Genomic DNA, 144,179 nt, shown 5'->3' with positions numbered 1-144,179 from the left:
CTTGATACAGGCATGGCAATTATTTAGCTCTTGGAGTTGTGTTCTTAAGTTGTCCTCTGAACCTTTCCACACTATCAGTATATCATCGATATACCTAAGGTATAATGCCAGATGGTCCTTCCATTTCTTTTCTTTTAGTATATGTTCATCTTCGAACTTAGACATGAACATATTAGCATAGGTGGGTGCCCCCGTAAAACCCATAGAGGTCCCCGTCTTTTGTAGGAAAAAAGTGTTCTGCCACTGAAAATATCCGTGGTACATGCAGAATTGCAATAATTCTTTTTTTTTGGAGAGTTACCACCTAGAGTTTTCTGTCCTGCCTAACACTTTGTTCAAGTCAACGTCTCTTTCAAGGGATCCAGTGAGGTGTCAGGCTTTGTTGGACAGTGTTCAGATATTGGTGGAAAAATCATCAGTGGTTCTAGTTCCTGCATCAGATATAGGTGAAGGGTTTTATTCCATTCTCTTGTTGGTGCAGAAGACATCGGTTGATTTTTGACCAGTGTTCAATTTGAAGGCCCGGAATCAGTTCCTGGTTCATAGGGTATTAAAGAATGTGACCCTGCAATCAATCTTTCCTTTTCTGACCAATGGGGATTTTCTGGCATCACTAGACATGATGGATGCATATTTATATGTGTTTAATTTTTCTCCTTCACCGTCACTACCTTTGGTTTGCTGTGGATCGGACTGCACTTTCAATTTCAATTTCAATTGGACTTAGGAGTCCGGGAGCGATGGTGTCTGTCTTGTACATTGTGCCTCGAAGCAGGGCGACTTTGTATCCTCTGGTGCCCCATTTCCTGGCTCATTTGCTTCCTCAAACTTGAATGTATGAGACATTAATTCCAGGGATGGGAGAGATCTAACTGCCCCGGTAACTTACCGGTCTTCCCTGGCACAGTCCTGGTACCCGTCCCCCCCTCGCTGAGGTTTGTTAATGCTTTATGTTGTGTTTTTACTTTGCTTGGTATGTGGACAGGAAGTGCTGTCACTGTTTCCCCCTTCATGGGATGGCTGGGTAAATGGCACCAATCTTAGAGGGATTATTTTTTGTCAGCTCGGCAATATGTTCTGCTGTTGGCGATACATTCGGGTGTTAGGACTGTGTATGGGAAGACCAGGACTCAGAGTAATGAAAAGTAACCGTAAGTAACTCGGGCATTCATGACATTCTTAACCCTCTTTCATAATTTGTGTGATATGTTGTGATGTTAATTTCCACCATCAACAGATCTCACGAATGGCAGGGTGGATGGGGTTAAATCTACACCAACTGTTACAGTGCATCAATGTTTTTTTACACCAGTCCAGGCCCCAGTGACTTCCTTCTCCCCGCTGATTACCTCACCATTATTCTCCAATAGTGCCGTTCATCTCTCCTTAGCCCCTCTCTCACTTTTACTTAATTTCTTTTATAGCAGTCCTCATACCAATGCAAGGTGTCAAAGAGCTTTACCTCACACACACATTATAAAGAGACAATGAATAAATGCGTAAATCTAGATACAAGAAATGTGACACAAGACAAGGATGGCCACAATGCCTAGGAGTCACACGTCTCTTATACTCTGATACATGATATGTAATCAGTGCTTTATCTTGAGAAACGTGGGGCAGATTCAGTAAGTTTTTAGACAACTCAGTGAAGTAACCAAAGTTGAAGCTCTGTGTTGTGAAAAAAGGAGAGAGTACAACAGCGTCATCTCTATTAAGATAGCGGGTTGCTTCTCTTTCCTCTAATGGTGGCTTACCTTCAGCTGTCTTGTTCCAACACGCACACACTTGCACCATAGTTTAACCCCTTGCATGCTCGTGACGGAATCATTCCGTCATGAGCCACGGTGGTGCTGTGCTGGTGACGGAATGGTTCCGTCACGGCCCGGCCGCCGCGCCTGCGCGGCGCTGATTTCGCGCCTGCGCGGCGCTGATTTCGCGCCTGCGCTGAGCGTTCTATTAGGTGGGCGGGCTGTGACGGAACCATTCCGTCACAAGCCCAGCATCACCGCGGCTCGTGACGGAGGGGTTCCGTCATGAGCATTTTTCGCGGACCCCCTCCCCCTAGTTCCGCGGTGGAATTACCGCCGCAGCCAAGGGGTTAAGGGTGGGAACATGATGTCAAGCATAGGCTTTGAATTGGAGGCTAGCATTAGGTTTGGTACTAGAAGGTTTGACAAGGTTAAAGAGTTTACCACTTTGTATGTGTGATGAACAGTTATGCGTGCTTTGAGGAGGTGTCATTTTTTGTGTGAAAATCCCTTTCTACCAATGATAGTACATAACATCAAATCGGATGGTTGTTGGTTGTTAACGCCCATGTACCATCCGTTGTACGCCCTTTGACACAAAGTAGAGCAAAGTGATACTTCATGTTACTTTTGGGCTACTTCCCAATACGATTTAGTATTTGCTCTGGAAGTGAATTTTTAAAAGAACACTTTGCCCCAAGTTTGTGCCACATCAGTAATGTAAATCTGGCACAAAGTCCCAGTAAATCTGCTGCCACAAACAGTAAAATAGAACCCAGGGGTCGGGGTTGTCTGCACAAATAAAAATGTATTACTACCCAAAGAAATTCTTATTAACAATGATTGAATGACAAAAGATGAAGAAAAAAGGTTCTAAACCTATGATTGCAGTTTGCATACAGCACTTTCTTTTTATTTGAAAACTGTTTATTGGCATTTTGTGAATAAACAGAAACATGGAGACATGAAGAACAAAGCCATAACGGCAGTATGCATCTGATCATAGCAGTGGTTCAAGATCATACAAAAGTGCAATAAATCAGGAAGGCATTAGAACCAACATGCATTATCTCAAGTGTATAATACAGACCCCTCAACAAGGCTACAGCAGTGCTAGGTTTATAAGGAAGTTTGGCAGCTAAATTCAGAAGCAGGAGAGAAATGGCAGTTTCTGAGAGGAAGGTAAGATAGGAACAGAACAAACCTAAACAGAGGAATAGTCATTTTGAAACGTGTATAACTATGCCTTGCCAGAGAGGTCAGTGTGGACAGATTGCTCGGGTTAGGGAGTTGGGAGGGTGGAGGACATGAATGGGTTGGTATTAGTAGAGTGGGGGGACATGGGTATCTTACAGGTCAATTGGTGTCTCTATGATGGGACCTTCAAGGTGTCACGAAATGCATTGGGCGATTGACAACCTAACCTAGGGTTGATTGTTTCTTTTGTACATTGAATGATGTGTTGTTGAAAAAAGCTCTTACAAATGTAAATTTAAAAAAATTGTATTTCATTGTTTATGATGGTATTCATTGTGAATTAACATGAATAAAATGTATTAGCGAAAAAAGTAAAAGTGCTAGATCATCATAAATACAAACAAGTTGTGCGCAGCTAAGCCTGAGTTAACAGTTTTGTTGACTAGCCACATTTCCATTGTCTCTATGATGGGAACATGTAATCAAACTTCAGGAAGGGTCTGAAGACCTGGCTTTTTACTGAATAAATCTTTTCCTCCTTGCTCATTGTCTTCAGGATAAATAATATAGCGCCAGGACACCCTTGGCTTCACTTTATACAAGTTACTAACATAGCAAGCAAACAAACAAATTGAGGGCTTTGAGCATAGGGGGAGTAAAGCACAAGTGTCCCAAGCAGCTGAAATAAGTTATCAGAGGCTGCCATGTGCGTGTAAATTTCGTGTCATAAAGGGACACCCTATGGGAGAGCAGTTACATGGCCATTACATGCCAGAGGCATCAGAACAGCTGAGCAATCAACAGGGCTGAGGCGTCCTTCCACTGGAGGGCTATAAACTGTCTGGCCCCCCTACCATGTGAGCCATGAGTCCCCAATCAGCATATGTTATGGCTTGTAATGTCAGATGATAGATACCCAGGATCACTGTATTGAATGAGTGAAAGAGAGGATAGCCTACCACCCCTTTGATGTGGCTCAGGACCTCCTTCCAATAGGTTGCTAGGAGGGGGAATGACGAATTACAACCAGACGTGGAGGAAATCACCTGTTGCCAAATTACACCTCTAGCATGGCAGAGAACCTTTTGGGTAGATGGTGGGCAAGCGAGCCAGGGTATATGCGGTCTTAGCTTGGGGTATACTCCTATACAGTTTGGGGGTATCTTGCCAAAGCTTGTCCTACTGTTTTAAAGAAATACCCTCAGTAGTATCTGCATGCCACTGGATTTAGCAGGGATGTGTCTTGGGCAAGGTGAGTGTTGGAGTACTTTGTAGGTGCAAGAGATCAGGCTCCTTGTTGTGCTGAAAGACCAAACCATGGTCTTGAAGCACATGAGAGCACGCATGGCCTCCTGGGCATTGGGAGAGAGGAGCACCTAGTGTCTCAGCTGGTAGCATTGTAGTTGAGCTGACCCTGGGACCATAGCGTCGTGTTTGCATTGCTCAAAGTTTTTGATCTGGTGGGCTTCAAATAAGTCTCGGAGGGTGCAGCCGTCCCCTTCCCTCCAATCGGCAAAGGAGTGGGCCTGCCATGCCGGGGTGAACTCTGGGTTGCAAGCTAGATGAGTATTGGTAGAGGTGAAGTTGGTAAGATGTCTTTTGAGAGCAATTTTATCCCAGATTTGGAGGATTGTTTTGGTGGGGATGGCTATGTAGGCGCTCTGGGATGAGCGTGTTTAGGGAGCCACATCAAGAGTCAAAGAGGTCTACAGACCACTGTACAGTCCATGTGGGACCAGTGCTTCTCTCTCTCTTGAACCAGCTACTCCGAGATAAAGACGAGGTGGGCCACCTAGTAGTATTTGAGGTGATTGGGGAATGCAAGGTCTCTCCAGTGGAGAAGTGTGGCTCAATGATTAGAGCAGCAGACCTTGATGCAGAGGTCTAGCCCGGGACCAGGTTTCAATTCCCGCCTCGGCGGGTCTTGGGCTCAAAATTCCACGGACCTGATAATTCTCTCCTTGGTGCCTATTCCAATCATGGAGTCCCACTCTGCAACTCTGGGCAATAGCTTGCTTAATCTCCACAACGGCCCCCACAACGCTAAGGATGCCTGGCCTCCACCTTGGGGGTGCCCAGGAGTGGACGCCTCACAGGGAAAGCCAGGATGGGTTCCACAGCGGTATTCGTACAAGCGCCTTGAGACCCTTGCGGGTGAGTAGTGCGCTATACAAGTATCAATTTACAATTTACAGTCCATAGGGAGCATCAGTATGGAATTAGAAAGTCTTGGGCGCCCCCCCTACCCCAGATGAATGTGTGGATGTCCTATTGAAGGTTAAGGGTAGCATCCTGGGTGACAGCAGTGTGGAGTGTCTGGAATAGGTAGAGTATTTTGGAAAAGATGGACATTTTGACAGAGTTGAGTTGGCCCAGTCAGGAGATCTGTAGCGGTTGCCATTGACAAAGGTCTTCCAGGATTGTGCGCCGATACTCTGGCCAGCTGGCACTCATCCACGAGGTGAGATTCAGGGTAAGTTTTAGTTCAGATATTTTATGGATTTGGGGGCTCAATGGAAAGGTGTGAGGACCATCAAATCAGGGAGGTCGACTTTCGGGATTGTCATATTAAGGGCCTGCGATTTAGTCATATTGACTTTGAAGTTAGAGACTTCTTTGAAGTCAGTTAGCACAGAAACCAGAGTGGGGTGCAAAGAGTCAAGGCAGGAGGGGGTCAGCAAGAGATCATTTGTGAAAAGGTCTACCTTGTACTCATGCCTGTCAAAGCGGAGGCCTTTGATGTCTTCTACCTGGCAAACACAAATCGTGAGGGGTTCTACTGCCAGTTTGAAGAGTAAAGGCAATAACGGGCATCCCTGTCTAGTACTCCTTGCCAGGTAGGTCAGTGGAGAGGAGTGTCCACTGACACCAATAGTGGCAGAAGGTGCATTGTAGGCTGTCAGGCTTTTGAAGATCAGGCGAGGGCCCAGTCCAATGTTAACAAGGGTCATCCTTAGAAAGCTACAGTTGATGCAGTCAAAAGCCTTCTCTGTATCAAGTGAGAAAAGGAAAGCATGCATGTTGTGCTTATGGGCTTTTTCTACCAAATGTGCAAGGCGGAAGATATTATCCGCTACCTGCCCGTTTATACCCCACCTGGTCCGGGTCAATGAGCCCAGGTAGATAGGGTTCCAGTAGATTAGCAAGTATCTTGGTATAGATCTTGGCGTCTGTGTTCAAAAGAGTGACCGGATGGTAAGAAGCGCACAGCGGGTCCTTTCCAGGTTTCGGTATGAGTACAGCTTCTGCCCTCGCCATAGTGGTTATTAGGACCATGTCTGCCGTGAAAGAGTTGAAGAGAGCTAGCAAGTGCTCCTGGAGTTGAGGGAGGAATTTACAGTAAAACGGCAATGGGAGAACATCAGGGCAGGGGTTTTGCCCATTGAGAGTTCCATGAGAGCACACTGACTTTCACCCAAGATGATGGGAGAATCCCAGAGTTTTTCGAGTGTAGAAAATCTAGGGGCTCCCAAGGGCATTCATTTAGGTACGTATCTATGCTTTCCTGGGGAGATTGTTCCCCGTATCGAGAGCTTAATTGAAGCTATGGAATGCCTATTGTTTTGCAGTCTCATTAATAGCCCATGTCCCTTCCTCCAACCTGATTTTAGAAATGTGTGTTTGTGGGATTTGTTTGCGCAAGGAGGGAACCCACCATATCACCCTGTAGAACTTTTGCTTTAGGGACAGCAACGATCGCTCTGCCTTATTTGTCTGGAGAGCACACAACTGACACCTAAGCATGGCTAGTTGCCATTTGGCGTGCCTAGATAAGCTGGCATGGTCAAGGCGCTCCAGGGCCTAATGTCTGCCATGAGACCAGATTCAACCAGTCAGGCTTCCTGTCTATGGACGGATGGTAATAGAGGAAATAGTCCCTTGTATTGTGGTCTTGAATCCATCCCACAGGGTATGATCTCATATTTTAGGGAGGCTGTTGGTGTCAAAATATGCAACAATTTCACTTTGGATGACAGTGGCATCGACAGGGTCTCTAAGTAAATGGGGTGGAAGCCACCAGTGGAGGACATGTGGGCGCAGCAGAGCCTGGGTTGTCTACAGTAATTTCTAGGTGGGTATGTTGGGAGACGGAGATGTCCGAGAGGCAAGCAGAGTCCAGGCTTCGCAGCAATGGGGGTATAAGGAAGAGGTAATCAATGCGAGAGTAGGAGAAGTACACATGGTAGTACACTTAAATATAAAAAACACATATCTCTCCATCAAGTACATTAATCGCCAGATAACCATGCTGTTGTTATTATCCTCTGAAAAATGCAGCTCACGCAAAGATCTATGTAAGGTTTTCTCATCTCGCCTCAGCCTGTCATTCAAATGAAGTCCCATAGACCTTTGCGTCCGGTGCAGTGGCATCAGTTGCACCACCCTAAAGTCGGCATTGATAGGAGGAGGTTACCAAAAATTGAAAATTTGCACAACCCACCCCTCTCACCCAGGCAGGAAAGCAATATCATAGTGAAGAAAATATATTATAACAATACTGGCCAAGTATACGTTGTGCACACTTTTTTCTACAATGTATGCACCACAGATTCTTTTGAATAACCTTCTTTTGAGTCCTAAGACTTGATAGTTCATTGCGCTTACTTTGGTAAATAATTCTAAACGAGGTTGCTTTATGATCGCCACCATCTTGGATGGTCCACTCACTCTGGGATTTGTTTTCTTTTTGTTTAGTTGCATGTGAGACTGAATGAGAATCATATGGCTGCTTCACTAGCTCCAATAAAATAAGTATTGTGCTGTCCCTGAGATAGCTTGTGTCTTTCCTGTTAGTGAAGGGCAACGATCATTATTAGAAAACCCTGCATAAAGGCATTGAACTGATTTGGGCAGGTAGTAGATATAATCTTTTCTACTAAGGTAGCAAAATACGTTCTAATAATGGGAAGGAGGAATTGTCTGGCTCTAGGTTGGCAGGAACTATTAGTAGTTAATAGTTACAGAGGAAAGAGCAAAGGAAGTAAGTATACAACTATTACTGTTGGGAGCGTGGATGCTGCTCAGATAAAATAATATCAATCCGCTAAAGAGGTGGAGGGTTGGTCATGGTCAGTTTTCCACACTGATTGCAGAGGAGTAGACTGGAAGAGGTAGGGTAACCCACCTAACCTGGCAAAGGAATAAATAAAGATAAAGAGATAGACTAACAATAGGATAAAGAGCTTAGACACGCTTCTACGATTGTTTTTTGATGACACATGTGTGGGGCTCACCCTCTCTAGTCACCAAGCTGGTTGAACACCCTGTTTAATTAAAAGAGATGCTACACTAACCATTAATGGCTTTTAGTAAATTAAGAAATAAATATAAAAAAAACTCATATGGAAGAAAACGATTTATTAACATAAAAAAGTAAAGTCCCATCCTCATCTACCACAACAGCCCCACCCCCTCTCCCTTAACCTCCTAAACTGATCTATACTAAGTACCCCGTTCCCAACTGTTCATCTCACCCTCACCTCCCTCAACAGGCATCCTCCCTAATATAGCCGGCCCTCAATGACCTCCAGCCTCCTTAAAATGTCATTCTGAGTGCTCACAATGCCCCACTGGGCCTGCTTCACCTCCTCCAAGCTTTGCAACATTTGTTGCAGGAGGGCTTCTGTGGCTGGAGGGTGAGGGGCTGCTTGGGATGTTGGCTGTGTACAGTGACAGTGACGGCGTGACCAGGAAGCCACTGACTGGTGCCCAGAAGAAGCCTCCAAGGTGGTGGCAGCTTCCTCATCCTCTTCCTCTTCCTTGAAGATTGCTAGCCGGCGATATTCCAACACAATTGCCTCCATTTTCTGAAGGCGCTGCCGTGTGGCTATTTCCTGCTGTGATTCTGGGACCTGGGCTCTGGAAGGAGAAGCTGGATGATCCAATGAAAGGAAAAAAACAATATCAGTTGCATTACTCACCACAAAAACTTGCGTATATAGTCAGACAGACGTAAACCTTTTCTGGTTCCCTTGGGCCACTAGGATTTTTATATGTGATAATTTGTCACATGGCCTTTTCCCCCCACATACAATTTACATAATGCAGTTTGTGGTATGAATGAATCCATGACTACCGTCCTAATCAAAAATTAATTTTTTTGCTAAAATGTATGAAAAGTTAATTGAATTAATGGGAATGTACTTCCACTATACACTTTATAAGCTATTTAAGAATGCCTTAGCTGCAAAATATATGCATATATTGCCATAAGAAAATATGGCCCATGATATCTATGCCATGCAATTTGTTTGGCTATGAATATTGTGCAACATTCATTCAGCCAACCTGGCAGGGCAGCATGTTTCTTAAGACAACAAGGGGCATGTTACAAGTATTCAAATGACCCTCCTCTTATCTTTATCCCTCCTTAATCCTGCCATGAATGCAGACCCACGCTGCACCCTCCACCCCAACTTCATTAAGCTTACAACAAGTATTCTTATTCCTGGACTATGGAGCAAATTATTGTGGATACGTTCTTAAATGTCAGGGCTTGGGCTAGGTTTAGGTTTGGCTATGGACAGGCTAGGCCATGTGTATAGACAGGTTAGGTCATATGTAGTAGGCTTAGTCACATGATTAATGGAGGGTTGAGACTGAAAGCCACAAGTAGAAGATCCTCTGGGAAAACTGTTAGAGAAATGTGGCATCTGAAGAGTTGGGATTATTGGCTGTCTCAGACAGAATGGGGGGAGAAGTGTGGCTCAATGGTTAGAGCGGCAGGCCCTGATGCAGAGATCTAGCCCGGGTCCAGGGTTCAATTCCCCACCTCGGCGGGTCTTGGGCTCAAAATTCCACGGACCTGATAATTCTCGCCTCAGTGCCTATTCCAATCATGGAGTCCCACTCTGCAACTCTGGGCAATAGCTTGCTTAATCTCCACAGCGGCCCCCACAACGCTAAGGATGCCTGGCCTCCACCTTGGGGGTGCCCAGGAGTGGACGCCTCACAGGGAAAGCCAGGATGGGTTCCACAGCGGTATTCGTACAAGCGCCTTGAGGCCCTTGTGGGTGAGTAGTGCGCTTTACAAGTATCAATTTAATGGGGAGGTGGTAGGTATGAGTGGGCAATGGACAATAAACCTTGTCTTCTCCCAATTACTTTGGTGTGGCGCAGTAGCCAGGGCGACTGACTCTGGACCCTGGGGCTCACAGTTTGATCGCCGGCGGCTGTCCAGCCCAGCAGCATGTGACTCTGGGCAGCAGCTCACTTAATCTACCTGATGGTCCCCAGCACCAGGACACCTCTCCGGAGGTAGCTGTGTGCTTTAAAAATACTGGACTTTTTTTTGGTAGAGACGTTGAGACAGAAACATAGGAAGATGGATAATTTAAACAGGATTGGAATATAGGCTTCGAAGCAAGGAATGAATACCTTAACAAATGCAGCAGTTCTCATTAAGAAACAGAAGTGGGGGGGGAGGAGCTACGACGTCAACCAAGATGGCTGCTTAGGTTCCCGGCTCCGCCGACCTCCGTATTCCGCCACGAGATCCTGATCTTACACCCAGCCTCTACCTGGATGAAGTGTTCCTCACTCCAGTGGTGAAATCCCCAAGCTTTTATCATTTGATCTCATGAACTTACATCGAGTTAAAGATCGTGGCCTGTTCCAGCGGTGAAGCCGGGGCCTCGAGTAACTGTAAGGCCGGGTTGCAGTTCAACAACATCGGCTGAGAGACCCTGGCAGGGTCCGGTCTACCGACATGGAGACTTTGTCTACGACCGAATTTGATGGCTATTGTTTTCCGTGCCCAGCGTTGTGAGAGAAGTGACCTGCTGCTACTGATTGTGTGGGGGGATCCCTGTACCGCGGACCCGGTATAGATTCCTGCCGGGGTTCGGCGGGTCGGGACCCTGGACTGCGGTGCTGCACCGGGCTCTCCCGGCTGTGAATAACTACGGGTCACTGTCCACGTTTGCCCCCTTAGTATCCTGCTCGTCCCCCCCGAAAATGCCTGATTCACTTGGGGTTTCTAATGTGACTGCCACCGAACGTGGTATAGTGGATCGAACGGCGTCTGGGCCAACGCTGGAAACAATAATGGCAGAACTTTGGGCGTTTCACTCGCAAGCAACTGTGCTCATGGCTAAAATGGATGTCAGTCTGACTGGGATACTGTTCGACGTGCCGGACCCTGCCCTACGGTCGTACCAGCAAACAACAACCCCTCAGGCGCAGCCATTTTGACTTTGTGCAAGGACCCCATGTGGGATCGAGAGTGGATGTCACTATCAGATTCAACGGATGGCGCCCAGGAAGACGATGTCCTCGGGACCACGAGTGTATCGCAGTGCCTTTCATCATCATCGACTTCAGAGGTCTCGAAAGGTGCTCCCACCCCGGGAAACTGTGTTGCGAACTCTCCCCCCACCTTGTGGTTGTATCCCCCTTTTCTGGACGTTCTGCGATTCCGGGGCAAGAACTATCGGGACATTCCAATTTGGAGAGGGGAATTTTCTTCGCGTGAAGACCTCTTGGAGTCGCTAGCCACGTGGGGTAACGGACTGCCTTTCGATGCTTTCCCTCTCGTCTTTGACTTATTTGTGTCCTCGGGGGTTTCGCTGGGGAGGGTTCGAGTGATGAGTCGAAAGGGTCAAGGTTGAATCAACTGAGCTGGGATGGCTAGGAACACTGGTTATGGAAGTTCAAATTGGTACTGTCTAATACTGGGAGCTGGGCGGTGTGATTTTTGTACGAGTTGCTTCACATCCATCTTTGGCTGTAGGGGGAGCCAAGGGGCCAAGGGGCCGGGAACACCATATGATCAGGCCCTCCTCCATTCTTCTTCTTTTCCCTTCTTTTAGGGGTTTAGGTTAGTAGGGCGACTAGCACGCTGCTAGTGGGGTTAGGCTATAGCCATCGGCAGGGGTGCAGGGTGAGGGGGTTGGAGGGGGGGGGTTTATTTTTCCTTTTTTGTTTTCTATGGCCTTTTTCTCCCTTCCCATATTTCCTTTCGGATCGGTATGGTCTGTGTTTTATTCTGATTTCATTGTGCTCGAATTTAGTGCCCATGCTTCTTATGTTATTCGTATTGTTGGGTGGGCGGGCCTTGAGAGCTGGCGGTCACAATGAGGTATACTGTTCTATTGTTCACAATGATATATAGGTATCAACGCCAGAGACCCACAAATGACTGTTTTCCCACGCATATCCTGTTTCCTTGGCCTGTCCCGTACCCTGTTGTTAAGATTGTATGGCACCTGATCTGATCATTTAAATATTATAAAAATGAAGACCTTTATTATATCCTGTGACTTATCAATGCGTCCAGATACAATATTCATCCTGAATCGCTGTCGGACCTCAGGGGTGTCGGCTGAAGAGCTGTGTTGTCTTCTGAAACGTCAAGGTTTGCTACTATTTAGCGGCCAGCCCCTGCGGTTGTAGGCCCATCTTTGTATTTCTTGAATGCGGCAATAAAGGTATTTAAAAAAAAAAAAAAAAAAAGAAACAGAAGTGACCTACCGCTCATCCCAGCATCCGCTTGATCCCCCTCACAAGGATGGTACTTGACCTCCACAGGATGGTACTTGACCTCCTCCTCATCAATCTGGAATTCTTGAAGTTCTAGTAAAAGAAATGCACTTGTTTAGCATATTAGTACTAATCATAGCAATTGAACAAGTTTAGAACCAATACCTGTTGGAACTGACATAATCGGTGTGGTATTCCCCCAAACGTTTTGCCTTTGACTCTCTTGTTTGGTGAGTTAATTTTTGTTGACTTCAGGGCTCTGTGCACTTTACCTCTGTTAACCAGTGCTTATTCTCTCTCCTTCAAACATAGCAAAATTAACCTACAGCTAATTGGCATATTTAATTTACTTGAACATCCCTACCTGTACTCAGGGACTGTAAATTAAATGCTACTAGTAGGCTTGCAGCACTCATAGCCTTTTAAAACTTGTCTCTGGCCTACCACTGCGGTTTGTAGTGCAGTTTTAAACCTGCATTTAGACCTTGCAGATAAACCTTTTGCAAGGCCTAAATCTTCCTTTTAAATACTTATGTTCCCCTTAGGTAGGCCCTAAAGCAATGAAAATCATCATGAGCTACTATTAATAGTTTTGTAACGATGACCACGTCAGATAAGGATTAGAAAGTGGCCACTCTTTGCAAGAATACTACCAGCAGCATAGTGTAAAAAGGCTTATTCAATTTTGAATGCCTTTACATGGGTAACACATAACAGCCATAGCTGCACAGCCAGAGCTTCAAGGTTGCACTGTTAATAATAAGTCTCCTGAAAGCCTCATGACTTATCACTCAAATATCAGCTTTAAATATATTTTGTAAACCCAATCAGTTGTTCCAAAAACCAGCCTATAAGTTCTGAAAAAAACACATTTTCATCTCAAATGCACACTTTTTAACTTTGAATTTCATATATTTACCCATGCAAAAAATTCAAATTTAGTAAGTGGGGTTGCACACAGAACAGCTATTTCCAGGCCGCTGAAGAGCTACCAGTAGCTTACGAGCTACTCGTTGGAGAAGCCTGTCCTAAAGGCTTATAGCGGAGGGTGCATTGTATTTAAAAAGTAAGTCATGATTATTTAAGTTTTACATGTCCTGGAAGTGGAAATGTCCTAAAATAATATTTCGCTGTTGTTAGGTCCATCTCTCCTGTTGACTAACACTGGGTTACCGTATTACATTCATTAGGTGCTAACTTTAGATTTGGAGCAGATAGAGAGAGGCTGTTTACACTCAATTGAATTGTGATTTAAAATCCTCTTTAATGGTAAAGGCAGATTTAAGTCCCAATTCAGAAAATGCCACTTTTAGAATGTTGCCATTTGCTTGTCCCAACCACTTGTGCCTTCTACCACTGTCCTGAGCCCCATGACTGTGAATGACACTGCTGTTAGGGTTTGTGTATTGTTTCCTGACAGTATCACAAAGGGGCTAAGGTGTTGGCAGGAAGGGCCATTCTGGCACGGTGGCTTGTGAGAAGTTGTACCCAGCTCATTTAACACTTGAAATGTCTTTGCCTCCTGCACACACAAAGGCTTGTATCAGGTATAATTCTTGGACCCCAGAGCCATTCAACAGAACACTCCTTGACATGTGGAAGTTATAGAAGAAGGATTATACCTTGCTGCTAGAGGACTGTCCTGCTGCTTGAAGGATTGCCTTGCTGTCTCAGAAGAAAGACTGGACCTGCTTGCCTTCATCCTAGGCTAACCAGAGTGACTCCAAGGGTCAGTTGGCTGACCTTCTGTGTGAACTACAGAGGCACAATATGCTTTCTCATAGTTCATTGTTCGTGTGCACCAGCAGTAAGATGTTTGCCATAAACTACTCAAGCTGGCATAATCACCAAAATCTTTTATTTCGCATCACTAGAGTAATGGGTAATTACTGAAACTACTCTGATTACACTGGTGCAATTGAAATTCCTCCGTTGCCTAGCTTCTACCCCTCCCTCCCCCCACTAATAACCTAATTTCTTGCCTTAGTGGCAGTGGTGGGATCCAGTACATGTGTTTGAGCAGTGCCACCTAGTAATTTGTGTAAAACCAAAAACCCCATATAAATAATATGATATTAGATTTTAAGTTTTTTCAAATTGTCCTTGATTAGCTATTTTTATTGTTTCTGTTGGACTTGGGCCTTTTTGGCAGGCTCATCCCTCAACTTTTCGCCTTTAGCCTCTGGCATAGTGGTAGTAATTTTAGGCCTCTGCGCACTTTAGCACTGTGGCCAGTGTAAAGTGCCTGCGCACTCTGAGTGTGTGTGGTGAGAGTGGCCCGCCCTCCCATAGGAATGCATGGGGGATATTTGTGCCTATGGTAATTCCTGATATGTGGGGAGTGCAGGGTATAGTTTGGTATGTGCGAACTCGTGAGATTAAATGCTGCGCGATGATGTGCGCCGATTTATTGTGTCTAGTGTAGAAGTGCCAATTTTTTAAGTTGCCATTTCTGTGTGCAGTGAATGTGAATTGGACTGTCTGGCTTGTGATTGACAGGAGCTGGCTGGTGTGCCTGGCTCCAGGAGCCAGGATGGGTCTGCCCGGTAGTGAATGAGGAGATCTGCATGTTGATGGCAATGAGGAGTGCACCTGGGACCTGAATAGGGCTGGGCCTTCCCTCCACATTGCTGGCTCCACCCCCTGTGGTGCGTCTGATGTCCCTGGCCTGTCTTGTGAATAGGGAGAGGGGCTGAGTAAAACAAAGTGCTCAGGAACCAGTTGCATCTGGTTCGCCCCTTGCCTGCACCTTTGGAGACAAAGGAAATATGTGTATAAAAGAGGGTCCGTGACCCCAAGTAAATGTTCTTGTTTGCAGACTTGAAACTACCAGGGGCGTGCTGCTGCTGGAGCTCAGGGGAAGGCTTGCCTCCCTGGGCTCTGCCCAGCCCCTGAATGCCTGGAGGACTTCTTTCTGGGGCCCCTATGGCTTGCATTGGAACCCTTTTTAACTTTACCTTTCTCCCCAGCTCCCAGGACCTTGCTGTACCTTTTGGTGCCCTGGGAGCGCTGTGCTGCAATGCTTCCTAAAGGGATTCCCTGGGGATTCCCCTCCTTGCGCTCCTAGCGGGTGCCCACCCCGCTTAGTTTAATATTGACTTGCAGGTGCCCACCCTGCATTATGCCAGTTTATTTTAGATTGCCCCGTGCACAGGTGCCCACCCTGCATCTTCAATTTTATTTAATAAGTAATACGGGAGCCTACCCCGCTTGTTAGCTTCTAGCGCGGTTGCCCACCCCTCTTCGCCATTTACTTTCGTCCCCGAGGGAGCCTACCCCTCGTTTTGCACCAAAAGAAAATCACTGCTGCGGCCCTGGGTCAAGGCAAACCGGAAGTCAGGCACTCCTGCCCGTGACAGGGGCGGGGCCTGCAACCGGGCTGGAAGAGCATCAGAGTGGTGAATCCGCACGGGGCTCCCGTGTGGTGGAGGGAAGCCTCGCGCTCGCCCACACAGAAGGAAGGCAGGCCGAGCAATGGCCTCCTGCTGCCCGGGGCTCCTGTGAGCTGTTGGGAGCCCTGTCAACCCACCTTAGAGAGAGAGTCCCAGAGAAGAGGTGGGGGCTCTCCGGAGGATTCCCCGTCAGCCGCCATGAGAGCAGCAGCAGGATGTCTGCGGAAGGGGCACAAGGCACCTTCCCGGCTCCTGCCCCCACTGCATCCCAGTGAGGAACTCCTGCATCAGACCGGTGAGTGGGGGCTCCCTGTTTCATAAAGCAGTACCGTGGCCAGTCTTGAGCGGCCCCGCCTAATAGGGGGTCGCTCCACCGTTGGGGCACGTTTTCCTTTTCAGAGCCAGATGGCTCCAAAACATTTGACCAGGATTGTTTAACGGATAAGAGGGACCCGTGTTCCCTCCAACGCTTGAGCAGGATGATTACAGGAGCCAGTGCGCTCCATGTGCATTTCCAGAGCCTAGAGGGCTCCACCATCTGCATCTTTATTTTAAGCGCCAGCACTCTCCACAGTGCGCTCCACGCTTTGGCTGCTAGTCCTTTTTCTTAATGGTGGCCCTGTTATTTAAGGAGCCCGTGTGCCCCCTGAGACATGTTTATTTTTAGAGCCAGATGGCTCCAACCTTTGGCGTAATTTATATAAAGGGCCTCTGAGAGCCCTGCCGCATTCCTCTGTCACAGCTGCCCAGCAAGTAGCGGGCAGCTGCACCATTTAGGTTGCTCTTTATTTTAGGGGGACATGTTTTTTAATCCAGGAGTAAGATGCACTCCTGCACCCCTACCTTGGCCTGCACAGCTGTGCAGCACTTAGTGCCAGCTGCAACGTTTAGGCCTTTCCTTGAAGATTCCCAGCTGCCCAGCAAGTAGTGGGCAGCGGCCACGTTTAGGTTTGCGCCAAGTGCGCCCCGTGACTGTCGCTGCATAGGCAGCAGCCCTGACTTTGTGGACAGAGGGCATTTGAGCCCCTTGGAGATGGCCAGTTGGCCAAGGGGACTATTAGGTTTTGTAGGGCGCAAGGCCCTAGTGTACTTTTTATAGGTGCTAGGAAATGTTATGTTTGTAGTATGATTTATGCACCTCTATTTTTGTTCATAGATGTGCTTTTGTGATTACTAGGTTTTACCTACTGTTTTATTTCTCTACTGTGGTCTAGGTTTGAGTTATTCCCTACTGCAGGTTATGTTCTTAAGTGTATTTCCTGATGTTTAGGAGATTATGGTTTATCCTATTTTAGCTTATGAGGTTGGCGCAGAATAGAGTTCTCGCCTTATGTGTCACTGTGCCTGTTCTGATTTATATTACAGGTTGACGCTGAGTATAGTGTCTGCCAGTGATTACTGGCTGTGTTCTAAGTTCATATAGATTCTTACTTTTACTATTCTTTAACAAGTGCTAGATCTGACAGTGGCCCACGTGGCCCTGTCATGTGTAAATAATCCCTTGTAAATATTGCCCGTGCCAGTTGGCACAGTGTACATTGTGTGATTATTATCTGATGTGTTTTTATTATAATACAAAGGCAATTTTTATATAACCTTGTGTGGAGTTCCTTTTGTGGTGTGCCTAGTGTGTTGTTACTGTGTGTGTTGCGCAAATGCTTTACACATCGCCACCGAGATAAGCCTAGCTGCTCGTGCCAAGCTACCAAGGGGGTGAGCAGGGGTTATCTTTGGCGTGTAACTCCCTTCCCCTGACTAGAGTGGTGGTCTCTGCCTGGCTGTGGCACAAGCCTTAGCCAACCAGAGATCCCCATGTCTAACAGTTTCCAAAAGTAAGTCTTGTCTCATAAAGTTCTTGCTACATTGGAGTTGGAACGGGGCAGCATTGACTACCTCACCTCAAGATGACAGAGCTGAAGAGGCTCTGCAGGGAGCAAGGGCTGAATGTAGGAAAGAGGGCTACCAAAGAGACCTTTCAAATAGCACTCAGAGTCTTTGAAGAGATCAGGTGGGTGAAGGATGCAACAGAAGAACAGGAAGAAAATACCCCTGAGGATGAGTAAGTGGACATGGAGGATGAGGAAGGAAATTGTCTGGGCATAGTCCCAAAGCTGCAGCAGCAGAAGTAAGAGGAAAACATGCTCAAAGAAGTGAAGTCCCTGCCAGGGCAGGGAACAGTGTGTCTTCCGACAATTTGTCCTCAGAAGAGCCAGAGGATTGGTGACATTAGAGGGGACTCAAAATGAAGCTGACCATGTTAAAGTTGGCTGCAGAGGAGATGAAGGTCAATGCTGACAGTGCCTTGAATGAAAATAAACTTCTGTTAGTTCAGAAAGAGAGTTTGAAGGAGCTGGACTTGAAAGCCAAGCAAATCTCATAGTCCAGCAGCAATGGTGGCAGTCACAAATCAGTGTCCAGTAAAGACTGAAAGGTCCACATCCCTAAAGATCTGGTGCCTATCTATGTGGTGGGCGGGGGGTGGATGGCGGGGGTGACACGGACAAATGGTTTTCAACTTCTCAGGTAGACCTAAGGATTCATAGCGTTTCAGAAGAGGATGGGGTGGCGAGTCTCTGGAAACATATGCCTATGTTGGGGAGGGATACCCTGCTGACATTAGAGGTAGATGACCATTTGAAGCATGTCCCCATGAAAGCCATTCTTGTCACCAAATTTGGACTGGCCCCAAAGAAGTAACAAATGAGATTTAGGGACAGCCGAGTGCTGTCAACCCACTCATGTGTGGATTTCATTTATTACTTCAGAAAGGCACTGAATATTTGGGTTAAGGACAGCAAAGTGAGTGATTATGCGTATGTGTTCAATACTTGCTTTACAACTGATTCAAAGCAAGCTTCTTCACTGAGAGAGCTTGGAAAAGAGACAGACCTCTTTGTCAAGACCAGAGTGTCCAATAAGCCACCTGGTGAGAATCACCGTAAGCATGGGCAGAGTACCCATTAGAAGAAAGAGGGTAGAGACAAAAAGAAAAGCAAAACGTCCTGTAGGGCCTCCACAACAAGTCTCACTGGAAAATGTTATGTTATGTCATAAGACTTTGTTAAGCGCACATTTCACCCGAAGGTCTCAAAGCACTAGCCTATCCCGAGAAACAGTGGAGGAGAAAGAAAGAGAGCAGGTAGGTAGAAGAGAACTCAGAACAGCCAGGTTTTCAGAGCCTCACAAAATGTTCTATGGTCGGTCCTCATACGTAGATGCAGAGGGAGTGAGTTCCATAGGGTGGGGGCAAGAAGTGAAAAAGATCTCCCGCCATTTTTGGCGGTGCTGATCTTGAATGGGATAAGAAGATGTTTATTGGCGGATCTAAGAGTTCTGGAGGGGTTATACCTGATCAGTTTATTTGCAAGATAATGTGGACCATGTCCACAGATGGTTCCCAATTCCAACCTGACCAGAAGGGAGGTAGTTAGCCTGAGAGGTTTTTTACCCAAAATGCTGGGAGGGCTACAGGTACGGGTATGTCAAGGGGGGCTCCCTTAGTTCTAAAAAGCATCAGATACCCACTGGAAGCCAGATACCAGGGATGGCCAGTGTAGCGCTTGGTAAGGAGCCTGGAAAAATGGCACCGGTACCTGCTAAAAAGATAAAGGGCACAGAGCATGGGAAACCTACTCCTAAGTCTCCCATGATCCAGGCGGAAGCTGCGCCTCAGGGGGATGCCCTAGAACCTCCTTGGGAGGACAATTCTTCCCTGGCTGGATCAACCCAAGCAGGACGACTGCCAAGAGGAAGGGGGGCCATTCCAGGTGGAATTATACGAAGCCCAGAAAGAGTGCCCCACTCTTGAGGGCCTAAAGCAGAGGTCTTCAAACTTTTTGATGCCGAGACCCTCCTGTCAACATTTTGAGGTGTAAGGACCCCCTCCTGACAAATTTCTAAACCTGTAGGCATAGCTACTCGAATTATGAGGCAGTTGAGGACCAAATTAAGCGACAGGCTTGACTAAATTGTGTGGGAAGAAAATGTAAATGATGGTATTATTATTATTATTATTATACAAAATTTATAACGTGCTCAGTTACCCAGGAGCATCCCGGCGCGAGACAGACCAAGGAGGAAAGCTGAGCTCACACGCTACACTGGAAACAAATGAGTCTTCAGAAGTTTCCTAAAGAGTAAGATCTTGGGCTCTGAGCGGATCTTAAGAGGCAGGGAATTCCATAAAGTCGCCACTTGCACTGAGAAACACCTGCCCCCAGAGCGAGCCTTCCTTACTCTGGTTGACTGCAGACGATGTCCTTGATCCGAGCGCAAAGGACGTGTGGGCTTATAAGGGCGTGCCATAGTGGAGAGAATGGGAGGGCCCTTACCATGCAGAATTTTGTGGGCAGTGCATAACGCTTTAAATTTCACCCGCTCCTTAACGGGGAGCCAGTGCAGCGTTTTCAGGGCCGGGGCAGCTGAATGCCTTCTAGGAACATCCAACAACAGTCTGGCAGCTGCATTTTGTACTTGTTGGAGAGTTTTAAAAGTCGCTTCGGGAGCACCGAGAAACATCGCGTTCCCGTAGTCGAGCCTCAACAAGATTAAACCGCGAATCAGCAGCTTCCTTGCTGGATCAGGGAGCAGTGGCAGCACCTTTCGGGCTGACCGCAGCAGACCAAAACAGACCCCTGCGGTCTTCCTGGCGTGGGTCCTAAAGGACAGGTCTTCCCCCAACCAAACTCCCAAGGTCTTGATCTCCTTCTTGGGAGATGGTGGATCACCCAGGGACCGGGGCCAACAGCTAGCCATAATGGAGGGACTGGATTTGCCCAGGAGCATCAGCTCAGTTTTTTCCCCATTGAGCTTTAGGGCAGAGTGGGACATCCAACGATGGACATTTGCAAGGCAGTCAATCAAAACTTCAGGTTGTTCCAACAGCTGGGTGAGGCCTGCCACCAGCTGAGTATCATCAGCATAGCTGATAATCTTCACTCCTGAAGGGGCGACCACTCTTTCAAGCGGAGTCATGTATATATTAAATAAGGTAGGGCTCAAGGATGAGCCCTGCGGGACTCCACATTGAAGAGGGAACGGGGTCGACTGCTCTGCCGCTTCCCAGATTTGGTAGAACCGATTAGAGAGAAAGGATTCCAGCCATTTTAGGGCCGTCCCTGACACACCCACCTCTGACAGGCGATGGAGGAGCACCTGATGACTTACGGTGTCAAAGGCAGCACTCAAGTCCAGGAGGATCACTGCCACTGACCCTCCTGTATCAAGAATGCTCCTAGCTTCCTCCACTACTGCCAGCAGGGCTGTGTCCGTCCCCTGACCGGGACGGAAGCCAGTCTGGGAGTCTCCCAACAGATGATGTGACTCTAGATGACAAGAGAGCTGACGGTTGACCAACTTCTCTGCGACTTTTGAGAAGCCGGGCAGTAGTGAAATCGGCCTAAAGTTGGCCAGATTAGAAGAATCTAATCCTGGTTTTTTCAAAAGTGCTTTCACCACTGCCTTTTTCCATCTCTGGGGCACTATGCCCTGAGAGAGTGAAAGGTTGATAAGGTCAGTGAGCGGAGTGGACAGAGTGTCTGCAACTAGTTTAAGGTATTTCATGGGGACTGGGTCACTAGGAGATCCACTCTTCATCTCTTTCAAAACTTTTGTGACCTCCTCCTCAGAAAAAGGGCCGAAGGAGGAGAGCTCCACAGGGCAAATTACTGGGCTAACATCTAATTCCGGGATCTGAGGGGTCGCAGGCAGTGAGGACAGGATCTTCTCTATTTTAGAATGAAAGAAGTGAGCCAGTTCTTCACATTTTTCTTTAGGATTGTCATATACAACTGGCGGGACCGGGGCCTTTAGAAGTTCCTTAAAAATTTTAAAGGATTCCCCTGGTGAATTACTAGCACTCTCGATCCTATCGTTGAAGAAGTTCCTTTTGGCATCCTTCAGCGCGTTTTTATACTTCCTCATCTCTCTCTTGTAATCTTCTCGACTATCTTTCGTCGGCTCTCTCCTCCATGCGCGTTCTAATCTTTTGCATGAGGTTCTGAGGCCCCTAAGTTTGGGGGTATACCAGGGAGCGGAGCCAATTCTCCTTTCCCTGACAGGCCTTCTTTTTTTTGGAATCAACGAGTCCAAAGCATTAGTCAGCCAAATTCCCATATGTTGGTCAGCAATAATGGGATCAGCGACCGGGGGAGGACAGGTTTTTGCTAACTCTGCCGCCCAACTGTCCACTGGCAGCTTCAACCAGAGTCGCTCTACTGTGCACTGTCTGGGTACAGGATCTCTCCACTTCACCAGCAGCCATCTAAGCGGGACTAAGTAGTGGTCCATCCAGGGGAGAGCCAACGGCTGGAGCGCTCGCAGGTTCATTGAATTGGCAAAAGCAACATCGAGCTGATGACCCCTATTATGGGTGACACCAACGTTAGCAAGATGTAAATCAAGTGCACCCAGCGTGGCTAGTAGATCTCTCGCTACTATATCGTCGGGGTCGTCAAAATGTAAGTTGAGGTCCCCGAAGATTACAAAGTTGGAGGATGCGGCAGCCAGTGGAATCACTGCCTCAATGAAGGAGTCTACAAAATTGCCCAGCGCTGCCGGAGGCCGATACACAAGAAGGCCAGAAATGGAGACAGTAGAAGATATGCATAGGGAAAACTGACAGCCTTCAGCGTTGTTAATGCCGCAGTCTACCGCTTTGCATACGTATTTGTCTCTGTATACAATAGCCACTCCTCCCCCCCTCCCATCCGGCCTATCCAAATGGAACATAAGGTATCCTGAAGGGAGGGCTTGAACGATGTCAGGACCAGAACAAGAGGTCAACCAAGTTTCCGTAAGGAACAAGGCATCCAAACTGTGGTCTAAAAGGAGGGAGTTAATTTCTGTGGCATGGCAAGGTAGTGACCTGCAATTAAGCAGAGCCATAGAGAGCACAGTCCGGTCCCTACAGGTACTAGCAGAACAACACACATTACAATGTGCAAACGGGGTACCTTCCACCCAGCAGTAGCTGCAGCTGGAATGTTTGGACACACGTAATGACAGCAGAGACTCCCTGGAATATCTCAGAGTGGGATCCTTTTGCGCAACAGTAACAGTTAAGCAGAGTACCGTGCCCTGAGCCCGTCAGGGCCCGGACGGGCACAGACGGGCTTGACTCTGGCGAAACTCCGGCGACATTCCGGCGATGACGCTGCGTGATGACGCTGCACGTCAGCATGGCTGACTTTATGTTCGCCGAGAGCCTGAAGACTAAAGCGCTAACCGCGCCGCCGGCAGTGTCCCCCCTCCCAAGATGGCCACCAAACAAGACAGTGGGCAGGGACCCGCGAAAACGCGGTGATCTCACCAAATTAGAGTGGGGGTAAGGTGGCAGCAGTGCGAGTCTGCGAGTGGCCTTAATTAAAAGCTAGGTAGAACGAGTAAATGAAGAAAAAAGAAATGAGCAAAAACGGGGCTTTTAAAAACGGATTAAATTGAGCAGCTTACAGCAGGGTAGCAGTGAATGCAAAGGATTTCCTAGCGTTTGGTTCAAGATGTTAAGGGTGCTCACGTGCGAGGTGCCTGCCTTTATGCTCGCCGAGCGCCTGAAGACTAAAGCGCTAACCGCGCCGCCGGCAGTGTCCCCCCTCCCAAGATGGCCACCAAACAAGACAGTGGGCAGGGACCCGCGAAAACGCGGTGATCTCACCAAATTAGAGTGGGGGTAAGGTGGCAGCAGTGCGAGTCTGCGAGTAGCCTTAATTAAAAGCTAGGTAGAACGAGTAAATGAAGAAAAAAGAAATGAGCAAAAACGGGGATTTTAAAAACGGATTAAATTGAGCAGCTTACAGCAGGGTAGCAGTGAATATGGTATGAGTGGTATGTGATGCAGCGTATTTTTGATTAGCATTGCTTCATTATTTTGACATTAATTTATTACACACAGTAACACTGAGAAAAGATTTCACCCCATCAGTACCTGTTTATAACCAAAATACAACAATTAACTTCAGAAAGATTTCTAGTCAACCTTGGTGAAGGGCCATCCACTCCGCAGGAATACGTGCTGCCACATTAGAAGCTCACCTGGCCCTGGCCGGGAACAGCAGGGGTCCCTTAAAACCCTGGCGGTCTTGTGCAGAGTTAAGCAATTTACCCATGCCGCATTCCTCTCACCCATCCCTTCCATCCCTCTCTCCTCTCCCAACCCCGGATCCCTCTCTCAATTTGCAGGCCATTTTCTTTCACCCCTTTTTACAACTTCTGAACTCTCCCCATTCAACCTCTCACTTCACCTTTAATCACCTCTTGCCATTCTGTCTTTTCACTGCGCTCATCTCTAACAGTCTCTCGCATTTATCTCTTGGTCTCTCTGGCCCGCCACCTCCCGTGCCCTTCAGCACTTCTCCTTCACCTCATCTCTCCATTCAACTTTTTGTCTATTTGTATCTTGCACCTCCTCAGTCCCCCCATTCATCTTTTACATTTCCCCTTTGTTCTAACAGAAGCCCTCACCTTTGGCTCACACTCACTTCTTGCGTGTCAGCACTTCTCTTCTACAATTTACATTTCTTCTCATCCCTGACCTCTTCGATCAAATTCTCTCACTCCCTTGCTGTCCTCGCTCATCATCTCATCTCTCCTCACCAAGCATACAGGTCGGACCTGTATGCTCCTCTCAGCCTGTGCCACTCTGCTTATTGTTCCTTAATTCAAGAAGGCATGAAATGTCTGTTTCACTGTTTTGGTGCAGGCCGCACAGTTATGAGACTTGCACCCTCCTTTGCTTTGCTCCACCAAAAATCTATTGTCCTTTAGGAAGATATAAAAACCTTTCTTTATGCTCTGTAGGTTACCCCATTTGGCTGGTTCTCCTTCTCCTTCTGTGTGTTTCTCATTTGCCTTGAGGCAGCAAATGGTTATTAGCCCCAGGACATCTTTTGGTAACAGTAGCGCACTACAAATGTAAATATTAATAATCGGCAGAAGCAGGGAAGCCACTAGACCAGAACTTCTGGGGGGGCTGGGCCTAACACTGGTTGCACAGGGTGCAAAAGTCTTTTATGGTGCCCCACCCCGTTTCCTTCTTCTCCATGAATTCCCTCACTACCACTCACCAACAATGCACCTCATCTCTCTATAGCACCTATCTGACAAACATTCATTTTTTTTATAGCGCTACTCATAGTTTACTCACACTCATTTCTGTGATAAGCATGGTACATATTCTTTGTAGCAGACAAATTAACCCTCTGCACTGTGTGGGTGACAAGAGTCCCCATGTGAGTGCACGTTGAGAGATGCAACAGTGTCAGAGTATGGTGAGAGGAGTGACTGCAGGGTGAGTGAGGTGGCCGTACAAATTTGGGTGCGGATTCAAGTTCAGAATAGGATGAATTAATGTATGATTACTGCAGGGCTTGTTTGAGTGAGTTATATATTCAGCAGTGAGGGGGACAGGTGATTGAAGTGTCACTTGAGTGCAGAATGAGTAGTGTGCTTGTGTGTCTGCAGGGTGAGGTAGAGGATGAACAGCGCAAGTGCATTGCGAGTGCCGAGTAATCACTGTGAGTGCAGGGTGAGCAGGTGAATGGTATGAGTGCATGGTGATCAGTGTGAGCGCATTGTGATCGCTATGAGCGCAGTGTGAGCGTGAAATTGACGGGCGAGAATGAGCAGTGAGTTGTCTGAATGCAGGGTGCATTCCCAGACACTTGAAGTAACTCAGCATATTATTGACTGTGGTGTTGGGTTTAAGATCTAAGTTCAACTATTGCTATTATGGCATTAATCGGGGATCGAGGGTGGAGAAAATAAATAATGTGCTGATGCTACAATAAACTTCCAGTCCTATGATTAGGGTTGCCAGCAGAATATTTTGATGGCCCAGTTGGTACAAAAATAAGCAGTCACCTAAAGCTGTATCTTAAGCACTTATATGTGCATACGTCGAACAGCAAATGTAAATAGAAAACACTTTTAATTGTGTTCTAGGGCGGCCTGAATGGTCCATGACTAATAACTAAAGAGAACAAAGACATAAAAGTCACATAATGAATGAATACATACTTTTTTTATTTATAAATCTATTTAGTGTCAAGAGGAGGTCTCTGCAGGCTCTTTAAAGAACACACACAGGCATTTTACTTTTGGCAACCCTACTTTATATTCCTTTTCATGAAATGCATTCTCACACTACAGCAGTAAATGTAAAATATAAATGTAAGGAATAGGCAGAGTGGATCCCAGGGAGTACTGGAATCAGGAAAAAACATTAAGCCTCTGTAACCAGTTTGCAAAGGCATGTAAATATGTAAATAGCCTTTAAAGACCTGTGAAAAACTCTGATGGGTGTGCTGGAGATAAGACTCCAGACACTGCCCAGCTGAGGCCCCAGCAGCTCGAGTTACACTGCAGCAGCCCGGGCTGAGACACAGGGTGGGGGAAGAGGGGGGTGGGGGTTGAAGCCCTTGGGCCTGAGCAGAAGTGTCAGTGGGAATGCGTGATCCGTTTTGCATCCCCCCACGGCCCCCCTGGGGGTCGCGCCCCACAGTTTGAAGACCGCTGACCTAAAGTGACTTGCCAGGACCACGTGGCTAGCGATGCCTCTGGTAATGACCCGATCTATTGGGAGAACGATCTCCTATGTAGCGAGTCTAAGGTTCATGAGTCTGGGGCAACTTGTGTCTTGAGGTACCCCAATGATACAGAGCTTATTTACTTTGACTGGCTAATAATGTACCCTGGCAGGACATCTGGGGCATTTCAAGATCTTTGTGAGGCTTGTGATCCACTTCTATTGGTTCCGGATGAGATTGAGCTAAGACACATCCTGAAGGTCTTGTCTTACCTTTCAGGCTGGTTGAAAGTCAGGGGGAGTGGAAGGCTCCCTCTGGTTCAGCTTCCTGTTGTACCCACCCCGTTGAGTGGGTGACCATTGGCATTGTGGGGCCACTGGAATCCAAGACTGCCCTGGACAAAAGGTTTAATCTGGTCTTGGTTGACCATGCCACTCTGTACTCAGAGGCAATACCTCTGAGGAAAATGACAGCACCCACAGTGATCAGGGCACTGATGAGAATCTTTATCCGAGTGGGGTTCCTCAAGTAGGTGGTATCTGACCAGGGTACCAATTTCATATCACAATGCATGAAGTCCATGTGGGATGGGTGTGGAGTAACTTACATGTTTTCCACACCATATCATCCCCAGACTAATAGGCTTCTTGAAAGGTTCAAACAGGACTCTCAAAGATATGATAATGGGCCACTCAGAGCCCTTGAGGTGGAAGTGGGATGTCCTTTTGCAATGCAGGTTTGCTTACAGAGAAGAGCCTCAGAAGGGAAATGGCTTCAGTCCCTTAAAACGTCTACAGTCACTCTCTCAGAGGGCATCTTAGCCTGTGGGCGAGGGGTGGGAGCAAGCTCCCAAGAATTCCCCCACCCCCCAGAATGTAGTGAGCTATATGTTGGCTCTCAGAACTCAGTAGAAATGGTCCTTGAAGAATGCCACTGAGCCAGCCAGGAAGTTAAGAAACTCTGGTATGATCAGAAAGTCACTCTGGTTGAGTTTCAGCCTTGTCATAAAGTGTGGATGATGGAGCCCGGGGCCTTGCAGGACCGGTAGAGCGGGCCCCATGAAGTAAAGGAGCGTAAGGGGAAGGTCACCTACCAGGTGGACCTCTCATTCCCCAGGAACCCTTTAAAGGTCCTATACGTCAACCGCCTCAACTCCACTTCAAGAGGTTCAAAGATAATCATCCTCCAGGTGACGGATGATGGTGTAGAAGAGAAGAGTGAACCTCTCCCCAAACTCTTATATTTAAAGCAGAAGGATGGGTCAGTGGAAGAAGGTGTCCTCTTCCCCAACTGAACCCAGAACAACAGAGGGACTTTTGTCACTTGCTGAGGACTCCTCTCTTTTCTCACTTACCCCAGGGCTCACCACCTAGTGAACCCACAACATTGACCCCAGAGACAGCATCCTTGTAAAAAAAAAAATATATACCGGCTGTCTTACAAAGTGAGACCGAGCATCAATGAGGAGTTCTCCAAGATGCTGGAGTTAGGGGTGATTGAGCACTGCATCAGCCAATGGTCCAGACCAGTGATTCTGGTACCTAAGGTTGCAAAACTGGGCACCACACCAAAACTGAGTGAACTAGTCTGTGTGGACTACTGGAAGCTCAAATCAATAACTAACACTAACCCCATCTCCCGAGCTGAGGAACTCACCAAGTGATGAGGAGCTGTAGAGTTCCTGAGTACATGTGACCTGATGTCAGGGTACTGGCAGATTACCTTAACCAAGGGGGCGAAGGAGAGTTCTGCATTTTTCACTCCAGATTGCAAATTAAAGTATCTCGGGTGATGCCCTTTGGGTTACAGAATGGTGCTGTCACCATCCAGAGGTTGTCAACTGGGTCCTGTATGGGATGCAGGATTTCAGTGTTGCCTATATAGACAACATTGCTGTCTTTAGCGCCAGCTGAGAAGACCACCTGCTCCACCTCCAGGAAGTGCTTCAGGCCCTCCAGATGGCAGTGTGGCTATCGGGGCCAGAAAGTGCCAGATAGGGCACTGATTTGTAGCTTCCTAGGGCCACCAGGTCTTTGGGAGCAGGATGCAGTCCTTCCATATCAGAATCCAGACCATCCTGGCTTTGAAAACCCCCCATGTTGCAGACTGAGGTGAAAGTCTCTTAGGCCTCAGTTACTACCGGAGATTTGTCCAGGGGAAAGGCGTTGATCTTGCCCCCTTGACAGAACTGACTTCTACGAAGCAGACTTAAAAGGTGATTCTTCAGAAGGATGCCTGAATGCTTGTTGACACTTTGAAGGAGGCTGTTTGCATAGCGCTAGGGCTCAAGGCTTCTGACTTCTCCAAAGAATTAATTGGCCACAAGGATGGCTCAGACCGTGGCATAGGGGCTGTGCTCTTGAAGCAGAATAAAAGGGCTTAGGCCAACCTTTAGCCTTCATCAGCTGGAGTTTACTTTCCAAGGAACATAGGTAGAGTGCTATAGACCGGGTAGCCTTTGCAGTGCTCTGAGCACTGAAGAAGTTGAGACCATACCTGTTTGCAACTCACTTCCGGGTTCAGGCAGACCACAGATCTTTCAGACAGCTAATGCAGATGACGGTCGAGAATCCCAAACAGTGAGGTGGTCCATCATCCTACAGGGAATGGATTTTATAGTGAAACATTGCCCATGAACTGACTACACCAATCTGCATTCATTGAATGCATCTAGACACTACCTGGGGCACACAAGGTGCTCCATGCAAAGCCCGGTTCAAACCAGTTGCTGGGGCACTCCAGCCCTGCTCCGGCGCAAAACTGGACAAAGGGAAAGGGGTGTAACCACCCCCTTCTCAGGTCCACCTATAGGAGGGGCCTAGTCTGGTAATCCAGCCCCCATCCTTAGTATAAGTATAGGAGCTGTGTCCCTGGGACTTTAGATTATCCTGGATGAATCTTTGAAAGACATATCTTGAACCTTTGACATTCCATTCTGACAGAAGACATCTCCCATGTGGTCAAGGAGTGACCACCCTGTGCAAACAGGCACCAACAGCAACTTCACTGGTCTACAGTTTCAAGGCTCACGTTGGAACGCGAAGACTCTGCAACTCAAGAACAAGACTTTCAGACTTCTCTGACCCCGATCCATATCCACAGCAAAGCTGAGACCCGTAGCAGACACGAGAGACGTGGGACCTGATATCTTGGACACCCTGCATTTTGCTACCTGCACTCCTTTTCTGAAACATCAGTAAGTTGTGCATTGGGGTACAAGAAGCCCCAGCCCCGAGCACTATTTGCACCGAAACCCAGGCCCCCACACTCCGCGAGTGTCCCGTGGACCCCGGCTTTGCATTTGAGCTTTATGCATCTTCCTGGTTCCTTGCCCATTGACTAGTGAGCCCCCTGAATTCGCTATCTTGAAATTACTTTACTTTCCTGGTTTCTCCAGGCTTGTTCCAGCTTTCCTGAAAAGGAGAAGTGCCACAGACCTTGCTGGTCTGCAACTGAGCCGATCTTGACATCCTGTGTGGGTTGCGGTTGCCAAGGCTTGTTATGTTCAATCTGGATACCAACACCGCAGTCATCTGTATCCATTGTGGGACAGCTTGAATCCAGTGCTTGGTCATCGTCGATACCTCCTGGACCTCATGGCTGAAGAGACAAACTCACCCTCTTCACCTTCAAGCACCCAACATCGCCTGGTTCCTTCCTGGTACCTTCCTGGTCCCTGGCTAGTGACCCCGACTCTGTTCCCTCTGCTTTCAGGTTCTTCACATCACCAATCCACCCTTGGATCCACCCGTACACTTTTCCTCTGGTCGCCTGCAGCACTTCTTTGCAGCTCTCCATAGAAACCGACGACGAAATCCGACACGAAAAGACACCTATGCACCCGGCTTCCCTGGGTGAGGTAATACAAGTACTCCAGTGCTCCCGTGGGTCTTGACTCTCGAAGTGTCCTAGTTTAAAAGGGTTCCTTCCTAGTCCATCCGGAAGTGTCCTTAAATTGCATATTTGTAACTTCTTTGTTTCCCATAGAAAGTCAATGGTAACCCGCGTCTGTGTTTAGACACTGCTCGCGTCTCCTGTGGGCCTCCTACTTCCTAACCTTTGGTTGTTTAGTGTAGCCCAAGTGATTCCACAGGCCCCAGGCCTGCTTTCTAACTCTCACGTGGTACTTATACCACTTTCTGAGTATATGGTTTATGAGGCCCCTAGGGCATAATGTATACTGTGCAACTTATCGTATATTAACTGTGTGACTTGTATTGTATTTTGACCTCTGACCTCATAAAGAGTGCAGAGGGGTTGTGTTTAGATTAAATACATATATATTTGATATATACCTTGTGTTGTGTACTTTCATTTGGTATTCAAGGGATTATATATGGTAAAACAACTTGCTTAACTCGCCTACTGAAGTCTTAGCCTGAAGACTGCTGGTTCATGCTACCACTAGGATAGCTTTCTATAAGGTTGACTTTACAACCACCATCAATAAGGGTCGATTAGACTGGTGCAAGGTGCCCACTAGAACTAGTGGACATCATATGCCAGGCTAACTTCTCACACCAACTATTTGTGCCCTATGCCAGTATCCTAGGCCACATTACTGTGAATGGCTCTGCTGTTGGGGTTTTTGTTTTGCATTCAGGCAGTAAGACAAAGGCAGATTATATATGGGTATGATGGGCCACCCTGGCAGGATGACTGGAGTGGGATTGAAACGAGCCCCACTTACACTTCAAATGGCTTTGCCTCCTGAACACACAAAGGTTGTCACCTGGTATAAGTATTGGACATCCAGAGGCACTCATCACAACACTCCTGAACCTGTGCAAGTTACAGAAGAAGGACTACCCTGCAAATAGAGGACTGCTCTGCTGCTTGAGCAACTCCCTTGTTGTCTGAGATGAAAGACTGGACCTGCTTGTCTTCATCCCAGGCTCACTAGAGTGACTCGAAGTGTTAGCTGCTGACCTCTTGTGTGAGCTACAGGGACACAACAAACTTTGGAGGTGTCCCTGCAACTGTCCCTCTGACCTGCTGCAACTGGGCCTGCCTCAACCTGTAACTGAATCTGCCTGAGCCCTGCTGGCCTCTGCTGGAGTGATTCCTGATTCCCTGAGTTGCCTCTCCAGCTCCTGGCACTAGAGTCCTTCTCCTAAACACAAGGTGAAAATCCTAAAATGTTGGCTCCTTACAAGATTGAACGTGTCCTTTTGCGCCAATACTCTGCCACTTGTGATGACTGCAGTGCAAAACTTCTGTGAAACCTGTTCTTTATGCTGATGGCAGTCGGTGGCAGCTGACAATGTGAGACCTGCACTTCATTATACTGCAACAACAGCCTACAACGACTGCCAATGTGAAGCTACATCAATGGGCATCTTAAACTGGTTGACTGGCTTTTCGCACTACAGTGATGATTATCCGCAACATCCGATCTGCTCTTCGTGCTACAGCTCCAACTGTCGCAATGCTGAGCCTCCATGCAGCTTTCTCCAACATGAACAGAAATCTTTGCGCAGGATCAGACAGTAACTTTTCAGCAGGACTAACCTGGTCCCTATATCCAAATCCATGCTCCATCGTAGTCAGCCTAAACTTGTTACTTCGCCCCTGGACTAGCACAGACAAATGGTCGCGAGTAAGCTTATGTTTTTAGGCACTAGTTTTACCTAAGACTTTTCAATTTTTTATCTTTACTTTTAGTTATTGGACATTGCCATATTAGTATTATATTTATTAATGTTTATGCTATATAGGATTTTTCTTGTGTTGTGTTTTCCCTTTATTACTGTTTGTGTGCTGCATAAATACTTTACATGTGGCGCCTAAATGAAGCCTGACTACTTTGTGTCAAACTGTCAGAGGATTAAGCACAGGTTAATTTAGTGAATTTTGTGGTTCACCCTGATTGGGATTGTGGTTGATGCCTGAGTGGGGCTTCGACCCCATCAACCAACAATCCAATTACTTGTACCACCTAATGTATGTGAAGTTATTACTAGTCAAAGTATCACTTCAAAAGGCTTACATGACATTATAAGGCTCAAGTAGTCAACAATTCCTCTCTATAAAACTGTTTTTAATAATGGAGTGGAATGATTAATAAAGGATCAAAAAACGCATGATTAAAGGAGGGGAATGGAATGGAAAGGAGAAATTTAAAAGAGGTGCAAGGGAGAAGTTTCTACCAAAAGACAAAAATCTACAGACAAGAGGAAGTTAGCTGGAGAAGGGAATACAAAACAAAATACAAGGAAGTATGTAGGGTGAACAGACACTAAAGTAGATAAGGGTATGTTGGGAAAAGGGAAAAATACATAAACAATGCCTTAATTCATACTAGGTGAGAATTGTTAAACGTAAGAAATTATAAATATGACTTACCAGCAACTGAGGGAATGGCTGGTGTGGAAGAAGTGGTGTCATCTTCAGTTGGGTCTCCATTGTCTGTAGTGGAGCTTTTCTTGCCCCCCCTAGTTCTCTTTGGTTGTCCTGAAAGGGGGTAAAACAGATAAGACACTGATAAGTGCTACCCTCAAAAAAGGCCAATTTACAGAAAAACAAACCTATTGCCTGACTAACCAATTCTATTCCACCCATCTTAAACTCACCCTAAAATTGTTTCCCTGCCCTACACATTCTTTATATATTATATATGTATCTATAGATATAGTTACAACCTGATTTCTATTAAAAAGCTATTTTTGATTTGCCAATAACTTTGGTGTCATTTGACGAATCTTCGCAAAATTGTCAAAACTAATTTGTTGTTCACCTCAGCTCCTGTCTTGAAAATTTTGGAGTGATCCATCAAGCATTGGCCGAGAAAAAAAGGGTGTGTCCCAAAACGTTTTTGATCCATGTTAATTTCCATTTAAAATTTTAGACTCGGCTACAGCCCGAACTGCTAAACGGAATTACACCAAATTTAGCAAAAGGGAAGCTCTTGGTGCAGAAAGCACACTTTTTGTTAAATGGTGTAAATCCATTTAGTCATTACTGAGAAATTTAAAGATTTCTCAGATATACAATTGTGGCTGCAGTAGATCCAAACCCCCTCCTAGTGTCGTGCCTGAGATCTGAAAGGCTGCCAACTCTTGAAACAAGGAAGTTTTGGCAGCCATATTGGGACTCAGTTGAATTGAGCCAAAAGAAAAAACGTATATAAAAAAGGGGGCAGGGTAGAAACACCCTGACCCCCTAGGACTGTCAAGTGGATCCCACAGGGACCCCCAGGGCTAATAAAAGTATTTCAAAAATATATTTTTTCGGGAGTCGTGTTGGATCCGCAAATCCCAACAAAGCTTTTTTAAAATTGAATCTCAGGTTGTTGTGCTTCATTTAATTAAGACTCCACGTGGGCCAGGTCCCATGGGCAATTGCAAATAATAATGTGGGTGCCATGTGGCCCCCTCTCAGCCCTGGGGAGCACCACCTCCCTGGGGTACATTTAAAATAATGCGTGGGGGGCTCCAGCCCCCCCACGCAGCCCCAGGAATGCCACCTTCCCTGGGCTCGTATACTGTACTATGGGGGGCTTCGCAGCCCTCCACAGCCAGTTGACCACCACCTCCGCTAAGTAAAAATGAAGTAATGACGCGAGGCTCTGTTGTGGCCCCTGGCCCCAGGGACCACCACCTTCCTGGGGCTATACAGAAGATAGGAGGGGGGGCCTCGCTGCCTCCCTCCAGGAAACCCTCCGTGGCCCTGGGACTGCCACCATCCCAGGGGCAGCCCCAGCAGTGTCCCGGGTTACCCACCTTGCCGTTTGCTATGGCTTGGCAGGAGAACTGCTCCCGTCAAGCCATATCAAACTCTGATCCGCTTCATGGAAGTGAGAGCATGCAAAATGCTCTTGCTTCCATGAAGGGGTGCATAATTGCTTTTGGACAGACATGCAGCTCCCTCTGTCCAAAAGCAATGCCAGCTCCCACAGTGGCGTGGAGCTGGCAGGGATCTCATGGGACTTGAAGCTCTGCCCACACTCCCCAACAAGAGACCATGCCCCGGGGGATGGGATCCCAGGGGCAATATCGGCCAGGGGAGTGGGGGCACATTGGCCACCTCCCCATTTAAAATAAAAATGTGATGGGTTCCCTGGGACTGAAATTTGGGCCGGGAGGGGGGCCGTGCAGCCCCCCTCCTGTTTTTTCAGAAAAATAAAAGGATCAGGCCCTGGGGGATGGGGTCCCCAGGGACCAAAATGGTCCAGGAAAGGGGGGCCACACAGCCCCCTCCTAAAAAATAAGCCATAACTCGCAGGAGGCCCCACCCCCTTCTCTAATACTCTGCAAATGCACCTCCTGAGGCACTCCTGGTTGGGGGATGAAGTCCCCTTGGCTGCTGAGGCTCTGTAGGGGCCAAGAAGACCTCCTGTTACCTCTAGTAAGCCCCACACAGTGGGATTGCTGAGAGGTGGTCAGATGCCACGGCCCTTTCTCCACCACTCTGCAAATATGCCTCTTGGTGCACAGCTGGTGGGGGGATGATGTCCCCGTGCCTCCTGAGGGCCTAAGAACTAAAGTGGTGCTTGGAGGCGCCTTTCCAGAGTGGTGGCGAAAGGGGGTGTTTCCTCTGACCCCCTCAAAGCATTCCAGCTGTGTGGACCTTACTGGAGATAATTAACAGGAGGGCTAGTTGTCCCCTAAGGACCCTTAAGAGCCAATGGGACATCACCCCTAAATAGTAGTGCACCAGGAGGCGCGTTGGCAGAGTGGAGGAGAAAGAGGATATGGCCACTGAATACCTCTTAGCAAAACCACTGTGTGGGACTTGCTAGGGGTACCAGAAGAGATTGTTGGCCGCCAGAGACCCTCAATAGCCAAGGGGACTTCATCCCCCACAAAGTAGTGCATCATGAGGTGTGTTAGCAGAAGGGTGGAGAAAGTGAGCATGGCCTGCTATCAGAACTCAGCAATCATGCTGTATTGGACTTACTGGCAGCAATAGGATGGGTAGTTGCCCCCCAAGGATGTCCTTGGGGGCCAACTACCCCTCCTGTTACCTCCGCTAATTCCCACACTTCAGGATTGCTGACAAGTTGCCAGAGGCCACGCCCCCTTTCTCCATCACTTTGCAAACGTGCCACCCGGCACATTACTAGTTGGGGAATAAAGTCCCCTTGGCTCCAGAGGGACCTTCGCGGCCAAGAAGCCCTCCTGGTACCTCCTCTAAGTCCTACACAACGGAATTCCTGAGAGCTGGTCAGAGGCCAAGCCCCCTTCCTCCACCATGCTGCAAACATGACTGCTAGTTAAAAAACCTTAACAATTCATTAAAAAACACAAAGGTTACAGGGATGTTATAGTTAGGAATTAACATGTAAAAAACCTTAGAAGTTCACTGAAAAAAACAAAGGTTACATGAACGTTATAGTTAGCAAATAGAAATTAAAATACTTAGAAATTGACTAAAAAAACAAAGGTTACATAGGTGTTCTAGTTAGGGTCAGATTTTACTCATACAAACCAGAGGAATTCAGCCGTTATGGTTACCTGAGTTAACGATAACTTGCTCCCCCGCAAAGCACTGCTTTGACCTCACATATTACATCATTCATGGCATGGTCAGTGACATCTCTGATAACATCACTGATCACATCTCAAATGACATCACTTATGATATTAGTGATGCATTATCCAGTGACTGTTTAAAAAAAGTTTATGAGTGTTAAATATATCTAATAAGGTGTATTGGTGAATCAGTGGGTGTATACGTGTCTGTATGGATGACTCAGTGGGTGCATGACTGACTGTATAAACCGGTGATTAGGTGTCTCAGTGAATGTATAAGTGAGTGACTGGTTGTGTTTGTGAGTGTATCTGTCTGTCTGTTGATGTCTAAGTGGGTGTATGGGTGTGCTAATGGGTAGATGAATGGCTATATGGGTGACTGATTGGTTGTCTGACTACCTCTATGGTTGTCCGGGTGTCTGTGTTTGTGGGTGAGGAGGTATGTGACTGCCTGTTTGGCAGTGAGTGGGTTAGTCAGTGGCTGTATGGGGTACTGTGTATGTGTCTGAGAAGCTGTATGGGTGATTGAGTGGCTGTATGGCTGTGTCGGTGACTGAGTGCATGTGTCAGAATGGGTGAGTAACTGGGTATGTGAAAGGCAGTATAGGGGAGAAATAGGGTATATGAGTAACTGTATATGTGAGTGATTGAATATGAGAGTGGCTATATGAATGAGTGCGTGCTTCTGTGACTAACTGTATAGGTGAGTGAGTATGTGTTACTATTTGTATTTGTAAGTAAATGGGTGTGTGCGTGTAACTGTTTTGGTGAGTTAGTGGCTGTGTGACTCACTATATGGGCGAGTAGTTCTATGGCTGACTCACTCAATGTGTGAGTACCTGTATGGATGTATGAGTGGATATGTCAATGGCGGTATAAGTGAGTGAGTGTATGAGTGGCAGTATGGGTAAGCGAGAGGATATGTGTGTAGCTCTAGCAATCAGTATGTGGTTGTGTAAGTGATGGTACGGGTCTGTGAATGGATTTGTGAATGGTTGTGTGGGAGTGACTGTGAATGAAAAAAGATTCTAAAGGGGCATAAGTGCGTGCATCAGAGATGCTGTGGATGATGCCGTCAGTGATGTCATTTGAGATGTCATCAGTGATGTCATGAGTAATGTCACTGACCATGTCATGAGTGATGTAATATTTGAGGTCGTAAGCAGTGCATTGTGGGGGAGCGAGTCATAGTTAACGCAGGCAACTATACCGGCTTAATTTCTCTAGTTTTGTATGAGTAAAATCTGACCCTATCTATAATGTCCCTGTAATCTTTGTTTTTTTAGTGAATTTATTAGTATTTTAAAATTCTATTTGCTAACTATAATGTCCTTGTAACCTTTGTGTTATTCAGTATATATATATATATATATATATATATATATATATATATATATATATATATATATATATATATATATATATATATATATATTACCTACTGGCTATCGCCAGTAGGTATATATAGTTAGAATTTTTTCCCTATGGGACTTTTGAAAATTCTATGTCTAATAACTTTGGCGTTTGTGGACGGAATCGGCTGAAATTGTCAGGAAAATGGCACATTTTGTTTCTGAGCAGCCCCTGAAAATTTGGTGGGGTTTCGTCAAGGGGGGGCTGAGAAAAAAGGGGGGTCCCAAAACGCGTTTTTTGCATTGAGTTTTCCATAGGGCGGTTGGACTCACTTTTAGCTCGAACGGCTGAATGGATTTGCACGAAACTTGGCAAAATTGTAGGGACTGTTAGCCCGATGTGCCTTTGCTAGGTCTCAATATATGTGCTCCAGTAGTTTTTGAGAAATTAACGTTCAAACCAAGATATATATCTGTAACAGCGCTCTGGGCAGCGATCCGGTCCGCTTACTTTTCGCTTATCGGAACTTTGCGCGCAGAAAGCTGATTGGCTCTCCGGTGTCTGTCAACATTCTAAACAGTCCGGAGCGGACGCCATCTTGTCTCTCGGTAGGATCGAGAGAGAAGAAGAGGTGGAAAACGAAGGGGGAATTTAATGAAAGGGGGCAAGGTATCCCCCTCTTGACCCCCTAGGAATGTTGTTGGGGTTATTAAAGGGTCCCGTGGGGAAAATAAAAAAAAAATGATTTTTCACGGTAGAAGCGCGGCCGCGAACTGGTAGCGAAACGGGAATTCGCCATTTTGTGCTTCGTATATTAAATTACTAGTTATAAGTGGGTGCGGGAGACGTATCCTAATCCCCTATGTTTCCTGAGGGTGGGTGAGGAGGCTGATATATGTTGATACATCTCTTCCAGCGGCTGTGCGTGAGCTTTTTTTTTTTTTTTGCTGCGTGACAGTCCGGAGCGGCCGCCATCTTGTCTCTCGGTAGGATCGAGAGAGAAGAAAAGGTGAAAAACTAAGGGGGAATTTAATGAAAGGGGGCAAGGTATCCCCCTCTTGACCCCCTAGGAATGTTGTTGGGGTTATTAAAGGGTCCCGTGGGGAAAATAAAAAAAAAATGATTTTTCACGGTAGAAGCGCTTCACGGGCCGCGAACTGGGCCGCAAACTGGTAGCGAAACGGGAATTCGCCATTTTGTGCTTCGTTAATTAAAGTACTAGGTATAAGGGGGTGCGGGAGACATATCCTAATCCCCTATGTTTCCTGAGGGTGGCTGAGGAGGCTGATATATGTTGATATATCTCTTCCAGCGGCTGCGCCATCTTGCCTTTTTTCGAATGCCACAATTTTGTCGTGCACGGCAGCCATTTTAGATGCCAGGCTGGTTCCAGGCTATCACCTAACCCTGCGGATGTAGTTTATGGCCCCAGCTGTAGAGAATTCAGACATGCCAATCCTCCTGATTCAGGCGTGTGAGTACTGATTTCAGTGCTAGTCTCCCGCCTCCCGATTTCTGCAAGCAAAAACCCGGGGGCATATTACGAACAACTAGCGATAATTTTTGTCTCTAACTTGTTTAGAGACAAAAATTATCGCCGCACATCGGCGATTTTTATCGCAGATAAACCTTGCTATTATCGCAGAAAAGTCAGCGATATTCATGTATTATCGACCTAATGCTCTTAGCCATGTTATCCACCTCCCATTGGATAACATGGCTAAGAACTGCTCAGGGCAGGTGTTAGATTTTGGAGATATTCGCGCTTAGCGCAAATATCTCCAAAAGTTGGTAATAGAAGGTAGCGATGTTAGGGACTGTTTCCAGTCGCTAACATCTTGGCACGCCACTTTGCATGTCATTAGTGATAAGTATCACTGACATGCAAAGCGGGGCCCAAGATGGTCGCTATCTCCTTTTAGCTGTCACTAACTGGTGTTAGCGACAGCTTGATAATAGGGAAATAATTTTATCTCCGCTTTCATGGTTTTTAAAGCCAAAAAAGCGGAGATAAACCCCCTTGATAATATGCCCCACGATTCCTTGGGGGTTTCAGCTGACAGGGCTTGGTATTGTGTTACATGGTAATTTTTCCATGAAACGTCAGAGGGTCGATGCAGGGGTTCTAGAAGAGGTGATAAACCATTTAAGCCTCATGAACAAGCGCATGGTCTTTTAAAGATTTGTGAAGTACTCGGGGCGGCGGTGTGTGTGTGCCCTCTTTCAGGAGCGGGCGGGGGGGCACTGCCAGCAACTTGCCAGGTCAGGTAGTGTTCAACACGTGCATCACCCTTTCTCTGCCTGCTATTGCGCTCCATGCTTCGGAAAGGTAAGAAAAAGAACGTGCATTTGAGTTTGAAATGTCCGATCCTGCAGCAGCACACTTCCAAAGCCCACACATGACAATAACCCGATTCAAGGCCCCATTCACCCGTTTTTAAAAAAATAGATAACACTCCAACAAAGTAAGGTTATAAAACTTTATTAACTACTAACTTTAACAAACGGAACAAAAACTAAAAACATTTAAACATTTCTCAACACAAAAAGCAACAATGGTTAGAAGCTGTCTTTTGTGCGAATAGTCCCAAGGCAGCACAACGTGCAGAGTTCTGGACGGCACCCAGGTGATGTCGCCTGGGTGCCGCACTGGTTTAGGGATCCTACAATGCTGCTCCGAAAATTGGCGTGGGGCGTCCCGGGTGGGGCGGGGGGAGGCCTCGTCAGTAGCGGTCTGTTGTGCGAATAGTCCCAAGGCAGCACAACGTGCAGAGTTCTGGACGGCACCCAGGTGATGTCGCCTGGGTGCCGCACTGGTTTAGGGATCCTACAATGCAGCACAGAAAAACAGCGTGGGGCGTCCCGGGTGGTGCGGGGGGAGGCCTCGTCAGTAGCGGTCTGTGTCCAGTGTCACATGGCTGACACAACATGTACGACAGGCACCCAGGTGATGTCCAGTAAACTGCCGCACTGGTTTTGGTATCCTACAATGCTGCTCCGAAAATTGGCGTGCGGCGGCCCGGGGGGGGGGGGCGTGGGGGAGCCGGCGTGAACGGGCCTCCCCAGGTGGCGGCCATCTAGCTGAGTTGCGCTCGCTCTTGCGGCCACAGCGTCTCGCTCACCATGTTGTTGAGTTGCTCCCACTCTTGCAGTGCAGCGATAGGCGGCTGCCACATGGCTCTTAAAATGGCGGACGGCTCCTCGGTTTTGGGCCTGGTCCACTGAAATGGCCCTGGGACACTTTGGAACTCGGACGCTTGCCTGCTAGGGCTTGGGCTCCATTCTCGAAAAGCGTCCCCTCAGCCGTGAAGATTCTACAAAAGTCTTGGGGGCCCCCGACTCCCGCAGGCTTCCGGTGGGGAGCGGCTGCCATGATTGCTCGCGGAATGACCACGACGGAGCCACGAGATGGTGGTGCTCTCATGCTGACGGCAGCTTCAGTCTGAATGATCCAGAAACAAGGTGGGGCTTTCATCGTTTGGGAAAAAAAAATGTTCTAAACCAATGAAAAGTGTTATTTTTAGGTCATATGACCAAGCCTTCCATCTTTAGGAAACCAAAAGTAAAATGAACCAATGAAAAGTTTTATAAACAAGTCACATGACCTGTTATGCGACATAGGGCTACAAAAAGCGTAGAAAATCCGTTGGCACGTGAGGCGGCGTCAGTAGCGGACCGATGTGCGAATAGGCCGAAGGCAGCACAACGCGCCGAGATCCGGATGGCACCGAGGTGGTGTCCAGCAAATTGCCGCACTGGTGTGGCCATCCTACAATGCTGCGCCGAAAGACGGCGTGTCCAGCTGAATTGCGGTCACTGTTGCGGTACAGTGACTCGAACGCGCCGAGATCCGGATGGCGCCGAGGTGGTGTCCAGCAAATTGCCGTACTGGTGTGGCCATCCTACAATGCTGCGCCGAAAGACGGCGTGTTCAGCTGAGTTCCGGTCACTCTTCCGGCACAGTGACTCGAACGCGCTGAGATCCGGATGGCACCGAGGTGGTGTCCAGCAAGTGGCTGCACTGGTGTGGCCATCCTACAATGCTGCGCCGAAAGTCGGCGTGGGGTGCCCCGTTGGCTTATGAGGTGATGTCAGTAGTGGACTGATGTGTGAATAGGTCGGAACCAGCACAAGGCGCCAAGATCCGAATGGCAAGTCCTGGATGTTGAGTGCCTCAGTTGAGATTTCTGAGCAGTGCTTGTAGGACTGTCTGAAGCTTATTTGCACCTGCTGCAGCTTCACTAGGTCCGGCGGAACTTTTTGCCTTTTCCTTTCTGCTTCTTTTCCTACAATGCGTTTCATCTGAAGACACGACCAGGTCCCTGAATGTGTGCAGGGGGACGCTATTGATTGAATGAACTCGCCGAGATCTGGATGGCACCGAGGTGGTGTCCAGCAAATTGCCGCACTGGTGTGGCCATCCTACAATGCTGCGCCGAAAGTCGGCGTGGGGTGCCCCGTTGGTTTATGAGGTGATGTCAGTAGCGGACCGATGTGTGAATAGGTCGGAACCAGCACAAGGCGCCCTGCACTGTTGAGCCTTTTTCAATGTCTGTTTTTTGTTGTTTCCCCTCCATCAAAAACAAAACAAAAATACAAGGCGCCAAGATCCGAATGGCAAGTCCTGGATGTTGAGTGCCTCAGTTGAGAGTTCTGAGCAGTGCTTGTAAGACTGTCTGAAGCTTATTTGCACCTGCTGCAGCTTCACTAGGTCCGGCGGAACTTTTTTCCTTTTCCTTTCTGCTTCTTTTCCTACAATGCGTTTCATCTGAAGACACGACCAGGTCCCTGAATGTGTGCAGGGGGACGCTATTGATTGAATGAAAATGGCGGCTTGACACAAAGCTGACTCAAGCGTTACTGTTGGTGCTATACAGACAAAAATTGGTTTTCAGTTTGTACATTCTTCAGGTTTTTTTTTTCCATCCAAGTCTGATTGAGAGTTTGTAGAAAAATGGCTTCAGATTTTCCACATACTACTCTTCAACATTCTTCCTAAATGTAACAATGTGAAACTCACTAGGAGAACGGCTGTTTCTGTTTCCTTTCAAAATGCTGCCACCAATATTTTCTGAATGGAAGACACCATCTTGTAGCATAAAGGGCCGAAAGGGGTTCTGGTCTGGCCGATGGTTGGTGGAGACATTTTGACTATATCTTGGACCTGCCCGGCCTCGCCCAAAATGGCGCCGGTATAAATGGGACTCGTAACTCTTTGCCCGCAAATGTATATCTAGAAAATGTTATTGTAAGTGGCCCTGTCGTATTTTAATTACAAAATGTACGTCCACCGATTCCGCAACTGTTAGACACCTTTGTTCTTGTCACCTAATGGCCCGCTCGTTACGTTCTTCTACAGTGTAAATGTCTCCTCATCATATACGATTTCAGTTTGCTCCGTGGCCGGCCCACGTGGTTATAGGCCCGTATTTGTATACTGACATTTTCACAATAAAGGTTTTTAAAACAAAACACGGTAGTAGTATTTTCATTTGTAAAGTTTTTACTTTTAGTGACTGTTTTCGAATCAGTAAAAGGCAAGTGAAATAAAGCAGTCCAATAACATGACGGATAAAAGGTATAATATGTAGGAACGCAGTAAAGATAAATGGTCAAGGGCAGTTGTGTTTTTCATGTCTGCAACATAAAGTGATCGATAAGAATCTGATAATCAGGCGTATCGGCGACTAAGACAGCAGGCCGAATCTCTTTTACTCAACGGCTCCGTCATGGAAGGAAGAAACGCCCTTTTTCTCGAAAAAGGAATATATTTTACTTGCAAGACAGTTGTAAATTTTCCGGGAAAGTACATTAGCCTGGAATATTATAACATATGTTTGAAAAAAAAATATTGTTCGAAAATAATAAAAAGCGTAATTTTTAGGTCATATGACCAAGCTTTTCATCATTAAATTAACAAAAGTAAAATGAACCAATGAAAAGTTTTATTAACAAGTCACATGACCTGTTATGCTTACGTTACGCGCTGCGCGCCGCGCCTCGGATCACTTCCGGGTGCGCTAACGCGGCGTGTCATAAAACGCATTACGCGACAACGTAGGTCAAGAATATAGTCAAAATGTCTCCACCAACCAGCGTTCGGAACACAACCCCTTTCAGCAGTCCAAAAAGTTCTGTTAAATGACAACAGAGGGGACAGGCAACAAGAACCATCAGTCAAAGAGGGGAGGGCAAGTTCTTCTCTTCCGGGTCATGTTGGGGCGCTACCGGAACTGATCGAATTGGTAGTCTACAGTGTTTCTGGATGTTTCAGACTAAAGCTGGCGTCAGCATGAGACCACTACCATCTCGTAGCTCCGTCGTGGCCATTCCACGAGCAATCATGGCAGCCGCTCCCCACCAGAAGCCTGCGGGAGTCGGAGGCCCCCAAGACTTTTGTAGAATCTTCACGGCTGAGGGGACGCTTTTCGAGAATGGGACCCAAGCCCTAGCAGACAAGCGTCCGAGTTCCAAGGTGTCCCAGGGCCATTTTAGTGGACCAGGCCCAAAACCGAAGAGCCGGCCGCCATTTTGAGAGTCCTGTGGCAGCCGCCTATCGCTGCACCGCAAGAGCGGGCGCATCTCAACTACATGGTGAGCGAGACGCTGTAGTCGCAAGAGCGGGCGGAAAACAGCTGAATGGCGGAAGAGGCACAGTGTAGCAAAAGCGGGCGGAATGGCAACTAAAACGATAAAGGGGCGCCCCACTACAGCTTGTCTTCAGGTCAAACGGATTGTGGGACAAGGTCCAGAATTGAAGAGTCATCAAAAGGCAAAAAGTTCCGCCGGACCCCGGGAGCCGGCCGCCTATGTCGGGGGCGATCTCAGGCTACACCAGTGCTATAAGACTTGGGGAGGGTGTCGGAGCCAAGCGTCTTCTCCGAGTCCATGGCCATCACACCGCCCCTCAGGGGCCTCCGTCAAGCTGTTTAGGAAGGTAACATATCACATTGTTTTCTAATGCAGTCAGGTCCACAAACGACACTCACTTACTTTGAGAATAGTGAAGCTGCAGTAGGTGGAAATAAGCTTCAGACAGTGTTACAAGCACTGCTCAGAACTCTTAACTATGGCACCCAACATCCAGAACTTATGCTATTTGAGAATGGTAGTGACATCGAAGCATCTCAGGGACCAAAACCATTAACGTACTTTCACGTATGAAAATCTTACTTGGGGAGGGGGCAGGAGCGAAGCGCCCCCTCGCAGTCAGCGCCACCACACCGTATGTTGAAAATCTGAAGCCATCGTTCTACAAAGTCAACCAAACTTGGATTGAAAAATCTAGAAAAATGTACAAACTGAAAACCAGTTTTGGTCTGCATAGCATCAGTAACAACGCTTGAGTCAGCTTTGTGTCAAGCCGCCATTTTGATTCAACAAAGCACAGGCATTGAAAAAGGCTGAAATTCAGAACTCTAAACTATGGCACCCAACATCCAGGAGCTTGCTATCCGGATCTTGGAGCCTTGTGCTGTTTTCGATCTATTCACACATCGGTCCACTACTGACATCATCTTATAAACCAACGTTATGTAAATAGTTTTTTAATAAAATGTTTTACCCTGTTTCTTTGCTGGTGTGTTGTCTATATTTTTAATATTTGCATAGGGTTTGTCGTTATTTTGTGCGGGATGGGTGATGGAGCCGAGCTGTCTTGCAGCCCTCATGGTGTGGAGCTCAGTTCATCTCACTATTTTCGTATTTCTCAAGAAGGGTTGTTCCTAATATTTCTATTTTAGCGAGGTCAAAAAGAGATCCAATTAGTGGCCTACTGATTTTGCTCGATTACTTTTATTTTTTTACACGATTTTTCACTATCTGCAAAGACTAAACAGAGTATTGCGACTTTGTGCTTGTTTGTAAATAGAGAATGATCCAAAGAGAACCAATTCTAAAACAGTAAATGCTTGGACAACAATCAATCAAATGGAGAGACAAGGAGGCACGACGGATTACAACGGGGGTAAAGGCCTGCGTTAACTACCCTTCAGTATCTGCAAAGAGAGAGTACTACTAAGGCAAAAGAGGGGAGGGGGGGGGGGGCAGCGTTCAAAGCACATCAGCGTGCATAAATACGAAAATGTTTTTATCTATCACGTACTTGACATTTTAAAGCTTTTCATATTTGCTATTAAAAAACCAATGAAATTCACAGAAAAAACCATAGGTTATAGTGGATATATAGTTAGGAATTTGCATTTACAAAACCTTGAAAATTCAATGAAAAAACCATAGGTTATAGGCCATATATAGTTAGGAATTAGCATTTACAAAACCTTATTTTACTCGCATAAAACCATTGAAATTCCATATATAGTTAGCTAACTATAAGCGCTAACTATATATCGCGCACCCGCAATCCACTGCTGATGATGTCACATATTACATCATTCATGACATGGTTAGTGACATCACTGATGACATCACTGATGACATCTCAAATGACATCACTGATAAAATCACTGATAACATCTCATTTGACATGACTGATCACATCACTGATGATATCATTCATGTGATAATACCATGAACCTCTTCAGACTCTAATATAACCTTAGATACAATCAGTGTAAACAGACAGTCACAGACTGTCACTCATCCATGGAGTTACTCACACACCTAGTCAGTTATGCCAAAAATCAATCACACCTCCATTTTCTCAACTATACAGTTATACACACCTTACTTATTCAAACATATACTAACACATATTTACTTTACTCTCTTATACAATCTCTGATACATGTTCACAATGATCCATACAGCCACTCACACATTCACTGGCTCTTATGCACAGTTATTTATAGATGTCAACTCTCACATGTACTGTGTTTTACATATGTACTTACTTTGACATGTAGCACTGAGATATCCATTCACTCACTAATACACTCATGCACAGTCAACCGCCCATACAGCTGTTTCCACATGCACTTTTGAATCCATACATATAGTGAATCAACTACTCACACATCTATGTACAGAGTCACACACCTCCCAGCCACCCATACACACACACTCAGTTTCCCATACAAATACTTGGACAACCAATCAATAACCCATACAGTTACTCATATAGCTACTGATCAACATATGCAGCAGTTTGTAGAACAACAGATATAATGATGCACAAATTAAAACAGTTTAGTCACTAACCCATGCACTCAGTGAGACACATTTAATCACTCACTCAATCAGTCAGTCATGCACCTAGTAAATCCTTCATCCAGACACTTATATATCCACTCATTCTTCAATACGTAAAACATATTTTAACTTTACAGAAACATACAGTCACTGGATGTTGTAATCAGTGATGTCATCAGTGATGTCATTTGAGATGTCATCAGTGATGTCATCAGTGATGTCACTAACCATGTCATGAATGATGTAATATGTGACATCATCAGCAGTGGATTGCGGGTGCGCGATATATAGTTAGCGCTTATAGTTAGCTAACTATATATGGAATTTCAATGGTTTTATGCGAGTAAAATAAGGTTTTGTAAATGCTAATTCCTAACTATATATGGCCTATAACCTATCGTTTTTTCATTGAATATATATTTATATATATATATATATCTTCCACCCTCTTGAAAAGTAACAAGCATGAAATAAAATATCTTTAATTACCTTTCCCTGCCACCTCGACACCAAGCAGATTGAGCAGCTCATCTTCCCGGTCAAGAACGTCAGCCCATCGGTGCATCACCTGCCGCTGGGTGCGGGAGATCCCAGTGTGGCGGTACATGCTGCTCCGCACTTTCCCCCACCTCACTTTACGCTCTGCCAGGCTGTAGCCCTTGCCAGGCCTGCCACCTGCTGCCAGCATGAGGGGGAGGTGGCGCTGTGTATAAAAGATAAGTGCTGCCAGCTCCTTTTTCCCGAAAATGTGGCGGGGCTTTACCCCTTTGCGCCTCCGTCGACCACAGGGGGTCCGAGAGTCTTCTGCCATAACTGGGAGGAAAAAGAAATGTAGGAAAACAGACAAACAGGGTACAAAAAATGTAAAAATAAAAGCAGAGGGGCAGTCAAATGGAAACAAAAAGTGAAAATAAAGTTGAACAAATCAGAGAAATAGACAAGAATGAGGTGGATGGATGTGGATGGGGCTGAGAAGAGAAACACGAGGTGCAGCTAGGCAGGAGCAGGCTGCACCCATCAAACCGACTGCACGCTTGTGCTGCGCTGCAAGCCTTTCTGTGCTATTTTTTGAACGCGAAATGAGCTTCCGAGTCTCCGATGTCTTTTTTTAAACGCAAGGCGCCGGAGAATCATTACGTGTAATTACATGTAATTTCATGTAATTTTTGGTAATTTTCTTGAAAGGAAATTACGCCAATTTCTGCACACCCTTATTCAAGATCTGTTGTCATATATTTGTTAGCATTTTTTTTTGCAACTTCCCCAACAGTAAGCTAAATCATGGTTGTCATTTTAACAGTAATTCCCTTCTATCTTGGTTTAGGATACTTTATCTAATAAAACAGTTACATTAATTTTGTTATCCACATAAGCTTGGCATTCTGGCCTGGAATGCAACAACATTGCAGTCAGACTAGACTGTCCTGATTTAAAGGTGGCACCGGGCGACAGGAAAGAAATAGTGCAAGGATGCATAGGTGTTGTGTGTGTTAGATTGTGTGATCAGACAGACAGAACGTGATTCTATAGGTGAACCCCCACCATGCGTGCATGAAACACTTTAGTGGGTATTTGTGAAGAATTCAGCAGGCACCAGACCGGCGCTGCACATCTGTGCACGGTGCCTGCCTGCTTTCATAGTGGTAATTATAAACCAACGCTTTAGGTCGGCTTCTCTTTTTGCCACGCATGCGCCGTTACAAAACCGAGTAAAATAACACGCTTATCACCGAGAGCTAGCCAACAGCTGATACGTGTACTGGACGCCCAGCTATACGGATGTGGCGTAACGGCCAGAGTAGGGAGCCAGGTGCGAGTCTCGGGGTCGGCTCAACATTCTGAGCAAATCGCTTTACCTCCTGGTGCCAAAACCCCAAAACATTAACCTGTTCTTGTGTAAGGGTGCCCGTGCTAATGTAAAGCGCTTCAATACCTTCGGGACGAGTTCGCGCTACATTAAACCGAACTGGCGACTCCTGAGCCGGGCAAACCAGGCTCGAGTCTCGGCGACGGCTTCAGCATCCTGTGATTCTGGGCAAAATCACCTCATTTGCCCATTATAAGTGAACGTTATTCAAGCACATGGTATTTTATAAGTCATATCTTTGATTACTTACAGCTCATCTGATTTCAAAACAATCAGCGTGCTATAAGTAGGGTTATTCTAGCTGCATTGAATATAAAGAACCAAAAGGAATAGCCGAAATATCTTATTTCAGCGCCTTGTCAGGGGGGGAAGCGCTATATAAAATAGGAATAATTGTCTACTAGGACGTTTAAATGTAGTTGACAGAAGTAATGTATAAAATATGTAAGTTGTCAGTATAAGGTCTCAGGGAAAACTGGACCCTACCCCGAGGGAAGAGTTGGGTACAAGCTCAACAGTACTATAGAAAGATACTGCCAAAGAAAGTGGCATTTTACAACATGTTTATGCAGTGTGTCATGTTATTCTATCTGCTCTTCAGGTTTTTTAGAGTTCGATGCCTGTTACTGGATATGAACCGCTTAAGGGGCTTCAGATACAGAAGGAGTTTTGTTAGACCTGACAGCATTAGGGTGGTCTTCCCCACAACCTTTTACCTACATCTCCACTTCTCTGATCTCGTTTTTGCTGGCTTTCAGACTCTGTGCATTTTACCACTGCTACACAGTGTTAAAGTGCTTGTCCTCTGTCCCCTAAACATGGAAATTTTGGCTCTTACCCAATTGGCATATTTAATTTGCATATAAGTCCCTAGTAAAGTGTCCTGCATGTGCATAGGGCCTGTAAATGAAAGAGTACCAGTGGGCCTGCAGCACTTGTTTTGCCACCCGTGCAGGTAGCCATCTACCCAGGGCTCAGGCCTGCCACTGCAGAACCTGTATGTGCAGCTTACACTGTCATTTCGACCTGGCAAGATAAACCTCTTGGCCGGCCCAAACCTTGCCTTTTTTATTAATTAATCAATCAAACATTTATAAAGCGCAGCAAATCACCTGTGAGAGCCTTTAGGCACTGGAGCTGTTGGTGGGTGCATGGTGGGTAGTTCCCTTAAACATCCAGGTCTGAAGTTCTTTCCTACATTGCTGGAGTGATGGAGCAGTCCTGAGGTGCAGGTGAAGGTTGCTCTATGCCTTGACCGCCAGGTGTGAGAAGGAGCATCCTCCGCTGTTGGTTCAGTGGATCCGTGTATAACAAATAGGTCACCCATACGTTAGGCCCTGAATAAACTAGAGGGAAAGGTGCAATGTATTTAAAAGGCAGAGCATGCACCTTTACGTTTTACATGTTCTGGTAGTGAAAAACTCTCAAATTTGTTTTTCACTACTACAGGGCCTATCTCCCCCAATGAATAAGATTGGATTACCTTATTATATTCTTTGTGTGTAATTACCAATTGTGAAGAGACTTTCCAAGTTTAGTGTCTCTGGAATCACAATTTGAAATCACAACTTATAGTGAAGTCTGATTTTAAATTTTATTTCTGAAAATGACACTTTTATAAATTTGGCATCTTCTTACTTTTCAAAACCTTGTAAGGAATGATATCGCAGGTTTCAATTACCAACGTAATTCGAAACATACTAACATGACGAACAAAGAATTTGCAACATTGAACAACTTAGCCAAGAATGCTGATATTACCTACCAATCTGCAGATAAAGGAGGAGCTCTAGTCCTGATGGACACTGACTTTTATCGAGATCAAGTCAATGCACATCTTTCTGATGACAACACATATCAACCCATTCAATACAATCCTACTAAAGAATTTACTGAAATTCTACTCAACATTTTGTCAGCTGCACATGAGAATGGTATCATCAATCAGAAGACCTTGAAGTTTTTGACTCCCAAGAATCTTAGAACTCCTAGCATGTACATGCTGCCTAAGATTCATAAGAGCTTGTCACAACCTCCATTCAGGCCGATTGTTTCAACTCGTGGAAGCATTCATGAACCCATAGGAAAACTGATAGATAAATATCTTCAACCTTTTGTTCAATAGTAACGCACGTATGTTAAGGACACCACAGACTTTTTGCATCACATCAGCAGCATATCTTTTGAAGAGGATGATCCTATATGCCTATGTTCCATAGATGTAAAATCACTTTACACCAGCATACTGCATGACTTGGGCATGGAAGCTATTGAGAACATGCTATTACATTCTGACTTGGACACTGACTTTCAAATCTTTATAATGCAATTGGTGCATTTCACGCTTTATCAGAGCTACTTTCAATGGGAGGGCCAGCATTTTGTGCAGTTGTCCGGTACTTCTATGGGCAAGTGCGCTGCGCCGGTCTACGCTAATGCATTCATGATGTATTTCGGAGAAAATAACATACTAAACGCTCATCCCTGGAGGACACATGCCAGGATTTTCCTAAGGTACATTGACAACATCTTTGCCTTGTGGCAAGGAGATTGTGAATCCTTGAACAATGCACTTCTACAACTGAATAACATCAATGATCGTATCCAATTCACCCATGAGTTTAACCAAGAATCCATCACCTTTCTTGATGTCAAAATCACCCGAGCCAAAGATCATCTTGAAACTGACCTACACAGAAAATCCACCGACAAAAACAACACACTACATTACAAATCCTTCCACCAAACAGCTCTGAAAAATCATTTACCATTTTCTCAACTGCTCCGAGTTAAACGGATTGTATCTGAGACCACCAAATATGAACAACAGGCTACCACCATGATCAGACGATTTGAACAAAGAGGTTATCCGCAAACCATCCTCTAAAATGCAAAAGACGTTGTGATGAATTGAGTCGCCAAGAGACATTGACATTCAAAAACAAGGACGCCACCAAAAGACCTGTGGTCGTATCTAAATACTCAGTTAACTCCAGAGCATACAAGGCATCCATTCTTAAACATTGGCCAATAATAGACACTGAACCTGATTTTAGACATATTTTTCAAGGTCCACCGTTATTTGCATACCAAAGAGGTCACAACCTAAAAGAAATTATCACTAAACCTAAACAAGTAACTTCAACCTCTTACAAAGGCAACCAACCTTGCTTTAATTGCAAAAACTGCAACAATCTCATCAAAGGCTCAGTCATGAAACATCTGATGAAAGGCACCAACATCAGCCTCAAACTCAATGCCACATGTGATACTGAGAATGTGGTGTACATAATCAAATGTCCCTGTGGATTGATCAACGCGGGGAAAACCTCACGAAAACTGAAAACTAGAATCAATGAGCACAAAAGTAACATCAGGACTGGAAATCTTATCTGTAGCAGCTCATTTCAAAGAACTCAGACACAATATCAGTCAACTACGGTTTGCTGCTGTTGAAGTAGGTGCCAAGCGCGAGGACAGGGACAATAACAACTTTCTCTTGCAAAGAGAAAACCATTGGATAACATTTTTGAAATCCTCCAAACCATGGGGTTTAAATGATCGGATGGATTTTCTGTGTTATCTATGAAACAACTTACCTATATCACTTATATTTGTTACATGTATCTTATCCAACAGATTCCATTATAATTGTTTCTATTCTTTAATTTTGTTGTGCCCTTACACACTCCTTCACTGTTATTAGTTTGTAACCTTTGGTTCTTCTCCACACACCATTACAAGATGGCCGCTACTAACTTTGTCCTCTTTCTATGTTGACATTCTGTCACTGTGCTTTGAATTTTTTCTATTTCTTCAACACTATCAAACACATTGGTGCAACGATGGCTGAACGGCGTTGACATGCTGTTTATCTTGGTCTTAAAAGTAAGTTCTGTTCGTTATCCGTGAGCACTTTCATCAATCACATCTTGTTACACGGTACACTTCGTCCGTACTTTTTTCCTGAACTCCGTCTTACTACTTTGTGCACCACGTTGTACTTATGTATATTTGTCAGTTTGTTTCACTAATCGTATAGAAACTTTCTCCCAATGGCTGCGACAATTGTTTCAACTCACTCTCACCTCTTTCATTATCATTCCGTCTCTCACTTGATAACACTTGTTTTGGAACACCCCGGGCTAATATGGTATACTTAAGGTACACTCTGCTTGGCGGTTGATGTTAACTGTTTTCTAATTACCTTCACACCATTTTGTAGCGTTTTTTATTCTGCTTTATACTGCCCACTTTGGGTCTTTATGTATTTTTCATTCCATTCGACACGTTATATTGGCTGAATTTGTTATTACTACACAGTGTATTAGATATTTGTCTTTAATGTGTTTGTGCAACTTGACACTTGCAATGATTCTACATATATTTTTTGTTTACATTATTTTCAGACTACCCCTGACGAAGGACTATAAATTAGTCCGAAATGCATTGGGCGAATCCTCAATGATTCCTGTGTACATTTGGGAAGTTTAAGGATGTCAAACTAGCAATTTGCTAAATATTTGAACTATTTCCTGTGGATATAACATGGAATAAACGATGATGGAAACTACCATTTCTTGAAGTTTGATTACAATTCTTCAGAACGTTTTTACCTCTAATTGGTTGTGCCCAGAGAGACAGCACTTATCTCAAGTGTCGCAGAATGTATCTTCTTACTAGGGCCACTTGGTACCTGCTGCATGCCTCTGATACATGTCTAGGGAGGGTGACAGCTGGGTCTAGTGTATTCCCACTAGACAACCACACACAATGGGAGCTTAGGTGTGAGTTGATGGGCCCTCGTAGCAGGATGGGAGGGAGGAGCTGGGCCCAGCCTCACTTACACCTGAATAGACTGTGTCCTGTTCCCAAACAAAGGACTGCATCCCCCCGCAGTGAGTCTGGAGCCAGGGAAGGAAGGGGGGACCTCTGTGGGCTTCAAAGACCTGTCTTTGTAGTCTCCCCAATTTCAAAGGCCCAAATGGGTATAATTGCTGGACTTCGGACACAACCACTTCAGTATGCTTCTGGACCTGTGCAGACTGTGCTAGGCAGATGGACTGCTGTGCTGATGAAGGACTGCCACTTTACTGTATTGCTGCTTTGCTGGACTCCTGCCTTGCTGCTTTACCGCCTGCTGCTCCCCTGTTTGGGTGAGAGAAACTGGACTTGTATCAATTGAACCCTAAGTGAGTCCATGGGCTAGCTGGCTGGCAGCATGGTGAAGTCTCAGGGACAAAAAAGACTTCCAAAGTACCTGTTTTTTCACCTGGACTCTGCCATCTATGAGTCTGCCCAATGTGGTCCCTTGGAAGTGGGGCCCAGGGTGCTTGCTTCAGCAACACCCACACATCGTCTATCGAACCGGTGCAGCGGTGCCGTTGCGTGGATCGGAATCGGCGCATAACCCCTTTTGCGTGGATCAGAACTGCCACATCGCTCCTGTTGCGTGGATCTGAACCAGCGGATTGCTCCCGTAGTGTAACCAAAACTGGTGCATCACCTCTGCTGCGTGAATCGGCCAAGGCGCATTGCCTTCAGAACCACCACTGCACAAGGTTTCCACATCTCCATCGACTGCATTCTTGACGATGATGACAAATCTCCAGATTGCAGGTCCTCGCTCATCCGAGCCGATGAATCGTTGCTGATGTGCCGATCAGGACCGACGCATCACCCCCACTGCATGGATCGACACTGACACCTCCCTTCAGCTGTGGCCCACGTCTTCAACATTGATGTAGACAGGATCAAGATACTTTGTTCAGGAGGCCTCGCTAGATCCCTGTATACGGCCCACACTCCATCGCAATTGGCCTGCTCTTTTTACTTATTCCTGGTCTGGCGCGACCAGATATCCCAAGTAATTCCTTACTGCTTGTAAGCACTATTTTACAGTTTATTCTTTAAAAATCAATATCACAAGTTCTCTGTTTGATTTTTGTCTCATTGGTTTTGTTTTATTTATTAAATTAAGTAATGTTTTTCTAACCTGGTGTGGAATCTTTTTGTGTGGTGTTTTCACTGTTTTGAATGTTTGAAGAGTTGCCAAAAATACTGTACACATTGCTTCTAAAGTTAAGCCTGACTGCTCTGTGCCAATCTACTAAAGTGTGAACACAGCCTAATTTATGGTTTGTTTGTGCACTACCATGACTAAGATTGTGGTAGCTGCTTGACCAGGGCATATACCCCAGTCAACCAAGAACGCAATTTTTAAAACGTTTAATTTTCTCAAACAAGTAATTTAGTGAGGGGGAATTCTAAAATATTCCCGCCCCTGCCTTCACATATATAATTGGTGAAGGAGAGCTGACACAGTGATTTATGCCAGTGTCTTTTCTTGGCATGTGATTTACACGATTGATTGGTAGGCTCTGAGGTTTAGAAGGAAGAAGGCTTGGGGAACCCAAACACCTTGCTGTTCAGGCAGGCTAGAAAGATGACACGGGGGCCTATTACACAAAGTGCCCTGGGGGCGCAAAGTACATGTGGCCCACTTTATGCTACTCTAGGCCACGTTGGTATTACAGAAAGGGTTGCAGATGATTGTCTGACCCCTTCTGCAATACTGATAGTGCCAGTGCACTTGTAGCAACAGTGATATCTTGAGAGGGCATTGCCACATTCTCATGGATACTTTGCCTCATGCAAATGAGGGGATCTCTTTGCCTCTGCTCACATGACATTTCACAAAACAGGGCACAAAGGCAAAGAATCCATCAGGAGTGAGTGAGATGGGGAAGAGAGCAATGAGCCATGTAGTTATCATTTATTAATTTACAATAATCGAGATCTGACTTTGAAAGTTCACCACAGAAAGGTGACTCATAGTTTGAGTGCCCCTAGGCATCCTCCTTTGAGGGGACAAAGGGGGTCCCACAGACTCCCCAGACATCCCCCTATGCAGTCACTTAGTGCATTTGTCTGCAGGTAGATTTGTAGCCCCTCTAGGTGCAGGTGGGTGCTGCCTCCACAGTGAAAAACAGAACAGTAGATTAAAGCAGTTGCTCCGTATTTCACTGAGTGGCTGCCCCAGGGAAGCCCCAAGTTTGCGGCTGACCCTAGGACAACAAATTAATTGTAATTCAGCACCTTATTAAAGGTATGCCGTGATGCAAACATCAACAGTGCGCCTGATACATGATACAGACCCAGGTGTTGGCATGCTCAGTTTAAATGGGTGCACAGACAAAATATCGACTCCAAAATATTGACTGGACATAATATCGACTTTTAAATATAGACTAGACAAAATATCGACTGGACATAATATCGACTACAAAAATATCGTTTTTAAGGTAAGTGAAGTAATATCGACTGTATAAAATATAGATAGCAAAAATATCGAATTTTTAATAATATATAATATTTTATAGTGTATTTTTATGTAATAATATGTGTGAAAAGTGTGTATTAATGCTATAAATATTTTATTAAAAGAATTTTGTTTTTATAATAATTGCGTAATGTAATTCTGTAGCGGGTTGTGGGTTTATAGGGGAATAGGGTGGGAAGTAATTTAATTATAATTAATTAAATATGTATATTATTTAATTGATATTAATTTAAAACTAATTGTAAATTAATTTATATGTGTTAATTAATTTAATAGTAATTTCAAATTAATTAATAATAATTGATTAATTGGTAAATATGTAAATTTTACTAATTTAATGCAGTAGCAGGTTGTGGGATTATAGGGGAATAGGGTGGGAAGTAATTTAATTAATAATAATTAAATATGTTAATATATTTATTGATAGTAATTAGTAAATAATTGATAATTAATTTATATGTGTTAATTAATTAAATAGTAATTGTTAATAATTTTATATTAATTGATTAATTTGTTAATATGTGATTTTTACAAATTTAATTATTACAACTACGCTTTCCAACGCTTTCCCTACTGTTGCACCCACTGGAGTGGGAATAGTAATTTTAACCCCTACGCTATCCAACACTTTCCCTACTGTTGCACCCACTGGAGTGGGAATAGTAATTTTAACCCCTACACTATCCAACGGTTTCCCTACTGTTGCACCCACTGGAGTTGGAATAGTAATTTTAACCCCTACGCTATCCAACGCTTTCCCTACTGTTGCACCCACTGGAGTTGGAATAGTAATTTTAACCCCTACGCTATCCAACGCTTTCCCTACTGTTGCACCCACTGGAGTTGGAATAGTAATTTTAACCCCTACGCTATCCAACGCTTTCCCTACTGTTGCACCCACTGGAGTGGGAATAGTAATTTTAACCCCTACGCTATCCAACGCTTTCCCTACTGTTGCACCCACTGGAGTTGGAATAGTTATTTTAACCCCTACGCTATCCAACGCTTTCCCTACTATTGCATCCACTGGAGTTGGAATAGTAATTTTAACCCCTACGCTATCCAACGCTTTCCCTACTGTTGCACCCACTGGACTTTGAATAGTAATTTTAACCCCTACGCTATCCAACGCTTTCCCTACTGTTGCATCCACTGGAGTTGGAATAGTAATTTTCACCCCTACGCTATCCAACGCTTTCCCTACTGTTGCACCCACTTGAGTGGGAATTGTAATTTTAACCCCTACGCTATCCAATGCTTTCCCTACGCTTGCACTCTTTGGAGTGGGAATAGTATTTTTTACACTTCTGGTATTGTACGGTAATATAATAGTATCTTATTTAATTATAGTATGTTACTATATATATATGTTTTAACAAATATGATTGTAAAAAATTATTTTTATTAATTTTATTTATTATTTAATTATTATAAGTTAATTTAAGTATTTTAAGTATATTTTAGTAATTAAAATTTAATATTAATTTAATTTAACACTGTTTTTAATAAAGTCGATATTTTTTACAACTATATTATTGTAAACGATATTTTGTGCTCGATATTTTTGTACTTACCTGTTTGTAGATACAAACTCGATATTTTGACTGTCGATATTTTGTCCACGATATTTTTGCAAGTCGATATTTTGTCCCTCGATATTATTTCAGTGATCCGTTTAAATGCTTATTAGATGGGAATGGGAGTTGGTGATGCGTATTTGGGCAAACAATATAAAAATAATGTTTTGTAACTATATTACTGTTAGACCTGACAAACTTAGTGTAGTATTCCCACAAACATTTAGTTATTCCATTTTTCTGACCTAGATTTTTGCTGGTACTAGGACTTTGTGCAAGTTATCACTGCTAACCACTGCTAATGTGCTTGTGCCCTCTCCTCTAAACATGGTAACATTGCCTGATACCCAATTGGCACATTGTATAAACTTATAAGTCCCTTGTAAAGTGGTACTACCTGTACCCAAGGCCTGTAAATTAAATGCTACTAGTGAGCCTGCAGCACTAGTGGGATCACCTTCCAACCATGTCTCAGGCCTGCTATTGTGGAGCCCATGTATTCAGTTTTAAACTGCCATGTCGACCTGGAAAAGAAACCTTTTGTATGGCCCAAACCTTCCCTTTTGTTTACACATGTCATCCCTCGGGGAGGCCTTAGATAACCCAGAGGGCAGGGTGCAATGTATTTAAAGGTAGGACATGTACTTTTACGTTTGACATGTTCTGGTAGTGAATGTATCAAATTCATATTTTGCTACTGCAATGGCCATCTCTCCCATAGGATAACATTAGAATTACCCTATTACGTTGTATAAGTGTAATTTCCAATTGGTAAGAGAAAAAATCTTTAATTCCAGGGTCTCTGGAATAATAATTTAAAAATCAAACTTATGGTGAAGTAAGAAACTGCAATTCTGAAAACACCACTTTTAGAAAGTTATAAAACAAGGGCAGGTTGTTGGATCCTTAGATTCAAGCGAGGTTGGATCACAACTAAAACACAACAAATAAACTAAGTACCTTGTCCAAACAAATTATAAAAATAATGTTATAAGTAGATCAATACATTTAATTTCATGATCACATTGATTATTCATGTTTTATTCAATCCATTGGAAAACATTTAAAACAAAATCACAGATTAATCATACACTGCATTATCCATTGACAACAAAACATAAATCAAGGTAGCCTTGATGAGGAGCTTTATGTGTTTTTTTGGTAAGGCGTGGATAGCAGGGATGCGCAGATTCTTCTTCTTCAAGAATTCAAACTCTTTAGGGTCAATAATCTCATTGTCAACTCCTTCCTGTAAAATGTCCACTATAATCCTTTGGATGACTGTAGTAGGATCTGAAGACATTTTCAGATAGAATTTATGTTCAAGGACCTGCCGATGACCTTTTTGCAATATATATATTTTTTGACACAGTAACAATTATACCACCTTTGTTGGCTGGCTTGATGACTATCATATTATCATTTTTAAAATTCCTTAATGCTAAATGTTGTTGTTTGGAAAGTTTATTTTTACAGTATTCACGTTTCTTTTAAAGTTATCTGATTGTGGAAAAGACAGCCTGTTTGAAACTTAAAACCTCTTTTGGTATAGTAACATCAATTCTTATACTTTTCATAACTTTATTTTTTTTCTTTGATTTTTTTACCCAACAGTTTTCCCAGTTCTATGTCCTGAGGAGACCCTAAACTCAAGTGGGTCGCAACACGTAGACATGTTGAATTGGTCTAACGCAAAAGGGAAGCTTTTTGAGGAGCTGACTTTCGAAAGAAAGAGAAGGCCTCTCCTATAAAAAGGAACTGTTACAGTCTTTGGTTTTGTACAAAGGACAGAGTACAATATTTAGTTATTGAATCATGGACATTTGACCATACCATTTATTTTGCAGTGAACTGAACTGAACTCAGTGGTGTTTTAAGTCATTGGGATTTGAATTTTTTAACTAAATATTTCTCTCATACAGTCGTTTTAGTATAACACAATTCAGTGTTTTGTTTGTTTGTGCCCATTCAGGCTATCTTGATTTATGTTTTGCTGCCAATGGATAATGCTGTGTATGATTAATCAGTGATTTTGTTTTAAATGTTTTGCAATCGATTGAATGAAATATGAATTAGCCATGTGATCATGAAATTCAAACTCCTGATCTACTTATAAAGTACTTTTAGAAAGTTGGAATTTTCTTGCCTTATCCATTTGGTGCCTGCAGCCTGACTCTAATCACATGACTGGGTGTTGTTGGCAGTGGGCTTTGTGTATTCCTAATAGACAGCCACACACAATGAGACCGTTGGTGTGTCTCAATGGGCCATCGCTAGCAGGATGGGAAGGAGGAGCTGGGCACAGCCTCACTTTCACCCTAGTAGGCTGTATCTGTCCCCTCACAAAGGGCTGCATACTCCCTGTAGTTATTCTGAAGCCAGGGAAGGATGTTTGTGCACTTCAAAGGCATGTATTTTGAATTCACCCCACTTCAAAAGCACCACTGTGTATAAATACTGGACCTCAGACAGCAGCACTTCAGTGCACCTCTGGACCTCTGGATACTCTGCCAGGAAGAAGGACTGCTGTGCTACTGAAGGAGTGTTACTCTGTTGGACTGCATTCTGCCGGACTCTGCTTTGCTGGCCTGATCTGCTGCCTGCTGCCCTCTTGCCTGGGAGAGAAAGACTAAACCTGCATCTATTGAAACCAGAACCCAGAGCGAATCTAAGGGCTAGTTGACTGACATCCTGATCTGAAGCCTCAGGGACATAACATCTGTAAGTCTACCCTGTCAAGTGGTGCCACCCTAGTCTTGCATCCTTGGAAGTGGGCCTACGGTCCTTACCAGTGGAACAAATGCATCTTTTCTGCTGAGCAACGCATCCCTGAGCAGAGTCGACTCATCGCCTTGGGTGAGCAGTGCATCCCTGAGCAAAACTGACACACCGCTGCTGCTCTCTGAATTGGACCCGTCGCAAAAGTCTTGCAACACCACCGCAACATGAATCTTTGGGCCAACGCATCACCTTTGGAACTGCCACTGCGCAACACTTTTCCCATTGCAGCTCCTCGCATCTCATGTTGATGGCTGTTTCAACAATGACCCTGAAACTCCGCATCGTAGCTTCACCACTCATCGGAATCAACGCATCGCCTCGACTGTGCATCGAATCCCCAATACCAGACCTTGTACCACACGCCCCACCAACAGGATCCTTGACATTGATGCTGCAGCACCCCACACCACAGCCTCACCGCATCTCAGAATTGACACATTGCCTCAGCTACGTGACGCATCTTCAAAGCAGAGTCACGCTATGCTCCTCAACCAGGATTCAAGGTACTCTGTTCAGTGTGCCTAACTGGGTCCTTGTAGCCGGCCAGCGCTCAATCGCGCTAGACCTGAACTTGTAACTTGGACCCGGTACAGCACTACGTGAAACAGCGATAGTGTTTTTCAGCTCTAGTTTCATTATAAACTTTAAAATTCAAAATCTCAGGTTCTACTAATTGGATTTTTTACATTTGCTCTTGTTTTATTTATTCAATTGAGATACATTTTTCTATCCAGCTTTGGGATCTTTTTGTGTGGTGTTTTCACTGTTTTACTGTTTGAAGTTTTACACACATACTTTACACATTGCCTCTAAGTTAAGCCTGACTTCTCTGGGCAAAGCTACCAGAAGGTGAGCGCAGGTTAATTTGTGGCTTGTTTGCGACTTACCCAAACTAAGATTGTGGTTGCTGCATGACCAGGGCGTACACCCCAGTCAACCTGTAATCCAACTTCTGCCAATTAACTAGAAGTTGTTGGATAAACACTGAGCCTGGGTCTAAGCATGCTTGCATTTTAAAGTAGACAATTCAGGGCAACTACACTTTATAGGGCAGCTTCTTCCATCTCTGGTGGGAATTATGTTTTATTTCTTTTTGTGAATTCTCATGGAAGCAGATACGTTAACAGTTCCATTCGAAATTGCTCAGAAATGAGAAAACATTTATTTCTGCTGGCTTCATCCATGGATGCAAAGAAAACATTAGTGTTTGTTGGGTGTTCCAAGAGATTCTATTGTGAACTCGGACGCTGGATGGCATTCAAGGTGTTTGGGTGCACTGCATCTTGAAGGTTCATCACCTTCAATAATTTATGTGAGCTCCTTCGTGAAAGGCTTGTTCCCCAAAATCCATTGGGCATTGTGTAAAATCATATGCTTGTGCACTTAATCACAACATATAGTATGGTTGGATTATGAATTGGGTTGGGGATACATTTCTCTCTGCTGCTGGATTTTGCATTACGCTTGTAAAGTGGAGTTCTGGCAAAACTTAGCGTGTGGCTCGCCAACAGTAAGTTGGCGAGTGAGAATTGCATCCACTAGCACGATTTTCAGGCGCTAGGATGAGAGCCAGCGAGATTTTCTCAATGCAGGCAGTCACAAACATTTGCGGTGAGAAAGCTGGCGCTCAAGTAGAAAATCTACTCGAGTGGCATAAAAGAAGCAGCGCCCTCTGGTGAGCTGCGCGTTGCAGTTCGCACTGATTTTTCAGCATAGAACAAGCTCCCGGCACTAAAAATCAGTGTGACGTGCCGATTCCGCCCGCTAGTGGAACTCTGTGGAATCTTGCATGGTTTTCATGTGAAACTCTGTGAGTTCCATCCACCCCTAATTATCCACACATGAAAGGTAAACTTTCATTGCTATTATTGCTAATATTACAGGTTATTTGGAAATTAATAACATTCTACATCCTATCCAGACAGATATTGGTGCTGGGTATAGTACTGAAACAACTCTTTTGAGGGCCAAAGAAGATCTAAAAATGATCATTGACCGTGGCAGGTTAGCAGCAGGTCAGCTGCACTAATCCTTCTGGATTTGAGTATTGCTCTTGATACAATCTCCTACCCTATTCTTCTCCATCAACTGGAAGAAGCTGGTATCACAGGCACAGCTTTTAGGTTCCATTCATGTAATCTAGTCATCAGTTGCTTTGTGGAGTTCCGCAGGGCTCGTCTTTGAGCCCAACGCTTTTTAACATTTATATATGCCCATTGGCAAACATTACTTGATCCTACGGCTTGACAATGGCATCCTACGCAGATGATGCCCAGTTGATCATCACATTGGCACCAGACATGGACATCATTACAGCTGGGCATAATAGCTGTCCAGAAAAGGTGTCTAAATGGATGGCAGCCAGTTGCATAAAGATGAATGGTGAAAAAACAGAGGTCTTGATACTAGGTAACAAACAAGCATTCTAGGATCATATTATCTTCTGTCCATCTCCCCTACGGGAATGCCCAGCCCCCAAGTCAGAAGTAAAATGTCTTCTGATGGTTCTTGACAGTCAGCTAACCAAGGCCTCCCAAGCAAAAAAGGTGGCTAGGAGCTGTTTTGGTCTCTTAAAAGCCTAAGAAAGGTGCTGAAATGGCTCCTGATAGAGGCGCGCAGAACTGTGATTCAAGTCCTGATTCTGTTGCATCTTGAATATGGCTATTTGCTTTATTTAGGTAGTCCAAAATCAGTGATTACAAAATTTCTGATCATTCAGAACGCTGCTGCCTGGATACTCTTGCGTATCCAGAAAATAAGTTTGTGTGGCGCTCAAAACTCTTCACTGGCTGCCTATAAACTGCAGGAATTAATATAAGGTTTTATGCATTATTTATTGTGCAAAGCATAGTACATGGCCTCCTGGCCTTTGGGAACTGGCCACTATTTACCAGACGAAAAGACACTGGAGGACCTATATTTTTGAGTTGCTCCTTGTCTCAAGAATCAAGAGAGCCAGGAGTGGAGGTCGGTTTGTAACCTACCTTGCATCTAAGTTTTGGAGTACTCTGTCCAGTAGCCTCAGAATGGAGGACAATTTCAAGGTTTTTAGGAAAAAACTTAGGACGCATTTTTGTCCCTTAACTTTTTAATCCTTAAGACTTCACCCGTACTCCTCTGCTAGCGCTGGGAAGCCTGATCCTTTGGTAGCCATGCACTCTATAAAACTGGTAAATAGAATAGAAATTAATAGAATTGCTGACTTCATGAAGATGATGATAATGATTAAATGAATATTTGGCATCATCGTGAGCCCATTTGCTGTGAAGTGGGAAACACTGGTCGACATTAGACCTGCACTATATAATCAACACATAGTCGCTAGCAGAAGAGACTTTGACCTGCCTGCAAACACAGAAAGAATACATTTGGGGTAAACATTTCTAGTTACAAATGGTGTGCAACTGACAGAAACCCAGATCTAGGGTACTGGAAACTATTAAATGAGAACTCTCTGGCCCATTGCTCTCTTCCCTCCCCCCTACAGGTTACCTGGTAGTTAAGTGGGGGCAGTCTCACTTGCCCTTTCACTGTTATTTTTATATTTTAATTTAAAAAAACAATCTTTTCATTGAGTAGATATCATATGCAGTATACAGTACAATATTCACAGTGACTGGATGGTATAGACACCAGAGCATACAGTTTCAGTTTCTCATACCTTTGGTACCTTGGACATTCCAGATCTTACATCTCTAAGCTCGCTGGTGTGATAACACTTTCACAATCTAGCGCCAGGCCCCCCATCCTCCCTGTCCCCCCCACAACTTTACAGACCCCTTTATGCCTATCATTGGTGCCACACTTTTTCCACTTCTTAGGGCAACCCCTGCCCTCATACACGACTTTCTCTGCTGTACAACATCAATCTAGTTCGACCTTCCATTGATCCACCTTCGGTGGGAGGACAGCCCCCCACGCCTTGGTAATATTCCTCTTAGCCACCATTGCTGCCACCATTAGCCAGAGTTTCTGGTATTTCGGCCATGTCTGTTTCCCTGTCCCACATAGTATGTGCCATCTGGCATCCATAGGAATTTCTTGTCCTAGGACCTCTGACATCACCCTTATTACCTTGCCCCCATAGTGATGTATAATTGGACATTCCCAGATGCTGTGGAAAAATGTACCTTTGCGGCCACAACCCCTTATGCAATTATCTGTGTGGGTGCATCCAAGTTTGTGCATGAGCGTACTCGTAGAGTAGGACCTATGGAGGATTCTTCGTTGTACTAGCCTGAATCTCGCTCTGACTGCTACTTCTCTCAGACTTTGGATGGCCTCTACCCAGTCATCTTCCTCTAGTAGTCCAATATCATTTTCCCAGGCCTCCCGCATGGTTCATTGTTATTATTGGTTGCTCCAGAAAGAAACAGCCAGCTAACCCATGCTTTCCTTCTCACACTTCTCACAAAGATCTTAGAAGGTCCTGTCTGCATGAATATCACAAAGTGCAGAACTGCACAGAACCAGACACCGAACTGACATGCTGGAATACACAAGGAGTGTCTGTATTACTTGAGTATAGAGATGGGGCAGAAAGGTATATTCAGTGTCTTAAGATTTCCTGGCCACAAACCTGGAGTTGCACACCAGTGGTGAGCTAGAGATTTCTTTGAGCTCTAGGTTTGGGGTGCTGATCACCAACAGCTGTTGCCAGATTGGCACTACTTAACTGGGGAACAGTAGATTAGCCTACCAGGAAGGGATTCCTGCAACTGGTTAACTGGTCAGGAGCAGAACCGGTAATACCTGTACATGAAAAAGAGGCTCCTTAGAAGAAGGCAACGCTCTGAAGGGGTTCAGTGAGTCGAAGCCTGAGGAAGACCCAAGCAGCAATATCTCTGTGACTTCAAGCGCTGACTGACTGGTGCTGTTGCTGACACTGCTGTGATTTATCTGAGTGTGCAATTTACAGAACTCATCACATACAGAGATCATGTCAGCTGGGATGAAGTCTGGGCCACACTATGTGAACATAACAGGCCAAGCTCCACAGACCGCCCACTGACTAGTACACATGCATGACCCGCCTGCACACGAAGACCTCTATTACAATTTCAAAAAATACAGGGAGATACTGTGGCATTGCACCCTCAATAGTTGAGTACATATAGTGTTCATAATTAGAGAGGGAGAAACTATGACTTTAAATAAGCGAGGGAACACCACAAGATTCGGTCCGGTATCCTCTATTGTGATTTTCTCTATTGGGCCAAATGGCAATTTAGTTGCCAGAAGAGAATGTCCCCAAATCACCATCGGTACTGTTCCCATTTATAATTCACAATCCTTGCCTTGTGTGTCTTTTGTCCTGTGTATTTTCCAGTGTGCATAGTATTAAAGCACTCCTTGTTTTCCTAACCTTCTCTACTGACTAGGCAGAAGTTCATCGATTGTTGCTTGATGTTTATTCAGTGCTGAGTCTCTAACCCTGCATTACCACCCTGATTAATCCTTGGACCACTCAACTTTGTTAACCTGAGAGCCAGGTGCAAAGGTGTGTACTTAGTAATCAGTTTTGAGAACATTTGTAGGGGTAAGCCCCTGTACACCAGTTCTAAACGGCTCTGGTTGATAAAATCCAAGCCCAGTAAGCCTTAACTGAACAGGGATTCCTGAAAAAGTTCCTACAACAAGTCTTGGAAGTATTTTGATTCTGAACTTTTTGAAGAATTTTAGAGATCTGCATGTATATAGGAATTCACTCTGACAAATGTGTGGATCAGCACCAGAAGTAAGGACTCGCAAGCCTGACTGTCATTAGTAGTAGTAGTAAATATCTTTATTTGATTTTGCATTAAAACCATAAAAAGCACATTGTATAGAATTCATTGAAAAAAGGGAAAAACATTTTGAGAAGAGTGATTGGTTGAGGAAACCAGGGTTAACTGTCTCAGAGGTCTGGGTTAAGTTAATATGAAATTTTAGTGAAATACACAATACTAGTACCATTTAAAACTAAGGATAGAATTTGTGCTAAAATGAAGATATTTACAAGTTTAAAAACAAATTCATCCATATCGTATTTTTTTTTTTTTGTAAGACCTTTATTCGTAACAAAAAATGGATACACAGCCGGGAGCCAACAACCCTGGGGCCGGCTGCGTTATTGTGAAGGTGCGTTTCAACGTGGATAGTACACAGCCATATAGCCGACAACATCTGTCCGGCGGCATAAAGCACATAAATTAGGCCTTGTTTTTTACAAATTTTGCTGGTGTATTAGAACATACACAGAAAATACAAACCATTAACCCCAACAACGAGACCTTCACCTTTCAGTTGTACACATCGATAAGTACATTGCAAACACATCATGTCATCTTTCCTGAACACCTCTCCCTCCAACCCCCCATCGGCACCATTACACTCGGCTCATATCACCGGTAACTGCTAGTGTCACTCCGTGTCACTGTCCACCGTGGCCAAATATTCAGTGAGATACGACCAAAAGTCTTTCGGCCTGGATCGCAGTGGTAGGCTCTCTTCGTAAGTCAGTAGTTTGTCCCTACAGCTGGACATATCTTGTAACCATTTGAGTGTGGTGGGTACCTGAGTAGTGTGCCAACACTGTGACACCTGTCGCTTGGCCAATAACAAGGCGATCGCGCAGAACTTACGCTTAGATGATTTGAGCTGCGGTACAATGCCCAACAAGCAGCATCGGATTGTGCAGTCCACCTCAACCCCCACCATTGTGGACAGTTTAGTGATTACCTCTTCCCAGTATTCCTGAATTTTGGGGCAATACCAGGCTAAATGGACAAAATCAGCCCCCTCTGCACCGCACCTTTTGCATCTGGTGTCATCCTGCAGTCCGTATCTACACATTCGTGTAGGGGTGTAGTATGCCTGGTGTAAATATTTGAAATGTATGATTTTGAGATTCCCGTTAGGGGTCAGAATCTGTGTTAGTGCACATGTCTGTTCCCATTCTTTCTCTGTCAATGGGCTGTCTAATACCAAGTCCCATCTAGTCTTTAGCACACGTATATCACAATACAGTTATGTTTTAGGCGTTGCCCTGAGCTGCATTACTTCCTAGGGAGATGACTGATATAATAACTCACGTGCGAACATTGAAAATGTGAATACATTTTGGGACAATTTTGCCTCTGAATGTATTAATATTGTATCCTTGAGGAATTATAAAAATTAGATAATAATACAGGTTTCCATTAACGCTAGTACCATGACTATGTACTGACCCTACATGATGGAGAGACCACTAGCCGATTACGAACCGGGGAACCGAAGTACACAACGCTACGGGCAAAAGCCAACTTAAACAAAGTGCGAAGTTGAGTCATTTGGACAGGAGAAAGTGGACATTATAATGGAAGACCCCGGTAGAACCCCTATGCGGGTTGGAATTATCACCGCATACCAACAATAAGAGAACAGATCTGGAAATAGCCTTGAAAAAGTCGTTGGGTTATACTCCCATTCACGACGAAACACGTGTCGGCTGTGTGGAGAACTTCCAGAACTCAAGAATAAATATAATACGTGTATTTACTAAGAACTACGTACTGTGATTGTGTCAAAGGGGTGGCAACGCCTAAACATAACTGTATTGTGATATACGTGTGCTAAGGAGTTGTTCTTGCTAGAAGCGTATGCTCATGTTTGGGAGGATTAAGTGGTTCCTTCTACCTTATAGCACCGTAAAAGATAACTTCCACATCAATTTAAACTGTGAGACTTTCTAAGTGGTGCCAAATTACCTATACCAAACCACTGCTTGTGCTTTACTGTGTATCGATAGGTGGCAGCCCTAGAATCACAATGGATACCTTTAGTAATGATAGGAATCAGAGAGATAAAGAAGCGGAGGATCTTTTCAACAACATAGATAACCGTGGCCCTAGCACGTCAGCACAGGGAGGACAATCAACAAGAAATGAAGGTTTAAAACAAAAATTCATCAGACTAGAGAGACTTAGAATGAATGAGTTGTCAAGGTGGTGGGATGCGGCTACCTTAAAACAATATTTTAGGGTAAAACGCATCCCCAGGGGCCTAAGATCACAAATCATCCCCACATATGAGGATTTGGAGCCTGACCTACTTTTGGAGTGGGAGAAGGAGCTCACAGATAATTCTAATAAACTGATGAACATACTAATAATTAACTGTGAGAGAAAAGTCACCCTTCTACAGAAGGATATAGAAAAACTGGAGTCAGAAATTAAAGACTTAAACTTACCAGATGCAACTGAGAAAAACTATGCAATCTTGAAAGATATCTTACAACGTCATGTTGCTGACATTAAGGAACGTAAGAGCAGGAAACTAAAGAGGGATGAGAAAGACTATACCAGTGGTCGAATATTTACCTTCGCAAAGAAGTACGATCATTTGATTAGCAAATCTGCCCCTCAAAACTTAGGAGCAAATAGATCTGCCAGCTCCAGTACATCCTCTATTAATACCACACACACTAGTGGAAGTGAACAGGAAGACGTAGGTGGTGCCAGCAACACCAACAATGAGACCAATAATTTTTATTGGAGATAAGAAGGATAAAGACAGGGAACCGAGAAAATCACAGACAGGCTACACCAGGAAAACAAGGAGAGGCAGGAGAGGGGGGAGCAAATACAGGTCGGCCAGGAATGAGAACCAGGTCATGAAATGCGAACCAGAAGAAGTAGATAATGTAGCTGTAATGAATCTAAGTGATGCTGTTTTGTCTAAAGATATGATCTCTGTATTACAGAAAGGTATGAGTTTTTGTCCCAATGATATTGGAAATGTGTGTACCACGAACATTGATCTTTTTAAATTTATAAGGCGTCTTAAACTAAAAAAACATTTTGATTTAAATAAGACGTTAAATAAAGATCTGCAACCAGACCAAGGTGTGTTGATATGTAAGGAACAGTCAATTGAGGATATACAGAATACCAGATTACTGTTATCTATTACTGATTGTGAAGATGAGGCTGTTACAATGGATATGGTAATGCGAGATCTAGAAATACACATGGATTATAATATATCTAGCAATCTTAAAGATAAGTCGAAGTGGACACCGACTCTAACTGCGGGCAATAGCATTGATGTATTTCATAAACTCGTAACTGCGGACTTAGACAAACATGACTTGAGAGACACAGCATCACACATACAAAAAGACAATCTAACATATAAAGAAAGAATGGCACTTAAAGAACTGAGTGATAATGAAGCACTAACTATCAGGGAAGCTGACAAGTGGGGCAATATGGTGGTCATGAGAACTAGTGACTATGAAACGGAAATTTTATCACAACTAGCCACCCCTGATTGCTATGAAGAATTACCACACAACCCCATGTGGAAACTTACAGATTATATTAACCTACACCTTAAAAAATGGCATGGCTCGGGTCTCCTGGACGACAATGAACACATGTATCTCAGAGTTGATCGTCCAAGATATCCATGTATATATACCCTGCCGAAAGTACACAAAACAGATACATTTCCCCCAGGCAGACCGATTATATCGGGTATTGGTGGGCCTACTGAAAGAATATCTGAATATGTGGACATTTTTTTAAAACCACTGGTTGGGAATCTCCCATCCCACATCAGGGATACAAAACATATTTTGGGTATAATGGCCGATTTAGCCTGGGATGATACCATGTCATTAGTCACCTTAGATGTGGTATCACTATACACATGTATAAAACGTGAAACAGGCTTAACTGCAATTAAGAAAATGCTCAGTAAAAGAACCGCCAGCTCCTGGTTACATACCGAGATGCCTGTGGAAATGATAGAGCTTATTTTGGACAACAATGTGTTCCTATACAAGGACAAGTGGTATAGACAAAAACAAGGTGTGGCCATGGGCTCCAGATTCTCACCCTCGTACGCGAACCTAGTGATGGGTTGGTTCGAGGAGTTGAGGATCTGGGGCACATTGGGCACAGAGTGGAATGACTCAATCCTTTTCTGGGGCAGGTACATAGACGATTGTATCATGATCTGGACAGGAACGTCAGATAAACTACTAGAATTTCATACATACTTGAACAACAATGAGTTTAACATTAAATTCACCATGGAATTTAGCCAAACTAAAATACGATTCTTAGATATAGAGCTGTTTGCTGAAAATGATAAAATCCACAGCAGACTATATCGGAAACCAACAGCGTGCAACTCACTTTTGCATGCGTCTAGCGCTCATCCTGCACACCAAATACGAGCGATTCCGTATGGTGAACTCATACGGACGAGACGCAACTGCAGTAAAGAAGAGGAATTTGAACAGAATAAAAAAGAAGTTCTGAACAGATTTAAGAATCGTGGCTACAATAGGAATACTCTAAAACAAGCTGAACTAAGGATAAACAAAATTAAAAGAGCAGACACTTTGAAGGAACAATCAAGGAATAAAAAGAAAGATGACAAAATAAGATTAGTTACCAGTTATAATAATTGGTCTGGGATACTAATGAAATGCGTGACTAAACATTGGCATCTACTAAAGACAGATAATGCCCTAAGGGGATACATATCCGAAAGACCAACACTGACATACAGAAAGGGTAAATCAATCAGAAATTTACTGAGCCCAAGTTATCCGAATGTTAAAACCCAAGAAACATGGCTGGATAAACACACAAAGGGCTTCTATAGTTGTAACAACTGCAGTGCGTGTAAATGGGCCTGTAAAAAAGTGACGGAATTTGAGGGCCCTTTTGGGAGAAAATACCTCATTCACACCAATATCAACTGCATGACAAAATTCGGGACCTACGTTCTCGTCTGCAAATGTGGTAAAAAATACATTGGCAGTACTATATGGACGCTTAGGGAAAGAATTAATGAACACATTAGGGCAGTCAAACAGGGTGATATGCGATACCCGGTTGCTGCTCATATGTCAATCTGCCCCGCACAAACAACACATCGAATGTTTGAATTCTTTGGGATAGAGCATACACCGAGACACCCTAGAGGTGGGAATAGAGAGCTGACCCTGAGACAGAGAGAAGCTCTATGGATCATGAAAATGCGGAGTGTGGAACATGGTTTAAATATTGACCATGAGCTGCATTACTTCCTAGGGAGATGACTGATATAATAACTCACGTGCGAACATTGAAAATGTGAATACATTTTGGGACAATTTTGCCTCTGAATGTATTAATATTGTATCCTTGAGGAATTATAAAAATGAGATAATAATACAGGTTTCCATTAATGCTAGTACCATGACTATGTACTGACCCTACATTATGGAGAGACCACTAGCCGATTACGAACCGGGGAACCGAAGTACACTACGTTACGGGCGAAAGCCAACTTAAACAAAGTGAGAAGTTGAGTCATTTGGACAGGAGAAAGTGGACATTATAACGGAAGACCCCGGTAGAACCCCTATGCGGGTTGGAATTATCACCGCATACCAACAATAAGAGAACAGATCTGGAAATAGCCTTGAAAAAGTCGTTGGGTTATACTCCCATTCACGACGAAACACGTGTCGGCTGTGTGGAGAACTTCCAGAACTCAAGAATAAATATAATACGTGTATTTACTAAGAACTACGTACTGTGATTGTGTCAAAGGGGTGGCAACGCCTAAACATAACTGTATTGTGATATACGTGTGCTAAGGAGTTGTTCTTGCTAGAAGCGTATGCTCATGTTTGGGAGGATTAAGTGGTTCCTTCTACCTTATAGCACCGTAAAAGATAACTTCCACATCAATTTAAACTGTGAGACTTTCTAAGTGGCGCCGAATTACCTATACCAAACCACTGCTTGTGTTTTCCCATCTAGTCTTTGCCCTGTCCGTGGACTGTGGAATTTCAGCTTGTGCAGAGGAGTATAGTCGCGATGTGAGGTGCGATAGATCCTGTGTTGTAATGAGGAGTTGTAAGGTATCCAGTATGGCCGGCTCCTCAGGAAAGGTAGGGTATAGTTCCAGCAGGGCTCTCTTCAGTCTGTAATGTGTGAAGTAAAACATCTGTGATTTGTTGTGTATGTACTGGAGTTCCGCAATATCTACGAATCTGCCCTCGTTAAATAAGTCTCCCATCTGTGCAATGCCCACCTGTTGTAATAGCGACATTCCCACCTTCTCGCGCGTGACAGACAGCGCTGAGTGATCGTGCAGTGGCATGTTTCGTGCATAAAGCGGGGTTTTGTGCGCCAGTCTCCCAATTTCGTGCCACGCCTTGACGGTTGTGTCAACTGTATTTATGTCACGAGCGTGTAATGGCGGGCGTTTATGCGAGAGGATTGTGGTAAGAGGGACCATAGGTGCATCGCCTTCTTCGATCGCTGTGTGTGTTAGATATGGCACCACGTGAAACCAGTAAGCCGCATACTGTGCCTGGGCGCATAAATAGTACAGTTTAAAATCTGGCACTCCAAATCCTCCCTTGGCATAGGGGAGCGTCAATGTCTGGAGATCGATCCGCGCCTGCTTACCTGCCCAAATGAGCTGTAACACTAGTGACTTGATGCAACGGAATACCTCTCCCGGTGGAGCAATGGGGACGTTAGTGAATAAATACAGAAGTCTGGGCAATATATTCATTTTAACTATTGCAATACGGTCTGCCAGAGATAACGGCAGCTGTATCCAGCGCTTTACTTTATCTTCCAGCTTGGTTATTGTTACGCCATAGTTTGCGCGGAGTACTATGTCTGGATCTCTATGGAATAGCACTCCCAAATAACGCACCGGGTCGGTCTGCCACTCTAGGGGGTATTCAATATCAAAGGGAGTCGTAGTGTCTGTGAGGGGAATGATGGAGGACTTTGACCAGTTGATTGTTAGTCCCGAGTACCCGCCGAATTTGATGTACTCCCGCAGCAGCTGGTTTAGATGTACATTTGGGTCGCGAACATAGAGCACCATATCGTCCACGTACAATGATATGTGGAGCGGTCTAGCGGGAAATTGTAGGGCAGATGATTTATAGTTCTGTCGGATAATGCAGGCCAGTGGTTCCAATGCCAGGGCGAATATCAGGGGGGAGAGCGGGCAGCCCTGCCTGGTACCGCGTTCTACTGCAAAACTGTCGAATAAGTACCCGTTAATACGGACCTTGGCTCGTGGTTTAGTGTAAAGTAGGGTCACCCACTGGACAAATCTTTTAGGAAAGCCCATGCGGTGCAGCACCGCAATTAAATAAAGCCATTCGATGGAATCGAACGCCTTTGCAGCGTCCAGCAGCACCGCTACCGCATTTGTCTGCGGTTGGAGATAATGTGCCAGGGCAAACATTGTCCGGGTATTATGGGACATGGACCTTGTCGGGACAAAGCATGCCTGATCAGGTAACACCAAGTTGGTCATTAGCGGTGTTAACCTCATAGCCATGATCTTCGCTAGGATTTTAGAATCAACATTTATCAGTAACAGGGGTCTGTAGGAATCACATTGGGCCGGATCCTTGGACGGTTTCAAGAGAGCTATGATGACCACTTCTCGGAGCGTTGGGGGAAGTTCACCCTGATCGAACACGGCCCCGTACATCTCCGTCAACCGGGGAGCCAGGATATCCACGTAATGTTTATAAAATTTGTTCGTGTACCCATCCGGGCCCGGCGCTTTACCATTCGGCAGTGTTTTTATCACCTCTGTGACTTCCTCAACCGTGACGGGTGCCGCTAGGTATTCCCGCTGGTGGTCAAACAGCCATGCTATGGCCACGTCCCTAAAGTAGTCGTTGATAGCATCTGTGGAGGCTATTGGCTGTGATGTGTATAGTGTACTATAGGAAGTGACAAAGCTTTGCAGTATATCCGCCGTTTGTGTCAGAATAACCTTGTTTTCAGTTATAATGCCAAGTACCTCCGTGTGTTTCTTGCCCTCACAAATTTTTGCCGCTATCAGCCCACCCGGCCTGCCTTCCTCACCAAAAGCTCTAGCAGTGTGTTTTTTATCCATATACTTTATTTCGTCGTCTACTAGATTTTGATGTTCCGTGTGCAATGTGCGTAATCTTCCTAGAATCGCAACATCATGGGTAGTTTCATATACCCTTTCCAACTCCCTCATTTGCGTGTCGCATCTTTTAATCTGTTGTCGTATGTCCCGAAGTATGCCTATAGTTGTGCTCATACAAACCCCACGAACCGTCGCCTTAAAGGCTTCCCACAGTAGGCATGGGTCATCGACCGCCAGTTCGTTCAGCAGGAAATAGTCTTTGATTGCTGTGTGGATAGTGTCTGCGTACAGTATGTCTGTTAGAGCACGTGAGTTAAACCTCCATTGATAGGGAGGTGGGACATGATCTGGTATGGAGAGTGTCAATAAAACCGGATTGTGATCCGATAGCGTCCTTGGAAGAACGTTAATGTCACTAGTCCAATGTATAATGTCAGTAGTACCAAGCCAATAGTCCAATCGGGACCAGCTGCTGTGGCATGCAGAAATGTGTGTGGCACCCGGTTCCGTGTGAAACTTGTGTCTCCATATGTCCGTTAGCTTCACGTCCGCTAGTATATGTTGTAGTTTGGCTCTAGCATTTTTATGTGGTTCGATGGACTGTGCGGAGCGGTCTACACCATCAGTAAGGGTCACATTCCAATCACCCCCACATATTATTCTAGTGTGTGTGAATTGTTGCAGGTGTCCCCACAAGCTCTGAAAGAAGTCAGGAGAATCTACATTAGGGCCATAAACATTAAGCAAAGTCATTTTCTTACCCCGCAGTGTCCCTGATACAATAACATACCTGCCCTCTGGATCTTGTATCACCCTCAGCACTGTGAATTTTAGCCCTTTCCGCAACAGCAACATCACCCCTCTAGAATAGGAGGAGTACGTTGCGACATGTACAGATTCGGCCCATTTTAGGCCTATGGATTGATGTGTGTTTGGAGCAATGTGCGTCTCTTGTAAAAACGCAATATCTATGTAATGTCCGTTCAGGTATGCAAACACGCGTCTAATTTTCTTAGGTTGTGTTAAGCCTCGTACATTCCATGTTAGTAGTTTTATGTGTGCATTATTGGCTTGAGTCGACCTCTGAGTCATCGGTAAGGTGGTGGTGTCTGTATCTGTTGCGCATAGCAATAGAGCCAGGGGCCTGCTGAGATGTGTCCAAGTGCAAACATGTGCATACAATTGTTCTCTAGTTCTACAAAATATAATAGACAGACAAAATCTGATTGTTCAGGTCTCACAATATCAACAGTTACCTCTTCCCGCCCTCCCCCTCCCACTCCAGCAACCCAAACATACCGAAGCCAGTTTCCCCCCCAATTACCCTCGACAACAGTTCAGGGCTAAACAACAAACCCATTCCTATTGAACCTGTGTGGAGAACTCCCTTGTGGAGGTCCGCTGGAGGCGCAACTCTCCCTCCAACTAAATGGAAGTGGACGGCATCCCTAACGTTAGGAAAAACATGCTCGTTGTGACTCAACACCCTCAGCCGCTCCCGGCCCTTCGTCTGAAAATATTTTAGTTGGCCATCATATGGGAACACGCACTTTGTTGCTCCCCGCCCACCCGAGCCCAGTGGGGAACTCGCAATATATAACAGCGCAAAATCCTAAATAATGGGAGGATCCCAGAAGTCCCTCCATGTACCAACCATTGTGTTTCTCCATACAGCACATCTCTCAAAGTGTCCAGTACCTTCAACTAAATAATCATAATTATAAACATAACAACTAAACATAGGAGCAGTTAGGTTAGACGGGAGGCATTGTTCGTCCATGGGTGTTCCCGTACCAGCTTATGCAAAGATACAGCTTATCACTCCCATGAAAGTATTCCTTAAGTTCCGCTACTTCTCCACCGTGTAACCCCCCATCAGCTCTGGCCACAGGAGGGAATCAACATGCTAAATGTGTTTCTCCGGCAATAAGGGTTTAAATTCATTATTGTGAGATTTCGAATATGACCCGTACCATGAAGGCTCCCAGAGGTGGAGCAGCACCCACCTCTACTCAACAATCCACACCATGCGGTCTTAAAGCATATTAGGTGACATTGCACACAATAGTCAATCTGTAGTCAGTATTGTGAAAGATCACCCACCATTAGCAGTTATAACTCCTGCAGCCTGTCTTGGACGTTCAGTATCGCCTGGCATGGTCTGCATTAACGCTGGCTTAATGAAATGTTCATGGGACGTTAAAGTGTTACATTCTTATATACAGTTGTCCTTTGAACGTGGCCCCATCATACTCAATCCGTGTCCCCTTGCTGTCCTTCTCGCTCCCCAGCTTTTTTCCGTGAGATTATCTGCTTCACGAAGTCCTGCGCAGCTTTCCGAGTCGCCAATATAACCGGTTTTCCCTCCCATTGCACCCGTAGTCTGGCCGGATATAGCATAGAGTAATTAATTCGAAGATCCCTGAGCTTGGCCTTCACCGCCGTGTATTCTCTCCGAGCCTGTTGGACGGCCACTGTGTGATCCGGATAGAATTCCAGTTTATTGCCCTGATGAGTTATGGGGCCTTTCTCTCTTGCCAGTGTCAAGATGGTGTCCCTGTCTCGATAGTTTAGTACCCTGGCCACAATCGGCCGCGGCGTCGCTTCTGGCGGCGGGCGGGGCGCAAGGGACCTGTGCGCTCTCTCTATGACGAAAATCCGCGATAAAGAGTCGTCGCCAAACACATCTTTGCATATTTTCTCGATGTATTGTTCCATTCTTCCGGTGTTGGTGGATTCCTGCAGCCCCGCTATGCGCACGTTATTGCGCCTAGAACGCAATTCCAATTCCTCCTCCTTTGCTTTGATCACCTCCAGCACCCTCTCCATGGCCGTGAATTTGGCAGATGTGGCATACGATTCGTCCTCGACCGCTGAAATTCGCGTTTCCGCCGTTTCCAGCCTCTCCCCGTGCTTTTCCATTTTGGCAGCCATACCATCCATTCTGCACGTTAAATTGTCCAGTTTGCCATTGATATCCTGTAGATTGGACTGGATGGCCAATAGGATCTTTTCCATATTGCTGCCAGTAGCAGGGTCGTCTGGCGATTCGCTCATGGCCAGAGGGCTCGTGTCAGTAGCTTTGGGTGTCTTTTTCGATTCAAAGGAGATCTTTTGCTGCTGCTTATCTGGCCTGACCATGTTAGATGGAGAGGGGGTATGCAGAGCCGCGTTGCGTGGCGTGGCCCTCGTCCTTCTAGTGGCCGTCGCCGTCTTGGCGGCCAGTGCTGTGCAATCACTGGGTCCCGGGTGACTTATCTTGCTGGTGGCCCCCAGGTGTGGGGTGGTGCTTTTCCTGTATATAAGCCCTTTAGACCCTCGTTTTGGTAGCGGCAGGTTGAGCACCTCGGGCGCCCCAACCCTGTCTGTCAGAGCGTGGGCAAGCAATGCTGCTCCCCGGGGGTTTGCGTGATTGACTGGGGTCCGTGACGGTATTGGTCCCTTGCGCCAGTGCGGGTCCCCTGTAGTGTCTATGATTGCATCCGCCGCAGTCGACTATGCCCAGCGCCCCTGCTAGTTGCAGCACAGGGTTGGAGCCCTCCGGGACAGTCAGCGCGCATTATTCGATCCCCGCCGCCTCCGTATCTCACACCTCGATCGCCGCCTAACGTCACCAGTCCGGCCGGCGGGAGAGCTCTTCCACGCGACCCTTTCGTGCCTGTTGCCGCTCACCTTCCAAAAAGGGCTCCGCTCAAGCACAGGCCAAGAACACCTGGGGACCCCATACGCCGCCTCCTCTCCAGCCAGCGAGCCCAGTACGCCGTCCGTTACTCTGGCGCGAACGGGAAAGTGATGGCCGCCATCTTGTTTGTTGTCGGCTCCCGGAGCTAGTTTGTCGTTTTTCTCAGGGAAAGCGCCGGGCACCAGCGCTCCATTGCCCGCTCATTGCGTGCCCATGACCTTCATACACTCGGCCCCGTGTTTGTTGTTGTTGGTGGTGGGCATTAGAGCGGCCGTAGGGCGCCGCGTTGTCAGCCGTCCGGCGGAGCTGCGGTCTTACCCAGCCATTCCGATGTGCGCCCCCTAGCGCCTATCATCCATATCGTATTTTAGTAACAGTTGACCTATACAGGCCACACACCTATAAACGGATTGTAATACCCCCCTAATTCATTTGATCACGTTAATGATAATAACAATTGAAAAATAAAAATTCCATCAAGATTAATACATACACAATGCCTTCTACATATTATCATAATCTTCCTTTCACTATAAATCCTTCAGCCTGGCCTATTTAGTTTTATTAATGATTTTTAATGTCCTGATTCTAATGGTCATGCATAGAGCAGGTATCTCGATAGAGCAAAGACCAGGCATTCTGTGGTGTCACTTTTCAGGATTCTAGTGATCTTGTTTAAGCGGGTAGCTGCTAAAATCCAGCAAATGGGGTTTAGCCATATTCTTCTTGTTTCTTGATACATCGGAAAGAAAGGTTTCTGACTTGAGTGCTGGATCACACACAGGGCAACAGGGCGAAGTATTAACCCCCGTTCCAAATGCTAACAAAACTATTAGTTGGTAAAATATCATACCTAAATTTTAGGTATAATATTTTAGCAAGGGGCGGCTCTATTTGATTTGAAAATTCCTCTTGTAGCATGTTATCTTTAAAATTGAGAAACCTGCTTGTTAATTCAACCGCAGAACTCCTGTAGAGCCAGCTAACCATGACTGTCATGCCATGACTATGTGGGATGAGGCTAAAGAGTATGGTAGGAAGGTGAAAAACCCCAAAAGAACTCATAAAAACAGCCTAGCAAGCTGTGGTGTAGTAAATGCAGGTGGCATTTTTATTCTTAAAGATACAAATGAGCCTATAATTTCTGGTGAAGCTGCAATCCTGTGCCTTCGAGGTCTGTCAAAATGTACTCAAGACTTAGGGTTTTATTTGGAGTTTGGCAGACAGGGACAAACCTGGCGGATGTCCCACAGCTGCATTACAAGTGCCATTGACTAGACTCTGCTTTAATACCGTGGACAGAAGTTCTGCTTCTTTTGTGACAGTGGACTCTATTTGTCAAACTGTAAATAGGGTTATTAGTTTGTTGTATGCTCCAACACAGACAGCTTTGTTGGTAACATTTTTATAATTGTGTCCTTGAACTCTGATAAAACACACAACTTGACTAGAACTACTTATGTGGAATCAGAAAATGACACATCAAGTCCCGAGGGCCAAAAGTCTAAACAGACTCAATCAAATGCTGCCTCCACATACATTTATATCATGATATATGGAAAAAATTGTGGATATAGAAATAGATATAAAGCGATACAAAAGGGGATGATGGACGGAGCGTTTGAGCAAATCAAACACTCACCCCAGTCAACTGATCTGGGTTTAATCCATCACCATTCTTTAGCTCACTCAGCCACCCCTGTTCAGACATGGCCATAAGACTAATTTGCATATGGCCATGTCTGAACTGGGGTGGCGGAGTGAGCTAAAGAACGGTGATGGATTAAACCCAGATCAGTTGACTGGGGGTGAGTGTTTGTATTTTCAACGCACCGTCCATCATCCCCTTTGGTTTTTCTTTGTTCGCCCTAAGTTGGCAGGGTATGCTCAGACGTGAGTCCCTTGCTCACTTTGCCACTGGATTCAAGCAAGCCCGGCTGAAGACGGCTGTAATGCCAGAAACCGGTCCTGGGAAGCTTGATTCCAGTCCAGGGAAGACATGGCTTGGCAGTTCAGGCTGGACTGTTCTCAAGAGGCACAGGGTCAGACTGATTAGCATAAGGCCATGTCTAAACTGGGGTGGCGGAGTGAGCTAAAGAACGGTGATGGATTAAACCCAGATCACTTGACTGGCTGTGAGTGTTTGTATTGTCAACGCTCCGTCCATCATCCCCTTTGGTTTTGATAGAGCGCGCAGGTCACCCGGGTCACAAGTTTACCAATTTTCCACACGCACTGGGCCCTGGCGTGAGTACGAGGACTGAGTTTCGCGTGAACCGGGTGATTACTTGCACGCCACTATGAGTAATTCGGGGGGTGACTCTTACACCACTTACTATTCATGTACCTGACTTACCACAGGCACATTACTCCTGACGGATCAGGAGCTAGCAGTGGATAGGTGACAAGTTTCCTAAAGGGAGTAAAACTTTGCATATACCAAGTACGTTTATCCACACGTTATTGTAAATGACCACAGACACCTGATGAGTTTTTTAAAGTTTATCAAAAGATTTCAGAATGAATATGCCAAAATGACAAGCCAAATACAAAGTAACACATCTATCAGTAGAACCAAAGCCACAATATAACTATGGATTAGGGCAAGGATCATCAGAGTAAGTGAGAACACTGAAAAGTAATAGGTTTTCACCGCAAACTTAAACTAAGGCAAGGGACAGGAAACCGGACCTAAAACAAGTACTTAACTAGACTAGTTATTCTTATTCTTACTGAGTTTCACTGCAATCATACTAAGGGAAAAGGGAAAAAATGGAACATACTGCTATAATATGACAATTCCGTAACGTCCTACGGGCAGGGTAAAAGTGGAACAGTTCTAATAAACAATGGCATATATGTTGTTTTCAAAGGCAATAGGGCAATATCACAGGCAAGAGTGCTTTATTAAGAAAAGAAGAGAAAGTAAGAGAAAAGGCGCAAACCCACAGAGTAATATTTACCTAATTAGGAATGAGGACTAACCCTGGCCACGGGTCAGTTTGGAAAGATGGGGACAAGGACCCTCAAGGAAAGGAATACCAGAATGCGAGCAGGTACAGCTCACGGACAGTCAGGACAGGATACCCCTCAGGTTCTGGGTCAGGACTGGGCTCACCAAGGTACGACCAACACCCACAGCTTCGGATGCAACGCCTGCGTTACCCCTCTCTGCAAGTAATCCGCCAGTAACCCCGATTGGGTTTTCGAATTTCCCCAGCAAAGTGCTTCGCCAGCACTTGGGACTAATTTCCACCCCTAGGGACTTGTGGAAAAGTATGGACAGAGTGCTCCGCAGCACTCTAGATTGAGCACCTATAGAGTTCCTAGGGTCAGTGACAGGTCTGCTACTCGAACAAGTCGGACAATTTCTCTATGCTACACTAGGGCAATTATACTGTTTGGGGACCCTTAGACCACCCACCAATGTTGCAAGTGACAGTTTCCCACATTATGATTGGTCAGGAGAGGTGACTTGGTCATTGTCGCCTCCTAGAATTCAGTGTTCCCATCATTAATAGTAATTTTTGCATACCCGCCCCTTGGGTCACGTTCCCAGGCATAGGAATACAGCAAGACAATACAGTACATAACATATAGCAACAGTGTTGCTTCGCTCAAGGTAGGATTCAGTCTCCTGGAGAGGTTTCCCAGGCGCATTGGGCTTCAGGAGCCAGCTGGCTTGTTTTAGCTTCTGCGCAGTGAGGTTTCTCCCAGGTCACATGACAGGTTTCAGAGGAGCTTCATCATGGCGTAGCTCATGTGTGCCCCCAGCCCCCAGAGACGCGGTACATGAAAAGTAAGCGAGAACAAATTAGAATCATACAAAAAAATGATCACACTGTATACCGTGATAGATTTTAACACACCCCTTAATTTATAACATCTATAGTATTAAAGTTTAGTGCGAAAAGACAGATAGGCGAAAGCAGCGGTAGCAAGCAGAGAGCATGGTGAGAGACAAGCGGCCATTTTAGCATCAGTGCGCATGAGCAATACAATCCCTCCAAAATGCGAGTGCGTCACATCACATGGGTATGACCGACGCATGCGCAGACTGGATTTCTGCAAAGCAGCCATTTCCTTAGTGCAAGCATTGTGAGGATGAAAAGACACACAGGCAAGCCTCTCGGGGACACCCGCGTGTTGGGGAAAATGCTAAATAAATGACGGACAGTGGGGTTAATATGATTATACGTTAGGCGAGGTTCATGAGTGCGAGCAAGTCGCTTTACGTGCGAATCCTTGCTCCATCAATCCCCTCTTTGATGATATTTACTATCATCACTACAAAGGAAACAGATGGCAACTTTCATTCTTCCATATCTTTCATCTCAATTTCGACAAATTTATTGTTGAGTTTTCTCTCGGCTTCTCTATGAGAGTGGTGATTCTTCACCTTCTTGTAGATTTGATTCCTCAATTCTTCTAATTCTAACTCATCAATATTTCTTTTCACTCCTCTCTTATTCACTGTATACCTCTTTTTACATTTTTGACATTTACAGCAGATGAATATGATCATAACAACCACACCTATTCCAAGTATTGGCATCAGTATTTTCCACAGAAGATTTCTACCTAAGTTAGAAAACCAACTACCTATTGAGGAGAGACCTCCAGTCAGTCTCGTCCAGGCACTGTCAACCTCTAATGGTTTGAGCTCTTTTTCCAAATTAGTTATATTTCTTACATATCTTTTAAGTTCGATACTTTTGTCAGGTATATAGGTGCAACAATGTTGCGCCTTCAGCATTCTACAGACTCCGCCCTCTTTTGCCAATAAGGTATCAAGAGCAAGGCGATTCTGCAAAACCATTGATCTGATCGCAACCATTTCAGTATTGACCAGCAGGAATCCAGCAGCAGTGTCAGTAGATAACCGATCCACTACTGTAGACAGTTTGCAAATTCTGTGTGTGTTCAGAACTACCCCCATTCCAGGTATCAGTGCACTAAAAATATCACCTATGATTTCTCCTACACTCTCACGTTTACTACGCACTAAGCCATTAGTGTCTTCATCATTGCTTCCAGCAGCATTATTCACATGGTATATTTTCGGGAAAACAATGCCAAAGTAGCAGCTTCCATACCAGTGATCCGGCAATTTAAAATAAGCCTTGTTCCCACATATATAATATATTCCGGGAAACACAGGTTCTGACCCATTTTTGAAACCCCAACCTCCAATTACCTTATAATTATGTTCACACTCGCTGGAACCAATGAATACATTGTTATAATATTCTGTACTTTCTCTATGGAGACAAAGTTTTCCTTTCCGTTCAAAATCCAGTAACAAAGCAGGATTAGCTTCGCCTTGTGAGGTGTTATCCATATGCTCTGCCCACCTCGGGACTCTATCCTTTTCGTCATTTGCCTTTTTCTGAAACTTTTCTCTCCTTCTGTCTGCCATTTTTATAAACATCTTTTCCTGCTCTTGCAAGGAACAGGTCAGGTTGGCCTGTCGTGCTTCATTTAAGTCTATGTCACCTATAGTCAGGAAATATTCTCCCATATACCGGGTTACCTCACTTCTAATATGTACAGGGTTCAGGTGTCCCCTAATAGGGAGTTCAGAAAAGACTACGTCAGCATTTGAATAGTAGTACTGTAAAGTGCTTCTATAAAACAAGCTTGCCAATATACTACAGGAAATTCCGTAAGTTAGGGGTAAGTGGTGATATGTCACACCTTCAGCTACTGAGGTGGGTAGCTTCATGCAGACATAACAATCTTCTATTTCCATAGCTTCTACATAATGCACTAACAAGTTAGCGAAAACATTTAAATGCGTCCTGTTTTTCATTTTGTGAAAGTGCAGTCCACCCTCATCTGATGCTTCTAATGTTGGTCGTGTATGTCTCAGACTAACTTTGTTGTCACGTCGTTCTAAGCTTCGTGGTGTTTCTGCAGTCTGTACAATGTCTGTGTCTAATATTTCAGGTTCGGTAGGGGACAAGTTAGGATCTTTACTTATCATAAAAGGTATAAAGACTGTTAATCCTATCCACATCACTATTAGCATAGTTACACTACATAAGCATATTTTACAGCAAGTTTTACAACACCCAAATCTGGACCTTCCAGTTACGTTTGAATCAGACATTTTAGCTTACAGGTGGCTTTTGCAACCCCTTTTTGTTTCCTTTCACCAAGGCTTTGCTCTGGTTGTCTCAAGGAGGGTCTTCGTCAGAGCTCCGATCAGTTATGGACTCTTCGTCACTTTTGCCACTGCGGTTGGGCTCATCAATTTCTTCCAGCACCAGGTATGTCCATTCGGGGCTCCGATACAGTCTATTCTGTTTCTTCACTCTGTCGCTCTTTCTCAGAGACTTGCCTCGGGCTGCTTTTCTTTCACTTTCAGCCCTCTTACAGTCTTTCAGTTTTTCCTCGACTGTTTTTATTCGGAGTCTTAGCCTTTTGACGTACCTGGGTGTACTTTTGCTTCTGTGACTTTCAGTGGTCGAGGATACTTGGCCTTCCTCGTGCACTCTTTTTATTTTTTCTTTGTGTTTGACAGAGTCTATTTCCCTTCCTGTCTGACTAGTTCCAGGTCTTTCATCTATTTCTTCTGCCTGGTCCTCAAACTTGCCCTGTTCAGGTTCGCTTTGTAGGCTTTCTTTGCTTTCGGGTGAACTGGATTCCGATTCCTGAACACGTTTATCTATTTCTATCTGCTCTGGTTCATGCACTTCGTTCCCTTCATTTTCTTCCGCATGAACTTCAACTTTGACCACTATCTGTCCCTTTCCAGACTCCGGAGTTTCAGGTGGAGTGTCGACGTCTTGATCTGTCCCTACTTGGCCTATTTCCTGATCAGGTGTGATGTGAGTCTCGTTGACCTGACCTTCGTCTTCTAGTTCTGTCTCACCTGGACTATCCCACTCACTGTCTAGGTAGGAATATTTCCTGGTTCGTATTGGATCATGAACCTGGTCGTCGGCAGGGTACCAATCAACGTCTCGACTTGTGCTCGGCTGTTCGATGTCAGCGAGATCCGGACTCTCCTCGGGAGTCTCCTCAGCGGTGCTGCCTTCAGCTTCAGTCGTGTTTTCTTCGGTTACCCGCTTTGTGTGGCTGGCATGGATCCACTTCGGCACACCAGCACACTTTACAGCAGTAGTGGTGACAAGGATCACTTGTCTTGGCTTTCCCCACTTTGGTCCAAGGCAACTCTTCCAGGTATGTTTCTTTAACACCACCCAATCACCTGGTCGTAGCTTATGTGCTGGAGTCTTGGGCCAGTCGTCAGCTGTCTCTCCAATCTGGTGGGAGATAGAACGCACTTGGTCACCCAGTTGCTTGCAGTATTCTAGCACCAAATCATCAGTAATGCTTAGCAGTTTGTGTCCAGGTACCCAAGCTTGTCGCATCACTCTCCCCATTAGCACTTCATGGGGGCTCAGGCCTGTTTTTCGATTTGGAATACTTCTCAGACTCATCAGCACAAGGGGCAAAGCTTCTGTCCAGTTCATTTTGGTGGAATCACACATCTTCGCCAACCTGGACTTGATCGTGCCATTTATCTGTTCAACCACCCCAGACGCCTCGGGATGGTAGGCACAGTGCAGTCTTTGCTTCATTTTAAAGGCCTTACAGAGCTCTTCTAGGACATCGTTGGCAAAATGCCCACCTTGGTCTGTTTCAATCGTCTCAGGAATGCCATACCTAGGTATCAACTCCCTGAGCAATAATTTGGCTACCGTCAAGGCATCATTTTTCTTTGCTGGGTAAGCCTCCACCCACCGGGAGAACAGGCACACTATAACCAGGACATACCTATATCCCTTGCATCTGGGCATAGTTATAAAATCTGCCTGCATCCTAACAAAGGGACCTACAGCCTTTCCGATGGTACTTTGCTCTACTACAGTCTTCTTTCCTGCATTGAATTGCTGACACACTAGGCACCTCTGGCAAAACCTTTCCGCTTGGTTCCTGAACTTTGAATTGTAGAACACCTTGTCAAACACACGACACATGGCGTCCCTTCCCATATGTGTTGGTTCATGTATCATCCTGACCATGGGATCTATCAGGCTGTTGGGCAGCGCAGGCACTCCATTTTTGTCCACCACCACACCGTCATTCCTCACTTTGCATTCATTCTCACTCCATCTACCTTTTTCTTCCCTGCCTGTTGATTGTTGTAAGTCTTTTAATTCATCCCACGTTGACACATTATCAAACAACATCAGTTGGCAGCTGTGTCCACCCCATAACCCAATTTGGAGGGACATTTGGTGTCGGGCACAAAATTGTGCGATTTGGTCAGCGTATCTGTTCCCGGCTGTCACATCATCATTTCCTGATCTGTGAGCCGCACACTTGACCACAGCCAATTCTTTGGGCAATTGAATAGCTTCCAATAATTCTTGTACCACCTTTCTGTTTCTGATAGGGGTACCTGAGGAAGTCATGAATTCTCTTTGTAACCATAGTTGGCCGAAGTCATGAACAACCCCGTAACAGTACTGACTGTCGGTGTAAACAGTTATTCTTTTGTTTTTACCCCTCCTACAGGCTCTTGTCATGGCTATGAGCTCTGCTACCTGTGCAGATTTCACTTCGCATAGATAAGAGGCTTCTATGGTGTTTGTCAATGTGACTACAGCATAGGCAGCACACAGACCTCCACTCTCATGTCTTAAACATGAGCCGTCCACAAACATTGTAAGATCCCCATCAAGCAAGGCTACTTCTCGGATGTCAGGACGGGGCTTAGTGCTGAATTCTGTTAGATCAATACAGTTATGTTCCATTTCCTCCTCGGCGTCTACATCCAGAGGAACAGGTAACAGTGCTGCCGGGTTTAAGACATTGCACCGAGAAATTGTTACATTCTCAGCACCAATCAAAATTCTCTCATACTTAGTCAGCCGACTAGGCGTGAGATATTGGGTCTTGGTTCTTGTCAGTAGAATTACAACAGAATGTGGAACATATACAGTGACAGGATGTCCCATGACAATATTCTCACTCTGTTCTAGACTGACGCAAGTAGCAGCTACTGCTTTCAGGCATCTGGGCAATCCAGCAGCCACCGGATCTAAAGTGGCCGAGAAATAGGCCACGGGACGCCTGACCAGTCCATGCTCCTGGGTCAGGACTGAGAGCGCACAATTTTCTCTGGTATCACAGAACAGTTCAAAGCGCTTGGAATAGTCAGGCATACCCAAGGCAGGAGCGGTACATAGACAATTTCGCAATGTTACCCAAGCGGACATGCTTTTACTGTCCCAACTGACTGGGTCCTCTACTCCTTTCTTGGTCATTCTTATCAAAGGTTTGGCTAGATTTGCGAATCCCACAATCCACTGCCTGCAGTACCCCACAACTCCTAGAAACATCCTCACCTCTTTCTGAGTTCGGGGTAGGTCCATTGCTTTAATTATCTTGATCCTTTCTGTGGTGACTTTTCAAATCCCTTTTTCTATCTGGTGCCCCAGATATTTTACTGAGTTTTTACAGAACTGTAATTTGTCAGGGGATACTTTATGTCCTCCCTTTCCTAGGTGATTCAGCAAGGCGATGGTGTCGGTGACACAGTCATTTTGAATTTTAGATGCCACTAAAAGGTCATCTATGTACTGTACCAAAACGGACTCTCCGGGCAGTATTAGAGACTCAAGGCATTTCTTTAGGATCTGGTTGAAAATCGAAGGACTTTCAGTGTACCCTTGAGGGACACGATTCCAGACATAGATATGGCTGTCAAATTCAAAACTAAAAAGGAATTTGCTTTCTGGATGCAATGGGATGGAAAAGAATGCATGGCACAGGTCAATGACAGTGAACCATTCTGCATTCCAAGGAATCTGATACAAGATTACTGCAGGGTTTGGCACGATGGGACAGCAAGGTACAACAATTTGGTTTACCTTGCGCAGGTCCTGCACTACTCGGTATTTTCCACTAGGCTTTTTAATCCCAATGATAGGCGAATTGCAGGGACTGCTCATTACTTCTTCTATGATTTCTGCTTCGAGCAACCTGGTAATTTCAATTGCGACTCCTGCTTTTACTTCTGCACTCATTTTGTACTGTCTTGTTTTGGGATATACTGCATTTGTTTTTATTGCTATTTTAACTGGGTCCACGTTTGCCATTAAGCCTACATCTTTTCCTGTGAAATCTCACACTTCTGGTACCACTCTTAACTGGAGCTCTTCAGGCAAGTCTTCAACCGACAAAGGTTTAATGTCAGCGTCAGGTCTTACTAACATCAGTTTGTACAAACCATCTTCATCGGGGGTCTGAATTTCGACGCCTTTTGGTGAGCAAAAGATGGTGCAGTTCATTTTGCACAACAAATCGCGTCCTAACAGGTTCACAGGACTGGAATCACAGACCACGAATCTGTGCATTTCTTTAAAGTTTCCTATGGAGATTTCCATAGGCTCAGTTACTGGAGTACTTATTATTTGATTGGAGATACCCACTACTTGGATTGCTTCTCCCGAGAGGGGTAGGTTAGGAACATCCACTGTTCTCACAGTGGACCGGGTAGCACCAGTGTCCAACAGAAAGGTGACGTCTTTTCCTTCAACCTTTCCTTCAATGTATGGTCCAGTCTGGTCTACCGGTAAGGAGGCGCCAAGTACGCACTCCTTGTCCTCCCCTCTCAGGCCCCGTCAATCTTGTTCATCATAGAGGAACGTATCGTTCAACAAGTACTGCGGAATTGCTGCATTTCTCTCACTCTCTCCTTCCCATATTTCCGCCCTTTCATTCTGCTGACCCTGATTCTTATAATTCTGTCTAGGAGCGCGAGGTACTGGAGGTAGCTTTACCTGTTGTTGGTTCCTTTTCGTCCCCTCTTTCTGCACCTGTGGATTTAAACCATTTATAGGGGCGTTACCGGCCTGCAGGTGTGGACACTCATCTCTCCAATGCCCTATCTGGCCACACCCGTGGCAGGGGAATTTCTTCATAGCCTCTTCCCGACTCATTTTTACCCGGGGCTTCCCACCTCCCCCAGCGTTCGTATTCTGGGCATTATTATTAGAATTCAATTTACTTAACTGTTTTTCTTGCTGTTCAGCCAATTTCACTTGTGCCCACATCACTTTTTCCTTGAGGGCTTTCTTTTTATTTTCTATTTCATCCTCACAGTACTTGGCGTATTTTAGAACATCATCTATGGGCTTTCCCTCCCAACTGATTTTATTGTCCCGAATCCATTGTGATATTTCAGGCCTTAATCCTAGCACGAATTGGTAACTGAAATGGGTCATGTCTTTCATGTCCACGTTATCGATTCCACTGTAAGTTTTGAATACTTGCAGTAACCTTTCATAAAAGGAGTGGACAGTTTCATTGCGTTCTTGGGTGGTTCTATCTATCCTGGTCCAATCTGTCTCCTTTGCGGGCACCTTTTTCTTGAGGTACTGTATGACTTGATCATACTTCCTCATTACTTCAGGTGAGGGAACTCCGGTTTTGTTGTCCCTTGCATATTCCTCACTAGGCCAATCAATCTCTATTTTACACTCGGTCCACAAATCTACAGGCACCACAATGTCGAAAAACCCATCCAGGTCTTTCAGAAGACATTTCTGAACTTTTATGAAGCGTTCGACCTGTCTGTACCAATCAACTGGCTTCTCCCGTAATTTCGGGAAGTCATTAGTAAATGACACAATATCCTGTCGGGACCAAGGGACATGGACATATTTTCCCCCCGGGACCTCTCTCATGGGACACAATTTCTCTGCTGGAGTTACTTCCTTTAGTACATATTCTGAGGCTTGGGATTTTGCTCTGCTGTCTTCCTTTTTCTTTGCCCACCGGGTTCTCCATTTCCCTACATCCCCCCATTTCTGTAAGAGTTTTAATAATTCTTTTATCTGGATCCGTTTTCCTACTACATTCAAGCTTTCTAAGTCTTTATCCGAAAAATCTACTCTGTAGGGTTTCTGAAGGATTTTGGAGCGACTGACATCGATCCCCATTTCTGCGGCTGTGTCCATTAATCTCTCATGGAGCAATCTAGCGTTCCGGGTAAGGTTTTTACTGATGAAAAGTAATTCTTCTTCACTGAAGGAGTTTAAGCGGTCTAATCCTACATTTCCAGCCATCATCTCTTCTATTTCTATCCTTAGTTTATAGATCTCAAACGGTCTGGATTGGGGAGTGGTCTCTTTCTCCAACTCTTTGGTCCATCTGTCTAATTCTTCTGGGGATACTACTGTGGCACTCCTAACCCCAGACGTACTTTCAATCAGAACCTCTTTTGCCCTACTCTGACCTCTTACCCCCGGCATGCTAGTTCTAGGTTCCCTAATGGGCATATCCATCAGGACCACTGATTCGCACTCACTTTCTTGATCATCATCTATGAGTACTTCTCTTCTCGGGGGCGGGATGCTAGGAGTTGGCATTATGGGGGAGATAACAGGAGGACGAGGACTAGCCAGGTTATCCCTATAAAGAGGAATAGCGGGCCCAATGGTTACTGGGATAGTCAGGGAATCTGGATGGGGATGTATCTGGGCTATGGTCCGGACTAAATCATCTCGCTGCCCAGCCAGGGCTTCCTTCTCTTGTTCTCGTAAAACCTTTCCTGCGGAATTGTCATGCAATACTTGGGGTACCAAGGGAGGGTAAATACTTGGGGCAGTTGGAGTAACCAAGGGAGGTGGGCCTTCTCCAAATGGCTGATAATTCGGGACCGTGGATTTAGGTCTGCAAAACCCATTCCCTTCACTGGTTTTACTATCCGTACCCGTTCCATCTGTCTCGCTATCCCTCCGACATCTGGGATATTTGGCAAACGGGTTTGGTGAACTTAAAGGCTCTGACTCTGCTACATAGGGAGGTGGGTTTTTCATCAATAAATCTTCTAGGTGCTCATCTTCTGAGTCCCCTACGGGCATTGAGTGATGGTTTTTTTCTTTACTTTTTCCTTTCCCTTGTTCTAATACCCCCATCATTGGAAACAACCCCTCCACCATCATGCTTTGTCTCCAATGTTTCATTTTCTGCTCTTTGGTTTCTCTATGGACCCTTGGATACCATTTACTCACTCCTTTGTCCATCCGGGGTCTATCTCTTTCCAAAGCCTCAATTTCCCATTCTTCTAGGGCTTCGTATTGGGTTAATCTGGGTCTGGGATGTAATTCATTCATGCGGGTCCTTAAGTTAAACAGGATTCTGCCATTAAACGTACCATCAATAGGAAATGCTAGGACTCCGTCATCTGCAGTATACTTTGCCCAATTCTCTAGCCATACACAGGTATGATACCCCTTTTCAAACATCATGAAGGAAGCAGGAGTATTCGGTGGAGGAATGATCACACCCTCCCTCGTTCTAATGGGCTTATCTGTTTTGAAGAAATTCTTTACCTTGTCGGCAAATGACATTTTTCTCTTTATTCCATACATCATGTGCGGTCTACCTCGTATAATCTGTTCCTTATAGAAGCCTGAGTTTTGTGGATTAGGTAAGAACTCAGGATACCACATATGCCTTTCCAGGCTCGCTTCTAACTCGGCCTGATTAATTTTGTTTACTTTTGTACTTCCAATGCTAGCGCGACTCTTATTTTGTAGAAACCAATCAACACTGTGAATACAATAATCCTTATCCAATGGGTGCGCGGCCTTTCGCGAGAGCAGGTCTCACGCTCCGGCACTCACCCCTCCCTTACAAATTCAGCTTCACTACACACCCGCTGTCCTGACCAATACCAGCGCGGCACGGAGTGACGTCAGAGCAGCCTTCCGACCGACTCCCTCCTTCACAAGGTAACGGAAATTTTTAACTTTTCCTAAAGTGGGAGTGCAAAATTTAGTTACTAACACACAACTTCTGCCACTGTGTCTGAGTGTTCTAAATAGATAAAAAAAAAATCTTTCACTACAAGTAAACCACTTCTGTCTACTTTTCATTCACTCCGGATAGACTTCTTTGCCTAACCTCTCACACGAGTAATACAGAACCCGTTATTCTTCTGACTCATCCACTTCTGTCTGGGATATGTACTGAGCCAGGATTTCACCAGCGGACTATTTTACTTACCAGTCAAGCCTCGGAGACCCTATTACTCCTCCCACATGTGACCCTTTCTAGGTGATATCACAAGGGAAGTTTTATACAAAGGACTCATGACTATCAGTTATACAGATGCAAAAAGGTCCTAATTAGTGCTTCCAGGTATTCCTAACCCTACACTAATGACTCTAGACAAGTGACTTTTCCAGCTAACCGGATTCTACTCACCGTTAGCTATATACTTCCCCGGGGATTCGGACTATACTGAACGTTTACAAACAGTTCTTTGTTAATACGACATGTAACACTTATAGCAGCAATGCAAAAATCATATACATTTACAAAAAAAAAACCTTATAACAATGCAAAATATTTGAACCAATACAGTATAAAATCAGCAGCACATTTTATTTTCACGGTTTGTTTATCAACTATCCTGTCTACCTATCTTAACTAGTCCTAACCATAACTCTGCTACCAGAAAATTACTGATACAGCGCGCAGGTCACCCGGGTCACAAGTTTACCAATTTTCCACACGCACTGGGCCCTGGCGTGAGTACGAAGACTGAGTTTCGCGTGAACCGGGTGATTACTTGCACGCCACTATGAGTAATTCGGGGGGTGACTCTTACACCACTTACTATTCATGTACCTGACTTACCACAGGCACATTACTCCTGACGGATCAGGAGCTAGCAGTGGATAGGTGACAAGTTTCCTAAAGGGAGTAAAACTTTGCATATACCAAGTACGTTTATCCACACGTTATTGTAAATGACCACAGACACCTGATGAGTTTTTTAAAGTTTATCAAAAGATTTCAGAATGAATATGCCAAAATGACAAGCCAAATACAAAGTAACACATCTATCAGTAGAACCAAAGCCACAATATAACTATGGATTAGGGCAAGGATCATCAGAGTAAGTGAGAACACTGAAAAGTAATAGGTTTTCACCGCACACTTAAACTAAGGCAAGGGACTGGAAACCGGACCTAAAACAAGTACTTAACTAGACTAGTTATTCTTATTCTTACTGAGTTTCACTACAATCATACTAAGGGAAAAGGGAAAAAATGGAACATACTACTATAATATGACAATTCCGTAACGTCCTACGGGCAGGGAAAAAGTGGAACAGTTCTAATAAACAATGGCATATATGTTGTTTTCAAAGGCAATAGGGCAATATCACAGGCAAGAGTGCTTTATTAAGAAAAGAAGAGAAAGTAAGAGAAAAGGCGCAAACCCACAGAGTAATATTTACCTAATTAGGAATGAGGACTAACCCTGGCCACGGGTCAGTTTGGAAAGACGGGGACAAGGACCCTCAAGGAAAGGAATACCAGAATGCGAGCAGGTACAGCTCACGGACAGTCAGGACAGGATACCCCTCAGGTTCTGGGTCAGGACTGGGCTCACCAAGGTACGACCAACACCCACAGCTTCGGATGCAACGCCTGTGTTACCCCTCTCTGCAAGTAATCCGCCAGTAACCCCGATTGGGTTTTCGAATTTCCCCAGCAAAGTGCTTCGCCAGCACTTGGGACTAATTTCCACCCCTAGGGACTTGTGGAAAAGTATGGACAGAGTGCTCCTCAGCACTCTAGATTGAGCACCTATAGAGTTCGTAGGGTCAGTGACAGGTCTGCTACTCGGACAAGTCGGACAATTTCTCTATGCTACACTAGGGCAATTATACTGTTTGGGGACCCTTAGACCACCCACCAATGTTGCAAGTGACAGTTTCCCACATTATGATTGGTCAGGAGAGGTGACTTGGTCATTGTCGCCTCCTAGAATTCAGTGTTCCCATCATTAATAGTAATTTTTGCATACCCGCCCCTTGGGTTCACGTTCCCAGGCATAGGAATACAGCAAGACAATACAGTACATAACATATAGCAACAGTGTTGCTTCGCTCAAGGTAGGATTCAGTCTCCTGGAGAGGTTTCCCAGGCGCATTGGGCTTCAGGAGCCAGCTGGCTTGTTTTAGCTTCAGCGCAGTGAGGTTTCTCCCAGGTCACATGACAGGTTTCAGAGGAGCTTCATCATGGCGTAGCTCATGTGTGCCCCCAGCCCCCAGAGACGCGGTACATGAAAAGTAAGCGAGAACAAATTAGAATCATACAAAAAAATGATCACACTGTATACCGTGATAGATTTTAACACACCCCTTAATTTATAACATCTATAGTATTAAAGTTTAGTGCGAAAAGACAGATAGGCGAAAGCAGCGGCAGCAAGCAGAGAGCATGGTGAGAGACAAGCGGCCATTTTAGCATCAGTGCGCATGAGCAATACAATCCCTCCAAAATGCGAGTGCGTCACATCACATGGGTATGACCGACGCATGCGCAGACTGGATTTCTGCAAAGCAGCCATTTCCTTAGTGCAAGCATTGTGAGGATGAAAAGACACACAGGCAAGCCTCTCGGGGACACCCGCGTGTTGGGGAAAATGCTAAATAAATGACGGACAGTGGGGTTAATATGATTATACGTTAGGCGAGGTTCATGAGTGCGAGCAAGTCGCTTTACGTGCGAATCCTTGCTCCATCAGTTTTTCTTTGTTCGCCCTAAGTTGGCAGGGTATGCTCAGACGTGAGTCCCTTGCTCACTTTGCCACTGGATTCAAGCAATCCCGGCTGAAGACGGCTGTAATGCCAGAAACCGGTCCTAGGAAGCTTGATTCCGGTCCAGGGAAGACATGGCGTGGCAGTTCGGGCTGGACTGTTCCCATGAGGCACAGGGTCAGACTGATTTGCATATGGCCATGTCTGAACTGGGGTGGTGGAGTGAGCTAAAGAACGGTGATGGATTAAACCCAGATCAGTTGACTGGGGGTGAGTGTTTGTGTTGTCAACGCTCCATCCATCATCCCCTTTGGTTTTTCTTAGAAATAGATATATACATACATAACAAGGTATCTGCAATGTTGTTCACCAACTTTCTTGCTGAATTAAAAAACTGTTGGTCCTGAAGAACAATGTGAGCCAGGACCTTGCCACACCTTGGGGGTCATTAGGATGACGGGCGGACTTTCTCCGCCCGCCATCCTGTCGGTATGCGGGACCGCCCGCCATAAGGGCGGGTTTCCCGTGGGGGGTATTAGGATGTGCCCACCACAGTGGCGGGCACATCCTGTATTTTTAGCATTGTGGCGGGCGGTGTTCTCTGCACCGCCTGCCACAATGCTAAAAATGCATTTCAGCATTTGCATTTACAAAGCGGCAGGCACTGCGTGGTGCCTGCCGCTTTGTAAATGCAAATGAAGGGGGGTACCACAGGTACCCCCCGTGTGCACCCCCCCACCTCTCCTTCACTCTGGCGGCCCGCAGGGGGCCCCTAGAGTAAAGACTGCATGCCTTTCCATGGCGGCATCGCCACAGCGGAAAGGCACCTGTAAACAACCATCATAATATGGCTGGCGGTGTCTAATAGACACCGCCACCATATTATTCCTTTTCCGCCCCGGCCGCAAGGCGACCGGGGTGGAAAAGCGGCGGACGGTCTTTCCGTCCACCGAGGTCCCCCCCCCATACTAATATGGTGGGGGGGAAACGAGTATGGATGTCGGGCGGATTGCCCCAGCCAGGCTGGCGGTGGCTACCGCCAGCCTGGCGGGGGCAATCCGCCCGACATCCTAATGGGTCCCCTTTTGTCCAAAATATTAACGAGTTTTTACAAAGTTGTGACACGTGTGTAGGCGTGTCACAGGAGTTGCACAGACTCATGCTCATTTGTATCTGATTCCGACACGTACTCAGTATTAATCCATATTTCACTCCATTTATTTTAATTCAATAGGGAGTGCTGCAGATTCTCTTGCAATGCAAAATATTAACGAAACATTTGCATCACAATTCAATGAAATTAAGGGGTGATATGATGCACATCGATTGTTGACAAACAGTTGTATCCACTCATGATAAATTGTGTTGCTAAATTCCAATGCAATTAAAAAGAAATCCGTCAACACATGGATGGGCGAGATTTCCCACAAAAATCTCTTAATATTATAATGTTATCCCATTTGCCGAACTGCCTCGTATTCTTGAAGATTTTGGTGATGACATTTGATTCTGTTCAAGCTCCCACGGGTTAGATGGTACAACATCTGCAAACTACACATCTAAAATAATAGGCTGAAATGGAGTGTACGACTTAAATATATGAAAGAAAAAATCCAGAAACACCTGGGCAATATCACCACCTGAGGTAAAATCACTATGATCAACCCAGCTCTTTTTGATACTTGTTTGTGCATCCTAGCTCACAGTTTGAGGAGCCAACAAACTACTGTAACTTTCCGACAGCACCGAGCATCATAGTTGCCCAGTCCCTAAATATATTTTTCCTTTTAATTTAACATTGTCTTAAACAACAACCTATTTTCTTAGGCATGTATTTTCCCCCAAATTGACCTGGCCTTCCAATGTCTTCCTCCAAGCCTACATATTCCTATGTTTAAATCGTTTCTGCAAAATTTAATTCCTTGTGCTTTTTTGTAAGCTGAGACAAAGTTTGTAATCACCTTATATAAGCCTAAATCGAAGCCCAGAGTACATACGCATCTGCCAGCCTCTTATTAGAAGAGGAAAACATTGCAATATTAATTCATGTATTTCTGGTTTGAAAATCTTGCCTCAACTTTCTTTCAAGCGTCAAATGTGTGGTCGAAAAATATGCTAACTCCATTTGTCTATGTGTGCCTGCCCTGCTGTTTAGGGCTTAAACAAAACATTTAGAAGGGAAAGCGACTGGTAGCGTGGTGAGTAGAAAAAGCACCTCAGGTACTATTTTGTTTTTTAAAAACACACATACATTGAGTTAGACAAGTCTATAAACTGTGGGATGACTAGCTCGCCTTCGGTTAACCAGCACCGGATGCATAGCTGAGTGATCCCTGCACTGAAAGGTGATATCTCAGTCAAGAGTCAGGATACATGCCCTTGGAAACTCTGCAAGGGTAGCCTTCAATCAGGACATGGATGATGTCATGATCATTGGGAGAAACATGATGGCAACTACCAGTGGGAGCCGACTTCCCCCTTTTAGGTCTGGCTATTGAACAGTGCAGTTGTGGGACAGACCTATTACTAACAATATACATATCGTAGGCATTAGTTCCACCCCTTTTATCCATTGACTTTCTTCGACCATCCTCTCAGCTATTGGCTTGAGTCTTTGTCAATAAGGCTTTGGCTTAGCCTAGTGGATCATTTGTCTCTCTCCTAATGCTATTGGCTATTTGGGTGTATAATGACGCCTCCACGTCATTTCTAGCACTGACCTTTATGTCAGACTACTTTACTTTGTCTACTCCTGCTGGCTCTCTCCTGTGTACCTGATTCTATGCTGCTTAACAATGCATCCAAGCCACCTTCCCATCCTTACACCCTGGACTGTGGACATGTTGCAAGAGGTAATCATGATACTGGCTGAAACAAGTTTCAGTCAGTGGTGGAAATTATAAGTAATATTTGTATCCTGCAGCAGGGTGTTATCTTCTCCGGGCCCTTTGGTTTTTCAGAGACACCCCCCCCCCCTCCCCCCCCGAACCCCCCCATCCCCCTCCCCCCGGTTCAGAAGACGATTAAAACACAGGAAGAATGGATCATGTTGTGTGTGATGAGCAGGCCATCATATACATTTTGGGCATGCACTGCCTTTATGCTGCCTTTTGGTACAAAGCCTGACAGGCAGTCGTACAGGGAGGGGTTGGTGTTGTTTGGAGGTTGCAGCTGGATAGTGCAATCAATTGGCCAGAATAGAAATGCCCACTAGTCTTGTCCAGGAGCATGAACAGGTTTCAAAGAGGAGGCTTAGTTCCATTCTTGAAAGTACGACATGACCATCGGGCAGTAACCCAAACAACGTGCACCTAGGTGTTGTGCTGAATAAAACAGCCATTAAAAGACAAGTAAGAATTATTTGAACGTCCACACCACGTCCCATTAAAAAATACCACAGTGGGAAAAATGAAGTAAAATGGAAAATAAAAGGATTGATAAAGCGTTCAAATGATATGGGACAGTGACAACAATGAACAACGAAAACCATTAAATAAATCCCAAACTAAAAATCAATAGCTTGCTGACGTGAACGAAACATGCTGGCAGCAACAGGGGCTGCATTAAAATTTAATGGAAAAAGAGCAACTATGCGCCATATTATCAAGCAAGGGCGATACATTATCGCTGCTTTTATCGGGAGGAAACTGCCGCTAAAGCGCCGATAATGGGCTTGATAATACGCGCTTGTTAATTCCCATGGAAGCCCAGGTTCTGGTGTTAACCTGGGCTTCTATGTGAATTCACAAGGGCATATTATCAAGCTCATTATCGCTGCTTTAGCGACAGTTTCCTGCCGATAAAAGCGGCGATAATGTATTTGCTTGATAATATGGCCCTTTGGGCCTTATTAAGTGACGCATCGCTGCGTGAAAACAGCGATGCGTCACTTTTCACTTCGCACTCCTTGCAACACCAATGATGCGTCATATTTAATGTATGACGCATCATGTCGCAAGGAGTTACAGATACGTCAGTATTTCTGACGTATCTGTAAGCGCAAAAGTGATGCATTGCTGGAGTGTGTCACAAAAGTGACGCAACTCCAGCAATGCGTCCTTTCACATGGGGAAAGCCCCATGTGAAAGGGCTTGCGTCAGTCTTACGCCTGCTGTGAGGCAGGCGCAAGATTTTGACGCAACAGCGTCCTAAAAGTGACGCAGTGAAATCTCATAGATTTCACTGCGTCACTATTACGAGGCTTTTTGCGGGGGAACGCCCCCTCTGCATACATTATACCTGACGCAGGTATAATGTGGCGCAGGGGTTTAAAAAGTGACGCATCTACCTAGATGCGTCACTTTTTAAATATGGCGCAACAAGGCGCATGTTTTACAACGCCGATGCGTCACAAAAAGTGATGCATCAGCAGCGCAAAACTGACGCAATGCCTCATAAATGAGGCCCTATATCTTTAATGAAACGGCCGGCTTTGTTTTTTCCCACATATGCCAAGGCCCTTCCTTCTTCAACACCATTTCTCTTCCTCTGTAATTGTCTTCCTGCACGCATTCCTCTCATGGTGTTGCCTCATAACACGATTCATCAGTAACTTCACAATGTTTTTCCTAGTTATGTGTATGGAATTTTTAAATCTCTTCGCGTGCCTGATGGCTTGTTCAAAGGTGGGTAATCTGCCAGCTGTCTGACACACTAAGAAAAATATGGGTACCTGTCACAGAAAAATGGCAGTGGGATGGCTCCAGTGAAATGACATAAAATGGCGGGGGCAAAAGAGTGATGCAAAATGAGTGGTTAGCTGACCTCTTAAAGGAGAACTGCAGCTCGCACCAGAGCCTACAACAGTTTTTGAGAAAAAAATTCTCAGAACTCCAGCGTTTTTTTTTTCTTTAACAAAAGCTCTCATGGTGTGGCGAATTCTCAGCAGAGGCCCAGATTCCCACAAGTAATTTCAAATATTAAATAATATGTAGGTGCAATCATGAGAAAGTGATGTGAGGAGCATATCGAAGTGCACTGCGTCATTACGAATGAGCGCCGCCACCACCGGGAACTGAACGACAGCCTGGTGAAGCGATATGTTAATGTAAGAATGTTCAAACCTCGGATGAATTCTGTCTCAGGGAAAGTGTTTATGGAGTGATAAGATAATTGCCCCCATGGTGTGTTGGCGTGTATGGGGCCTGTGCTCGTTGCGTTGCACTTTGTTTTCTCTTCTTTCCCTCAGAGTGACATCTCGGGCCATATGTATTAAGATATGGCACACTTCTGCACTCTCATAGCCCTGGCGCACTTCAGACAGCCTAGCACCAACACAGGCACACTTGCACCACGGTGCAAGGGTGCCTTTGTTACAAGGAGAATGTTTTTGTGTTGTGCAGGAAGGCATACCTTCCTGCACATAAACAATCGCTCACGGCATTTTTCTCTCTCTATGTCTGCTGTAGATTGCAATTTGGCACTTTTTTACACTTTGTTCGCATGAGGAGCACATTGCTATTTCTTCACTTTAAACCAGTGTGTTGTGGTAAGCCAGGTGGATCTTACGGTACGGAGGCCAACTGGCCCATCTGAAAAATCAATGTACAGTTGATTGGAAAGAGCACCTAAAAAGGTATCTGCTGGTTAAAGAGGTGAAGAAGTTGAACTGGCAGAAGGAGGGGGTGGGGATGAAAAAGATGTCATGCAAAGCTGCCATGTAATAGTCACTGGTAAAGTGCAGCCATTTCTTGCAGTAACCTTGGCATGACAGAAAGAAAAAAAGGACACAGTCATGCAAAAAACATACAAGCAGCTTACCAGCTACCTGTAGGTCACCTGTGGACGTATCCTCAGAAAGAAAACTCTATCAAATTCATTTACAGCAAAGAGTTGCTGTGCCACTGAACCAATGATGATGTCCGTTTAACACCTTGGCTGCTAGGTGTTTTCCCCTCCTGTGCTGACTTTGGATTATTTCCATTGTTTCATGACGAGCTCAGCTCGTCATCAGCACAGCTCAACCGTGCATCATGACGAGCTGAGCTCGTCATCAGCATCGAAAGGGTTAAACAACGGGAAACTCACCAAAATGACCTCCTGCCTTTTTCTTTGGTTGAATGAAAGGGGCTTTTGGGATTTGTGAAGATCACCTGTCCAAAATGGAAGGTTCCAAGCCGGACCTATTTTCTACTGTTGCTGTGCAAGCGCTGCACTCTCAAGTGCTGGAATTGGTTGGTGAACCAATGAAAGAGAGTGCTGCACTGTCGATCTACCTCATGACTGACATATGGATCAGTGGCCAAGCCACACACTATGTGTGCGTTTCCTCACACTGTATCTCATTCAAGGAGGTAAAGCAAAGGAGAGTCACTGGTCTCACCATTGAGGATGCTTTTCAGTACATTTGGTGCCATAATACAACAGTTGCAATGTTGTCCATTGAGAAATCAAATACAGCTGCCAACATCTTGGAAGACTTTAACACTAAAGTCTATGAATGTTTCCAAGCCAAAGGTATCAGCATTGGATTTGTTACCTCTGAGAATAGCAGTGTTGGAACTGAGCCTTTTTGTAGGGTTACCCCAACCTTTTTGCCTTCCTCTTCTCTTTCTCTGACCTTGTTTTTGTTGACTCTAGAAGTGCATGCGCTTCTCGCATAACATGTGTATAGTTTGCGTATGCATGATTGGCATATCTGATTTAATGGCAAATCCCTTGTAAAGTGGTATACCATATGCCCAGGGCCTATATTTCAAATACTAATAGTGGGCCTGCAGCACTGATTGTGCCACACACATAAGTAGTCTGTCAAACCACATGCAGCACACAAACACACAGACATAGGTCAAAGGCAGACACACATGCACTCAGCAGACACAAGACACCCTCAATTCCACATCCACTGAAATGCAGGCTGACACAATACCCACTGCACCACATGGCTCACCTAAAGACAAACATGCAGACAGCACAGCATCATACACAGACACAACAGACACCACACCAGTAGACATAGATGTACCACATACTTCACAACCCTCTTCATCCACAACCCCTACCATGGCATCTTCTGGTACACAGTCTGCCCTAAATCTCCACCTCATTGATCTTGTCCTCTTCCCTACCCAAGCTGACCAACCCGCTCACAAACCTAAACCTAAGACCCTGCAACCCCTGCCATACACTTCCACTCCAACCCAAAACAAACCTACTCAGCCCCCTACTGCAACCCACATTAAACTCCAAGGAACCTGAAAGAGGAAATCTCTCCATTCTGCCACCACCCCACCCCCTCCTGAACTCAGAAGATTACTTTCCCCATCCTACCCCAGTACTTCTACCGGGGAGAAAACCAAATCAAAAAAGTCCCCCACCCCCTATTTACTTCATCACCCTTCCGGGAAATAAGATCTCAAAAATGTTGAGACCCAGCCCCCCACAACCTCATCATGCCCTCCCACTCACCCAGCCAACCCTCCCAATCCTGAGCCCAGCCCTTCCAAGGTCCAACCCAGAGAACCCTAGTTTTTTTTTATTTTGCTGCCTCTCCTGAGGAGGTTTCCCTTTGCAATATTACTGAAGGCAAGTTTGGATGAGCAATCGTCTGCTGGCCCAACACATGTCATTTTGGACTGGCCTTTGGCCTTTGTTTTTAAAAGTAACAAAAAAAGTGATTGCTGAATAAAGCACTTCTTTGTTTTGGTATTCCTGTGACCAACCACTGCTACTGATGCTAACTGTTATTCTTGTGTAATTTGGGATGTGTGACTATAGTTGCGTTTATTTAACCTTGAGAGTATATGGTTCAGTAGGTAAGTCTATTGGGATCTTGTGTGGAATTATGTATCTACAGTGCCTGGGTGTCAATGTCCGCATGATGTATCTGTAGGGGTGTAGGATAAATGGCCAAACCTTGCATTTGACATTCTTTGCGTTCATAGTTATTGCAGCTTTCTTTGTTTAGTGTGCAAGTGCGTCAATTGAGAGAACTCAAGGAGATGTATGCTGCATATGTATTTGATGTGTACGAAGTGAATATCCTTGCCAACACACCTGGAGGCGTTTTGACTCTTCATAGATGAAGGTACTTTAGACACACATGTACACAAAGCAATGTGTCTATTGCAAATGATGTCTTACTATATATGGGCCAATTGCTGTTTCTTCTGTGGATGTTGTAATACATTTCCAACAACACATTAAGCACACATGAATGCCACTTAGTGGCAATACCCATTTGTCCCAGTTGAGACTATTTGTCACTGTCCTGTCCACATGGAGACTGTAAAGTAGCTACAAATCAGACTGTGTCCTGGCACTGTTGGCTTCCAGGACTTCCCTTAATCTTGAGAAGCATTTTGTGGAAGGTGTCCATACACTGTGGCCTCCTGATGTTATAATACTTGGACAATGCAATGAACTCTAGCTGCCTATTTCATGTGGGTGATGTGTGTGGGTCGGTTGAGCTGTGTTTGTCTACTTTGATACTCCTCACATATGGATGTGGTAGTCGCATGAGTATCTAGGTTAAGGGACAGGAATGGGTGTCACAGGAGTTGATAGGTAGTTCAATTATGTTGTGATTGTCTTAAATTACACTTCATTGCACATAAATATGCATCATCTTCTGGGCTCAACTTGCAGTTACATTATGAGGGTCTGTGCATGGACATTATCAGTAAACTGGACATAGGGCACATCATGCTGATGTGATATGGCTTTAAATTCTGTCTTGGTGCACACATGACCCCACAATTGATCTTCCTCCTAGGGATGACATTCACTATACTTTACCATGGTTTCCATCCTCCAAGGGGATGAATGTACTATCAGAGGGTAATGTTTGTTTTAAAGTGTGGGTCACGTTGTTAAGGAGTGTTTGTGTGTCAAGTGATGTACAGTGTGTCTCTATATCCAGGTAGGATGTGTCACCTGTAAACAGGTGCAGTTACTCAAGCTTTAGGACTTCTGGGTTGTGGTAGAGTGAATCAGTCTAGTGATGTTTGCATTGTGACTACTTTATCTTTTCGTCACAACATGAGTTAAGTGGCTTCATTTAACAAGGAATTAGGGTCAAGACTCATAGAGATGTGTATCATATCTATTTGGCCACTTTGTACAGCCATATGAGCCACATGAATGTGTTTTTCCCTTAGTGGTACACATTTGGTATGTGGATACTTCTGGCATGTGCCACGCTCAAGAAAGGTGAATGCTCGCCATACATTGTACCTCAGATGCCAGAGTATTTGTTATTGGCCTAGGTGAATTTACTTTGGTGACACAAATCTAACTTCCATATATAGGGCTTTGAAGTAGGCTCAATGTTGACAGTAGGAGATTGTGGTTGTAGTGTTATAGATATCTCAGCAAATAGGGGCAGTGGTAGATGATGCAGCTGCAAAGTCTGTTTGCTGTCTTTTTAAGATGTAGTTGCACTCGAGGGAGTTTAGGTGGTAGATTTCTTTGCAGACAAGTTTTCCTACTGCCAATGCTATGCAGTATCATAATTCACAAACCCACTTCATATACTGATTTACATTTATCAGTGTTCACGCCTCTAATGCACATTTTACCCCCTCATGTGGTACTTCTCAAGGTATACCTTTTCACCCTGACATCTCACTTCGATCTCCGCCTTCACGGTGCAGTTTGGAAAGTCAACTGGACCCTCAGTATTTACTCCCAGCAGTGGTCATGGGGTATTGGGTTCAGGGAGGATGCAGTGTGCCAGTGTATTGGCATAATTGCACATACTTTTATGTGTGCATTGATGTTATGTTACCATGACATGTGGCACATATAGCAGTGGTGAATTTACCATACATACATATATGAATATATATATTCATATATGGTTCTATGTGCATTTGTGGTCCTACCTTTATGTTGGGTCTGTTCCTGATATTCTAATCGGACTCTGGTCACCTGATGCTGATATTCCCCCCTTCATCATGCTCATCATGCTACAGAGCAATTTCACATTGATGCACGCAGGGACATCTTAAGGATTTTGGGGGCCTTGGACAAAATGCATTTTTGGGGCCCCTGTTCACAACAGCTTTGAATATATGATCCCGTTTTAGCTTTGTCATGCCTTCTTTGGCCAGGTCACTGACAGTGCACAGGCACACTCGTCAAAATTGTAAATGTGTTTACGTTTGATATTCAGTGATAGTGACCTGTGTTTTCAATAGTGTAACACTGCAGTAGCTCACTAACATTACTGCAAATAATCTCTGTGACATCCTCCCATTCATCACCTTTAGGTCCTGTTTTCATCTAAAAAAAATGTTTTTATGAATGTTGCATGAAATATGAATACATTATGTGCAAAATGTCTGAAATAGATTCTCACTCATCACCCACATTAACAATAAATTAAAGTTTAATGGTCTGTTTGCGAATTATCCAAGGTCATCAAGGCAAGACTCTATGCAGAACAGAGCTGGCTCCATCAGGGCCCTCCAGAAAGGTGATGTCCTTAGCCAGAGCCCACTTTGCCCATGCCTTAACATTTCTCTGGGTGCTCCTTAGCTTTGTACTCACTTTAATGTGTACGAGTATGTGTGTTACTTACCAGCAGAGACGTCTGCAAAGGTTCTGATTTTCCTGGTCATCCAGTAGGTACAAAAGCGGGATAATGTGCTCAATAGGCTCCATGGCTGTAAAGGAGTTGTGTGAAACAGTTTAGTGGTGAGTTTCGACCTTATAAGCCTCCCTTTCCACTGGCTCTGATGAGCTGGTTGGACAGACACAGATGGCACGTCAGAAATACACATCGAAAATGGGCGGGCAGTTCTGGGGTCAGAGCACAGTCCGATCGGCTTCATTGGTCCTTTCCAAGAGCTGCACAGTCAGAATTTCCTGTCGGAGGCAGAAGGATCGCCTCGGGCAGTAAGCCATGTATTCCAATGCATCATATTTGAGCTGTCGGAGCGACCGATTCCGACAAGACCACGGAAGTACTTCCAACCGACATCGTAATCGGCCCCTAAGTGTGATTTCTTTCTACAGTGCTAAACCTTTTGTAATGTCTAATTAATTTTATATACATGCAAATGCATGCATATATTTATACATGTATATGTATATATATACATGTATGTATGTATGAATGTATTTAAGTATGTATATATATATATAAAAAATACATATATCTATACACCTACATACCTATATAACTATATCTAAATCTCTCTATATGTCTATTGTAGTGTGATTATAGAGGTTGCTACCATATTTATACTTAGGCCAGAGTTTCAAAGTGCTTTTTTTGTTTCAACCAATAACCAAAGGAGCGCCACTGTTGACCAGATTTCATGCATCCAATTTATGCAATTCTTTAACCGTCCACACACAAACGTTCACTGCAGGCTGTGTTCTTCTTAGTGATCCTCAATTCTTTTATTATGTAGCAAAAACAGATTTTTCACTTATGGCTATTCCAACTAATAACATCAAAGTCACAATTCCACAGCTACAGCCTATGCGTTTCGCCCCTACTGGGACATCATCAGGGCTGTGAAACAAAAACAAAAAAGTAACCATTACAATATGCATATGTCAGTTCGATCCAAAACATTATATCAGTCTATCAACCTGCCTATATGCCATTCTAACCCATCATCATGACACAAAAGACAGCCTGCCTATATTCCATTCTAAGTTTCCTTGCCATACTTTAATACACTTTGTAATTATTTTGAAAAACATTCCAACCATAGCCGAACTTCCTCCTTGTACTAGACCTAATCTATAATACACTGAGTTTTTACCAATTTTAATAAAAAAACAAAGAAGTGTCAATTTGCTCACCTTCACTATCAAGTGAGTTAGAAAAATAAATGGTATCTGTCCCAACTACATCTGTTCGTATTTTGGAGATACTCCTCATGAATACCTGAGGTTCATCTGAACATTTAGAAAAAAGGGAAGAATGGAAAAGAGAAACTCTTATTAGACTATGGGAACCTGTTAGTCCCATCTGTTCTTAATCAATTTGTCATTTCGACCACTCACCCAGTGTTAGTATTAGGATTTATAAATGATAGCACCTTCTTCTCATTATTCTTTTGTCTTCACTTAATATTCGGTCGACCTCTTGTCATCAATGATACTGTTAAAAATGAAAGCCATAAAAACAATAAATGACCTGGTGAACACTATCTTAATGAGGATTCATTAGAAAAGGGAATATCCTCTCACCTTATTCACATCTAAACTTTTCCGCCCAAATTTAGCACCGGTTCCCCTGTATTCCTATGTCTATACAAAGTGCCTGTATCTGTTTTAGATATCTACACTATATCAAAAATACAAAGATTATATCAGCGGTACAGAGTTCCCCATACAACCTAGTACTCAATTTCATAATTCAGTACAACAACCGCTCACCTCAATTCAAACAATCTTGTTACTCCCGTATTTCTACGTATCCAAATTCATCAGTAATCTCCAAATTTCTGATCAATTTCACCACACATCATCTAAAAAATAACAGGGGTTCCATTACCATCCCTAACCCTTCGTAAATGTAATCTATTCCTCTAAAACATGCTTATGGCATAAACTATCGAGATGTTGATATATTATTATTATTTCATTCGAAAATTCATATTTTTAAACATTGTTGAGCTTGTTCACCACTAAAATTACATCCCCCATTTACTAATTGTGTTCATCTAAACTCTCGCTCACCTCAAATCCCCAACTTTCACATAGTCAAGTATCCAAAAAAGGTTCATCCGCTTCAGCTTCCTGCTAGAAAGTTCCAAGTGATCTGTCAAGCATGGGCCGAGACAAACAGGGGCATCCCGAAACATTGGAAAACAATGTTAATTCCCATCAGGATTTTTGGGAAGCGATAAATAAAAAACAGCTCAACTGTATTACATCCAATAAGGCAGAAAGTTAGCTCTTTAGTCAGAAAATGTACTAATATTATTTAGTGTAAATCAGTTAAGCCAATCTTTTGAGAAATTAACATTTAAATTATAATGATATCTGGAAACTTGGTCCCATATGACTCCAGCGGGGCTCTCGTGGTAAAAAGTGTAAAACAATAGTTCAATCTGATTGGCGGAGAAGGTTTTTTTCCCATCAGTAATTTCGGTCCCTTAGGACAGGTACTGGCCCATGGGACTGGGCGATCTGATTATAAGGCAGCAACTCAAAGACAAATGTTGCAGTAGACATGATAGGACATGGTGACTCGGACTTCATGTCCTGAATTTTTAAAAATAAAATAACAAGTAAGAGTCAGAGTAGAGACCGCCTGTTACTAATGGGGGGACCTACAGGGATAACTCCAGGAGCAAAAAAGTAAAAAAAATGTTTTTTGGGGGCTGCAAGTCACGCAGTGCTTCCATGGGACCCAGAACAGCATCCAAGAAGTAACGTGGGACTCCCGCTAGAGCTGTGGTACCGCAAGAGTGTGCAAGCATCAATAAGTCAGCTTGCATTGCCTCATGGCACAGTTGGTTACGCTTGACTTGCGGTACCGTAATAGTACCTTGGTACCGCAAAAAATCTAAGTACATTAACACAAGAAAATGTTAGTTGTCGGTCTACGGGGATAGGCCATCTGCCCGTGGGGTTGGCTAAATATGGGTGTCAGGTGCAGAGACTAGTCACAGGCCACACACTGCAAGTAACCCCACTTCACACACAACCAAACACTGCATGCAGTGAGGAGTTGGCTGAATACGGGGGTAGAGCACAGGGCTAGCCACAGGACAAGCCCTGCAGCCAAACCCATCTGGAGCCTGTTCTAAAGTGTCTAAAGTTATGCTCAGTGAGGCAGTTGGATGAATAAGATAACAAAAATCACTGAAAAAAACAAAGGTTAAAGTAACATTACAGTTAGGTATGATAATAAGATCTTACATTGTGCAAAAAAATCTAGAAACTAATTGAAAAAAATAATGGTTAAAGTGATGATATATTGAGACAGGGTAATATAATCTTAGAAATTTACTGAAAAAACAGTGTAAAATGACATTATAGATAAGTAAGATAATAAGATTTGATAATAATATAAAAACTAACTGTAACTCGTGAAGTTCACCATGTACAGGTCAGTGAGCTAACTTTAACTTTCACCCCCACCATGCACCATTTATGACTTTGCATAATATATCACTAATGAAATGTTAAATGACATCTCAAATATCATCAGTGATGACTTCGCTGATCACATCACTGATTACATCATCTAATGGATTTGACAGTTTGCTCTAAGCTTTTCATACTTTAAGGTACTCAACAAGGTACACATAGAGAAAATTTTCCATAATATCTGTAGTACAGTGGGCATATTCTTTTGCAACAAGCAAAACAAGGACAATAGGAAGCATATGTGTGAAATCACCCCAAATAAATGGATAGTATGCTCTTATTTATAAACTGGTATAGACTCTAATAGGAAAAACACTGAAGTTCACGAATTATAGTTTACTGAGCTAGCTATAGCGAATGCCCCCACTGTGCACTGCTTTTGACCTCACTTACTATTACATCACTCTTGACTTGTTCAATGACATCATTTTATAATTTACACAACATATTCAAATTATTATAACCGATAAACCTCCATGCAGAGCATATTCAACTTGCTACCCACACTACATTAATTATAACCTTCCCCATGCACTGCTTATACCCTTTTGTATTATATCACTTATATCATCTAAGATAATAATATTTACAAGAACAGTTATGACATCGCAAATCACATTTATAGTTAGAATAAAGTGCATGGTAGAGAGGCGAGTTATAGTTAATTGTAATATTGTGTGGCTACCGAGTTAAATACATTGTGTATGTAGGTGTGTGAGTTATAATAATTTGAGGGTGTCGGGTAAATTATAAATTAAAAGTATACGTTTAGCAATACATTTTTTGTGTACTTTAAGTTTTGTTTGATTAGAAAGAATAAAAAAAGTTTTCCTAATTAATACAAAGGGTTCAGTGTAGTGCAGTGCCATAGAGAAGGGTAAAGTGTAATACAGTGGAATAAAGTGAAGTGGAGTCCAGTGGAGTGGCATAGCATAGAGTGGAGGAGGGTGTTCTAGAGCACAGTGGCATAGAGTTGAGTAGAGTAGAGTAGAGCCCCCACTGACCTATGTCTGCAGCACATCTTCCACAGAGACGCTGCCGGCATAGCACCCAAACTACTGTGTACTATCAACTTCACCTTCAAAACCAGCACATTCCCAGACATCTGGAAACATGCAGAAGTCAACCCCCTCCTCAAGAAGCCCTTTGCAGACCCAAAGGATCTCTAAAACTACAGACCCATCTCTCTCCTCCCCTTCGCAGTCAAAGTCACCGAGAACTTCATAAAATACAACTCGATCTTCGACACCTCCCAATCCAGATTCTGCAGCAACCACAGCACTGAGTCTGCCCTGAAAGCCACCACAGACGACATCCGCACTCTCCTCGACCAGGGCCACATGGCTGCCCTCATCCTACTAGACCTCTCAGCAGCCTTCAACACCGTCTCCCACCGCACAATGACCACCAGACACCGGCATACAGGGAACTGCCCTAGACTGGAACTACTCCTTCCTCACCGGCGGAACCCGAAGAATCCGACTCCCACCATTCCTCTCCGAACCCACAGAGATCTGCTGCATTACCCCAAGGATCCTCACTCAGCCCAAAGCTCTTCAACATCGAAAAGAGAGTAACCTTCAAGCTGCTCACCCATACCTACAAATCTCTCCACAACACCAGACCCCAATACCTCAATGAAAGAATTTCCTTCTACGCACCCATGAGAAACCTCTGCTCCACCGACCTAGCCCTGGCTGTCATCCCACGCATCCGCACAGCCAGAACAGTAGGGAGAGTCTTCTCCTACATCGCGGCCAAGACCTGGAACGAACTCCCCCTCAGCATCAGACTATCCCCCACTCTGCAAGAATTCAGGAAGAGCCTCAAGATCTGACTATTTGGATGAAACAGAGCTGACGACCCCCCGCAGCACCTTGAGAAAGTCACGGATGAGTAGCACGCTTCACAAACCCCCGATTGATTGATTGATTGAGAGTGCTGTAGACTGGAGTAGGGTATTGCAAAGTGTCATAAGGTAAAGCAGAGTGCTGTACATTGGCATTGATGGAAGTACATTGTTGTACACTAAAGTTCCATACAGTGGAGTATAGTGTGGTACAGTGGAGGGGCACAGACTGTTGTTGAGTGGAGTATAGTGTTGTTGAGCCAAGCTCAGTGGAGAGGTATGTAGTGAAGTTGGGTAGAGTGGAGTGGCGTAGAATCGAGAGGTGTACAGTAGAGTGGCATAGAGGTGCGTGGCATAGAGTAGAATAGGATAGAGTAGAGTGGAGTTACATACAATTGAATAGCGTAAAGTACAGTGCTGTAAAGTCAAATGGTGCAGAGGAAAGTGGCGTACAGTTGAATAGCTTACAGTGGAGTGCTGTAGAGTAGAGTGCCATTGAGTGGAGTGGCACAGAGTGCTATACCGCACAGTGGAGTGGCATACAGGGGAGTGGTGTTGAGTGGAGTGCCAAAGAATGGAGTGGGGTAGAGGGGGAGTGGGGTAGAGTGGAATGGGGCACAGTGAAATGGCATACAGTGGAGTGGAGTACAGAGGAGTTGCATAGAGTAGAGTAAATTGTAAATTGATACTTGTAAAGCGCACTACTCACCCACAAGGGTCTCTAGGCGCTTGTACGAATACCACTGTGGAACCCATCCTGGCTTTCCTTGTGAGGCGTCCACTCCTGGGCACCCTCAAGGTGGAGGCCAGGCATCCTTAGCATTGTGGGGGCCGTTGTGGAGATTAAGCAAGCTATTGCCCAGAGTTGCAGAGTGGGACTCCATGATTGGAATAGACACCGAGGCGAGAATTATCAGGTCCGTGGAATTTTGAGCCCAAGACCCGTCGAGGCGGGAAATTGAACCCTGGTCCCGGGCTAGACCTCTGCATCAGGGTCTGCAGCTCTAACCATTGAGCCACACTTCTCCACTAGAGTGACTAACAGAGGAATAGCGTAGAGTAGCACAAACTGAAATACCGTTCTGTGGAGTACTGTACAGTGGAGTGGAGTGGCATACACTGAAGTGGTGTACAGTGGAGTGGCATAGATTGGAATAACGTACAATGGAGTGGCATAGAGTTGAGTGGGGTACAATGGAGTAGCATACAGTGGAATAGGGGAGAGTGGAGTGGCATAGAGTCAAACAGTGCAGAGTTGAGTGGTGTAGAATGTAGTTGCATATGGTGGAATGTTGTATAGTGGAGTGGCATAGAGTGGAGTGGGGTACAGTGGAGTAGAGTGGAAAAGTGTACAGTGGAGTATTGTAGAGTGTAATAACATACATCGGACTAGCAGAGAGTGCTGTGGCGTAGAGTGGAGCAGTGCACAGTGGAATGAGGAACAGTGTAGTGGCATACAATGGAATAACGCAGAGTAAAGTGGCAAAGAACGGAGTGAAGTACAGTAGAGTGGCATAGATTGGAGTGGTATAGAGTCAAATGATACAGAGTGGAGTGGAGACAAGTGGTGTGGCATATAGTGGAATGGCATAAAGTGGAGTGGTGTAGAGTGAAATAGCGTAAAATAAAGTGGCATGTAGTGAATTGCTTACATTAGGGTGGCATAGAGTGGAGTGGGGAGAGTGGAGAAGAATACAGTGGAGTAGTGTAAACTGGAATGCCATAGAGTGGAGTGATGAAGTATGGAGTGGCCTAGAGTGGAGTAGGGTAGAGTAGAGTAGCGTACAGTGGAGTGGTGTGCAGTGCAGTGGAGTACAGTGGAATAGCATATAGTAGAGTGTAATACAATGGAGTGGCATGGAGTGTAGGGCTATAGAGTGGAGTCACGTATAGTGAAGTTATGCACAGTGGAATAGTGTAGAGTGTATTGTTGTACAGTGTGGTGCAGTACAGAGGAGTTGTGTAGACTGGAGTGGCATACAGTGGAGCAGCGTTCAGTGGAATAGCACACATAGGAGTGGTGTACAGTGCAGTGGCCTAGAGTTTAGTGTGGTAGAGTGGACTGGTATACAGTGGAATACAGATACGTGGAGTGCTTAGAGTGGGGTGGTGTAGAGTGGAATGGCATTGAGTGGAGGGAGGTACCATGTAGTGGCAGATAGTGGAATAGCATAGAGTGGAATGGTGTAAATTGGAGTGGCATACAGTGGAATAGCATACCCAAGAAAAGGGTATAGTTTAGAGTGGAGTGGTGTACAGTGCATCAGCAAACAATGAAGTGCCAGAATGAGTGGAGTGAGATAAAGTGTAGTGGGGTACAGTGGAATTGCAGTGTACAGTGGAGTAGCATAGAATGAAGTGTTTTAGATTGGAATACCATAAAGTGGAGTGTTGTAGAGTCGAGCGGGGTAGAGTGAAGTTGGGTAGACTGTAGTGGCGCAGTGTAATAGCATAATGTGGAGTGGCATATAGTGGAGTGCTGTGGAGTGGTGTGGCATACAGTGGAGTAGCGTAGAGTGGAGTGGCAAATACTGAAGTAGCCTACTGTGAAGTGGTGTAGAGTGGAATAATGTTGGTGTACTGGTGTACAGTGTAGAAATGTAGAGTGGAGAGCCATATGGTGAAATAGCATAGAGTGCAGTGTCATACAGTGGAATAGAGCAGAGTGCAGTAGTGTGGAGTGTTGTAGAGTGGAGTGCTAAAGAATGGAGTGCTGTACAGTATAGCATACAGTGGTTTGTCTAGTGTATAGTGGAGCAATGTACAGCGGAGTGGCACACTGTGGAATAGCTTACAGTGCAGTGGTGTACACAGATGCGGGGTACAGTGGAGTGGAATAAGATTGAGTTTAGTGTTGCAGAGTGGAGTTGCATATAGTGGAATATCATAGAGTGGAGGAGTGGAGAGTGGAGGGGTATACAGTAGAGTGTCATAGACTTGAGTATCATAGAATGGAGTGGAGTAGATTGTAATTGTGTAAAGTGGAATGGTGTAGAGTGGAGTGGCATAGAATTGAATGGGGGTAGAGTAGAGTGGCATAAAGTGGATTACCATAGAGTGGAGAGTGTATAATGGAGTGATGTAGAGTGGAGTGGCATAGAGTGTAAGAGCATAGAGTGGATTGTGGTATTTGAAACAGACACAGCCTGAAAGTGAGTGAGTGGATGTAAATGTAATGCTGCAGGAATAGCCACTATGAGATGTAAATGTAAATTTTTGGTAGTATGTGTAAATAGTAAATAGTGTAAGTAGTGTTAAAGTTATACATTTTCAAATACTCTGGGGCCGATTCCGATCTCGGTCTGTTAGCCCTCCAAGACGTGTCAGTAGCCTCACCTTACGGCAGAATCGTACCAGGAGCGGGACCTCCTGGGCGATGAAGTACGATGCGGAAAAGTGCCAAACTCCCGACCGACATGTACGCTCCAACTGCATCTACATTTAATGTCTGAGCCTGACCCGGAAACACCCAATTCGAGTTGCGCGGCTCCATAAACACAGCTACTTCCATTCGGTCAAGTACGATGCATAGTTCCTACGTCCAGGACGGGTCGCCGCCTACAGCGCGTCACAACACCCGGAAGAGCTGCCTATCAGGTAAGAATCACACCACTAACACAATTCACGGATTCGAAATGGAGTAGCTAGCAACGGTTTGAGACGGAGCAACATGAATCCAATTGCGCAGGTCATACCAGTCCTGTACATATATGACCGGATCAGGAACAGACACGGATGGCGCAGACGGTAAGTCGGACACCCACCATACAAACAAACGACACATACACGCCAAATGTCACACACACCCAGGGGGTCCAGACCCTTTCCACCAGCAACAGGCCTCCTCAGTGAACCCATGGCCACCACCACTGCCACCCCAGCCATAGGGGCATGTTGCCTATCACTGATGCCACCCCACCCATATGGGTCATGCTGCCTATCAATGATGCCACCCCACCCATATGTGTAATGTTGCCTATCACTGATGCCGCTCCACCCATTGGAGCATGTTGACTATCACTCATGCCACCCCACCCATATGTGTAATCTTGCCTATCACTGATGCCAACCAACCCATATGTGTCATGTTGCCTATCACTGATGCCACTCCACCCATATCATGTTGGCTATCACTGATGCCACCCCACCCATATGTGTCATGTTGCCTATCACTGATGCCACCCCACCCATATGTGTCATGTTGCCTATCACTGATGCCACCCCTTCCATAGGGGCATGTTGCCTATCACTGATGCCGCCCCACCCATATGTGTAATGTTGCCTATCACTGATGCCACCCAACCCATATGTGTCATTTTGCCTATCACTGATGCCACCCCACCCATATGTGTAATGTTGCCTATCACTGATGCCACCCCACTCATGGGGGCATGTTGTCTATCACTGATGCCACCCCACCCATAGGGGCATGCTGCCTATCACTGATGCCACCACACCCATCTGTGTGTGGGGCACAACTCTGATGGGGTGGGTGCTCGAACCACTGCAGTGGGCAGGTCAGGTGTATTGGACATGGTCCCCACTGCAGAGCCCAGGTCAGACTGGGTCATCGTGGACTCCACTGCAGTGCCTAACCCCATGGGAGTGGAAAGGGGTACAGGTGACATTGGCAGGACAGCTGGGGGGCCACGGTCCCCACAGTAGTTGCAGTAACAGACAGACTGGTGCTGGTGTTAGTGGAAAAGCAAGTGGGAGTTGGGGAGGGCCTGAGCATTTTGGGGATGATATATCTGTGGGTGGGGGAACCTGGGACAGGGAGTGGCGGGGGAACCTTGGTGTGCTGACCTGGGGGATGGAGGAAGGAGACTGTGCAGTGGAGCTGGGGGTGGAGTCTTGCTCTTCTGGGCATGGGGTGACTTGCAGGTGGGGGCCTCAGTCTGCCTGCGCCTGGGGGTGGGTGTCCAGGTGTGAGGGGCACTCTACTCTGTGTGTGGGGACTTCCTCTTCCCCCTGTAGTCTGGATCTGCTGGATCTGAGGGGAAGAGGCCTAGGTAACACAGGAAGATCTTCTTAGGAGATGGGGTTGCAGGCGAGGCAAGGGAAGGGCTCTTGGAGGGAGAGGGATCGGAGGACTGCGGAGTGGTTGTGGATGCCTGTGTGTGTGTTTGCAACAAATCCCCTGTGTTATGATGTATCAGTCCCCCGACTTTGCTTGTGTGCACGGTTTGACTTTTGTTTGGGTGATTGTTTACTGTCTATGTCTGTGTGTTTGGGTTACCGTGCTTGTGTGTGTGTGCTGGGGACAGGTCAGGTGCTAGGAGTAGTTGATTGGGCAGAGGCTGAAGGGGTGAGGGACTGTTGGAGGAGGGATACTGCTGCCGTCAGGGAGGAGGCCATGGACTGATTAGTCCTCTGTAGAGCAGACATGCCCGATGAGATGCCCTCCATGATCGGCACCAGTTGTGTCAGCAGACTGGTGTGTGCATGGAGGACACTCAGCATTGATGTCTGCCCTACATGGATCTGTATAAGCACGTCCACAGACTCCACACTCAGGGCAGCAGGGGACACAAGGGCAGGGTGTGCAGTGCCTGGCAGGAAGGAGACATGCTCCCGAACACGGGAGCTGCCACGGACCTCTGGGATGGGAGCCGAGGGGAGGGTGGTGGTGGTGGTGGTGGCACGAACAGCCTCACTATCTGTGGTTTGCTGGCTGCTGACACCCACTCCCTCAAGTGAGTCATCCTCCGAGCTGCTGTGGTCCTCAGCTGAGGTAGATGGTGCTGAAGACTTTTGGTGTGGCTCCCCTCACCCTCCGTACCACTGGGTCCCTCCGACTCCTCAGTCGCTGGCCCAGGCTGGCTCTGCGGCTCCTCTAGTTCCATGGCGCTGTCTCCTGTGCCCGTGGATGTATCTGCATATAAGTAGGAAAACAAGACCCACATTAGTCGCCTGCACTGACTGCACACAACACTAAATACAGCACATTACAGGGCATGCACTGGCATCCTTAACTGATATTTGCTCAAAATGCCCACACGGGTGTACATAGGGCAATAGCCAGTCTGAACATCAACCATGGCACCGATATCCCTTCTGGACCTGTACCCATATGTCTGTTGCATGCTGCCTGATAATACCCCAAAGTGCACCACATACACAACTGTTGTACATGAAAATGACCATGTAGAAGTGCATTACTATTAACATACAACACATCACATGCCAATCACTCAGTACAGGTGTCAGGATGAATGTATGCCCAGAGTCTCATTTCACAATCTTGTGATACCTAGCAGCACAACACACAATGATGTCCTTACGTCCTGAAAGTTAATGACACAATGGGGTGCATGGAGCACCTCTTAATCCAATGCAGGATCCCCTTCTCAAGTCAATGCCCTGGCACAGGCTGGCATGGTAAGTCAGTCTTCACTGTCAAATGTCATGGGGCATTGCATCCGGACAACATCAGTCTGCACTGCGTCGTAGTCATAGGTCATGCCCATACCAAACTCTGCAGCTGACAAGTGCACCAGTCTGTCCCCTGCCACACACTGTTCTTGGACTATGATGAACCAACATCACTAAAATCTGACATATGAGTGACTGAAAACACAACTACCTGAACATGAGCACCTCACAGTCTGCTGCTAATGACACACAGCTGTATGAAAGTCACTGTTGTATACAGCATTGTGCACATTCAACTGACCACACCCCTATATGTTGCACAGGTATCATCCCCATTGTCACAACTCAGATATCCTGCTGACACTAAAATCCTCGACACACCAGTTGTCACAAAAAGGAAGCCACACCACAATGACATTGTGCCAGACACCTGATGGCACATTTCAGGAAGCACAATCAGTAGGTACATACACGTGAGTGTGAGTACAGAGTCTTCCAATGACTTGGAGTGGTCATGACTGACCAGGTAAACCTGTAAATGTGTATTGGCCTGGACAGTAGGCAGGTGTCTATGCTAGTGTGACATACTTCTTATACATACTCCTGAGGACACTACATGGACTCACCTGCTGCATGGGTATGTTTTAAAAACCCCACAAACATGTTGTGAGCCAGACCAACAATTAGAACACATATGAAAGGCACACACAGAACACAGAGACCAGGCATAGTGCAAAAAATAGACCCACCCACAAAGCACACATCAGCAACCCAGTAACATAGGCTGTGCAGGACCCTCAGCATAGCTGATTGAAGGAACACAGTGCCCAAGTAAAAACAAGTCACAGACTGTAGGGTCCACAACTGTGGATCAGATGAGGAGTGTGACTACACAATTGAGGGACATGAGTCCAGGACTCCAAGACCAACGTTATGTGGAAGTATGACCAGGCCAAAATACTGCAAATAGCATGTCACACATGGTCACAGATTAGGCATGGATTTACCCCCTCCTTGCTGCTGTTTGGCCTTCAGTTGCCCATACAGGTCTGGGAAGACTACCGCCGGAATCCAGAGCATGTAGAGGGTCAGGGTCCGGTGTCCGCCCCTACGGCGAGGAGGCGCCAGCTTCAGCTGGACCCTTGCGATCCTCCTGGTCCAGCCACTTAGGCCCTGCCACCTCTTCTGGCAGCTGCAGATCTGGCGCTTGTAGACCCCCACAGATCTTACTGCCCGGGAGATGGTCAGCCAGATCTCTTGCTTCTGGGGGGCATCAACCTGTGAGGATGACAAAGTGAAGAGGACATTCGCACACATGCCACATAATTGTGCTGCATACCATTTAAAATACATGTAGTCATCACAAAGCTACATGAGGTACACAGGTAGTGCACACATAGAAATGTACATTTGTGCTACCGGTTTGACATGGTAACCTTGCCTAGGAATCAAAGTCTAGCACTGCTGCACTACTGCAGCAGGACACATGTTCGTCACATGTACCCACATAAATTGCTTGCTGAAAGTATTCCCCGCATATGCCTCCCACTGCTTGCACACTTCTATTACTGCTAGTCAGACAACTTACAGGAAATGGTAGGCAGTGGACTGAACACTCACCTGCTCCCCTTGTTTCCCATACAGTTGTACTCTGGGAGTAGCCCATCCAGCAGGGCCTGGTTCTCCTTCTCTGTGAATGCTGGGGCCCTCTCCAGAGTATGTGCCATTGCAGGATCCAGAGGAAGTATAGACAGCAGCAGTGGAATCAGAGATGTGGTCCTGTAGCATGTAGTGCAGGCAGGTGAGTTCCCTGGGGGCCTGACAGCCTTAAATAAGTGCTGCAGAGGCAGATTCTGTGACATTGCCACTTCCTGATAGGCCCAACACGCTTGCATTCTATGAATCTGTCCAATCCATGGAAATGTAAGTCTCCTACATGTCTTCCGCATCGTTCAAAACTTTCACCTTCAGGACACCCTAGGATTGCAACATTATTGTAGTATCCAACTGAATTTCCAGCCCACGACTCGGACGATTTTTGAATTTGTGTCCGTCTCCATGACAGCCCATTGCCAATGAGTGCGCACGGCTCGGTACACTGACTATACGACGCATATTTTTTAAAATCACACGCATCTGTCACTGGCTTCCGGGGGACCATAGAGTTCTGTTTAAGACCCTTTGCCTCCCCCACAATGTATACTATGGTCGGGGCCCATCTGGCCTAAAAGCCAATATTAAATGTATACGCCCTCAAGGAACCTTAGGTCAGCAAACCGTAATCTCCTCGTGGTTCTGAGGTTTAAAAGATTGAGGTGGGCGGGAGAGCTTTCTCGCTGACTGCTGCCAAGGCGTGGAACTCTCTCTCTGTTTCCTTATCGGGGCAACAAGAACATTCTGTTTTTCGCAAGTCCCTTAAGATCTGGTTGTTTCCCAAGAGCAGGGTCTAAGTACGATTTCCGAAGTTGTCTGTGGGCAGTCCGTACACAGCGCCTTGATGCCCTTGGGCTTAGTTTGCGCTACACAAATTGCTCATTCATTCATACGAGTCTATGGGCTATGTGTGTACAGGGCTCGGTCCATGCCTGTATGACGCGTCTGTTTAGAAGTCACCCGCGTCGGTTCAGATTACAATCCATGGCTAAGCCATGCGCACGGCTCAGTCCAGAACGCACAACGCGTCTCTGTAGAAGTTACCCTCGTCGGGTCACATGGCATACGCATCGTACATGCATGAACCGAGCTGGGCGCAAGCATAGCCCATTGTCGTCAATGTGACCCGACGCGGGTGACTGTAATGCATATGCATCGTGCAGTCAATGGACAAGGTGTCCGCACTACTCTGTCCATGCATGTACGGCGTGTCTGCATACTAGTCAGCAGCGTCGGTTCACATCGGTGTGACTTGCATACGGATTCCACACAGACAGAGTTGTGATGCCTGTGAAACATCAGTCCTCACATGTCACTGTGTTGTGTGTTTTGAACGTGACAGCAGTACATAGGTACTGTGCCACAGCCCAATGAATTGGTATTGCACTCCATGGAAATCATGTACACATGTCTCATTGATATGTGAGATAATGGGCATGTAGGTGACATATGTGTCCATGACCATCAGCGCACACCTCACTTCATTGTGTATTGCTATGATGTATCATGTGATTTTTTTCAAGGTGAGTGCCACATGGGATGTTACTTTACCCATCTCTTTACTGCAGGGCACCAGCTGTCCATAGACCTTTCCCGGACCTTGAGACCATGGTGGAATGCGACAACATCCGATAGTACCGCTTCACCAGGAGACTGATCGATGAGTTGGCGGAGCAGTTGGCGTCACATCTGCTACCTGGCCGGACATACCCGACAGCACTGACACCAAAGGTCAAGGTGATGGCAGCCCTGCACTTCTTTGCCACCAGTACCTTTCAACACACTGTTGCTAGTGCTGGTGGTATGTCACAAACTATGTTCAGCCGTCTGCTACGTGACGTCTTGGAGGGGATGTTGCATTTCCTTGACACATACATCAGGTTTCCTAGCCCTGGAGAACTCACTGACGTAAAGGATACTTTTTATACACTGGGGAGGATGCCAAACGTCATTGGTTCTATTGATGGTACACATGTGGCACTGATACCTCCACAGGCACATGAGCAGGCCTACCGCAACAGAAAACATTTCCACTCCATCAATGCTCTGGTGGTATGTCTGGAAGACATGGTGATCACACATGTGTGTGTACGTTTTCCCGGTGCTGCGCACGATGCCTACCTCATGAGGAGGAGTCGCATTGCGTTGATGATGTCACAGATGTCAAACCAGCGTGCCTGGCTTGTTGTTGTGTACTGTTTCCATTGTGTGTGTTTGGCAATGTTGTATCCCACCCTCTTGCAAGACTCAACTAATGTGCTATTCTTTGTATGTAGGTGACTCTGGATACCCCAACATGCCATGGTTGCTGACACCCCTCAGGAACCCAGTGACAGCAGCCGAGATGTGCTACAATGAGGCACATGGTCGAACCAGGAGAGTGATTGAGCGGACCTTTGGTCTACTGTAAAGCCGCTTCTGATGCCTGGACAAGACCGGAGGTGCCCTCCCATATGAGCCAGCTAAGGTGTGCAAGATCATTATAGTATGCTGCATGCTACACAACATGGCAGTGCGGAAGGAGGTGCCTCTCATACAGGATGACGATGACCAACATCCCCCACCTGTGGAGGATCCAGGCCTGGGCCAACATGCCAGTGATGATGATGATGAGGGTTATGTCCCCACACAGCTCATCAACAACTTCTACAGCTGATTGTGAGTTCCCAGGGTTGTTATGTCAATGTCTTGACTTTGCCTGAGATGTGTGGGTGCTGCTCAGTTGCTGTTTGGGTTTGTCCGAGTGGTACTTGACTGGATGCGTGTAGAGAGGTGTCCTGCTGATAGTCTGTGGTCCACAATGTTGTTGACATGCCAATTTGTTACTGTGTAGGTTTCTTGTGACATGTTTTGTGCATGTTCATTGCATTTCCATCCTGTTCTGGTGTGCTTCTGACTGTGTCTCGTGTCTATCCTTCCAAAGGTACTTTGGCTGGTGCTTGGTCAACTCTGACACCCAACAACTAGAACCCAATGCCAGGGTGGAACTTCTAGTATCCATCATGTGATGTGACACACACCCCCGAAGCACCAATCAACAAGACTTGGTGACCGTGGGCCCACTGTCAGGTGGACTTACCTTGCTACTGTTGAATAATAAACTTGTTGCTGATGTGTGATGGACATGTGCTTCACTTGGTATGTGTCTTGTCTATCTTCACACATCTGACTGACCTTTGGTTACCTCCCCTGTGGGCTTGTTAGCACTGACTGTGGATAGGTGTAGTGTCTGTGCATTCCACTGTATTTCTGGTATACATCTTTGTAGACAATGTGTGACATGTCAATGGTTTGTATGTGTAGTGGGGCCCTATTGGTGTGTCTCCCTCATATGTGTCACATCAACATGAGTCACAATGGTAATGACATTGCTGTAGTAGTGGGCATGCACTGTGTACTTCGGCATTTCATCTGCTCCATGACGCATACCAAGTTTTAAACACAACATAGGCAGGTATAGTGTAAGAGTGAGTTTATTTACATACATGTGTGAAGATAGTGCTGTACATGAGGTTTAGAATCCAAAGTTCACAGATGGGTTAGAAGTCCTGGTAGATTAAATGTCCCGAGTGAAGTCCACATTCATCTCCTACATAGGAACAACATGGACGCTCCATGTCATGTTGAGGAGTTGTGTCATGTGCAACTAGATGAACGCTTTGCACACGAAGGCCAATATCCAAAATAGGCTCAGGATTCCCGGGGGATGTGCTCGGACAATAGTGGCCCACTTGTCCCTCTTCGGACGACCCCTCTTCTTCTTCTGGGGGGATCCTCAAGTACAGGCCTTGGTGATACATCAGACTCTCTACCAGATTCATTCTCCCTCCCTGTGGCATTTGCAGATGTTGCAGCAACAGATGGTGTGGGCACACAGGGAGGTGTGGTCATATTTGTGCTGATCTGGTGGAGACAAGTCAAGATGTCGCTATGCACCCCAGTAAGTTTGTCCCACTTGGCCTCCATGCGTACATGGTGGCCAGCCTGCTCCTGTTGCATGTTCTTGAGGATCCCCACTACCTGGCCAAATCCTTTGGTGCTATCTTGGTACGCATCTATGATGCATAGCAGTTGTGGGCCATCATGCAGGCCATGCAGGCCATGCCCCTCTGCAGGCTGTGACCTCTGCCTGACACCCCTCACACCACCCCAAGCCACGCAGGCAGGATCTGCGGTGGCACTCACAGGTGACCCTGGGACACCTTGGGTTTTGCAACTGGTGTTATTGTCTGTTTCTTCCTGGGTGGCCAGTGTCCCTGTACGGTTTGGATTTGGTGTCCTAGGTCTGTCTGTCCTCGATTTTTAGATCAATGGTTCATGTACATGACATTTGCAACTGGACGTCTGGATGCGTGCCTGTACACTGCATTGTCTCCAGTCGTCACAGACAGAGAGTGATATTGTTGTTGCACATTGTCCAGTCATCATCATGCCTTTCAATATGCATGTTGGAGTGTGTACATGGGCAGCTCATGTATGTATTTAGATGTACATGGTCATTGGTACTCAAGGGCCATCAGGTGGCTGACACAGGAGTGTCATCCCTCTTCACATTTGACTCTGCTTCCCTGTGAGGGAGTGTGGCAGCAATGGCAAGATGGCTAACAGTATTGTCCTGTTGTCTGTTGGTGCACAGTTCCCAGCAGGGCCTTATGCTCCGCACTACAGGGCCCAGTCCCAGATTTCTTGCCAGTCCTTTTCCATCCCCTGTGAGGTGAGCATTGTGCAGTATGAGCTTTCTGGGCCATGTAGGTGGCTGAGGATTGTGAGTGACTGCAACTCCCTGCATGCTCTGGGCTACACCCCCTTCCCAGCATGCCCTCACTTCCTTCCTTTGGACTCGGTTTCCCTTTGAGGGGGTTGAGGGGGTGTGCCTGTGCTGACAAGATGGATAACAGTGGACTTCTGATGTTTGGTGGTGGTCAATTCCCAGCAAGGCCTTGTGCTCCCCACAACAGAGCCCAGTCCCAGAGTTCTTGACATTCTATTTCCACTCCCTGTGAGGTGAGCATCGTGCAGTGTGGGCTTGCTAGGCCATGTAGGTGGCTGAGGATTATGAGTGACTGCAACTCCCAGCATGTTCTGGCCTACACCCCCCTTCCCAGCGTGCCCTCACTTCCTTCCTTTGGACTCTGCTTCCCTGTGAGAGGGTGTGCCTGTGTTGACAAGATGGCTGACAGTGGAGTTCTGGTGTTTGGTGGTGGCCAAGTGCCAGCGGGGCCTTGTGCTCCCCACAACAGAGCCCAGTCCCAGAGTTCTTGCCAGCCTATTTCCACCCCCTGTGAGGTGAGCATTGTGCAGTGTGGGCTTGCTGGGCCATGTAGGTGGCTGAGGATTGTGAATTGCTGCAACTCCCAGCATGTTCTGGCCTACACCCCCTTCCCAGCATGCCCTCACTTCCTTTCTTTGGACTCTGCTTCCCTGTGAGGGAGTGTGGCAGCAATGGCAAGATGGCTGACAGTGTTGCCCTGTTGCCTGTTGATGCACAGTTCCCAGCAGGGCCTTGTGCTCCCCACAACAGAGCCCAGTCCCAGAGTTCTTGCCAGTCCATTTCCACTCCCTGTGAGGTAAGCATGGTTCACTGTGAGCTTGCTGGGCCATGTAGGTGGCTGAGGATTGTGAGTGACTGCAACCCCCAGCATGCTCAGGGCTACACCCCCCTTCCCAGCATGCCCTCACTTCCTTCCTTTTGACTCTGCTTCGCTGTGAGGGGGTGTGCCTGTGTTGACAAGATGGCTGACAGTGGAGTTCTGGTGTTTGGTGGTGGTCAATTCCCATTAGGCCCTTGTGCTCCCCACAACAGTGCCCAATCCCAGAGTTCCTGCAAGTACATTTCCCACCCTTGTGAGTGTGCATGGTTCAGGGAGGTGTTGATGGTCCAATTGGGAGGGGGAGCATTATCCTGCTTTTGGACACACTCACTATACTATCAAACCCACTATTCATTCCTGACAGTCACCTTCACTGTGAGGTGGTGGTTGTGGTGGCAGAAATGTCTGACACTGTTTGTTTAGATAGGTTCCATTGGCTTACTGTATTTGTTGTCAGGTTTGTACATGTCATGACACAGTTAGGTATCACCATGAGGTGGGCGGTATTGTGTTTGTCTGACTAGTATGCACTCCTTGGGCTGATTCCCTTTTATTTACTATGCCTTTGCTATCAGTGCATGTTTTCACTGTCCCATTTACAGTGATGTTTGTGTATTGTGGCACAATTTTGAGTATATTGGCTATGTACTCACCAGGCTCTGGTATGTCTGGTAGGCCATGGACTCTCTCTGATGGTAGCATGTCCCGCACCTTCTCCTCTCAGGACCTGAAGTAGACTGGTTTGGCAGGAGGGCCACTGCTGGTGCGATGGGCCAACTCGTAGTTCTTGGGGATGAGGTTCTTGACCTTCCTGCGCACATCATACCACCTGTTCTGGATGTCGGTCTTTGTGCGCAACATTGGTGTCTGTGCGTTCACCTTGTCCACAATCCTCTCCCACATCTTGGTTTTCTGTGACATGGGGGTCCTTTGTACCAATGCACCAAACAAATGTGGCTCCACTCTGAGGATTTCATCGACCAATATTTCTAACTCACTGTCTGTGAACTGTGGATTCTTCTTAGGGGGCATGGTGATGGGTGGTGGTGGTGAGTGATGTGTGTGTGTGTGCACAAGTGATGTCTATTTTGCTAGGTGTATGTGAGGGTGCTTTTGGAGGGGTGTTGATGGTGTTAAGGTTGTTTGATGGGTGAGTTGTGTGATGGGTGAGTTGTGTGTGTCTGTGTTTGCTGCCTGAAGTAGTTATGTGCTGGCTGGTCTGTTGTATGTGCAAAGGATCATGGTAGTGGATTTTTGACTTTTTATAGGTGGAGTTGTGGGTGTGTCTTTGTTGCTTCTTTTTTTTATTACTATTTATTGACTTTTTCAATGCTTGATCGGGCCTTTTTTGGTGTTTTTTCGTTGTGGCTTTGTGGGCATGTAGGAGACATTCTTCAGACCGAGTCGGATGCTCATGTTGGCTCGTGCGGGCTGCTCCGTGTCTTTCACGGTGGTTTTGTTCAGTGTTGTATGCGAGTCGGTTGCAGGGCTGTCACTCGCTTCAGGTACCTAATTTCTGTGAGTGTCGGTCATGCGGCTTGTACTCCGTGTGGGCTGGTCTGATTTCAGATGCATTGCATCGTACTGGTCGTGTCGAACGTCGCGGGTACGTCTCAGTCAGGTTCATTCTGGGTATGTGTCGGTCGGTACGGCTCGTGTCAATTTTGCGGCCGGATTGCTGATTTCTGTACGGCTCGATCATATGACCTGTTTTCCAGACGGGTCAGTTGTAGTTCACTGGCTTCTCATCCTACTGCGCGGGTCGTACGGTGCCTGTTGGTGTCGGTTGGACTCCGTTCCGGGTTCGAGTCGGTGGGCCTGATTTCTGACCGAAATCAGAATTGGCCCCTCTGTGATATTTTGTGCTACAGTATACCACAATAAGTTTGTGGAATACCGTAGTATATGCGGATGAGAAGGCAGCATGAGATTGGCTATTGACTGTATTTACCAAAAAATAAAAAGGCAGTCATGTGGTTTTCAGCATAGTTTGGCTGCATTCTGTATTTGGCTGATTTCTGGGTTAGAGCCTTAGATATAGGTAGGTAGAAGGTTTTACTGTTGTTCCCTACCTATTACCACTTTATTAAAGTGGTAAGAATTAGAGAAAAGTATTTATAAAAAAAAATGTAAAAGTATTTATATGCAGTTTAGGAAGAACTGCATATTTTTTATTGTTGTGCTGTAATTTGTAGATATTACTGCAGTACTTTGTAGACTTTTCTATGAAGATTTAAATATGTTAAAAATAGAAAATACACTGTAGTACACTAGATTTGCAAAATATAGTGAAGTTTAGTGTATTTACAGTATTTTAATATAAGTAAAAAAAATCTATTAAGTACTGCTGTACTTCCGTACATTTAAAAAAATATATATATAGAACTTACAGGTTCATTGACAGAACATCGATGTAAAAAATATCGATGTAAAAAATATCAAATAATAAACATAGACAACAAAAATATTGACTCCTATACTTAAAAAGGTAAGTACAAAATATTGAATAAAAATATCAATTTAAAAATATAGATGTATAAAATATCGACTTATATAAATATAAAATAAAATGATATATATTAAATATATTAAATGCTAAATATATTTTTAACTAAATACAATAAAATGTATATACATTTAATTGAACTATAACTAATAAACATAATGAAAAAATAAAACACACACATGTAATCATTTATACATACATATTTACTTTAAAACAATTAATAAACTATTATTTTTAATTCATGTTAAAAGTTTTAAATAATATACAAAAGAACAATATATATATATAAATGACTTAAAATAATAAAAAACTAAAATCTGTAATAAATGAAAGTGTTGGAAAGTGTTGGATAGCATTGGGGTAAAAATTACTATTCGCACTCCAAAGAGTGCAACAGTAGAGAAAGTGTTGGATAGCGGAGGGGTAAAAATTACTATTCCCACTCCGGTACGTACAACAGTGGGGACAGTGTTGGATAGCAGAGAGACAAAAATTACTATTCACACTCAAACAGTTACAACAAAAACAAAATTAGTAACAATTAAAAAACATCTTACAAATAAACAAACAATATTTAAAAATGAAAAATCGAATATATCAAATATATAGGAAGAAAACATGTTATAATATTAACTATCGACTAAAATATAGATGTAAAAAATGTAGATGTATAAAGTCGACTTTTATATCAATATAAAATAAAATAATATATAATAAATATATTAAATATTAAATATAATTTTAACTAAATACAATACATTTTATATACATTTTAATAAAATATAACAAATAAACATAATACAAAAATGTACACACAACTATCCTTTTTACTTTAAGTTAAAAGTTTAAAATAATATACAAAATAGCAATATATATATATAAATGACTTAAAAATAAAAAAACTAACATTTATTAAAAATATTTTAACTTACATTTCATAATGCAATCAGTGCAACAGTTGGGAAAGTGTTGGATAGCAAAGGGGTCAAAATACCTATTTCCACTCTACTGAGTGCAACAGTAGAGTAAGTGTTGGATAGCGTAGTAATTACATTTACTATTCCAACTTCAGTGAGTGCAACAGTAGGGAAAATGTTGGATAGAGGAGGGGTAAAAAATACTATTCTCACTCCAGTGAGAGCAACAGTAGGGAAAGTGTTGTATAGTGAAGGGGAACAATTACTATTCCCACTCCAAATAGTGCAACAGTAGGGAAAGTGTTGGATGGCGGAGGGGTACAAATGTAGAATCCAACCATAGGATAAGTGTTGGATAGTGGAGGGGTAAAAATTACTATTCCCACTCCAGTGAGTGCAACAGTAGGGAAAGTGTTGGATAGCGGAGGGGTAAAAACTACTATTCCAACTCCAGTGAGTGCAACAATAGGGAAAGTGATGGATAGCACATGGGTAACATTTACTATTCCCACTCCAGTGAGAGCAACAGTACGGAAAGTGTTGAATAGTGGTGGGGCAAAAATTACTATTCCCACTCCAAAGAGTGCACCAGTAGAGAAAGTATTGGATAGCGGAGGGGTAAAAATGTCTATTCCCACGCCACTGAATGCAACAGTAGGATAAGTGGTGTATAGCAGAGGGGTAAAAATTACTATTCCCACTCCGGTGAGTACAACAGTAGGGAGAGTGTTGGATAGTGGAGAGATAAAAATTACTATTCACACTCACACAGTTAAAACAAGCAAAAAATTGTAAAAAATGTAAAAATTCATAATAATATTTAAAAAATGAAAAATCAAATATATTAAATATATGAAAAGAAAACATAATATTAAGTACATATAACAAAAACCTTACGAGTAATATATACAATAAAATATAAATACATTTATAGAAAATAATTTTTTAAAACTAGAAAATATTTACAAACAAAAAACTTAATTAATACATACATGTATTTATTGTATTTCCTACCCTATAACACCACACCAATAACAAAACACTTCAACATTTTTAATTACATTTTCTTCCATAATTAACATAATTAATGATCAATTACAAAAATATTATAAATAAAAAACCTAATAAACATTAATTGTCTATACACACTTTAACATTATATTATCCACAACACACACCTAAATTAAACTATAAAATAATAAAACACAATTTATTTCTAAATTAAAAACTATTACTATTAAAAACTAATAATAAAGTAATTAAAATGTGTGTAATACCCACTCTTTACCCCTTTAAAAGTAAAACAACACACACAAAAATAAACAATTTCCCAAAACAAATATCAAACAATTAAATAGACAGACATGAACGCAAGGGAGGAGGGGTGGCTATCCTGTTTAAAGACCACCTGACCTGCTTACATATCCAAGTAGCACAACAGGGTGAGCACGAAACACTATCATTCCAGCTATCCAAAGATGGTCTCACGATACTCGCCGGAGCAGTCATTTATAATCCTCCTGGACATCAAGCCAAACGCAGTACCAGGTTACTTACCCAACACTTCCCTGTATGTCTGAAACATAAGAACTACATAGTAATAGGGGAGTTTAATGTCATCTTTGAAAAGGCAAACAGCCACGGTGCAACAAAATTGGAGAGCGATATGCAGATTCTACAACTTAAGCAATGGATTAAGAGGCCCACTCATACAGCAGGGCACACACTTGATTTACTTTTCTCTAACATTGAATTCACACTCATCAAGGAGATAAACCCATTACCATGGACAGACCAATCACTTACATCCTTCTCACTGGGCCTGCCGGTCAAACCAACAAACCCCTGTAAGCCCCCGCAGGTAGCCAACAGAGCCTGGACAATATGACAAGTCAGATTCATATTGTTTCTTTAAGGAAAAAAAAATAAAACAAACATGTCTCTGAGTGTTCCTTTTAGCATTTCTCAGCCTAAAAAAAAAGCAATCATAAAAACAACCAAAACATTATCTTCTTGTTTTTTTTTTATACACAAGAGGACCTTGTACTTTTTATTACATATTTTCAGGCCCCATAGAATGCTGAAATGAATGATTGAAAGGATGAATGAAAGGAGACTTATAACGCGCAACTTACCCCAAGGGCATCAAGGCGCCAAATACATACAGCCAAATACATACAGCCCCTTGATACTGCTGCTTTCCCTGCTGTAGAGCAAAAGCTCCAGTTTAATAAATGCTTAAAAAAAACATATGGTAAGTTCCCTGGGGTCATGGTTTCAACGACCGTGGAGACTTCCTTTTTTCTAATGTTGCTGGGTGGCTGCGGAACTCCCTGCAGCCCCACAACATTAAGAGCAATTGGGATGGTGTCCCTGCCCCTTCCATGAACATCACCAAAAACAAACAATATGTAAATACCCCTTGCAGGGCATTATGGGCACTCCTTGAAGGCTCAGTGAATGCTTAATGAGTGACTGTGACCACTCTATTTGGGTGTTCTGGTCCAACCCGGGACATCCAGTGTGTTGGCTCAATGGTTAGAGCGGCAGGCCCTGATGCAGAGGTCTGGCCTGGGACCAGGGTTCAATTCCCGCCTCGGCGGCTCTTGGTCTCAATTTCCCCGGACCTGATAATTCTCGCCTCAGTGCCTATTCTAATCATGGGTCCCACTCTGCAACTCTGGGCAATAGCTTGCTTAATCTCCACAACGGTCCCAACAATGCTAGGATGCCTGGCTTCACCTTGGGGGTGCCCAGGAGTGGGCACTTCACAGGGAAAGGCCAGGAAGGGTTCCTCAGCGGTATCCGTACAAGCTCTGAGATGCCTCATGGTGATTCGTGCGCTATACAAGTACCATTACATTACATTACACATTACATTGTGTTTTTTTGCTTAGGGGACCGAGGGGCAGTCCCAGGGCCCCCAGGGCACCGCTACATCCCTGAAAGTTGGACTATGGGGCTGTGTAGGAGCCGGCAGGAGTGGTCCGTGCAGGTAAGAGTGGTGGGGCCGGGTGGGGTGAGATTTCGACAGACGGCGACAAGGGAAAATTAACTATTCATTTAATTTTCCCTCGTGGTCATCTGTCGAATACCCTCCCCATCACCCCACTGCTCTTATCTGCATGGGCCGCTTCTGGGAGCCGGCATTTATTCTTTATTTGCAGTGTGCTCACCCAGGGCACACCTGACCATTATTCTTATTGAGGCTGTGGTGGGAGCCTCGGGCCCATGCAGACCCACCGACTCCTTGTTTCTGTAAGAGTTGGCATTATCTATTTTTTCTATTTTTAAAGAGGGTGCCCCAAAACACGCCCCTCCATGGAGCTGTGGGGGGAGCCTCAGTGCCAGTGCGGCCTCCCCATCTCCCGTGCTTGCACCCATCGCAGTTGCAGCTGGATCCAGCATTACTCTCGGACTGCTGGAGCAGTTTTCTTTTACTCATGCAGGGTGGAAGCAATTCTGTAATTTTTCCTTGCCCTAGAGCGCGGGCAGGGAATAGTGTTGTTCTCCCACTGTGCAGGAGCAGCTTTGTGCTCCAGCCGAGTGAGATAACATTACTCTTTCACTGCCCATGCTCTCAAGCAGAGAAAAGAGGGTGTTCTGGGGTTGTGGACCATACAATGGATCAGGGAAGACATTCAAACAATTGTCAACCCTCTAGTGGGTTGTAGTTCATAATCAGAGGAACACAGTCATTACAAGATAGATTATCAGGTTTAAAATAAAAGATTCCTTCGAGCACAATCAAGATGAAGACATTTTCTATCCACTCACAAAGTTGACATTAAGAACAATGGAACTTACATGGCACAACAATGTGAATGAGGATAAACATGAGTGAAACAAGATCTGATTCTCTAGTGAATACTCACTGAAATTTACTCACCCCCCTCCTCTTAAAAATAAACAAAGAACCCAAGGTTTGGGATCACAGGGGCTCAAGGAGGGGCGTGCCCACTTGGGTTGGGCTGCCCCACTGGGGTTGACTACAACCCGTGCCCCAAAGCAACTATGACTCGCACCCCCACCATCCACAGTCTTCTCATCAATGTTTTTTTTTTTTTTGTAGTGATGTTATAGAGCATGCTATGACTGATGTAATATGTGGGGTAAAAACTGTGCATGGCAAGGGCATGAGCTATATTTACCTTAGGGTATAAGCTATAGTTCCTAGAAATAATTAAAACTGGTGAATTCCAGTGACTGTTTTTTAGCTTAAAAAGTAATGCTGTCACTGAAATTTTCACCTAACTATAATGTGACTTTAATGGGGACCCCATCAAAAAATAGTGACCGGATTTACACCAAATCACAAAAAAAACACTTTCTGGACCAAGACCTATCCTCCTGCCAAATTTGATGTCATTCCGTTGAGCAGATTTTGGAGTAATGATGCTTAAAAAAAGCCTATGGAAAATGAATGGAGAAATTTGATTTTGGAACTCCCCATTTTTCTTGGGCCGTACTTGACAGATCACCCCGAAATCTTTCAGGACTGAGTGGAGTTAGACAAACATTTGTTTTGGAAAGTTTCATGAAGATTCATCAAACTGCATCAAAGTTAATCTGGTGAGCGCCATTTTCCTCATACTATTTATCATGTCACATTTATGAACATAGTAAAAACACCTCATGTTTCAAACATAAACTAGTTCATAAATATTCATTGCATTTTGTGTGCATAACTCAATTATACCTTTAAGAAACCAAAATCACTTTGCACTAAAACATGAAGTACAAAATAACTTATTTCATCTTTAAAAACACCTTTTATAGATTTTCTTTAGAGATTGGCGAAACCCCACCTCAGGTAGCACTACATATAAATGAGCTGCTTGTTTTTCCGACAATGTGAAGACGGCAAAATGTCTACATTATTTCCTTACTCTTCTTGTGATCGCATATGCTGAAACATCATATTAGCATCACAACTCCCTCTACTGGATGAGATAATCTTCAGATTTGAAACAAATTAAATGAATTAATTAGCCATGCAGGGTTTTCCTAAGCGTGACAGTAAAGTGCACACCACATTTATACAATTGTTATCATCAGAACGTTTCAAATGCCATACAACTGTTCAAAACTCAAGAGGGACTACTAGTCCCATAATGCCACAGTGAAGCATCATCATAATTTCAATACCAAGTACGGCAATGAACGAACGTGATTACAAAATAACATGCTGTACCATTTGGCATTGCAAAACTGAGAATGTCAAGCAGAATCCAATGTTATTGTTTCTGTATTATACCCGGTTGTATAATAATGCAACTTTCGATCGAAGTTAGTGCAGCATAATGTGCGCTCTCATAGCAGGACCAAGGCATCCACGTCCTCAAGCCTGTGTGGGTCTCCTACTGGAGAAATCTCCAGCTGCTTGATCAGCCCAATGGAACTAACTCAAGGGGTCGGGGGAGAGCCTCACACCAAAGGATAATAAGCACAACAGTCCTCACCCCATGAAGCACAAGCTTGTATGATGCCCAGTCACCAGACCTCCCTTGGCTTTCTGAGTGAAGCTTTTGTTGGCATGGAGAAACATGGTCCCCACGCTGAAAATCAACAGACTCCCCCGCACTACGTCTCCCACATTGACCACGCCTCTTTGGCTCGTCCTGAGGCTTAATCTGAGGGCTAGTCGGTCTGGCACTTCCATGCTGCTTCCTCCTTGTTGCGGTTATTCCTTCCGACTGTCCAAAAGGACGGGTGGTGCCTGAAAAACATCAACCACCAATGCTTGATACTGGTATAAACAGCCCCTGCTTTCTAAGGAAAACAGCACGCACATGAGGACTGCAGGAATAAGGCTTCTTTTTAATGTAAAGGGCCTTCCTCGACCCAACAACCAGGAGAGACGCATTTCGGCTGTAGCAATAGCCTTTATCAATCTGGTGAGCGCCATTTTCCTCATACAATTCATCATGTCACATTTATAGACATAGTAAAAAACCCTCATGTTTCAAACATAAACTAGTGCATAAATATTCATTGCATTTTGTGTGCATAACTCAATTAATACCTTTAAGAAACGAAAATAGCTTTGCACTAAAACATGAAGTACAAAATAACTTTTATTATCTTAAAGAAAACCTATAGATTTTCTTTAGAGATTGGCGGAGGACCACCTCAGGTAGCACTCCACATAAAATAGCTGCTTGTACTTCCAACAATGTGAAGATGGCAAAATTCCTAAAGTATTTCCTTACTTTGCTTGTGATTGCATATGCTGAAACATCATAACAGCATCACAACTCCGTCTACTGAATGAGATAATCTTCAGATTTGAAACAAATTAAATGAATTAATTAGCCATGCAGGGTTTTCCTAAGCATGACAGTACTGTGCACACCACAAAACTTATGAAGGACTACTGGTCCCATAATACCACAGTGGAGCATCATCATAATTTCAAACCACATCCAGCACCAGCGACCCACACTCCAACACGGAACACCTCCATTTCCAGATCCAGACCAACCCCAGGACCACGCTATGCGGCACCCTCATCTACAGACCACCGGGACCCCACGCCCAGTCCGCTACCACCTTCACTGAGCTCGCTGCACCCCACGCCATCACCTCCACTGACTACATCCTGCTCGGGGACCTGAACTTCCACCTCGAGAACAGCCTGGACCCCGACTCCACCACTCTCCTCAAGAACCTCGCCAACCTAGGACTGAAACAGCTTGTCGACACGCCCACCCACAGAGCTGGACACACCCTGGACCCCATCTTCGTGGGAGGATCTAACATCCACTTCAGCCACACTGAAGGACTGGGTTCTTTTGGACCCAGCGGTGCCAGGGCACAACACCTGAAACCTTCGTGGGTAACCTGCTCCGGCGTACAAGTCACAGAGACACGGGACACTTCCTTCGGCGTCAAAGATTCAAGGTTTATTTGCTGCAGGGAACACAGAAGTCACAGGAAGTACATCAAGTGTAGTTCGGGGAGACTGCTTCAAATTGGTTCTGTGGATCGCTCCTTTTATACAGTTTTTACCCATAGGATAACATTGAACACAAAAGTTTACAACCCGGTTCCCACAATTAGCCCCCAGAGGGGTCGCTTTGGTCACTTTGAAACACATGAGGTCCGGAACATAAGTGCGGAAACATTTGGCGGTTCCCAACTGTAAAAACCCATCTTCCCACCATTAGCAAATTCCAATCAGCAGTAAAGTAGATCGAAATAGGAACGAAGACAGGTGCAAAGGAAGACGGAGACAGTGGGGAGATCGGAAAGGGTGTAAAAGGGGAGGTATCGAGAAACACGAGATACAGGCATCAAAGGGACGTGCCTAATGAGATGCACGGCTGAGACAATAAGCCCGTGCGGCGAGATGAGCCTCGAGCAGGGCCATCTGCCTTACAGTATCATCCCCCTCATCATAAAGACACTTACAAAGGACATGTGTCTTCCGCAAATATCTTGGGAGCCCCAGGGTCGCAAAGCAGACAACGTCCGTTCGCTGGCTACTTGAGGGCAAGAGACAAAATGGATGCCGTATCTAAGATGGAACCCGTGGGTACAGATGAAAAACCCACATAACAAACGAACGGTTTAAGTTAGCACAGCGAAACTGCGCACACTTACTAAACTCGTCATTTGCGGTTCGTAGATACCAGACTCGACCATATTCGTGCGAGTCGAAAACACCACTTACAATTGTCACGGAACCTCAGACGCTCCTTTTGCCCTCATGTAGGCAAGCACTAGTCGGAATCATACTCGATATTCATCAGACCATCGAGATGTTGTTGTAGCATAGCTCTGTCCAACCGAGTCCCCTTGGTAACAGATGGTTGTCTTATACACGTTGTAGCACAGAGGCCACATAAGGCAGGACCACACTGCACGCAAAGGCAACACGTGAACAGGAACACTACCACAACTCCGATGATCATCAGAATTTTCCAACCCCAAGTCGACATCAGGCCCCAAAACCATCCAAGTAGCGTCCAATCCCCTACATCCACGTGTATGGATTCGGAGATCTTATGCAACCTCGTAATGGCTTGATAGACGGTAGGAGCATTATCTGGAATGAAAATGCAGCAGCTCGAATGGATCACCTTACATACCCCACCGCGATCTGCTAAGATGACATCTAAAACCATACGGTTTTGTAACGTCATAAGTCTCTCCGCCTGAAGTTCTGTGGTGATATTACCAAGGGCACTGGCAGTAATATTAGCTGTCGATTCTACCACTCGAGTCAACTGTCTCAGGTTCCTACTATTAACCATAGGTCCCCAAAACGGGAGGAAACCCTTGAAAAAGTCTCCTGCCTCTTGACCGGCAGTGTCTTCTTCGCTAATTACGCCTCGTACAACTCTAGTCTTATGATAATCGGCATCTACAGTGAACGTCGGAGGCAACAAATTTGCAATGAAACATGAGCCCATGAAGTCTGCGGGCAACCATGTGTATGCACGATCATAACAGATAAAGTAGGTACCCTTGGCAGCCAGAAACACAGGGGACGAGAACATTGGCAGAATGTAACTTTCAGTGCAAGCACTTGCTCCAAGTAGGGCTTGCGAACCACGACCACGACCTATAAGACACAAAGTACCAGTGTGGGGTACGACCCATATTGGAGGCGAGCTTTTAAGCTGCTTTTCACTAGTGAACATATTATATTCCCCTCTACTTAGGACCTTATAGGCTTGTACCTCTTCTTCAGGGATAAGAAAAGGATCATGGATCTCATCTTCCTTATCCTCTATTGCCATCGATAGCAGCCTCTGATACGAGGTAGGACCAGAGTAGGGGGAACGTTGTTCTTGAATGGGGTGGAAACCCAGTGCGCTTCGAAACATTGTTTGGAATGCTCGAGCTGACCCTTGGGAACTATACGGTAACACCAGATATGGAATTCCCTTACCCGTAGTATGTGGCATCAACCCACACACCCAACAATTAGTAGTGTTAACCACTAACTGATGCTGATGGAGGAGCTGAATAAAGGAATTGTTGCGGAATTCTACACGTCTAGCCTGCTCGTGTTCCGGTAACATATGAAAGGAATGAGGAGAAGCAGTAGTGGTAAGATTAGGGTAAGGAGTAGGAGTAGGGGTAGCAAGTAAGAAGTAAGACATAGTGTAATACACCCCACCCGCCAATAATGCAGAAGCAGTCAGAAACAACACAAACAATTGAAATATAAAACATTTGGTACGACTGAGTTGCTGCAGCTTGAATCTGTACGCCTGAGCTCCTTCCAAATCATTCAGCTTCGAAAATGCCATTCCCTACGACCGTCCGCAACGTTTCTTGACGCACTTCGTTCTGTGCAGCAATAGTCAATCCCCAGGAGTTCCTAGGAACCGACGGCCTTTAACCTAGCGTCAAGACCTACTGTCCAGAAGGAAGTACGCGCGCGGCTCTACGGCCTTCAATACACAATATGTATATATATAAGCACAATGTCTCTCAGCTGTGGAAGGAAAAAGATACAAGGAAGAAGCTTGATATATGTACAAAAAATTTCAATGATACGGATGTTCAAAACTGATCACGGGAAATCGGGGATAATGCAGTTGTCAATTTCAGCAAAGCAAGAACATTTTATTTGTCCTTAGTGCGAGATCGCAAAGAATATCAATGTTTCCCGGGACGTGTCTGCTCGTCGAACAAAGGATCCGTTGAAGAGACAGCGTCCTGCTGATCAGTTGGTTGATCTGGTCTTGAGTCTTTTGCTGACAAGTGTTCAACAGTGGCTTTCTGCTGCGCTGAGTGTTCTCCAACAAGCTGTGCGTCGCTAAAAGGTACAAACGCCGGCAATGTTTCTGTTTCTGTTGACGCAATGCCTTTCCTTACCCACGGGTCTGCCGGCAAAGGAATAGGGACTCGCTTACAATGAGTAGCATGTACCCAATTTTTCCGCCCCTCAAGACGAACAGCAGTCCTCGTGGCCAGGAGTACCTGGTAAGGTCCGGTAAATCGGGGGTCCAGATTGTTCTTGCGTGAAAAGTTGCGAGTAACCACCCAGTCCCCGGGCTGGAGCTGGTGGCCTGGACCCTCCGTCTGCGTCGGCAAGGCGTCGTAAACCTGTTGGTGAATTAACCTCAGTTTAGCAGTCAAGTCATGTAAGTAGTCAATCAACATCGGATACTCAAGATCAGAGAATATTCCTGGCCTAGGAACCCCCCACACATTCGCAGGACGGCCAAACACTATCTCATAGGGACTAAGCCCTATTCGGGAGTGTACAGTCGCCCTAGTTGACAGTAATGCTAGAGGCAAAGCATCAGGCCACGAAAGTCCAGTCGTAGCCTGAATCTTTGCTAGCTTTAGTTTAAGGGTGCCATTGTACCCCTCAACCAATCCAGCTGACTGGGGATGATTGGCGCTATGGAATTTTTGATTAATTCCAAGGCCCTTACACACACTCTTCATCACACTTCCAACAAACTCACTTCCGTTATCTGACCACACGACTCTAGGCATTCCATACCGAGGAAAGTATTCCTTCAGTAGGATTTTCGCAGTAGACAAAGCAGTATTGTCTTTGAGGGGATAGGCCTCGATCCATCGGGAGAATGCGCAAACCACAACCAAAACGTATTTCAGGTTATTGCATCGCTCCATATGGATGAAGTCCAATTGGATCACCTCAAAGGGATACGAAGGAGGAGCAAAACTGCCAGGGGGAGTTGGGGTTCCTTTGCCAGGATTGTGCATTATGCACACCATACAATTCTTCACCAGACGTTCAGCACATTTCGTAATTCCATCATTCTTCCACACAGCAGCCAGCAACTTGCAAATGCCTTTCGCGCTAATATGTGCCAACCCATGTGCCATTGTCACAACGGCCAGCACATACGCATCAGGCAACATCCATCTTTTCTGATCCGACAAATCAATCCAACAACCATTCGCATCCAACTTTCCCGTACTCTCTTTCCACTTCATCTTTTCAGTCTCAGTGGCCTCATTCTGAATTGCTTTCACGCTCTCAACAGTATCTTCACACATACTTGATTCTGTAGGCCACCTAACCGAACTCGTCACATACATTCGAGTGCTAAGGTTCCGGGCAGTCTCCTTAGCAATCTCATCTGCAAACGCATTACCACGACCAACATCATCCGTCACTTTACGATGCGCACTACACTTAACAATTGCAACTTGCTTAGGCAAAGTCAATGCATCCAAAAGATCGTTCACAAGCTGGCCATGCTGTATCTTCGTACCATGCGACGTCAAGAAACCACGCTCTCGCCACAATCGTCCAAAACTATGCGCTACACCGAAAGCGTACTGGCTATCGGTGTACACATTCACACGTTTCCCTTTTGCTAACACGCATGCTCTAGTGAGAGCGATCAGCTCTGCAGCTTGGGCAGAATTCTGATTCAATCTTGCAGTCTCGACAACAGTATTCAATGTTACAACAGCATAGGCAGTAGTCACATCGCCATTCGGCAACTTAAAACATGACCCATCCACATACAGAATGCCATCCGGATCTTCCAATGGAGTGTTTTTAAGGTCCACTCGACCTTTTGTTTCCTCTTCTGTCCGCAAGTAACAGTCATGTTCTGCTACTTCATCTGACTCTGCACTAATCGGTAACAAAGTTGCCGGATTCAGGACATTACAACGTTTTATCTGAATGTGGCTTGCCAAGAGCGTCAATTCGTACCCAGACAACCTCGCACTCGTCAAGTGCTGAGTTTTCGTTCTATTTAAGAGAGTATCGACTGCATGCGGAACCATCACCGTAAGCATATTATCCATGACCAATCCTGCTGATTGTCGGATGGAGACCGCAGCTGCCGCAGTTGCTCTCAAACAACTCGGCAATGCTCTAGCTACTGGGTCTAAGGTCGAGGAAAAATATGCACATGGACGTTGCTTACCACCAAAAGGTTGCGTTAAGACACTCAAAGCACAACCTTCCCTCTCGTGAACGTATAACGTGAACGGCTTGCTGTAATCAGGGGTACCTAACACAGGGGCCGAACACAATGAATCACGTAATTCAGAAAAACTTTTCTGACATTCTTCCGTCCATGGTAAAGGAGTTGAAACATCCTTGCACGTAAGAGCCACCAATGGTTTCGCTAGCAATGAAAAATTAGGAATCCACTGCCTGCAGTACGACGTGATACCTAGGAAGGCACGCACATCTCTTTGGGTTTGTGGCACAGCCATTCGCGCAATCGCTGCAATTCTCTCTGGGGTCAATCTCCTTCCCTCCTTTGACAATAAGTGACCTAGATAGGTTACTTCTTGACAACAATATTGGAGTTTAGAAGGTGACACCTTGTGATTTATCTCACAGAGATGTTGCAGCAACGACACTGTAGCAATTTTGCAAATGTCCTGAGTATCAGCGGCCACCAATAAGTCATCGACGTATTGAATCAAAGCCGCACCAACCGGCAACCTAAACGCATCCAGTTGGCCCTTCAAGGCTTGACTGTAAATAGAAGGACTTTCACAGTAGCCCTGAGGAGCGCGTTTGAACCGGAAGCTACGTCCACCAAGAGAGAAACCGAAAAGGTCCCTGCTCTCTTCGGCAATCGGGATGCTGAAAAATGCATTTTTCAAATCAATCACCGAAAACCATGAAGCAGTAGCTGGAATCAGAGTCAGTAGCGCCGTGATGTCAGGCACAACAGGAAATTGAGGAACCACAATTTTATTTACCTCCCGTAAATCGATAACAAAACGATAAACAGGCGGTTTTGTAGGATCAGTACGTTTAAGAATGGGCAGTACAGGGCTATTGCACACGTTTCCCCGAGTCTCTTCAATAACATCTTTCTCGATCAGATCATAAATGATCGCTAACAAAGCTCGTTCACCATCAAGGGAGATACGATATTGGGGAATACGTGGCAGTCGCACATTAGATTTCAACTGAACAACATAAGGGGAGATATCAAGTAGGCCCACATCATTTGGACCCGTCGCCCACAAAGACGCAGGAAGAGAACTCAATTCCGGTGGAAGTTTATCGAGGGACAAATACATGGGAGAGACTACCCTCTCTCCTAACGTAAGCTTTACACCCGCAGGAGAACAATACAAAGTTGCATACAAACGTTTAAGCAAATCCAGGCCCAAGAGATTTTCACCACAACCAGTGGTCAAAATCAGCGGAGCTTGGAGCTCACGTGGCCCAATTTGAAGGGGCAAAGGGCGCGAAACTGGGTTGCTAACGGGGGCGCCAGAGAATCCAACGGATACATTTGTTAAGCCAGACAAAGGTGCGCCAGGGAGTTTCGAATGCATGATAGAACTTTTCGCTGCACCAGTGTCCAACAGAAAAGGCTCAACGACGCCCGATGTAGCAACTGCGACGTAAGGCCCTCTCTGATCAACCGGAACTGATACCACTCCCTCTCCTTGTCTTTGGCTGTCCTAGTAATTACTGTCGTCAGTCCCCTGATCGACGTAATAATCGTCTACATTGTACTGCGCAGATCGTCCTTGCGATGATCCACGTTGATCGAAACAGTTATTAGAATTTGATGAATTGTCAGAGCGATCATTTTGAGCACCACGACCTCTACCACGTGATGCGTGCTGTGAACCACCACGACCCCCTTTAGAGGAATTACCACTATTTCGTTCATTTAAAGCAGGGCAATCAAATTTAATGTGTCCTTCCTGTCTACAATAAGCACATTGATTGTACCCTAACGAGGATCTTTGGAAAGAGGAATCATTACGCGGCTGCGATCGATTCGATTGGGACTGTGATCTATTCTGTTGAGACGCATTCTGATTAGAACGCGGCGGATACGCTTGTTGTAACAACACTTTAGTTTTTAGGTCTTTCGTCTTTTTATCAGCACGGTCATTCTCCTCTTTCTCTCTATTCTCGTAATATTGTGCCGTAGCCAATATCTGAGCTGAGGTAGAAACGGCCCATGCACTCTCCGAATTCTTTAATTTATTGCTCAGATCGGGCAACAAGTTCGACACGAATTTATCCACAAACAACCTCTGTCCACCCTCAGTACCCATATCCTGTCCACTATGATCAATGAATGCTTCCTCAAACCTCGTAAAGAAGTCGGAAACACTCTCATCTTTCTTTTGTTTGCAAGCGGACAGCTTGTCCCAATTTACCCTCATAGCTGGCATAAGCGTTTTCATTAATGTTATTATCCGCTGAGGAAGAGCAGTAATCAATTGATCGGGTTTAGTAGCAGCCACTTGTCCAGCATCTGCCGCTGTAATGGCAGCCCAATCGCCACCTAATTCATTTGCGTGATCTTGGTGACGAATCTTAGCCCATACCGGTTGCGGTACGACGTTGCCAAACAACATGTCGATATCGGCAAGATTCATTACCGTAGCATCTACGAGCTGCGATAATTCCTTATAATACCCAGTAGGATTTTTACGAGGATCGGGCAAAGATTGTTTCACCTGAAGCACTTCCGATCGTTTCCATGGGAGGTGTATCCACACTCTCTCAAAATGTGCCACTATCGGATGAGGTTGAGCATTAGGATCAGCTGGTATCCAAACCGGCGGAACTTCACGCATAGGATATTGGCCAGACTCGTCTTGTTGTTCAATATCCTCAACGAACAATGCATGAGGAATAGGAGCGGGACGAAGAGATAGCAACCGCTCAATAGCCCGTCGAACATTAGTGTCTACTATCAGTCCAGTTGCGAACTGAAGCCGAAGTTCAGACAGGGCGGTCAGCACCTCGTCAGGCGCATTGGCCGCTATCTGATCATGAAGGAACTTACACATTTCGTCAAACACATATCTCTGGGTTGGTATGTTGAATTGACTAAACGTTTCGAGGACAACACGGGGTGGATTTCTAAGAGGGTTTACCATCCAACCCATCGCCATATTATATAGTGCAACACGTTCTCTGTTACCAGGAAGCTGACTACGTCTCTGAGGACCATCAGATCCAGCAGACCCAAGAACAGGTCCGAGCGACTGAAAGAAGTTTGTCGCAAGGGGAGAATTACGATTACGAGTAGAGGGAGAAGAGTAAGACACAGGACTAACAAGAGAAGGAGTAGAGACAGTAGCAACAACAGGGGTTAACAACACAGGAGCAGTAGCGGGAGCAGGAGTATGTGGAAGCGGAGGAGCAGTAGGAATAGAAACAGACAAAGGAGCAGGAACAGTCGGAAGAGCGGGTGCAGGTTGGGGAACTGGTGGAGGAACAATAGGTGGAAGAACAGGTACGGCAGGGACCACAGGAGCTGCGGTACCCTGTACGTACGGAGGTGGCGACTTCATAAGATAGGACATTAAAGGATCCTCAACTGTCTCTTCCTTCTTATCCGACTCCGTAGGCAAAGCAGGATAGCATTTATCTATGGTCATACGCTGTAGTCTCTCAAACACTTCCTTATCCTTATCCTCCTTATCACGCTGAAACTGCTCAGCTTTCTTCACTATAGTAGCAACATTATCTCGCTGACTACGTTTATTCTGTCTGATTTCTTTCTGTCGGGCTTCTTTGCGCCACAACCGAAAGGCATCAAACATGGCCGGCCTAGATTTACGTTCGAACAACTTTATTTCCAAATTATCTAAGATCGACGCCTCGAAGCTACCGTGAGGTGGCCAACGAAGGTCGCCGTCTTTCTTTGTATATTTAATCCAATAATCGTTAAAAGCAATCGGGCCTAGCCCATGTTTGCTATATAAATCATAAGTAGGAGTTCCAACCGGAGGTATCGGACACGAGTCCTCCAGCAGGGAATCCGCACCACAAGGTCTGAAACAACTGAACAAAGTACTGCGACCAGGCATCTTGCACGCTAGCCGAGTTTCACAAACTTCAAGGGTTACGGGATTTACCAAGTCCCAGCAAAGAACAAAACCCTCGGTTTTTGGCGGCTGCAGTCGTCAAACAATACAACAACAAAGTACGCTAGCAAAGTGTCACCGACAAAAACACTCACACAGCGTTAACAACAAAGACACTCGCTAAAGTGTCAACAACCAAGAACTCTGGGAGCGACCCACAAATACTTAACTCAAAGATCGATGGCGTCCTCAGGAAGGCCCGTCAATCGTCTCGCTATACCAAGGTCTACGCCAGGCGCCAAAACAGGTCTACAGTCAGGGCAGCAGTCCGTCGCAGCCGTCAGGAGGCGGGAATCTTCGCGGGAAAAGTCTTCGGGCCACTTATTTCGACAACAGGATCGATGAAGCGGGGTGCACCTTCCCTCGGAGATTTCACACGAAGTTCCTCACGATCGTCGGGCTTGGACCGGTACCACTGATGCAGCCCCACGTTGGGCGCCAACTGAAGGACTGGGTTCTTTTGGACCCAGCGGTGCCAGGGCACAACACCTGAAACCTTCGTGGGTAACCTGCTCCGGCGTACAAGTCACAGAGACACGGGACACTTCCTTCGGCGTCAAAGATTCAAGGTTTATTTGCTGCAGGGAACACAGAAGTCACAGGAAGTACATCAAGTGTAGTTCGGGGAGACTGCTTCAAATTGGTTCTGTGGATCGCTCCTTTTATACAGTTTTTACCCATAGGATAACATTGAACACAAAAGTTTACAACCCGGTTCCCACAATTAGCCCCCAGAGGGGTCGCTTTGGTCACTTTGAAACACATGAGGTCCGGAACATAAGTGCGGAAACATTTGGCGGTTCCCAACTGTAAAAACCCATCTTCCCACCATTAGCAAATTCCAATCAGCAGTAAAGTAGATCGAAATAGGAACGAAGACAGGTGCAAAGGAAGACGGAGACAGTGGGGAGATCGGAAAGGGTGTAAAAGGGGAGGTATCGAGAAACACGAGATACAGGCATCAAAGGGACGTGCCTAATGAGATGCACGGCTGAGACAATAAGCCCGTGCGGCGAGATGAGCCTCGAGCGGGGCCATCTGCCTTACAGTATCATCCCCCTCATCATAAAGACACTTACAAAGGACATGTGTCTTCCGCAAATATCTTGGGAGCCCCAGGGTCGCAAAGCAGACAACGTCCGTTCGCTGGCTACTTGAGGGCAAGAGACAAAATGGATGCCGTATCTAAGATGGAACCCGTGGGTACAGATGAAAAACCCACATAACAAACGAACGGTTTAAGTTAGCACAGCGAAACTGCGCACACTTACTAAACTCGTCATTTGCGGTTCGTAGATACCAGACTCGACCATATTCGTGCGAGTCGAAAACACCACTTAC

This window comes from Lissotriton vulgaris, chromosome 10 (genome assembly GCF_964263255.1).
Source record: "Lissotriton vulgaris chromosome 10, aLisVul1.2, whole genome shotgun sequence".
NCBI classification, from domain to species: domain Eukaryota; kingdom Metazoa; phylum Chordata; class Amphibia; order Caudata; family Salamandridae; genus Lissotriton; species Lissotriton vulgaris.
Note: the sequence above shows the minus strand (reverse complement) of the source record.